Source organism: Callithrix jacchus, chromosome 6, assembly GCF_049354715.1.
Source record: "Callithrix jacchus isolate 240 chromosome 6, calJac240_pri, whole genome shotgun sequence".
In the NCBI taxonomy this organism is placed as follows: Eukaryota; Metazoa; Chordata; class Mammalia; order Primates; family Cebidae; genus Callithrix; species Callithrix jacchus.
In genome coordinates, this window is record NC_133507.1 from 51,194,552 (window position 1) to 51,338,730 (window position 144,179).

The 144,179-nt window shown below is 37.6% G+C and overlaps 1 protein-coding gene, 1 long non-coding RNA gene and 2 other non-coding genes across 8 annotated transcripts; 2 read left to right on the forward strand and 2 right to left on the reverse strand.

Annotated features, from left to right (window-relative positions):
• The first annotated feature begins 53,152 nt into the window (after positions 1-53,152).
• Positions 53,153-70,335, forward strand: LOC128932361 (uncharacterized). The gene is made up of 3 exons (XR_013518857.1): positions 53,153-53,402; positions 63,733-63,916; positions 70,010-70,335. It is a non-coding gene; the product is annotated as an uncharacterized LOC128932361 (long non-coding RNA).
• A 14,955-nt stretch (positions 70,336-85,290) lies between these two features.
• Positions 85,291-85,409, reverse strand: LOC118154848 (U5 spliceosomal RNA). The gene has a single exon (XR_004745101.2). It is a non-coding gene; the product is annotated as a U5 spliceosomal RNA (small nuclear RNA).
• A 13,548-nt stretch (positions 85,410-98,957) lies between these two features.
• On the reverse strand, positions 98,958-117,892 carry RBM45 (RNA binding motif protein 45). 5 transcript variants are annotated; one of them, XR_013518859.1, is made up of 12 exons: positions 117,486-117,892; positions 112,840-112,962; positions 111,053-111,179; positions 108,864-108,986; positions 107,561-107,737; positions 105,451-105,580; positions 105,189-105,273; positions 104,811-104,974; positions 102,422-102,622; positions 99,675-99,736; positions 99,369-99,396; positions 98,958-99,215 (listed from the first exon to the last, which is right to left on the reverse strand). XR_013518859.1 is itself a non-coding variant. In XM_035304446.3 (11 exons), exons 1-9 carry the CDS (start codon positions 117,783-117,785, stop codon positions 102,430-102,432), a joined length of 1,422 nt encoding a protein of 473 aa, XP_035160337.1. In that variant the 5' UTR covers positions 117,786-117,892; the 3' UTR covers positions 98,958-99,215; positions 99,369-99,396; positions 102,422-102,429. The 5 variants fall into 5 exon arrangements, 4 of the variants coding, with proteins under 4 accessions (XP_035160337.1, XP_002749320.2, XP_078183467.1 ...); XM_035304446.3 differs by lacking the exon at positions 99,675-99,736; XM_002749274.7 differs by lacking the exons at positions 99,369-99,396; positions 99,675-99,736.
• A 6,993-nt stretch (positions 117,893-124,885) lies between these two features.
• On the forward strand, positions 124,886-125,025 carry LOC118154838 (U4 spliceosomal RNA). Its single transcript, XR_004745096.2, has one exon. It is a non-coding gene; the product is annotated as a U4 spliceosomal RNA (small nuclear RNA).
• Positions 125,026-144,179: the final 19,154 nt, after the last annotated feature.

The window sequence follows — 144,179 nt, forward strand, 5'->3', positions numbered from 1 at the left end:
TGATTTTCACTGGAGTTCACGAGCTTTTTGAGAATGAACTTAGATCTTGGCCATGAAAAAGAACCAGATACCTGCGGATATGTCTGATGAGAGAGGCTGTGCGAACAGAAGCCAACGTAAGTGGAGGGAAGGAAACCCCTGAAGGAAAAATTGTGCCATCTAGGTTTAAGGAGTTTGGATGAGAGGGTCACAAGTTATGAGGTTCAGAGATTTAGGAAGAAGCCACAGTTCAGGATCCATTAGAAAGCTCCTCTTGAACCCTCCCCTACTCCAAGGCCTCTTTGGGCTTCACCGAAACCTCAAAGAGAGAGAATTATGTTCTCAGTGGCCCTCTGGAAGAACTGGATGTTAGAGAAGAAGTGACTTAGAGAGACTAGACGATGTGCTGCAAATGGGGCTCTATCAGCCCCTGTGGAGAAGAAGAGCTAGAGGAGGGGACACGCAGGACAAAGTTTGGGTGAAGGCCATACCAAGGGTAACCATATTCATTTGCTGGGGCTGCCATAAGAACGTATCACAGACTGGGTGGCTTATACAATAGAAATTTATTTTCTTACAGTTTTGAAAGCTAGAAGTCCAGGATCAAGGTGTTGGCAAGGTCGGTTTCTCCTGAGGCCTCACTCCTTGGTTTGTAGGTAGCTGTCCTCTCCCTGCTTCTTTCTTTCCTTCATGCTTGTCTGTATTGTAATCACCTTTTGTCATAAGGAAACCATTCATATTGGATTAGGGCCCAGCCTTAGGACTTCATTTTACCTTAATGAGTCTTCAAAGGCTCTAGCTTCAAATACAGTCATTGCAACATAACAATCTTTTGGTCAACAATGGGCCACTTATGTGATGGTGGTCGCATAAGATTATAAAGGAGCTGAAAAATTTCTATTGCCTAGTGACATTGTGGCCATCATAACTCAACAAATTTATCACATATTTCTGGTTATGCTGGTGTAACCAAATTTACTGTACTGCTGTTGTATAAAACTATAATACATACAAGTAGGTACAGTACATAATACTTGATAATGTTAATAAATGATGATAACTGGTTTATGTATTTACTATATTATGCTTCTTATTATTTTAGCTTATACTCCTATTTATATGAAAAAACACAAGTGTAAAACAATCTCAGGCAGGTCTTTCCATAGTTACTTCAGAAGAAGGTGTTACCATCATGGGAGACGACAGCGCCACTCACGTTATTGTCCCTGAAGACCTTGCAGTGGGATAAGAAGTGGAAGGGGTGGGTCTGCCCAAATGGTGAAAAAAAAAAAGAAGTGGAAGAGGAAGACAGTGATATTGGTGGTCCTGACCCTGTGCAGGCCTAGGCTAATGTGCGTGTTTGTGTGTTGGTTTTTAACAAAAAAGTTTAAAAGGTTAAAAAAAAAAAATTAATAGGAAAATGCTTATGGAATAAGGATATAAGGCAAGAAAATATTTTTGTATGGCCATACAGTATGTTTGTGTTTTAAACCAAGTATTTTTACAGAAATTTGTAAAGTAAAAAATTTACAAAAAGCTAAGGTTAATTTATTCTTGAAGAAAGTAAGTTAAATAAATTAAGTATAGCCTAAGTGTCCAACGTTTATAAAGTCTACCATAGGGTACAGTAATGTCCGAGGCCTCCATATTCATGCACCACTTACTCACTAACTCACCCGGAGCCACTTCTAGTCTTGTAAGCTCTATTCACGGAGCTGTTCAGTGCCCTGTAGAGATGTACCATTTTTAAATATTTTATATCATATTTTTGTTGTACTTTTTCTGTTTAGATACAGAAATGCTTATCATTGTGCTACAATACTTACTGTATTCAGTATAGTAACATGCTGTACATGCTTGTAGCCTGGGAGCAATAGACTACACTATTGAGCCTAGGTGTGTAGTAGGCGTTACCATCTAGGTTTGTATAAGTACACTCCAGGATGTTCACATGGTGATGAAATTATATATTGGTTCCCTTCTCTGAATGTATCCCCATCGTTAAGTGATGCATGCCTGGACAGTCACTTTCTGAGATACTGAAGGACAGAACTTCAACAAATAAATTTGGGGTGGACATTGTTTAGTCCATAATGGTGAACTCGGTGTGACATCCGCAGCCGTATTAAATGGCCAGAGTTTTAGACTGGCAGCAATGTTCAGAGCTTAGCAACAGCAGGAGCAGTTGGACAGTGGGAATTCATAGCCTATAAGGACTTCCCTGCAATTTTCCTGGAAAGATATAAGAAGGAGGGTGATGGCCCTGCCACTTGGCAGATGGGGCAAATGATCCAACTTAGAGGAAAACTGTGAAAGTGATCCTTCTAAAGATCTGTAATGGATGGGTTCTAAAGTTGTTTAGGATACTTACAAATGCCAGTTACAAAATTATGTAGATAACGCATAATATAATGTCTTAGAATAAATGCGACTGAATGTCAATGAAATTTAAAATTCAAATTAATTAAACATTATTTCTGTTTGCATTAGTTCTGAGTTGGAAGTATCCTTAGAAATTTTATAAAATTTTCATAAGTGTTTCATATACGCCATTTCCTTTTAAGATGTCTGCGTGGAAGGCAAAGCAGCGTTCTGAGTATTAAACAGACAAAGACACAGAATCTGAAATTAGTTAGAATGACCTTACTTTGTCCTAAAACCAGGAAACCAGAGTTGAGACTTAAAGCAGAATGTTTTGACACATCACAGCAGAGAAATACATAGGTAGAATGAACAAAATAGGAGGGAAAATGATCACAGATGACTACCGAGTACTATCTAGGCATTAAAGAATTTTAGAATAATCCTGTTTATTACATCCAGAAAATGAAAGGTTAGCAATTTTGGTGAAACTTGTTAATATGCTTTTTATAAAATTTCCATATGAATGTGGTGTTGATAAGCACTAGAAGATGTTTTCTTCCCTCCCTTCCAATTCAGGTTAGCAGGAAATGTATATCATTGAGAGGTAGTTTTGAACTCTTCTGTTTGTGGGCTTTTTTATTTGCATGGATTTTTTCCCAGTACTTTGAGAGATCTGGTAAGTGGTGCCACACAAATAAGGTGAGTGTTGCCTAATGGTTCCATGCAGAGATGACTGGCAGAGATGCTTAGTTGGCCTTCTGTGTCTGTGGGTTCTGTATTCACAGATCCAGTAGGTTATGGATCAAAAATATTCAGAAAAATGTACATATTTTCAAGTGCCTCAGTATTTCTTTCTGTCCCTTTAGTTTTGTTTTGCCCAAGGTGCTTAACTCACTCATAACTGATGGATACCTTGTGTAATGCTTTGTGAGTCACACTCACCAGGTAGTTTAGACGAAACACCTCATTCTGCAGTGGCTTTGTTATGTTCTGGGAAATGCAGGCATTTCTGACCAAGCTTCCTCAAGAGCAGGATAAAGAGTCTACTCCAGGTATAAGCAAAATTATTTAGGAGGCCAGTAATGAGCCTAGTCCTGAACCTTCACATAGTAAGTGAGACCCTGGAACTATTACCAAGCCGTTTGATTTACAGACACTTGAATATACATATAAATTATACATAAATTTCACATATTTATTTGTTCATCAAGTATTCAGTGAGTGCCTAGTAAGCGTTGCCCTAGATTTTTTTTTTTTTCTCTATAGGTTTATTTTAAATCTCTGCCTCTATGGGTAATATCTGGTATCTAGACGTCTGAATAAAAAACTAACATAACCTTATAATTTTATTTAACTGAGCGTTTGAAGATCCTTGGAGTCAGAAAGCATTAGATTAATCCTGGAAGTGGGCAGAGTAATATAGCCATCTTATAAACTTAAACAAAGTGTACAAATCATATGTGTACATCTGCCTTAATCTATTCACATTGCTACAATAAATATCATAGACTGGATGGTTATAAACACCATTCATCCATTTCTCACATTTTTGGAGGCCAAGAAGTCCAAGATCAAGGTATCAATAGATTTTATGTGTGTTGAGAGCCTGCTTTCCAGATCGTCTTTTTTGTTTTTTTGTTTTTGTTTTTGTTCACATGAGGGGAAGGGCAGGGGCTCTCTCTGAGGTCTCTTTTATAAGGACACTATGTCCATTCACGAGAGCTCCATCCTAATGACCTACTCACCTTCCAAAGGCCCCACCTCCAAATAATCTTTCACAGAGTTTTTGAGTGGACCTACTTAATTACTACTCACAGCAAAAAATAAAACTTTGCCAGCACCTAGAAGCACCCGGCCCTGTTCTAATCGTTAATCATTCTGCAAAGATAACCACTATTCTTTGTGTATTCTCATTACCGTATAGCGCACAGTGTTATGTTGTATGAATATACCATAATTTCTCTCTTCAGTGTTGATAGGCATTTGAGTTGTTTTGTTTTTTGGCTACTGTGAATATTGTAACAACAAGCATTCTTTGTATATCTTTTGGTGAATATATGTGTGCATTTCTATTGGGCATATGTACCTAGGAGTCATGTTTATGTTCATCTTTGGTAAAGATTACCATGTTTCAAAGTGATTATATCAACTTTTACTCCTCCCAGCAGTATGATCCGTATCTTCATTAAAATCTCAATATTTTCTGCCATTTAAAATTTTAGACATTTTGGTGGGTTTGTAATGTTATTCCACTGTGGTTTAATTTCATTTTCCTGATAATAAAGTTGAGCATTACCATTTTTTAGCTTTTAGGTTCAGGGGTATATGTGCAGGTTTATTATGTCACAGGGCTTTGCTGTACAGAGTATTTTGTTACCTAGGTAATAAGAATAATACCTGATAGGTAATTTTTTGATCATCACTCTCCTCTTGTCTTCCACCCTCAAGTAAGTAGGTTCTGCTAACTGTTCCATTCTTTGTATCCACATGTGCTCATTTTTTAGCTCCCACTTATAAGTGAGAAACACATTATTTGATTTTCAGTTCCTGTGTTCGTTCACCTAGGGTAATGGCCTCCAGCTGTATCCATGCTGTTACAAAGAAAATGATGTTATTCTTTTTTTTTTTTTTTTTTTTTTTGAGATGGAGTTTCCCTCTTGTTACCCAGGCTGGAGTGCAATGACGCGATCTCGGCTCACTGCAACCTCCACCTCCAGAGTTCAAGCAATTCTCCTACCTCAGCCTCCCAAGTAGCTGGGACTACAGGCATGCACTACCATTCCCAGCTAATTTTTGTATTTTTAGTAGAGACAGGGTTTCACCTTGTTGACCAAGATGGTCTCGATCTCTTGACCTCGTGATCCACCCGCCTCGGCCTCCCAAAGTGCTGGGGATGTCATTCTTTTTTATGGCTGCATAGTATTCCATTATGAATATGTACCACTGTTGATAGGTATTTAGGTTGATTCCATGTATTTGCTATTGTGAATAGTACTGTGATGAACATACATGTGCATGTGTCTTTGTGGTAGAATGATTTCTATTTCTTTGGGTATATACCCAATAATGGGATTGCTAGGTTTAACAGTAATTCTGTTTTAAGTTATTTGAGAAATCACCAAACTGCTTTCCACAATGGCTGAATTAATTTAGATCCCCACCAGCAGTGTGTAAATGTCCCCTTTTCTTCACAACCTTGCCAGTATTTTGAGTTAATAGTAGACATTCTGACTGGTGTGAGATGGTATCTCACTGGGGTTTTGATTTCCATTTCTCTAATGGTTAGTGATGCAGAGCATTTTTTCATATGCTTGTTAACCACATATATGTCTTCTTTGGGGAAGTGTCTTTATATCTTTTGCCTACTTTTTAATAGAGTTGCTTGTTTCTCTTATAAATTTGTTTAAGTTCCTTATAGTTTCTGGATCTTAGACCTTTGTTAGATGCACAGTTTGTAATCATTTTCTCCCATCTTGTAGGTTGTCTATATATGCTATAGTTTATTTTGCTATGCAGAAGTTCTTTAGTTTAATTAGGGTAGCAATTCTAATTTCCGACAAAGCAGTCTTTAAACAAAAAAAAAACATCAAAAAAGACAAAGAAGGCCATTACATAATAGTAAAGGGCTCAATTCAACAAGAGGATCTAACTATCCTAAATAAATAAACACCCAACACAGAAGCACCCAGATTCATAAAGCAAGTTCCTAGAGACCTATGAAAAGACTTAGATAACCACACAATAGTACTGGGAGACATTACCACCCCACTGACAGTATTAGACAGATCACTGAGGCAGAAAATTAACAAAGATATTTGGGACTGGAAAGCAACCCTTGACCAAATGGACCTAAGAGACATCCTCAGAGCCCTTCACCTCAAAACAACAGAATATATATTCTTCTCATCTGCATGTGGCACATACTCTAAAATCGACCACACAATCAGACATAAAACAATCCTCAGCAAATTAAAACAAAACAAAACACAAAATCATATCAGCCACACTCTTCAACCACAGTGTAATAAAAACGGAAATCGATGCTAACAAAATCACTCAAAACCACACAATTACATGGAAATTAAACAACTTGCTCCTGAATGATTTCTGGGTAAATAATGAAATTAGGACATAAATCAAGAATTTTTTTGAAACTGATAAGAAAAAAGATACAACATACCAAAATCTTTAGGACATAGCCAAAGCAGTGTTGAGAGAGAAGTTTATAACATTAAATGCCCACATCAAAATGTTAGAAAGACCTCAAATTAGCAACATAACATCAGGATTATGGAAACTAGAGAAACAGGAGCAAAGCAACCCCAAGACTAGCAGAAGACAAGAAATAACCAAAATCAGAGCTGAACTGAAGGAAACTGAGACATGGAAAACCATACAAAGAAAAGGATCAATGAATCCAGGAGCTGGTTCTTTGAAATAATTGATAAGATAGATAGATTGTTAGTTAGACTAATAAAGCAAAAGAGAGAGAAGATTTAGATCAACACAGTCAGAAGTAAGAAAAAGGGGCTACTACCTCCGATCCCATGGAAATACAAAAAAACCCTCTGAGACTATTATGAACACTTTTATGCTAACAAGCCAGAAAACCTAGAAAAAAGGGTTAAATTTCTGGAGACATATAACCTCCCAAGATTGAATCAGGAGGAGACTGAATTCCTGAAAAGATCAATAATGAGTTCTGAAATGAAATCAGTAATAAAAAGCCTGCCAACCAGAAAAAGCCCCAGACAAATTCATAGCCAAATTCTACGAGATGTTTAAGGAAGAGCTGGTATGATTCCTACTGAAAGCATTTCAAAAAAATTGAGAAGAAAGGATTCATTCTATGAGTTCAGGATCATTCTGATACCAAAACCTGGCAGAGACATAAAAAAAAAAAAGACAACTTCAAGCCAATATTCTTAATAACATAGATCCACAAATAATAAAATACTAGCAAACAGAATCCAGCAGCACATCAAAAAGCTAATTTGCTATGATCAAGTAAGCTTTATCCCTGGGATACAAGGTTGGTTCAACATAGGAAAATTAATAAATGTGATTTTCTACATAAAGATAACTATAAACAAAAACTGTGTGATCATCTCAATAGATGCAGAAATGGTTTTTGGTAAAATTCAACATCACTTCGTGTTAAAAACTCAAAACAAACTAGGTATTGAAGGACCATACCTCAAAATCCTAAGAGCTACTTATGACAAGCCCACAGCCAACATCATACTGAATGGGCAAAACCTGGAAGCATTCCTCTTGAGAACTGAAACTAGATAAAGATGCCCACTCTTACCACTCCTTTAACATAGTACTGGAAGTCTTAGCTAGAGCAATCAGGCAAGAGAAATAAATAAAATACATACAAATAGGAAGAGAGGAAGTTAAACTATACTGTTTGCACATGTCATGATTTTATACCTAGAAAGTCTAATAGTCTCTTCCCCAAAGCTACTTGATCTGATAAACAGCATCAGCAAAATTTCAGGATATAAGAACAAGTAAAGAAATCAGCAGCAGTCCTACACACCAACAACACCCAAGCTGAGAGCCAAATCAGGAACACAGTCCCATTCACAATTGCCACACAAAAAAATAAAATAGCTGTGAATACAGATAACCAAGGAAGTGAAAGATCCCTATATTGAGAATTACAAAACACTGCTCAAAGAAATCAGAGATGACACAAACAGATGGAAAACATTCCATGCTCCTGAATAGGAAGAACCAATATTGTTAATATGGCCATACTGCCCAAAGCAATTTACAGATTCACTGCTATTCCTATGAAACTATCAATTACATTCTTCATAGAACTGGGAAATCTTTTTAAAAATTTATGTAGAAACCAAAAAAACAGAGCCCGAATAGCCAAGGCAATCCTGAGCAACAACAATGAAACAAAACAAAAACAACCCACAAAGCAGGAGGCCTCATGTTGGCCCATTTCAAACTATTCTACCTACCACCCTCTGATCCTTGACAAATATGACACATAGGAACAAAGGGTAACAGATTCCTTATTCAATAAATGGTGCTGGGACAACTGTCTAGCCATATGTGGAAGATTGAAGGTGGTCTCCTTCCTTACACCATATACAATAATCAACTCAAAATTGATTAAAAAGTTAAATGTGAAACATAAGTTTATAAGGACCCTGGAAGATAATCTTGGAAATATTATTCTGGACATAGGACCTGGCAAAGATTTTGTGACGAAGACACCAAAAGCAAGTGGAACAAAACCAAAAATTGACTTTTAAAAAATGTTTATTGGCAATTTAAATACCTCTTTAATAAAGTTTTTTGGTCTATTTTATTTTACATGAGTTATCTTTGTATCATTAATTTGAATTAATTGATACAGATACAGATATAGATACTGGTATAGATTCATACTTTGGATACAAGTTCTTTGTTAGAAATATACATGGCAATTATCTTTAACACTTTGTGGTTTGCTTTTTTGTTCTCTTTTTTGTGCATTAAATTGAATGGAAGTCATACATTTTAATGTATACAACTCTATTCTTCATTTTATACTTATGGGTAGCATTTTTGAGTCCTGTTTAGGAAACTGGCTATCCCAAGTTCATGATGAATTTCTCTCATGCTTTATTCCAGGAGTTCTATAGTTTCTTTTTCACATTTAAATCTAGAATCCAGTTGTAATAAATTTTTGGATGTGGTGTGAGCTAGTCATCAAGATTCATTTTTAAAAAAAATACAGATGTCAAATTGTCCCAGCATCATTAATTGGAAAGACCATTCTTTCCTCACAATCATGTAGTCACAAATTGAGTGAAGGTTTATATTCTCCTGGTTCTGGACACTCTATTCTGTATGTAAGTCTATTTCTCTATGTTTGCACCAACTTTGCATTAACTTAATTAATATTTAGATAAACTCTATCTCTATTAAATATTTTTTAAGAATATCTTTATTCCTTAATTTTAAGAATTTGGAAATGTTCTCTAACTTTAAATATGTCTTGATATCTGAGAATGTAAGGTCTCTGGCTGTTTCATTCTTTCTCAAGTTTAATATCTCAGTCATAGTTGATCTTTTAATGTCCATATAAACTTGAGAGTCTACTTGTCAATTTCTCTAAAAATAGTTCTATGATTTTAATTGTTATTGCCTTGAATTTGTGGAGTAATTTGGAGACAGTTGATTTATTTTTAACATTGAGCATTCTAGTAGAGAAACAATATATTTCTTCATTGACTTAGGCCTTTGAAATTTTTCCCAATAATGTATAAATTTCAGAAAAGAGATCTTGCACGAAATGTCCCCAACTTATTCCTAGATATTTAATATTTTGCTGCTACATATAATAGTTTCATTTAAAATTTTTATTTATTTTTTTGTTTTCTGTTGGGACATAGAAAAATACAATTGTTTTAAATATTGACCTTATATCCTTGGCTTTGAAATTTTTATTTATTTATTAATTCTCATTGTTGGTAGACATTCTTGTATTTCCAAAGTTCACAATCAGTGTATTCAAACACAGTTCTTCATTTCCAATTGCCTATTTTTCTTTTCTATTGCATTTTATAGAATTTCCAGGATAAAAGTGCAATAGAAGTGGTGATTAAAACATATTTTTCTCACTCTTGATCTTAGAGAAAAATCTGTCAATAATTAACTAATAGGTACAATGTTTGCTGTAATGTTGTTGGAGAGACATATTAATAAAAATGTTTTTATACATTTATTGAGCTGCTTATATGATTCTTTTCCTTTATTTTATATTATGGAGAATTACAGATTTTTATTTTTTAAAAAAACTTTATTTTAGGCTTGGAAGTACATGTGCAGTTTGTTATATAGGCAAACTCATGCTATGAGGGTTTGTTCTACAGGTTATTAAGTCTCTCAGGTAGTAAGGCTAGTACCCAATAGTTACCTTTTCTGCTCTTCTCCCTAATTTCACCCCTTACCTCAAGTAGGCCCCAGTTTCTGTTGTTCCCTTCTTTGTGTTCATGAGTTCTCATCCTTTAGCTCCCACTTTTAAGTGAGAAGACATGATATATTGTTTCCTCTTCCTGCATTACTTTGCTAAGGATAATAGCCTCCCTCCAGCTCCATCCATGTTCCTGCAAAAGATATGATTTCATTTTTTTTATGGTTGTATAACATTCCATGGTATATATGTACCACATTTTCTTTATCCAGTCTGTCATTGATTAGCATTTAGGTTGATTTCATGTCTTTGCTACTGTAAATAGTGCTGCAATGAACATTCATGTGCATGTGTCTTTATGGCAGAATAATATATATTTCTGTTGGTATATACCCAATAATGGGATTGCTGGATTGAATAGTAGTTCTGTTTTTAGCTTTTTGGGAATTGGCCATACTGCTTTACACAATGGTTGAACTAATTTACACTCCCAGCAATGGTGTATTGTTGCAAGCTCTTCTTTGTAACCTCACCAGCATCTGTTATATTTTGACTTTCAGATAATAGCCATTGTTACTGGTGTGAAGTGGTATCTCATTGTGGTTTTATTTGCATTTCTCTAGTGATCAGTGAATGTTAAACTTTTTTCACATGCTTGTTGGCTACATGTATGCATTTTTTAAAAAGTGTCATTCATATTCTTTGCACACTTTTCTATGGGATTATCTTTTTCTTGTAAATTTGCTTAAGTACCTTAAAGATGCTGGATAGTAGAACTTTGTTGGGTGCATAGCTGCAAAAATATTTTCTCCCATTCTGTAGGTTGCCTGTTCAATCTGTTGATAGTTTCTTCAGCTGTGCAGAAGCCCCTAAATTTGATTAGATTCTATTTGTCAATCTTTGCTTTTTAGGGGTTTGCTTTTGTCATATTTTTTATGAAATCTTTGCCCATGCCTATGTCCAGGATGGTATTGCCTAGGTTGTCGTCTTCTAGGGTTTGTGTAGTTTTGGGTTTTACATTTAAGTCTTTAATCCATCTTGAGTTGATTTTTGCATATGGTGACAGGTAGGGGTGGTCCAGTTCAAATTTGTATGTGGCTAACCAGTTATCCAGCATCATTTATTGAGTGGGGAGTCCTTTCCTTCTTGCTTGTTTTTGTCAGTTTGTAAAAGATCAGATGGTAGATACCCATTTGATCTTTGAGTGTTAAACTAACCTTGCTTTTCTGGAATAATTCCGGATACCGTGATATGATTTCTTTTTACATATTGCTGTGTTAGTTTTGCTAATATTTTATTTAAGAATTTTGCATTCAAGATCCAAGTTCATGAGAGAAGTTAGCTTATGATTTTTCTGGTTTGTAATACTCATCACGTTTTGCTTTACACTGACCTCATAAAATGTATTGAGAAGTGTTTCATCTTTTTCTAAGTTCTGGACGAGTTTGTATTTTTATAACTTTGATGTTGTTTCTTCCTTTGAATGTTTGTCTTTGATAACCTCATCTAAACATATAGATTTATTTGTGTGAAAACTTAAAGTTACAGACCTAATATCTTTAAAAATAGGAGAATATTTATATTTTGCATTTTTTTGCTACATTAAGATTTTCTAGGAATTATCTACTTCATTTAAAATTTCAAATTTATTGGCATAGTTTTCCATAAAATTCTCTTATCTTTTTCTATACCTGTAGGATATATGGTAGTGTCCTCCTTTTCATTTATGCTATTCATATGTTAAGTCTTCTCAGTATGTTTTTCATTGGTTTTGCTATGTGTGTATAGATTTATTATTCATTTTAAAGAATTAACTTTTAGCTTTTTAATTTTCTCTATTTTGGTTAATTCTCCATCTAAATAATTTTCTGCTCTACACTTTTTTAACCTTTCTTATCATTTCTACATTTCTGGGTTTAATTTGCTGTTATTTTTTAGCTTTTTGAGAAGATATTTAGATCATTAAGTTTTGGTAGTTCTTTTCTAAAATATTCATGTAAGACTATATGTCTCTTTCTAGGATAGTTTTAGCTGTATTCTATTAAGTTTTATATTTCCTCTTTTCCTAATTATTTAATTGAAAATATTTTCTGATTTTCACTGTTTGTTCTTTGATTCATGTACTATAGAAGTCTGTTCCTTAATTTGTAAGAATTTGGAGATTTTTTTCAAAATTTTTCTAAAAAATGTGTGGCTCACCAGAGACATTTTATTCCGATTGGTTTTGAAATAATTAAAAGAGTAATAAATACTACAAAAAATAAAACAGGGAAATTTTATATAGAGAGACTGGGAGGCAGTGGAATTGAGCTACCGTAGACTGAGTACGCTCCATGGTCAAAGACATCTCTGTAGAGGTCATAGTTCAGTTGAGAACTAAATGAAAAATAACTGGACTTATATAGACTTAGTGACAGAACATTCCTGAGACAAGGAATTGCAAGTGACTCCTAAGATGGAAATGGTTTAGGCATGTTCATACAGAAATCTCGAGTGGCTTAAACATAGAGGATGAAGGGACAAATGATGTGAGATGCGATCAGACATATACACAAGACTCTGATTAGGGGGTTAAGTTTGTTCAAATGCAATGGAAATCCACTAGAGGGTTTAAAATAAAGAGATGTTATGAATTATGTTTTAAAAGATCATTATGGCTGTGGTGTTGAGAATGGTTTTCAGGGCCTGGAGAGGAAGTAGGAAGGCCAGGTAAGGGTAGATCAAGTAGTTACTGTTAAACATGGTAGACTGGACACATATTTACCTTGGTTCTCTCCCATCATTCCACTAAAATGACAGAGAGGGGATGAGCTCAGAAAGAAAAAAGGAACTAGGAATGGGAGATAATAATAACTGCCTTATACACATTGAGAAGGAAAATGGAGGTTTATTATCTAGAGAGCTTTGGGACATCTGACTCAGTTCAGGTAGATGGGTGTCATATTGAAGAAGAGTGAGATTAAATCAAAGTATTCCTATTGAATATAAAAGCTTCTAGCTCCCTCCCTTCCGCCACTTAGCTGAGATTGCTCCTCAGGGTTATGTTCTCCAGGCAGGAGATTGGAGCATTCATTTCTGAGGCTTCTCAACAGTTTAAGATTTTGTGTCTATTAGACTTTAGTGAGAAGCACCACTTAACATCTCCTTATGCTATTTTATCAATTCAAAGAATTTACTGGGTGACCTGAGAACATTGAAACCATGCAGAGGTTTTGGTAATGGTCATGTCAGCTATCCCCTTACTTTGATCCTCGCTTAAGACTGAGTTTTAATGAGATTCCCTTGTTTTAAAACTTTCTTAATTTTATCTTTTAATTTTATATTTGAAAATTAGTTCTCTCTTGTAACCTAACATGTTTTCCAATTTCTGAACTAATTTTCTTTTATCCTTTTCATTCCTACTTGCAGGCTGAATAATTTTTTTTTCTGATCTCATCTATTTCTTGCAATGCACCATCAAGCATTACCCACAGAAATCTATTACAGAATTTAGTTCTATTTTTCTACCTCTACATATGGAAATATGAGACCATTAAATAACATAATCCTTCTCCAAGTTCATAGTTTGTACCAAATATTTTGCCACTAAAAAGCATGAATCACCATCTTCCCTGCCTCCAATATTAGTTTCTTCACTCCGTGCTGTCTCAACACTGAGCCAGTGTTACATGTTTGATGTTTATTGTTATGGCAGTGCCCCACTGTGGTGCCAGTGATTGAAATGGTCAGGATAGCATAAGTTATGCTATCATAACAAACAACCCCCAAATCTGGGTGCCTAAATAAAACTAACTTTTTTTTGCTTGCTCAAGCAATATCTATGCAAGTCCAGGTGTCTCTCCAGCTATTCTCTATGTATTGGTTCAATATTCCAAGCTGCCTTGATTTTCATGTCAATACATACTTCCACCATCACTATAATAAGGAATAAAAAACCTGGAGATTTGAGCACTGCATTTAAATACTTCCATCTAGAAATGACAAGGTTAATTTTTTAAATTATTTTCCTGAAATAAGACTTATGGCCATGTTAACTTCAAGGTGTAGGGAAGTGCAGTCTGTCCTTGTGTGTGCAAGAGGCGAACCAGATACTAACATAGTAACACGTACTACAGAACATACTGCATCTCCTAAACAAGAAAAGGATACATCCCCAACCTCTGCCTTTTTAGAGACGGTGTCTCCATATGTTGCTCAGGCTGGTCTCCATCTCTTACAACTCCTGAGCTTAAGTGATCCTTTTGCTTCAGCCTTCCAAGTAGCTAGGACCACAGGCACACACCACTGCATCTGGCTAGGGATGCTTTCCTTCAAATAAGACGTAAGATAAACTTTAGGAATAAAAAAACTCTTGAAAACAATTGCTAACCGAAATGTTAAAAAATCTTTAGAAGTGTCAGAAAAATTGAGAAAGGTCCAGAAAATAGAGCAAAAGTAAATACAGACAGGAGTTTGGGAATTTGTATGTTCGGACAAACTGTCAATGGGGTGTGAAGATTTTTTTTAAAAAAGATATTTCTGAAGGCAAAGTCTCAAATGTTGGCCTACGAGGCATACTTCCTTAGAAATTAACTAGGGAATTTTCATCACCATAAAGGAGTAAACCAGAAAGTTGACATGGGATCCAGGAAACAAGGATTCAGACATTGATAAGACACCAAGGGAATTCCCAGGATGAAAGGGATAGGAACCCAAAGGATCACAGACACAGGTGTTTGCTGGCCCAGAGGACAACCAGTCTGGAGAGAAATGAATAAAATGCTCCAGGTAATATCTGCCCAAGAAAGACAACAAAGACACACAGAGATTACCTGATATGTTTCTGTCTGTAAGGGAATTTTACATTTTGGGCTGTGGGTTTAAATTTGAATTAATGAAAAGATATTTTACCTTTTCTGAAGAATGTTTTAAAAAGGAAGCATTTAATTTACCATTGTATGAAGACTAAAATCTCTGATCAATCTCTTGCCTAAGTTTTAAAGTCAAGACAAATCAGCAAAATATCTATTTTGAAAAAGTAATTCTTAAGATTGTATCTGTGATTAAAATATCAAGGTTCTAGATGAGAGAGAAGGGGGCATGTGGAAGACCATATTTTGATTCTACATTGGTCTTAATGGTACCCTAGAATTTTTTTAAATGCCAGAATATGTTGTCTTATGAAATGAAAATAAAACTTCTTTGATAATCATTTGTATGTTGTTTAATGAGAATCAGTGCAAGAAATGAAACCTATGTTCTTGTCTATGTTCTAATATCAACCAACTCTATTTCCTAACACATCTGAGCCTTGTTTTTTTTGTATTTTTTTTTCAGACAGGGGCTGTTTAGTAATACAAATGCTGTCATTGCTACCTCATATGCAGACCATGTACTTCCTAATCCGTATTATGTTGAAGGGTCTGCAGCACTGTTATACTAAGAACCAGCTTGATCGGGAGAGCCCCACCTAGGTGGGCTGAAGGTATTGAGAGGCAGACATCCAGACAGCACAACAGAGTAGATCTGTCCTGGGGACCAGCACCCCAAGAGCCTGAGGGGCTGACAGCTCTCCAGACTGAAGGCCCTGAGCAGATATTCATCCACGTATTTGCTCTTTGATAGGCGATTCTTATTAACATGTTTTAAATATACACAAAGTGCAGGAATATACCAGGTAGGCAGCTGTTACCTGCCTACCACTGATTACAAACTAAAAGGTATCCTCCACAAAGGAGCCATGGGGGAAGGGTAAACTTCATGTTTCTCAACACTATTATATTGGAAAACAGTCAAGCTCAGTTTCTTCTGTTTACTTATTTTGGAATTGGTGGTCTGTGTTAGGAATGGTGTGACTACGATGTTTTCGTTCAGAACCTCGGAGTAAAATATTAAATCCTTTCAAAGAAAAAAATACCCTCTTATTCTTCACCTGCTCGTCAGAGCTAGTATAGCTGACTTCCATTCCTCTTTTGTATGAAGGTTGCAATAGTGAGTAAGAAAGATCTAAGGCCACTCGATTTCTAAACATGGCTGTGCTGTGGTTATGTTTCCTTTAAGTAGAAAATCAATATATTCTGGTTGAATGCATCTCACAACAAAGATACTGAGAGTGATGATACATATAAGATGTACTACAGTTCTCAAACAATTTATAATCTCTGTATGAGTAGAGATAAGTATGCATAAAAAATAACCAACAATAAGAAACGTGTTGGAGACAATAACAGTTTAATAGATTCACATGCAGGAGCAATTGTGGGGAGGTAGTATGGTTAGGAAAAGCTTCCTGGAATGGAGCTGAATATATTTTGATAGATTTACATAAGTGATAGGCAATATCAGAGATGGAGGGTAGGGAAGAGATGGCATGAAGAAAGACCAGTGGTGGTAATGGGAACAATAATAGTGGTAATAAAACCTCAATCATAATGATAATAAAGAATTTAATAACTGTTAGCTGATCAGAACGCTTTCCCTACTCCTAGCTCCGTGACTATGAGCCCTCGAGTGCAGGATCAGCTAGCAGAAGATTAGGACAGTTTTGTAGTGATAAGCATCTTTCAAGTCACAAGAATCAATCATCGCCCTAAGACAGACCTCTTTGAGAGAGAAAAGCTTTCACAAAGATTTTACGGCATCCCAAATTTCAACTATCCCAATATTTACAGATCCTTTTTCTTCTCAACACATCAGCAATGTCACCCATATCCTTATGACAAAGAGCACGTAGAGTAGGAATGGAGGGAATATTATCAGGAGGACTTATACCCTTCAACCCTGGTCTGGGAGGTTTCTGATCTTACCTTGCCAGTCTTCCACTTTTGATCTTCAACAGTGAAGAATCCTGGCAGCATGGCACAGAGCTTTAAAACTTTGACTGTGGTGTCAGACTGAGATCAAACCCTGACTCACCACTCATCAGCCATGTGACCTTGAGCAAGTTACTCAATTGCTCTAAGCTTCGTTTTCTTTACATTTGCAAAGGGATAATGATGTTTACCTCATTGTTTCTGGATGATTGAATGAGATAATCCATATATAGCACTTAACACCATGTTAAGAATATGGAAATATGGTATATATGTTTTTATTATTGTTGATTATTATTTACTTGGTAACTTTTTGCTGCTTTATTTATAGCACTACTAGGAGTGCTATCAATCAGTCTGGGGGGTGGACATATCTAGAAAAATATGTATTCTATTACATAAAAAAAGAAACACTAAGTAGTTGATCAAAGTCATCTTATTTTAAGTGTTGGAAAATATTAGGATGACATGTCCTTCATTTCTTATACTTCTTTATAATGAAACCACTAAAAACAATAATAATAGATAACATTTACTGATCACTCGCCATGTGCCAGGCATTGGGCTGGAACTTTATAGGCAAAATTTCACTTAGGAGGTAGGGCTGGTACTATCCTCATTATTGTTTCATCACCTCCCTTTTCTTTTTAACAGATAAGGAAACTCTTAAAAAGGGTGAGCAACTCAGCTTTAGCCACACTGACAGAAAGTACACAGACTGGAGATACATCCAGGAAGTGTGAGATCAAAGGCCTGTTTGCTGTACCTCACAGCTATGCTATGGAGATGGTTCCTGAAGGAGCAGGTTCACATGGGAAAGTAGTGCAAGATAGGCCAGGTCATTTGAGGCCAAATTATAAAGAGTTTTAAGTGCAAAGGAACTCTATAAAGTTGACCTGGATCACTCTTCAAAAAATATTAATCTGCTTGTGTGCTTGGGATATTGTCACATGGAACACATGTCTCACTGCCTGCTGATATGCTTAAGTCAGCCAGACGGTCAGCAAAGCACTTGGCATAGTGCCAATGTCCACAGCAAACACTATACAGATAGTAGTTGTTTTCCTTCATATACGGCCTTATTATACTGTGTATTTATCTGACCTCCATTTGACAGACTTGCCAGATTAACCAATGCTATTTGCCTTGCAATACATTTTGACTGATACTCATGAAATGCCATGACTGCCAATGCAGGTCAGCTCTCACCAGGTGCTAGTGTGGTTAGGAAAAGCTGCCTGTTTTGATAGATTTATTTAACTGATAGGAAATATCAGGGACTGAAGGTAGGGAAGAGAAGGCATTAAGAAAGACCAAGGTTGGTATTGGGAACATTAATAGTAATAAAACTTCAATAATCATTATAATAAAAACCTTAATAATCTTTAGCGAATCAGAACCATCTTCCTACTCCTAGCTCCATGACTATGATCCCTCAAGTGCAGGATCAGCTAGCAGAAGATTAAGAAATGTTTATAGTTATAAGCATTTTTCAAGCCATGAGAATCAAGCATTTTCCTAAGACAGACCTCTCTCAGAGAGACAAGCTTTCACAAAAATTTTACAGCATCCCAAATTTCAGCTACTTTCCAAGATTCACAGATCTTTTCTCTTCCAATACATTAGTGCAGTCACCCATATCCTTATGACAAAAAGGACGTAGAGTAGGAATGGAGGGAACATTATCAGTAGCAATCGCAACCTTCAACCTTGGTCTGGGAGGTTTCTGATTTTAACTTGCAAGTCTTCCACTTTTGATCTTCAATAGTGAAGAATCCTGGCAGCACAGCCCAGAGCTTTAAAACTTTGGCTCTGGTATCAGACTAAGATCAAACCCTCACCCTTCACTCATCAGCCATATGATCTTTTTTTTTTTGAGACGGAGTTTCGCTCTTGTTACCCAGGCTGGAGTGCAATGGCGCGATCTCGGCTCACAGCAACCTCCGCCTCCTGGGTTCAGGCAATTCTCCTGCCTCAGCCTCCTAAGTAGCTGGGATTACAGACAGGCTCCACTATGCCCAGCTAATTTTTTGTATTTTTAGTAGAGACAGGGTTTCACCATGTTGACCAGGATGGTCTCGATCTGTTGACCTGGTGATCCACCTGCCTCGGCCTCCCAAAGTGCTGGGATTACAGGCTTGAGCCACCGCGCCCGGCCAGCCATATGATCTTGGGCAAGTTATTCAACTGCTCTAAGCTTCATTTTCTTTGCAGTTGAAAAAGGATAATCATGATGCTTACCTCATTGTTTCTGGGTAGTTGAATGAGATAGTCCATATATAGCACTTAATACAGTGTTAAGAACATGGAAGTATGATATCAATGCTTATTATTGTTGACTATTGTTTATTTGGTAAAATTTTGCTGCTTCATTTTAGCCTCCAAAATCCAGGTGCTCGGATGTGTTACGTGGTTACTGTCAACTAGTCTTGCTTGTTTCCAAACCCATCAGTCAGTTGTACTTGTTATTTTCATCATGTCATCTAAGTAAATTGCTATAGAAACCAATGACACATGAATGTGGAAAGAAAGAGATACTTTGAATGCTGTAGATATGCTTCATAAAGAGAAGTCATTTACAAAATTATGTCAAGTTAGTTGTGGGCAAGAAATATAAAAGATAAAAAATTCTTATAAAACTCTAGAAAGACTGTATTCAGATTTCTTCCTGGGGGTTTAGAATTCTAGCTTCACCTAAAATACTTATTGCATCTTAAGAGTATTTTGTGATATGATATGGAACTTGGGTAAATGTGGAATTAATCCTCCTATAAAAAAGAAAGACAGGGTAACTTAGCATATAATTTACTTAATAAATGTAAAAGCATATAAGTAACTTTTTTGTTATTTTTGTTTACTTAAAAATGCTGTAACATATCTCTTAAATACCCGAGTTTGGTTTACATTTGCAAAAATAGGAAATAAGCGATGAAATATTTTGCTTTTATTTATGATGGTCACCTTTTTATAAAGTATCTTAGTCAGCTCCTGAAGGAAATGAGGGCCCTGTGGTTGTTACAGAGACTTCTATTTAATGCGTGGTTTCAAATTTAGAACTTTTCTTCAGAAACTATCAATTATTTATGCAGTATCAAGCTTTTAAAACCCTGTTTATGACAGGTTGGGATTTTGCCCAATCTCAGTTGAAAAGCCTAAATTATTTATCTTGTATTCCTTCAATGTATCATACATTCTGAGGCCCAGGAAATGTTAAATACATTTTATTTTCTTCTCTGCTGTGCTGAGGTGGGGGAGGTTAAGCTCTTAGACATTCTTAGAACAGTCCTTGGTCTCTGTCTTCCTCTATGTGGTAGGTTTTTTTTTTTTTTACTTTCATATTATGCCTTTTCTTTCATATGACATTTTCACTTTATTGAACTTCTCTTTTTCAGAACCCTTTAGCTCCCATTAATTATCTTTACTAAATTTCCATACATTGTAACTTCAGTTATAAATAAAAGAATGTCTTTGCAAATAAAGAATTTGGTTGTTTTTAGATCTCAATATCTTCCAGGAACATAAATAATAAATCACTCTCATTTGATTTTACTGAAATGTGTGAATCATTAATGATAAAAACCAAGAGTTCAAGGTTTAATTAAATAGCTAAATTTTGGGCATTTATTTGAATTTAGTTTAATATATGAACTATGAGACAATGCAAATATAGGATAGGCAGCTTTACCCCATGAATCCCAATCACCTAAAGCTACCAGATTCTAGTAAGTGTGGCATTTCTATTAATTTTGAAAACAGGTGTGTGGAAAAGAGAGAACATGTAAACAGTATTTAATTATTATAGCCAGCTTGTGAATTTTCATAGTCTCATTTCCTTAAGAAACTACAGAGTGGCAAGAATGAATAGTAAACATGCAAATATGAAATTCTTTTTTTTGTTTTTCTATTTTTTATTTTTGTACAAATATGAAATTCTTACATTCAATAGACTGTGTGTATCGTGTTACTAGTAACATTTATTGTTTTCTATTATTTATTCAGCCAGTTTAGGTAATATTCCCATTGTGAACTTGGAATCTACTCATCAATAGCTCTCAGCAAATGTGACTGGGTGCAGGGCTGGGGGAATATGTGAATTAGGCATAGCCAATCAGATCCCCACTTTTCCCTGTCCTCAGTGATTAGTTCAGGGACACCTAGGTGATGCCGTCAGAGCCAAAAAAATGTCATGAGACTTTTTGGAGGCTTCTGGGATAGAGGAAAATTGTAGAGAGAAATTTTGGGAAGCTGAGATTATATAGGTTTCTGGCGTTGCACAAGTTCTCTCTTGCTTCTCGAAGGAAGGAGTCTGTCTACAAATAGAGCAGGCAATAGATTTTCTTTTGCTTGCAAGGAAAAATTTCTAATTAATAAAAATTACACACATAAAACAATAAGCCATATATATTGCAGTATGCCCACAGGACTCACTAATATAACAAGAACTTTTATTTATGGATTATTGATTAATAAACATGACAGTCATGTCCGCTGCTAAACCCAAAGCAATTTCAATTACAAACATCTGTTCATTAAATGCAGACAGTAGTTTACGCCATGTTTGTATCACATTAAATTTAATACTAACATCTAAAATATTTTTTATTTAGAAATATTGTGTGACTGGAGTTTAATTTTTCATTTATAATTGTATTTATTAGCTCTCAATTTCATATTTATGAATGATTGGTATTAGTTCAGATACTGATGAAAAACTGTACATGCAGCACAGAGAAAATGATCATAAACACAAAATACTGTGTTAGGAATCCTGTGGATTTCCTGAAGTCAATATGTGGATAAGGGCCCTTATTCTACCAGAAAATTAGTCCTTGAAATTTTTGATTTCTGAGATTTTGTTGACTTTTTTTTATTAGCTATTATATGATAGATTTTTAGACATGTTCTAGACATGCTTGAGAATAATGTATATTCACTCTATATAGAATATTAAATTCTAAATAAGTCAATCTTATTAATAGAATTTAAGTTTAATAATTTGTAAATATCTGCTTTTTCATTTTTCTCTTGAACTCATGTTTACATATTTGATCATACTCAGTAATGATTTATAACTGTTATGTATTTCTTATTGCTTTAACCCATGTAAAAATAGACCATTAATACTTTTGAAGCTTTGAGTCTTTAATTTTATAATAATAATGTAGTCACTGCCTTCCTTTTTTTTCTTTGCTTCCACTTGACTAATACTTATCTGCCCACACTTTTAATGACATTTCTCTATCATATCATTTTAGAAATGTTGTTAACCACATATAGCTGAAATTTATTTTGAACTGAATAAGAGTATTTTCTTTTTACCTGAGGAAGAGGATTTGACCTATTTATTATTTTCTGAAATAAGTGATCCTCTTGATCTGTTTTTATGTCTCTGTTAACTTTTTAAAATCTCTTTGTAAGGACTATAATTTTCTTTTATAAAAAATCTACTGTAGTAGGTATACTCTTTTTCAAAACTTCATGTGTTGTTAGCTGTATTGGTATAACAAAGTACTTTAAAATAGAGTAGGTAAAACAAAGACAGTTATTTAACTAAGATTCAATGGGTTAGTAATTTAGGGTGAGCTTCAATGGCTCAGTTGGAATCCTTCATGCACAGAGTAGGGTAGCTCTGCTTCTGGGGTTGGCTGGTTGTAAGCTGTGGGGGCAAAGAGACAGCTGAGCCACAATTCATTGAGCAGGCTCATACTCAAGGTGACTTGGCAGAATTAAAAAGGAAGGGCAGCTAGCAAGTGGAACCATGGGTCTTGTAGAACAATTTATTGAGAAGCCACTTTCAGGGATTCAAGCTGGGCCTTAATCAAGGAACATTACTGCCTTTGAGTAGAAACATTTGCTTGGCTGGATTTCATAATGTCTATGGACCATGACTGTTATATGCGTTTAATCCTCCCACTTTTTTGAATGGGAGTGTTTGTTGTGGTTATTCTGTCCTGCCTCACTATTGTAGGTCGGGTATATGGGTGACAGACAACTTATTTCCATGTCAAGAGGAGCTACAACCAGACCAAATATAGATCACAAGATTCTGAACTTTGAGCCTAATACGGTGATTAGATTAGACTTTGGGATAACTCAGGAGGAGGTGAGTATATGTTGTCTGTGAGAGGGATGTGAATAATTAAGGCCAGATGTTAGACTGTGGCAGATTGTTTGCAATATTGGCTGCAATTATTCGCCTCGGTCTCCATGCCCCTTGGCAACATAATTTTGCAGAATTTCCCACCAGGAGTTAGAGCTGTTTCCACACTGAAGTCTGGGCTGGCTTTGTGATTTGCTTTGACCAACGAAATGCAATGGAAGTGAAATCATGTTTCAGGCTTCAAACTTTGGAGGCCTTGCATGTTTCCAATTGCTCTCTTGGGAAACTCCCCCATCGGCATATAAAAAAGTGTAGACTATCATACTGGAACATGGGAGACCACATGGAGCAAAGATGAGCTGTCCCAGCACAAGCCATCCTAAACTATTTAGTTCCCCAGTTCACCTGGCAGTTGGACTCAGATGCATTGGTGAGGCCAGATGTGAACAAAAGAACTGGCCTGCAAGCAAGTAAAAAAAAAAAAAAAAAAAAAGAACTGGCCTGCTGAACACAGTCCAAATCGCTTACCCACAGAATCATGAGCTAAATAAACGGTGGTTGTTTTGGCTCAGTAAGCTGTGGGGTGGTTTGTTACATAGTAAAAGTTAACTGACGAAATCTTTTACTGGTTCTCTTTCACTTTTTCAAAAACATTCTAGGATGTAACATCTTCAAAAAATTCAATAAAAATGAAATCACTTTGAACTTCTTGCTATGAATGCTGACCTATTTACATACATTTACTTTTAGAGTCAGACTAAAGTTATCATATTTTTATTCTGATTTCATCCCACATACATAATGGATATCAGTGTTTCCTGCACAGATCTATGTATCCCATTTTCTTACTAAATAAATACTTTATTACTCCTTGAGTGGAATACAGTTTATGGTTATATATAAAGAGAAGAGTTAATAGTTGTTTACTTTCATAGCCCTTTTATGTCTAAGCATGCCTTTCAGTGGCTTTTGTGTACAACTTTAGAACACAACCACTATTCTTCACTTCAAATAGAAGTTGCTTCACTTTTTTATGGCCACTATATTGGAGGAGAATAAATTTTATTTATTTTAAAAAGTATTGGCCGAGCGCAGTGGCTCATGACTGTAATCCTAGCACTTTGGGAGGTCAAGGTGGGCGAATCACGAGGTCAAGAGATCGAGACCTTCCTGGCCAACATGGTGAAACCCTGTCTCTACTAAATATACAAAAATTAGCCAGGTATGATGGCACGCACCTCTGGTCCCAGCTACTTGGGAGGCTGTAGTGGAAGAATCGCTTGAACCCAGGAGGCAGAGGTTGCAGTGAGCCAAGATTGCACCACTGCACTCCAGCCTGGTGACAGAGCAAGACTCTGTCTCAAAAAAAAAAAAAAAAAAAAAAGCAATTCCATGTATTCTTCCTGAACATTTACAGGCTTTCCACCTTTATTCCTAAAATACTTTTTTCAGATGATTTCTAAGCATGGGTCTCCATTCATCAATGTCGCATACAACATCTTGACCCCTTTTGACTCAGATCATTTTTATAACAGGCTCAGATCATTTTTATACCTTACAAGCTTTCCTCGCTTCATTTATTGCTTTGGCTCTATTTGTTCTCATTTTCCCTTGCAAATACTTCTTTTCTTAAATTGCATAGCTTTTGTCTATCATCTTTGGAGTAATAATTTTTCAACTTTTGGGCACATTCTTTGACAGCTTGTTTGGTGATTATTCTAAATTGGTGATGCAATTTTTAGTATATTATCTCACAGTCTGTGAGTCAGGAATCTAAGCATGGTTTAGCTAAATCCTCCAACTGAAGTTTTCTCATAAGGTTGTAATGAAGCTGTTGGCTGGATTCTCTTATCTGAACTCTCAATTGAAGGAGTATCTGCTTCCAAGCTCACTCCCCTAGTTGTGAGGGTTCAATTCTTTGAGGGCTATTGGCCTGTCATGTGGGCAGCTCACTGAATGGCAGCTGTCTTCCCTTTGAACAAGTCAGAGAGCAATAGAGTGGATGCTTCAGATGAAGCCAAAGTTTCTTTGTAAACTAATCTAGGAAGTGACATCTCAACACTTTTGTTGTATCCTATTTGTTAGAAGTCAGTAAGCCTGGTCTATGATCAAATGGATGGGATTATACAAAGTGTTACAATAGCTGGGGCCAGGGATCACTGGAGTCCATGTCAGGGGCTGCCAACAGTGGGGATTGTGTTCAGTCTCAAAATATTACCCAACCCCCTTCTTTTCGACTTCCCATATTTTGTCAGATACAGTCTTATCTCTAGGTTTTCTGTTGGGTACTATTAGGACTTTAAATAATATTCTCAAAACTATATTCTGTGGTCTTTCACCTTAAAACAGCTGATCTTTCCTCTATGCCATTTAATAGCAGGGTTCCCACACTTCATTCAGGTCTCTTTCTCTGCTTCCTCCTCCCAAACTATTGTCATAAATTTTCATGTGGACATTGCAAGGGCTCATAGGGTTTATGTTCTCTTTCAGAATTAAAATTGTACCTTCCATGACTTGTTGATGGATTGATTCTGTGAAATAAAAATTAATATACAGATTGCTATACAATAAATATGTAAGTATTATTCATTGCAGAATCAGCTCTGGAAATTTTACTATTTCTTTGATAATTTTCATTTCTCTATTTTTTACCATTATTTGGATACTGGGTCTTTTGGAACTTTTAAAATATCTCTTATCTCTTATATTTTACCTTTTGGATTTTTGTGTTTTTGCTTTTTTGCTCTTTATTGTGGGAAATTTTCTTAAGTCTATCTTTTAGCCTTTCTCATATATTTCAGCAATGTCTTTTAATTTGTGAGATATCTTTTATATTCTACAAACCTACACAAGTAGGTCAAATCTATTAAAGAGATGAGACAATACAGGCCTATGAAATTCTATGACTTAGTTTAATTAAATAATGGAAAAGACACAGAAAAAAACATGTACATTTTATGTCATGCCCTCTTTTATATGCCTGAATAATTCCATTAAAAATTAAAATATCAATTTTGTGTCCCTCAGGCACCATTTAGAGCTTTTTCCTATTTGCTTTCCTTTGTACATTGGCTTTAAATGATCACCTTCATGATAATGACTACTTGATCAGTCTAAAGCGTTTGCCTTTATCTTCTAGTCTGACTCTAGTTTTGATTCCAACAACCTTAAAGTATATTTTCTACCTCCTGTCTTGTTACTTCCAACTTGACATGTGCCAAGCCAGACTAATCATCTGGCACCATCATTTGCCATGTCATACTACCTTGTGAATGCTACACTATTTTCAAACAGTACAAATTCAGATGCATAAAATGTAATATTATTTATTTTTGTATAATGAAATATAATTATATTTTAACTCATACATTATTTCTTCTAATATTAGCAAAAATATAATTATATTTTTACCTCATGCATTATTTCTTCTAATAGTAGCAAAATAACCCCAATCATATCTAGGAAAACTCAACTGCTTTAATGATTTCATAATTATTATACTCAATCAAATTTAGTGATCTCTCAGTCACTTAGGTTTAACATTTATGTTACATATAAGTTATAGGTAATAACTATAAAATGTAGCTATATATACATATGTATATATTTATGTATCACTATATCATAATTGTATTTAATATTTCTAGTTCAGAAAAACAGTGTTGGTGAGGGGTCCTCATCATGGTCTTGATCTGTCTCATGCTGTTGTCAGCTGAGATATATAATTGTCCTGCCATCATCCTTGTCAGCACAAATTCATACTTTGTTCAGATGTCTTTGCTCCCACCGCAGTGTGGAAACTGAGGGTTCAATATCACTTTTTGCTGCAATAATTCATCACCAAGTCTGACAGCTCTTTGGGCTACCAACTCTCTAAAATATCTCAAATAACTTCTGTTGCTCAAGGGACTCTCTCCAGGACTGTCGAGATATAGAACCACCATTAAGATCTGTGTGTCTGAGATAGCACAAACCTCAATGCCATGTGGTGGGCAGAAAGGAGTCCATTCATCACTCTATCCTTGAATCTCTAGGGATAAGGGAGGGTGGTACATTCTTCTGGCTCTTTTTGATTCGTAAGCTTTAGGGATGTGGAGGAGACAGAGACTGTGTTCAAAGTACTTACTATAAGCATCTAAGCCATCTCGTTCCTGCCTTTCTTCTTTTCCAGGGAGATTTGCATTGTTAGGGGGAGGGGACGGTGGTGGAGGAGCAAGCAAGCTCGAACAGAAAAAGCACAAAGCTTTAACAATTTTTGTTTTTGGAAAATCTTCTGTGTTATATGCACAGTGCAGCTTTATTGTTATTATTCATTTATTTAAAGCAAAGGATTTGAGATCTTTTTACACCTATCCCTTTTTGACATCCCAAATGGATTAATGCCTACATCATGTCTCCCAGCCCAACTGAAGGTAGGTCCAGGGGTTGATGTGCATGAAAAGAAACACATCAGTTAATACTTTACATCACCTACTAAGTTTTGACTTTACTTCCTTCCTCTCTTGGATGCTATATCCAAGATCCAAGACCTCTCTTTCCTTTAAAATATATTTTCCTATTTGTCTCTTCCTTTCAATTCTGAAAGCTACTGCTCTAGTCCCATAGCAAAAGAGTTACCGAAAAGGTCTCTTTTCAGACCTCCTTGACTCCAGTCTCTTGCAATTTGAATCCATCTTCTATATTGTTAATGGAGTTCTTTTCCTTAAACATTGCTTTTATCATTTTAGTCCTCCACTAAAAAAACCTATAATGGTTGCCCACTGGGTCAAGTTCAAAAAAATTTGTTTGACTGGGTAATTCACTGTAATATGGATGTACTTTATCTTTAAAGCCTTATTTCTACTAGTCTCAGCAAGACATTTTCTAGTTGATTTTCTTTACTAGTTGTGCTAATTTTTGCCTTAGAACTTATGTAGTATCATCTCTTGACAGTAATGTTGGCCCCTTTTATTTCTTATTACGCCAATTCTTACCGTCTTTCAAAACCCAGTTCAAGTCTCATCCGCAACCTGATGTCTCTTACCAGGGATGCAATTCAGTAATTTCTCTTGCCTTAAATTGGTTCTACCCAAACTTCCCTGCCGATTAGAATCACCTGGAGGTGGGGAATGTCCTTACAAAATTTGAATGCCCAGGTTTCACTGAAGGCCAAATAAGTCAGAGTGCTGAGTGGTAGACTCTAGGCATCAGTATCCTTTAAAGATCCTTAGATGATTTCAGTGGGTAGAAAAGTTTGGTCACTACTGCTTTTTTTCCTGATAATGTGCTTCAGCTGTGCTGAGTGGTAGAATCTAGGCATCAGTATACTTTAAAGATCCTTAGATGATTTCAGTGGGTAGAAAAGTTTGGTCACTACTGCTTTTTTTCCTGATAATGTGCTTCAGCTGTGCTGAGTGGTAGACTCTAGGCATCAGTATACTTTAAAGATCCTTAGATGATTTCAATGGGCAGCAATTGGTCACCACTGCTTTTTTTTTCTGTGATAATGTGCTTCAGCTGTGCCATGACTTTGCAGTTGGTTATACTTGGTCTAGTATTGGTATCCAGTTCTTTTCAGTAGTCATCTAAAGGCAATATACCAGTATAAAGAAGACAAGTTTTATGCTGATTGATGTAGAGACTGTTGGTGCTCCACCCAGATTCCCTTATTACTCTACTATGATCTGGTTTTTACTAACAACTTCTGACACCAAATGTGTGGGACTCCTTCCCCCCGCATCAACAAAGTTTCTGACTCTTTCCACACTGACTTGTTGTTCTACAGGTTAACTTAATTTTGCCATTACCCGGAATTAGTGCAGACTCCACAGATGAGGAGCTGACTCCCACAACCCCACTTCAGATGCCAGTTGCAAGTCCAGGGCTTACCCTACTTCTCACTGACCAGCTATAATTCTGGTGTTCTCATGACCCCTTTTCAGTTTGAATAGTTTGCTGAAATGGCCCACAGAACTCAGAGAAGCTCCTTTCTTACTCTTACTGGTGTATTAGAAAGTATATTGTAAAGGATACAGAGGAACCATCAAATGGAAAAGATGCACTGGGCAAAGTATGGAAAGAGAGGGTGGAGCGCTTCCAGGTCCTCTCTGGGCATGCCATGCTTCAGCACCTTGATGTATTATTCACCAACCTGGAAGCTCTCTGAACTCCATGTTCACTGTTTTTCGGGAGGTTCCATTGTTGTATTACAATGGCATCACGGAGTCTCCAGCCCCTAATTCCTTTCCAGAGGTCAGGGGGTGGGGCCAATATCACTTGAGAGGTTCCTCACTATCGGCTTTGACGCAGAAACTATCCAGGGACCTATCAAGAGTTGCCTCACTAGCATAAACTCAGGTGTGATTGAAAGAGGTTTATTATGAATAATAAAGAACCCTCCTCTCACACCTACCACTCAGAAATTCCGAGAATTTTAGGAAGTCTATGCCAGGAACTGGGGACAAAGACTAAATATATATTTTTCTTATTATATAACAATATCACAGTCTTTTACTCATTTGCTTGCCCCTCCTGCAGACTTGGCATGGTTTTTCTTCCAATGGCAAGCACCTGTGAACATTCTTTGCTGGCCCAACCTCAGCTCCTTAGCTAATGAATAACGTGTTTTGGAGCACGAAAGCCCAGTTCCTTTGCTTCCAGTTGGGACAAATTTCCTACAGGACACTTGGAGTTCCCTTCAGGACCAGGCTGAGGCTGTCCTCTATGAGACTTAGTCAGAAACACACTATTGCTTGGCTTGCCTTCCTTTTCCCCTTTCCCTACTTCCTTACTCATTTCTCCTGAGAGCACCTTCTTAATCAATTACTTGCTCACGAATCTTCATCTCAGAGTCTGCCTCTGGGGAACCCAACCTAAGATACCTGCCTCTCTCTCAAAGCATAGTGCTGAGAACATCTAAAATTCAATGAAGATTTATTAATACAGGGATTCTTGAGATAAGTAGAAACACAATTTAATAAAATCCTAGTTGAAGGTACTGAAATAGAATATATTCAGAGGTTCCCCATAGCATTACATATACTTTCCTAAATGTAATTTTAAAATCCTGGACATTTTGACATCTCACTTGGGGCAGAAAATAATGGATGGGGTAAAATTATATTAATAATTATGAAAAATATTTGAGATACAGTTTGGGACCAAGGTATGTAGTATCAAGGCAATTGCTTGTTATTTTTATGCCATGATTGAACAACACATTGGGAGATCCTGCATTTAACGTCACATGATAAGATCTTAAGAGAAGCTTTTTTCTTTCTCTTGACCTGAAAATGGTGACAAGAACACAAAGATGAAAGCAAACAAGTGTTATGCGATTTTAGGAACCTTTCATTTCACTCCAAAGCTTAGATACATCTTCAAGGAAACTGGTGATTTGGGTACAAGAGAGAAAAACTTTGAGTATGAATCAACCAAGCTAGTTTTTCTGCTCCCAAAGACTGGAGTGCCATCTAGGCCTGCTAAGTCTCAGTCCCTTCCTCAAACTTCTGCCCTGCCATGTATCACTGGGGAGCCGAACTCTTCAGGTGTATTTTAGGTTGTATTTGGGTGAATAAAATAATGATTTTAGGTGTATTTCAGTATTTTAGGTTGTGCACATCAGCTGGCTTTCTGTCACTCTGGGCCAAGTGGAGACATTATTAGGACACCAGAACACACAAGAGAGGGGATTTCTACCCCTCTCGCTATGCCTCAGATGATAGTAACTCCATCCTCTCCGCTCCCCAGTTCCCATTCCCACCAGCGAGGCCTACCTGTGGCCTAGTGTCCACTAAGTAGCCCGGGACCCTGGACCTGTAAGTCCCTCCAGGTGAAGGTGGAAGTGGCTTTCTGCTACCATCGATTGAGGTTTCTTTTTTCCCTCTTGGATTATGATTAATAAAATTAGGCAGATTTGGGCTAGCAAAAGGGAAGCTACGGAGGGACAATTGCGAGGAGAAAGGAGCCCAGAGTTCTCCACATGAAGTACTTATGGGGTGAGAAGCCTCCTACTCCTTTCTTATGAGATTGTGAGTGCCACGAAAAGGAGGGAGTCAGTATCCTATTTCCCGGCTGGCTATCTCCTTGATCAGCCGCTGCCTGAGTCAAAAGAAGAAGCTTGTGGAGAAAAAGAAAGAAAGAAGGTGGCTGCTGTGGAGCAGAGATGATTCTGCACCTGGAATGACAAGAATGTACAAATCTCCCAAAGGCTGAGTGGGCGTGGTGAAAGGCAGCTGCGGAACTTGAGTCCTCTTAGCAGTACTTCCACCTGAGTCCTGTTTACAGGCTGTAGGAACTCTAGTGGAAAGACGCTAATGGGGGGAAGCTGCAGAGGGGCAGGAGAGACTGTGCTGGAGTTGAGTCTGTCGTATCAGGGAGACTCTTCAAGGCCCTCTGAACTTACACAGTATCCCCTAAGGTAAGCAGTATTTCGCCACTGAGAGGACACCAACTGGTATTTGGTGTTTTCCAGACGAGCAGCAATACCCAGCAGAAAATTCTGCAACAAAAAGAATCAGATGAAGAGACTTTTGTTTCTTCTTCTCTGATATCACCTGAAGTCATTAAAGAAGCTAGATCTTGGCCGGGCGCGGTGACTCAAGCCTGTAATCCCAGCACTTTGGGAGGCCGAGGCGGGTGGATCACAAGGCCAACAGATCGAGACCATCCTGGTCAACATGATGAAACCCCGTCTCTACTAAAAATTACAAAAAATTAGCTGGGCACGGTGGTGCGTGCCTGTAATCCCAGCTACTTAGGAGGCTGAGTCAGGAGAATTGCCTGAACCCAGGGGGTGGAGGTTGTGGTGAGCCGAGATCGCGCCATTGCACTCCAGCCTGGGTAACAAGAGCGAAACTCCGTCTCAAAAAAAAAAAAAAAAAAAAAAAAAAAAAGAAGCTAGATCTTGATACGGAGAAAGAGGAGGTTTTGTGCAACCAGGTTGGCTTCATCGTTTTAGAGTCATGGGAAGAGAGGCAGGCCAGAACCCTCTGGGTCATCTGTTTTACAAGCTCAGCTAGGTAAAGTGACGTGATTTATATAAACTACGAAAATAATCAGTTGTCAATGGAATCTACCTGAGATCATTCAGGGGCAAAAAAGCAGAATTTGACCAATCATATGATTAGAAAAAGAAAACTCCTTATTAATATCCATTGAGTTCAAACTATTTAGTGACACAGGTACCCTTAAACTATCAGCTCACCCAGAACAGAGTTTTGCAGAAAGTGTTTTGTGGACCAGTAAAGCAGATTTTTAACATCTTGCTTTTTGTTTTCTCTTTCTGATCCCTTCTCAGAATCACCAGCAGCAACTTGCCAACTCAGTTTTCCTACTTACTCTGTATCTTCCTGGACTCTACAGTAGAAAACAGAGAATTCAATTTGTTCAACTCTTTGAAATGTATGTGGTTATTTGAATCCTGTTCTAACAGAACATGAGCTTTGTTCCTGTATTTTCATATAATTGTTAATAAGTTGCCATGAGGAGGTTTGAGGCTGTGGCATATAAACACAGCATGCAAACATAATATATTTCTATATAATATGATCCTCCCACTTTTACTACGTATTTTTACAAAACTATTGTGGAAAAGCTGTTTGTACATATTTCCTTGTGCGTACATATTTCCTTGTGCATACAAGTTTTTCAACAATGCCTTTGCTCTGTTTTTATAGAACATATTGTATCTGGTTAAAAAAGTATCTTTCACATAGCCACATTTTTCCTGTTTTTGTTTGTTTGTCTGCATTGCACCTCAATTAGCAAATGGTGCAGCCTTCTCTCTGTCATAATAGTATAAACTACCTCCATTTTAGGCGATTTGATGTAAAACAAAAATCCCCAAATTCCACTAGATGGCGCTATGAGAATGCAAACTGTTTAATTTGTCTTGTCAGGGTATGTCTATGACATCCTCAGTGGTTGCAGCTGGTTATTTTGGTTTGTGAAACAGGTCTGCACCCCACCAAATTAGATGCACTGGGATGATTTAATATTTAGGTAAGAGACAATGCAGTGTTTCCCAGAAGTCCCTGAGAACCCCAGGCAAAACAATGATGAGGCGTTTTTCGCCCAATCCTCATCCATACAACTTCTTACCTGGCGTTTTTGTTATGTGATTCCACAGATATCTAGGAACAACCCCAGAGTGGCAACATCTCTTGATCCTGATCACTGCCACTGTCTATGGCTTCTTTACCCAGTGTTGCCTCCTTGACTGAGAGGGCTAATGGGTTTATAAGATTACTGTTAGCAATTAATTAATTTTTGATAATTTCACCAGTGGTTTTCAAAGTGTCATTCCCAGAGCAGCAGTGCCACCTGAGAGCTTGTTACAATTGCAGATTCTCAGACTTCAACCTGGAGCCACTGAATTGGATGTTCTGGGAGTGGAGCCCAGCAATCTGCATTTTCACAAGCCTCCCCGAGGTGATCCTAAGGTGTAGGAAACTTGAGAACCAGTGTGTTAAATCCTTCCTGGTAAGAAAACTGCCTAATCCCATTTGGACTAACCTCAATTCAGAAAGCCCTGAAAGAACAACTTTGAAGGTGAACAGGTGGGTGAAGACATTTTTAAAGGTGTTGCCAGGTGCAGTGGCTCACTCCTGTAATCCCAGCACTTCAGGAGGCCGAGTCAGATGGATCAGTCGAGTCCGGGAGTTCAAGACCAGCCTGGGCAACATGCTGAACCCCTGTCTGTAAAAACAAACAAACAAAAAATTAGCTGGATGTGGTGGCACATGCCTATAGTCCCAACTATAACGTACTCAGGAGGCTGAGGTAGGAGAACCCCTTGAGCCCAGGAGGTGGAGGCTTCAGTGAGCCGAGATGGTGCCCCTGCATTCTTCCCTGGGCAACAGAATGAGACCCTGTCTCAAAAAGAAAATAAAAACTTTTTTTTTTTTTAAGGCAAGCATTTGTTCTACTTGGACTACACAGAGGGCTGCTCTGCTCTCCCTTTGGACTCTGCCTGTCACTACAGGGCCTTCACTGCAGAGGAATAGTGAAGCCTGTGTCTAATGTAGGAGCGTATGATTAATCACTTGCCTTTTTTTGGAAGGAAAAGTGAGATGCCTAGGAAGGCAGCCAGATGGCAGCATCGTTCCTACACCATCTCTGCATTACTGAAAGGCAGTTTCTGGCCTTTCACTGTCAAAGAAAGGCGATCGCGTAGCAGCGGTCGTTTATTGGCTAGGCTGTTTGTCTTTTTTCTCTCCTGCAGCATGCATGAGTCAGAACCCACAGAGAGAACGAGAGAGGAACAACCTGTTGATTAATAGGTCAGAGAGCTACTATGTAAGACTGTGACCTCCTATTGTCCCTGTTTCATGGATCAAATGTGGGGGATGCTACAAAGATTCAACACTAGGTAGACATCTAATGAAGCTGGGGCGCCATCAATCAGTTCAAACAGGTGTCTGGAATAGCTCTGTCTTCTATCTTTTGATAAATGCTGAGTACCTGCACATACAATTTCCATGGGAGCTTTTAAATCTCCGGTGCCTAGGCTGCACCTTAGACCAACCACGTCAGAATCAGGAGAGTGGCTTTAGGGTATCAGTACAGCTTTAAATCTTCCCAGGAGATGCTAATGAGCATGAAGGGCTGGGAACCATGATATTAAAGACATCGAGATTAAATTTGTGGCAAAGTTATTTCAATTGCCATACCTTGGTTGTTTCCTTATACCCTAGTTCAATTTCAACAGAGGAGTTTGTTGTTTTGGCCAGTGTTGGTATTGGCCAGTTTCAATAATAGCACTAGAGAGATTTTGTTGTATGACAGAAGGGCATCGTCTCCCCTCCAGCCCCCACCATTTCCTTCTATCTTCCCCCTCCTCCTTCTTACTTTGTTTTGTGTTGTGTTGGAGGGGTGACGACTGAAAATTTAAAACTGTGGCTACAAAATGGGCATATTACTGCTACTTAAAAGAAAATATCTGACCAAAAATATACAGTCCATGTTCTGAGTTTAAAATGTTCTAAACTGCAAAAACCCTCTTTCTTTTTGCCTTTGGCCACATGTTCTTAGGTACCCTCAGGCTACAGTCCTTATTTTAAAGGATGTGATAGTAGGAATGTTACATCAGCCTTGCTGAAAAGCTGCGAATTTAATCTCATTAGCTCACGATGATTAGACAGAATGAAAACATTTTATCATAATTGCTTAGAAAACTCTGTAGAACTACTCACTAGAGTTGGATATTGCTCTATATACAAAACTCCTTTTGCAGGGAACGAGATGAGTTTCATGAAATTCTTTGTGTAAAGAGTTTCTTTATCCTGGAAAATCCTACATGTTTCCAAGTAAAATTCTTAATAACAGATAGAATAAAAGCTGGAGGGAAATATAGTTGTGACATGTGAAATATGAAAAATGCTTTAACTTAGTGTAGAAGTATGGGCTTAATTCTTTGCACCAAGGGGCGTCTAGAAACCATCTCCAGAAACTCCACTTTTGGTGATACATTGTTAATCCTTCTCTAGGTACCATCTGTAAATGTTACTAAAATAAATAATTTGTGAGGTCCTCACCCCACAAAAGTTTAAGTTATCATCTGTGAATAAAGACTGGGTGAGAAAATTGGGAGCCTTGGGAGAAAGGAGCCAAAGAAATGAGCAAAACAGGCTGGAAAAAAAGGAGAGTTAATCAAAGAATAGGGAATCAGGGAGTTTTATTTTCCATTTTGACTTAATGATATGTCAGGGCCAAAACTATCCAAATTTTAAATTGGCTCAGTTAGAGGATCAATGCTCTTTTTCCAAGTGATTTTTCTTTAAGTGATACCTTGTTGACTTATGGGTGGCTTGGAGAATAAAAAAATAGGTATAGACTACTAAGGTGTCTTGGGTTTCAGACAAAGGTTTCCTAGATTCTGAGGATTCATTTCATTACTATAGATATCTCTAAGGCAGTATGACCTATAAATAATGTAGCTAATTTCCTACATATGGAGCGAAAATAATTAGGAAGGAGTGAACTTTTGAAATTACAGTTTAGATTTAGTTTAGATTTAAAATACCCCAGGCAGTCTCCCTAACAGATGTTAAGCACTTCTATTTGTGAGAGATTAGCAAAGAGTTTGAGAAACCTGTTTTGTATTGGACCTAGTTTGTCCTTTAATTAGTAAATCTCAATTCCAGTGGCACTACAGGTTGAGTACTCCTTATTGGAAATGCTTGGAAGAGAAGTGTTTTGGGTTGTGAATTCTGAATACAGGCATATCTTGGAGATATTGCAGGTTCAGTTCCAGACCACTGCAATAAATCAAATACTGCAATAAAACAAGGCACACTGATTTTTGGTTTCCAAGCATATGTAAAAAGTTATGTTTACACTATAATATCGTCTAACTTTTTAGGCTACATTATGTAGTCATAATGTACAACAGCATTGCTTTTTTTTTAAAGTACATATCTTAATTTTAAAATATTGTTAAGAAATGGTAACAGTCACCTGACACTAGTGAGTTGTAATTCTTTTACTGGTAAAGAGTCTTCCCTGGATATTAATGGCTGCTGACTGATCAGTGTGGTGGCTGTTGAAGGTTGGGGTGGTTGTGGCAGTTAAAGAAAATAAGACAACAATAAGGTTTGCCACGTGTCTGGATTCTTCCTTTCACCAGAGATTTCTTTGTGGCATTTGACATTCCTTGATAGCCTTTTATCCACAGAAAAACTTCTATCAAAATTATAGCCATTCTTCCTAAACTCTGCCATGGCATCATCAAGCAAATTTATGCAATATTCTAAATCCTTTGTTTTCATTTCACCAATGTTCACAGCATCTGCACCAAGAGTAAATACCATCTCAGGAAACCGCTTTCTTTGTTCATCTACAAGAAACAATTCCCCATCTTTAAAAATTTTTTTCATGAGATAATAGTAATTCAGTCATATGTTTAGCCTCCACTTATAATTTTAGTTCTCTCGCTATTTCTACCACATCTGCACTTCCTCCACTGAATTCTTGAACCCCTCAAAGTCATCCATGAGGATTGGAATCCACTTATTCTAAACTGTTAATGTTGATATTTTCACCTCTCCCATGAATCACAAATGTTCTTAATGACACTAGAATGGTGAATCATTTCCAGAAGGTTTTCGGTTTACTTTGCCCAGATCCTTCAGAGGAATTCAGTGTCTATGTCAGCTTTAGACTTACAAAACGTATTGCTTAATAATAGGACTTGAAAGTTGAAATTACTCCTTGATCCACAGGCTACAGAATGAACATTGTGTTACCAGGCATGAAAACAACATTAATATATTTGTACATCTCCATCAGAGCGTTTGGGTGACCAGGTGCATTGTCAATGCAGTAGTACTTTGAAAGGAATCTTTTTTCCCTCTAAGCAGTAGTTCTCAACAATAGCACTTAAATATTCAGCAAATCATGCCATAAACAGATGTGCTGTCACCCAGGCTTTATTGTTTCATTTACAGAGCACAGGGAAAGTAGATTTAGCATATTTTTTAAGAGCCATAGTATTTTGGAACGGTAAAGGACCATTGACTCCAATTAAAGTCACTAGCTGCATTACTACCTAACAAGAGAGTCAGCCTGTTCTTTGTAGCTTTGAAGCCAGGCATTGATTTCTCTTCTCTTGTAATGAAAGTCCTAGATAGCATCTTCTTCCAATAGATGGCTGTTCCATCTGCATTGAAAATCTGTTGTTTAGTGTAGTCACTTTCATCAATAATCTTAGCTAGATCTTCTGGATAACTTGCTGTAGCTTCTACATCAGCAGTTGCTGCTTCACCGTGCACTTTTATGTAATGAAGATTGTTTCTTTCGTTAAACCTATGAACCAACCTCTGTTAGCTTCAAACTTTTTTCTGTAGTTTTGTCACCTCTCTCAAGTTTTGTAGAATTCGAGAGAAATAGGGCCTTTCTGTAGATTAGTCTTCGGCTTCAGGGAATGTTGTGAATATTTTGATCTTCTATCCAGACCACAACTTTCTCCATATCAGCAATAAGGCTGCTTTGCTTTCTTATCGTTTGAATGTTCACTGGAATGACACTTTTAATTTCCTTCCAGAACTTTTCCTTTGCATTCACAACTTGGTTAACTGTTTGACACAAGAGGTCTAGCTTTTGGCCCATCTCAGTTTTAGACACACCTTCCTTATTAAGCTTAATCATTTCTAGCTTTCTATTTAAAGTGAGAGACATATGCCTCTTCCTTTTACTTGAAAATTTAGATGCCATTTTAGGGTTATTCATTGGTCTAGTTTTGATATTGTTGTGTTTCAGGGAAAGGGAAGCTGAGGAGAGGGGGAGAGATAGGGGAATGGTGGTCAGACCGGTGGATTAGTCAGAACACAGTATTTATTGATTAAGTTTGCCACCTTATACAGGCATAGTTCATGAAGCCCCAAGGCAATTATAATAGTAACATCAGAGATCTCTGGTCACAGATCACCAAAACAGATAAAACATTAATGAAAAAGTTTGAAATATTATGAGAATTACCAAAATGTGACACAGAAATGCATGAAGTGAGCACATGCTGTTGGAAAAATGGCACTCAAAGACTTGCTAGGCACAGAGTTGCCACAAACTTTCAATTTTAAAAAAAATGCATTATCTGCAAAGCACAATAAAACAAACTACAATAGTATGAGGTTTGCTGTGTTTGCATATACTTATTTGTCGAGTATCTCTAATCCAAATGTATGAAATCCGAAATGTTCCTATAAGTATTTCCTTTGAGTATGACCTTTAAGTATCATGTCAGTGCTTAAAGTTTCAGATTTTAGAGCATTTTAGAGTTTTGATTTCTAGATTAGGGATGCTCAACCTGTATAAAAGTTTTAGGCATCCACCATTCTGTCTAATGATCTCAACATATTTAATTAGTGGGAAGTCAGATAATTTGTTTCAATAGCTGCTTTTATTTTCTGTTGTTGATATGTTAAAATAGTTAAACACTTGCATTCATTTCATCCTATTAAAGGAACTCCATCAGGGAACAGTGAGGTAACATGTTTGGTGACAGCAGGCTTAGTCACCCTGCTGTGAGAAAGAGATGAATGTTTTTTAATCTTACATCTATTGACTCTCTCCTTTTAAAATGTATACATCATTTCTGAAAGAAGCTATTGCAGACTATATTTTGTTAACAGTTTATCTTTTTCATATCTTCATTATTAAATCAAATGGTACATTTACTTACATGGTTGTGTGTAAAATAAAATTGCATGACATTCTTATTGTTCATAATTCCCATTTTGAAAGATCTAGTTATGCATTCTTAACATTTTATAAGTGCTTTCAATCTTTATACTAGTAGTTTTTATTTTTTTTTCTTGGCTATCTGACTGCCAAATCCATCCTCATTTTAAACATTATCTTGCTTATGTTTTGTGATTTATCTGCTATTTGTCCAAACAATTTTTAGAATGACATTTTCTAGTTTCCCATTAAAGCACAGCATGAAAAAGAATTAGATATAAAAGATCATACTAGTGAATATTTTTATTAGACAAAGTCATTGTGTGAAAATTCAGGATTTCAATAAAATCTGTTTAAGAAAATCAATTATTTCATGAATTTAAGAAGGAGCAATATTTTTCTAAGACAATACTTTTTTGCAGCTTAGCATTTCCTTCAAAAACTTTGACTAAAATGTAATTTCTTTTAGATTAAGGCTAATTTCTTCTAGATTTTGAACTTGTGGATCATGATTAATTACTTTTCTCATGCTAGCCAGAACTATTCCACTATAGGCTATTTAATAATTTTTCTTGAATCTAGTAGTTGATCATCTTCAGTGTCACAAGAACAACCTCCCTCGATAGTAGTTTATTCAAATAATTAATTTGCTCTTATTGTTTCATTGGTAGAAAAGGAGGATATTTGCCCACCCTGGTTATGAATACCCTAAATATTGGAAAATGACTCATTGATTCAGATAGAGATTTTCCCCCTTTAAAAATCTCTGAAATTGGAATGTGTATTAGCATCAAAGACATCTTACACTTAATTTTCAGTGTTTTATTCTTTCTTAGTGATACACAGAGTAATGATGCATCATATAATCAATAGTGTCATTGATTTAAATGAAATATAACTAAATTAAATTTGAATTTAATAGTGATTCAACAGTGTATGCTTACAAGATTAGAAAACGGTTTTTCTTTTATGGTAACTTGTACAGTCAAGATTATTGAGTCATTTTTACATACCCAAAGCCCAACATATCTTAAATGTAAGAAAATATATAACAATATTTAGTAGAAATTTATCCCAGTTTAGAAACAATGTAGGCATGCTGCTCAGAATATTGTTCACTTCTGCCTCTCATCTAATTTATTTTGATCAAGGTTCTCAAGTTAATTACTATTAGTTGAACTGTATTTTATATAAGTATAAGGTTATTTTGAGTTCTATTCCTAGAGGTCATTTAAAAAAATCATAAAACATTAAAACTGATTATGGAAATAAATAAGAAAATATTTTACATATAGGGTTTTACAGGTATGTGTTGGGTATATAAAAGCAATTTTGTTGGTGACTTTGGGCTAGTCATTTAATATGGAGTTAGGATAGTGACTGAAACATGATATTCACATAGCACATTTATATATGTGTGTAATTGAAGAGAAAATTTCTCTGTAAGGGTAGGTTACCTGATGCTTTTAAAAATATACATGGTGAAGACTGAACTGAAGTCTTTATTTGCTGGTAAATATTCTTGTAGTATGCATAGGCATTTGCCATTGTTCCAAAAACTCTAAAATTGCTTTCAAAATGAGAATAATTTATTTGGATTTTTCTTCTTGTTAATACAATGTTTTTATGGATTCTTATAAAAGTCTTTTATAATGAATGTTGAGAAGAGTAAATTTCTAGTGTGACTTCTTCGTGATTCTTTCTCTGCAATCCCAATAAGAAATTACACTCTTATTTTCTGATAATCTCTATCAGTTTCTTATGTGTAGCTCCCATATGCGAAGATCATGGTGGTTATAATTGTTTGGTTAATTGACTCATTCAAGAATGCATTCTATGTGTCAGACATTCCTTAAGGCACTGAGGATACATCAGAGAACAAAAGAGATAAAAATTTCTGTCCTCCCAGAATTTACTTTCTGGAAGAGGGAAGTCAACCCTAAACACATGAAGAATGTTAGAGCACTCTAGGTGCTATGCAGAAAATAAAACACAAGTAGGATAGAAAATGCTAGGGGAAAAAGGTTCTGTTGGGATGAAAAACATATTGTCCCTTACCATCTTTTAGGTTCAGTACCTGAGGTCTGCGAATTAAACTGATAAAAGATAGATCACCGGGAGAAAAATAAAAAACAGATTATGTATGTGTGCAGTGCACGTACATGTGGGGAAGTGAGGAGTAACTTAATGGGGAGGTTAAAACTTGGGACTTATAAAACATCTCAATATAGGATGATAAATTGTGGAGAAGTGACTAGACAAAGGAAAGGGGAGGTGTGTGCTCCGAGGGGCAGTAAATTGTGAGAAGGTAAATAAGTAAGTTTTGTTAAGTAGACTCAAGTTAGTGTCATCTCTAGTAATGAATCTTCTCTTTTTCATGAAAAAGGAGAAGGACATTTCACAAAGGAAAGTATATTTCCTGCTTTTAGCCAAAATGTAAAAAATGGTAGGGCAGGAAGCACTTCCTTTATCTACTGTTTCTCAGTTGTCTTCAGTTCAAAATAATTCTTATGCCAAAGTGGCATATTTTGGGGTGGCATATACTAATGCCTTTCAGTTCCAATTGTAAACAGAGTACGTGGGCTAAACTTCATTGAGAAAGTAACCTTTAGGCAAAGACTTGAACATAGAAAGGATGTGAGAAGGTTCTGGGACAAGGGAACAGGAAGCACAGTGCAAAAGCTGAGATGGAAGAGGCCCCTAGTGCTCAGGGTGCAGAAGGGAAGTTAGATTTTATGTGAGCATTGGCTTTCTACCCTAAGAGAAATGGAAACATTATTAGAGGTTTTTAGCCAAGGAATGACATAATTGACCTTTTAAAATCATCGTTGGCAAATAACATCAGGTTTTACTTTACTTTAGCAGTTTTCTAGGACAATAAAAGTTGCATAAGCAGAGAGGCCATAGGTTAGACCTGCATTTTAGATTAAAACTTGCATAAAGAATTTCAGGTTGCAATGTTCTAGTCCTTGGGACACAAAATAGTCATGTCCATTAACAACCACCCTTCTTCAAAAACCATATTAAGCTTTTTGAGGAAAGTGACTAAGTTCTGTTTTTACTGTGGCCTCATACATTGTGTCTGTATGTGTGCATTGACTGGCCTTGTCTGTCTCTCTGCAGATTGACTCATGCGGGATGGAGGTCCTGTTCACCTGATGGAATGTGTGCCAAGGCTGAATCTCCATAGTCTGAATTTGGTTGTTAAATGACCCAACAAAATCATTTACCCCTATATTGGAGCCTGTGCCATGTTCTGGGAGTACAGGAATAATTGACAAATGGCTCCTTCCCCAATAAGCTCATGACCTGCTGAGGAGATAAGAGGACCATATGTTGGGATTTTTGCTGTTTTTACTAGACAGAAAACAGAAATATATCTCTGTTCTATTAATTATTTTTCTTTTTTCAAGTACTTTATTTAAGATAATGTACTAGTAGGGTTTTTCTGAAGAAGCTGAGGAAATATCCTCTGCTAAATGTCTTCTCAGAAAGGTACTTAGGCTATTTAAACTGCTAAATGTCTAAGTGACAAAATTAAATTACTTAACATGTATGTAGCCCTTTCTTTCCAAAGGCTACACATTTGCCGTGCACTCTAAAGTTGATACCCCTCACCATATTTCAGTGACTTCAAATCTGTATTTTATCTCTGAATAATCTCTTTGATTTCTGGTTGAGTTCACTAAGAAATCAGTTTGTTTTCCAAATGTAAAAATAGAAAAAGCTCGAATTTCTGCTTAAGGTTATTTGGAAAAATATGCTTCAGTAATTAACCCTTCTATGAAGTGATTTCACAGCTATATGACTCTCTTCTATTCTACCTAGGGTAACACAACATTTTTGCCACCTGGTAACCGTTTAGTGGCTTGCTGTCTGTCAGACTGGAATCATTAATCTAAGATCCACAAAACACACTGAGCTCATCAAAAACTATCAACCACATTTATCACATGGCGAGCAGTAATTAATACACTCACTGCACATCTCAGCGATGCCAAGTGGTAACCGTGCCCAGAGACAGAGTCATTTGGTGGGTGGTCTGAGGGTGGTATTCTTTTAGGATAAATTGAGACATATTGGTAAGAAACTTGCTGCCTATCTAAATAGGAAAACTGAAGACTCTGTGTGTCTAGCAGTATTGCTCTGAGCATGTCCCATGGTTGTGTGGATTTCCTTGATGTCCTCAGATAAGGCTAATTACCTTTGCTACAAGTACCTTTGATGTATTTCCCTTAAGCATTTTTTACAGAGATTTCTCACTAGGTACTTTCCCTTTCTCCTGCTAGTCTGTGAGTACCCAGAAGACTGAATATACGTGTATTCATACTTCTAACTTTGAACTGGCACAGTTCCTGTAATCTGTTACTATCTCATTGCTGCCTATTAAATGAATGACTGACTATGCTGCACATGAACAGGCAATACATACAAATGGACTGGAATAAAGGTGTGGGCTTTTCAGGTGTAGGCTGATTGGTGTTATATTATATTATAGTATCCTGATTGCCTTGCCCTGTGTTGGCATAAAAAAGTGCTCAATAAATAAATGCTTATTGAATGTACTTCTTGACAAGGCTTCAGTAGGCTGCTCACTGCAGCCTCAACCTCTCAGGTTCAATCCATCCTCTCACCTTAGCCTCACCTTAGCCTCCTTAGTTCCCTCCTTAGCTGGGACTACAAGCATGTGCTGCTGCACCCTATTAATTTTTGTTTTGTTTTGTAGAGACAGGGTTTTGCCGTGTTGGTCAGGCTGGTCTCAAACTCCTGAGCTTGAAGCAATCCTCCAGCCTCAGCTTCCTAAAGTGCTGGGGTTACAGGCTGTGCCTGGCTCACCAAGTAGATTTTTAAAGGATATATTAATGTTAAAGTAAAAAGTATTCTGTAAGAGACTGGAAACTATTTTTAAAAAAAAGCACACAGAGATTCTTACTGTAGTGAAAATTTTTGTGTAGTCCCCCAAAGAAAAGCATCAGCAAAAGTCCCAGATGTGTTTTCAGGGTTCTTTGCGGACTTCTGATCCAAAGGAATTAGAAAGGTTAGAAAATATGTCTCTTCTCTAAAAAAAAAAAAAAAAGTAAAAAACACAAAACATTACACACAGTTAACTCTAAAAATGTGACTAAATGTTACAATCTCATTTGATAATAATGTCAAAGCAAAAATAAAACATATCCCTCTGTTTCCAACAAAATAATGTTTCTTTTTTATATTAAAGGACTTATGCTATATAAAGGGTTTTTGCTAATGGAATTAAATGAATCATTAAGTACTTGCTAATGAATGAATTAATTTATTAAATAACCTAATAGATTTTTCCATTATTATTCCCAAAATGTGCTCTACAAAAGGAAACTTTAAAATTCCATTGCAATTTTACTGAGTTTGATTTTTAATAGAAAAAAAATGTTGATTATATCAGCATTCCTGGAGCAGTGAGGGGCAGTGAGGATCGATGAAGATATGTTTAATTTATTCTGTCAATGTAAAGCATTCTAAAAATTCTAAACAAAAATGATAACAACTGCGAAAATCAAATGAGGCAGATGTAGGCATTCAGGACTGGTCTTTCTAAACTAGCAGCTTGTGCCTTTCTGACCTACTGCTTTCCTCACTTGATATATTTACCAATTATTCATTTGTTTGGTTTCAGCCTGCCGCTCCATCCGATCACCCCATCATGTAGTCAGTGGGTTGGTGTCTCCACTCCTTTTGCACATTTGTGAGGGGAGTACTGCTAAAATGTACCCAATTTAGAAAGGCAAACCCTTCTCTTCCCCATCCTTCCCACTTAGATTTGGTTTCAATTTTAGAATAAAAAGGCATCTGCAATAATTAAATTTAATAATTTAATCTCGGAATTAAAATACATATGTTCAAACCAGGTTATTAGTTAAGGTAGACCCTTTCATCAGTTTGAAACAGTCTTTCCTGGCTATCAGTATGACCACTTTTAACATAGTATACTAAGCATTGAGTTCTGTTTCTCTGGACTTAAGATTTCCCCCTTGGTCTTATAACATAAAGCACCCATAATATGGGCCTATATTATTTATTCACCATGTTTAAGGAGTTATTTTTTTAAAGGGTGAAAATAACTGCACTTTAACTCATATAATCAAACATGGAAAGTAGTTATTTATACCTGTAGCTATGTCATATTAAGCATTTTTATGTCAGAAAGCATATCATCTGTATTTGCCTAAAGAAAACATGATAGAGATATTTAGCATCTTTAATTAAAGGGAAGTAATTAAATAATTCCCATTCTGAGAAGATGCTTTATCATAACATCCATGTCTAAGAAATTTACCTAGATTCATTGTAAATAAAATTAAGAATGATTAAATGCACAGTTTATTTTTCAAGAATTTTGATGAATGGTCTTGGGAAACACAGTTTCTCTAGTCATATTTCAACTTCCTGCCATTTATTTTCTTGGATTGAAGCCTATCAATTTGAAATGTGTTGGCACTATTGCATGAAATGAAGTTTGGAGGATATTTCAGGAAGGAAACCTAAAATTCTGTAGGAAAAATTGAGAGGATTATATTGAGTAAAGTCTTGTAAATAGTAGTATTTAAACTGAACCAAAGACAATAGAATAAGAAAGTTAGAAGTTTGTGAAATTACTGTATAAAAGGCAGTAAGACGAGCTGAGCCATCAGAATTTGTCTCTAATAATATGTGAGTTAAATTAGGAAAGAATGGATACAGCTGGGCGTGGTGGCTCACACCTGTAATCCCAGCACTTTGGGAGGCCGAGGCTGGATGATCACCTGAGGTCAGGAGTTTGAGACGGGCCTGACCAACATGGTGAAATCCTGTCTCTACTAAAAATACAAAATTAACCAGGCCTGGTGGTGCATGCCAGCTACTTGGGAGGCTGAGGCAGGAGAATCGCTTGAACCCAGGAGGTGGAGGTTGCAGTGAGCTGAGATTGTGCCACTGCACTCCAGCCTGGGCAACAAGAGCAAAACTTCATCTCAAAAAAATAAAAAAGAATACGTAAATGTATGGTTTTCTTTGAATTTCCTATATGAGGGGCATAAGATATTTTCATAACTGAGTTAGTACAATGTAGGTACATGATTAAAGTAAACTCTACCAGCATTAATGTGAAAATAAAAAACAATTCACTAGATATATAGGTAAGATAGAACCTATCTAGCCACAGGAGAATTTGGATATAAGCCATAGCTGAAATAAATTATCTGTTTTAAATGAAAATAACATCACTTATTCAGATCCCTCCCTTTAGTCAATATTGCCAGGGCTTTGGTTTCAAACTTCCTGTTGTGTTTCAAACAAGACACAGATGCATGGAAATAAGTTAAAATGCATAGTGCAATGTTATGGCATGTTGTATATAGACAAATATTTATGCCATAACAATAAAAACATACTACATGGATATAGATTTTAAAAGTATATACACTTTTTGTCCTTAGAATAAAACTTCTGAAGGATAGGACCACATTTTATAGGTCTTATCTAATAAGTAGAGTAAACCACTTAAAGTGGATTGTGAAAGAGTTAAAGAATAATAAATACTGAAAATGACTTTTCTGCAAGTACAGCAGCAATTTGAATGCCAGCTGCAGCTTTTGCAAAATAAACATGATCATTTGCCCCTTGTTGCAGAGTAGTTGTAGAAGGGGAAATTTCGAAAAGAGAATAAAAAAGGTCATGGAGAGAGGGTTTGTGTGTGTGAGATATGTGTGAATGTGTGTGTGTTTGTGTGTGTGTGTGTGTGTCTTAGGGGATGGTGGAGACTGGGAAGGGACCTTGACGAGAAGTAATATTTCCAGAGGTGCTTCCTCTGTCTGCTGCACTTTGTGTCTGAATTCTAAGGGTAGGCTACGTAATAACGTCTAACTTGCTAAAAAGAGAGGACATCAGTGGACACTGAAAGTCAAGAAAAACCCCAAAGGGGAAAACAGATTTAAAAGCATGAGGGATCAGTAGTATAGCTATTGGTGGTCAGAAAGATAAGGAAAATGGGGCCTGTCGTGTCATAAAAGCAAGAGCCATCTTGAGATTTGACTGCCCTTTTTGGCCTGTTTAAACTACTACAGCCTTTAGAAGCAACAGAAGAGTTCAGGTGACGTAGTCTTGGAGCGAGTAAAGAATGGGTGAAATGGCCCTCTCAGACCAGATGGATATTCTGCACAAAATGCAAATTGTCATGTATAAATCAAGAGTTTGATTTTTCTGACTGGTCAGGGAATTTCTCTCACACAACATTGTGGAAATACACATGAACACGGAAATGCAAAGAGACAGCAATAGATAAATGATAAAAGAGCAGCTGTGGTAGCAACACTGATACCCAATACTCAGCCGTTTTATGACTGTGTAGTATTCCCTGGTTTATATGTGGCAGATTTTCTTAATCCACTTGTTGGTTGATGGACATTTAGGTTGGTTCCATATCTCTGCAGTTGCTAACTATGCTGCTACAAACACACACGTGTGTGTGTGTCTTTTTCATATAATGACTTCTTTTCCTTTGGGTAGATACTCAACAGTGGGATGGCTAGATCAAATGGTGTTTCTGCTTTTAGTTCTTTAGTTCTCAACTCAGCAGTTAAGTCAGGAGGTCTTATACCTTAGAAACTGAATTTATGAGAGTACAGATAAGATCTGAGAAACTTCACAGCTTGTTCTATTTAGAGCTTCTGCTCTATTAGTAGAAGACCACCTTGATGAAAGTAGACAAAATAAGTACAGAACCAGGCACTAGGACTTTGTGTGGATGACTGCTCATTAGAAGAGAATCCTACATGAGAAGTATTAAATCCTACATAATTAATCCTACATTAATTATGTATGTGTTTACATCAATCATTTTAGAAAATCACTGTACATAATCCTTTATAGCATTTTTTTCTTATGAAGTTTATTCTTTTAATCTATTTCTCTCAAATTAACTGTTATCCTTTTCATTTCTAAAAATATATATATTTTTATTTTAATAAGTTTTGAGGTAAAAGTGGTTTTGGTTACATGGATATACACTCTTTAGTGGTGATTTCTGACATTTTAGTGCACCCATCACTCAAGCAGTGTACACTATACCCAAATTTGTAGTCTTTTATTACTCATTTACCAACCAGCCTTCTCCCTGTCCAAGTCCCCAAAGTCCATGATGTCATTCTTATAATTTTATGTACTCATAGCTTAGCTCCCACTTGAAGTGAGAACATATGATATTTGGTTTTCCATTCCTGAGTTACTTCATTTCGAATAACATCCTTCAGCTCCACCCATGTTGCTGAGAAAAGACATTATTTCATTCTTATGGCTGAGTAGTATTCCATGTTGTGTATATACCACATTTTCTTTATCCACTCATTGGTCTATGGGCATTTAGGCTGGTTCCATATTTAGAATGATGGCCTCCAGCTCCATCCAAGTCACTGCAAAAGACATTATTTCATTCCTTTTTATGGCTGGTAGATACCAAGTAGTGAGATTGCTGGATCAAATGGTGTTTCTACTTTTAGTTCTTTAAGAAATCTCCATACTGTTTCCCCAGCAGTATAAAAGTGTTCCTTTATTTATTTATTTTTAATTTATTATTTGTTTTTTTTACTATAACTACACCAACATCTATTGTTTTTTGTTTTTTTAAGTTAAGGCCATTCTTGCAGGAGTAAGTTGGTATCTCATTGTGGTTTTAATTTTCATTTCCCTAATAATTAGTGGTATTGAGCATTTAAAAATGTTTGTTGGCTGTTTGTATATCCTCTTCTGAGAAATGCCTATTCATGTCTTTTGCCTACTTTTTGATGGAATTAGTAGTTTTTTTCTTTGTTGATTTGTTTGAGTCCTTTGTCAGTTGCATAGTTTGTGAATACTGTCTCCCACTTTGTGGGTTGTCTGTTTATACTCAGCCTATTATTTCTTTTGCTGTACAGAAGATTTTTCATTTTAGTAGATCCCATTTATTTATTTTTATTTTTGTTTCATTTGCCTAAGCAATGAATGAATTCTTTGCCGAAACCAATGGCCTAAGCCAATCCAGCTTCATTCTCCTACGTGGGGCTTACCCATTTTTCTGGCACCATTTATTGAATAAGGTGTCCTTTCCCCAATTTATGTTTTTTTAATGCCCAAAGTTTGTTCTTTTTTTCTATTATATTTAAATATTGTCCTCTAAATTTCGTTGGGAAACTACATTAAGTCATAAGGTAAACATATCTGAATCTTAGTGAATACAAACTGATCACATGACCTATTATCTATTCATTTATTCACTCAACCACTCATTCATCTATCCAGTCAGCATATTTTTATTTCAAACATACAGTGTACCTAACACCAGAATATAAGTAATAATAAGATATCCTGCCTGCCCTGAGTCCATAAGTAAGAAATCCAATATTTATTGAACACAAAGAGACCAGTGTCTGAAGAGAAACCTGCGCAGAGTATTACCGGAACATGTTGGAGGGTTCTTGAGTTTGAATATTGAGACCTAAAGTTAATGTAGCTTAAAAGAAATCGTTTTTCTCATACCTCAGTTCTCGGCATGAAATTGCAGGGCTGGTATGTTGGCCCTTCCGCAGTATCGAGGCTCTAGTTTCCTTTAATCTGTTTTCTCTGCCATCACCAGTGTGTTGCTTAATTCACATAATCCACAATAGTTCTCACCATCATCCTCATTCTAGCCAGCAGGAAGGGGAAACTGGGCAAGTTGAAGGCACCCAGAATTCTCTTAATAGAATAGCTCAGCAGATTAACACCTTCTTTAAGCCCATATGCCATTGGCAAGGAGTTAGTTTTATGGCCATACCTAAGGGAAAAATAAGTGAGAAATAGAAACATACTATTTCTTTTGGAGGCTATCTTTTTAGCTAAAAATAGAAAGTTGTACTGTCATGAGAAACAAGCAAATAATGGACTGGAAGGAAGGTAACTAACAATCTGTGCCAGAGAAGCTGTTTCAGTGTGTGAGTTAATAGTTGGTTCTTCAAGCATGGTTTGGAGTTTGCTAGGCCAACAAACATGGGAAAATAGTGTTCCAGGCAGAAGAACGAAGATGTTCATTGAGCCACTATGTACCTAGACCTGAAATTGTCTTCTGGTACACCACTTACGGCATACTTGTTACTCTTCAGAGGGCTAAATAGGGATCAGCCCTGACTTTGGATAAAATGGTCCTCAAACAGGAACTCTTCCTTTTTTTTGATAATGTGATATTTCTTCAATGCTATAGGAGCAAAAATATTAAAGATACATGTTCGTGGTTTTTGACCCTCTCCCTACTCCCTAAAAGAGAGTTCTTTGCTATCACTGCCAGGTTTCTGGGCTGCTAATATGCTGACCTGAACACTAAGTAGAATTACAGTGTAAAGACTTCTGCTTACATAAGAAAATGGAGGTCAAAAATGCAAAAAAAAGGCTAGATGTGCTTTTGGAAACACAAAGATGAAAAATTAAGGGAATAGATTGCCCTAATTCAAGGGACATAAGAGAAAAGTCTATCCAAAAAAGATTATAGAAAAAACTTCTCTGTATTATGTGTGGTAGTATTCCCGATTCCTCTTTCCATTGCCTCTTCAAGATACCTCTGTAATTTATGTCTTTTGGATGCAATACTGTGCTGAGATAAGATTTGAAGTTGTGGTAAGAGGACATCATTTTGCTTGAAGGAATTAGGATATTACTCTTGCTCAGGTACTTTTTTTTTTAACTTTTAAAAATCAATAAGCTGAATAGATGGCTATCCACATAATGAAATCTTGGGTTCTAGAGAGAAAATCACATACCAAACTCTCTCCCCTGCCAAATTTCCTAGAATCTTTTTTTTAATAAATTGTTCTACCTTTTGGATTAAGTGGTGACTGACTGATAATTTTTCAAAAATGTCCCTAGTTTTAAAGTGACCTAATCTGCAACATTTTAGTGTAAATTAATATAAATTTAAATTATCTGATGAATGAAGAAGCTATTGCCTTAACACAGAGATGAGAAGACTCCTGACCAAAGATATTTGAAGTGTGGGGGAGTAAAATTATGGCAGTGATGAGATTAGGGTATCAAAGACAAGTTTCATCTATTCATTTTTTTTTTTTGCCTAAGACTAACTCAACCACAATAATTAAAAGTGCAAATTTAAAAAGCTGTTTCTTAAGGAATGCTTGCTTTAAAAATAACAGGCAATGTTTCTGACCAGAAAGACTATGTGTTTTTCTATGTAATAATACTTCTTACAGCAAAGTTTTTGTTTCTGGGATAAATAAAAGACATTTGCTATACTGTCTCTGGGTATAGTTTGGTATCAATTTTAAGTCTTTCGACAAACAAAAAAAAGGTTAGAAAGGAATTAATTGTCTTTCTCCAAAAACCCATTTTTACAGGACAGATTTAAAAATTTATCCTGTTTGTCTAAATATGACAATTATTTATCAAACTTGGTAGACTTCAGAACTGTTTGATGGTCCTGTTTCATTTATTTTCTGTAAGCAATCCCTCATCTTCTTTTGACAGATAAATACAAACACCATTTACAGACTGACATAATTTTCCCAGAGCAATCAACATTGAATTTAATAATTTCCATTAATTATTTTTTCCTTTTATTATTATTATTATTATTTTGGCCCTAATTCCAGAATATAATGGAACATAAAAGCAGGTTTTTGTGGCAAGCCCTAGTGGAGAAATATGTATAGTTCAAAGCCCTGGAGAGATGTCTAGTTTATAGAGCTCTTCCTTCCATTAACACTACCTGACCTTCAGCATGGCCTCACTGAGTCCTCATGTGCCACAGATAACAGGCTTCAGGGTGACTAACACTTCATAAGCCGCGAATCTTCGATAGCAGAAAGCCCAAATTATCTTGTCACCATTTCCCACAAATGAAATAGAAGCCTAAGATAAGGACAATGACTGTTTTCCACAAGATGGCAGTGGTCTTTGTACAAAGAATAGAAGCATAGCATTCACTGGGTCTGTTACCAACTGTGACAAAATTTTGCCCTTGTGAATGAAGTGCTTGTGGAGGCTGTTACATGATTGTTTTCTCTGCCATAGGCTGATTTCTCAGGAACAATTAGCCCTATTTTCATAGGAGAAAAAAATGCTGCATATATAATATAATGCCTTATATAATGTCTTTCTCTAAAGAGCCAAAAGTATTTTGCAGCTGTTATTTAATTAACCTCACGCTATGCCTCTGAGGCAAGAAAACAGAATTACTGTATATTCTATTTATCACAGTGAATTTAAATAATTTATTATCATTTTTAATGGGAAATGATGGCACAGCGAATAAAAAGCATTTGTTGAGCTCCAGTCCATAGCCCTAATCATTAAGTCAGGCTAATTTTTTTGTAGGGTGTTGTTTATAAACTTAGAGAAAAGACCCTGTTCAGCTTATTATTTTTTAGTTTCATTTAAAAGTCAGCTAACAACATTTTAAATATATTTTAAAACCAAACTTTCAGAAGCATAACCATAATGAATAAAAATATATTACATGCTTCATCTCTCTCTTGAAGTTCAATGGTCCTTTTGTAGAGGCTTTGGGTAACTGAATTCTAGACTATCTAGAATATTTTATTTCTAGAAATAGAAAAGACTGGAAAAGAAATTCAGGTGTCGAGTATAGTATAAAAGTTAACCTACTTCTGGTAGTGTGAGTCTGTTTTTCTTCTTTTGAGATAAAAATTAGTGCAAATCTTTTCCCTTGGTTTTATCTTTTTGTTCATTGGGCCCACATAAGCACTTGCAATAGTTCAATAAAATGGAAAATTCAGCTGAAGCACTGAGTCAACAGATGCCACATTCCAAATTCCATGATGTAGAAAACTCCAGAGACTTTCCAGGGACAGCATGGGAGACTGGAGGATGGCTGCATGATTCATAACCCTTCCACTGGCATGGAGGGTACAAAAGGATCATGGGCTCAATTTTGAAGGGCTGGTTTTGGGAGAGGGCTATTGGTGTACTGAGACTCTGACATTCTCCCATGGGGGATGAGGCACTTCTGCCATTCCTCAAGTCAAGAGAGAGGCGATTTAAGGAGAAGGCAAAAACTTAATATGGAGTTCTGATGGTTTGGTGAGCATCACAGGTGTGTGATTCCTACCTAGAAAATATTATGGACAAGAAAAGGGCTGGCAAGGTCCTTGACAGCCAGATTGTTTTCAAAGTAGCTGCATCCTTAAGACACTGTATCCCTGACAGTCCTTGATAGCTTCTTAGTGTTTACCAGCTTATTAAATGTAAAGTGATATCTTATTTTTTGTTTTTCATTTCATGACCAATGAATGGAAGCACTAAGTGCTTATTAGCATTTTGATACTTTTTCTTTGAATCGCTTACTCATGTTCTTTGCCCATGTTTCACTGGGGTCACTATTTTTTTTCTATTCTTTGGCATAAGTTCTGGGTAGATTTTAGTGTGTGTGTGTGTGTGTGTGTGTGTGTGTGCAGATAGCAGAATATTTTGTAATTACCTGATGCTTTCAGAAACTGCATGTATATTATCCTGTCTGCCAGCTATTAATTTTGTCTGTGGTATCCTTTATTGAGTAGAAATTTTTAATTTGGATACCATAAAATTTATCTTTATGTTTAGTTTTGTTTTTTGTTTTTTGCAGTTTGATCTAAGAAGTTCTCTCCTACCTAGGATACAAGGATGTATATCCATCGTTTTTCTCCTTGAATTCAAATTAATTGCTTCTGATATAAGTTTATATTTATGCCAAGATATACAAGTTATTTTTGTCCCGCTTAATTCTAGAAAATAATTAGATTATCTAAGATAAAATAATTATATAATAAAGCTACTGCTATAAAAATAGATAGCTTTGAAATGTCAAAAACGGGAAATAATTTAAAACTAAGCTAGTATTTCACAACAGAAGGTCAATGGGTCACTTGCAGCATATTTATTTTGGATAGTCATTAAGAAGGCAGATTAAAGGCTATTGTTGCAGACCTGCTTAATCAGAATCTCTTGCTGTAGACCCAGAAATCTTCATTCTTAATCTTTATTCATCTTAATTCTGAATGTATACTAAAAACTGTTTAATACCAATAATCTAAGAGTACTAAGTTTGAGTTTTAAATTTAGGTGTAAGCTTTTAGACTGCAAAGACTGAGAAAAACATAGAATATAAATTCTAATTATGTGACATAAATAAATGTGTACATTGTTTAGGAGAAAAGAACTTTTTCATGGTTTAAATTCTCAAAAGATATATTTCTATCCATGCTAAACCTGTGTGAATCCCTTTGCAGCAGACCCTGAACAATATCAAGACAATCTCTTTAAAAAGGTTTTTAAAGAATATCCAGTGATGTTTTTCATGTGACCTTTGGTTGTTTTAATCTTCAACAGAATCTGAGAGCAAAACATTCAAGTAACTGAATAAATACATCTTCACAAACGAGTTTGCATTTGCTTTTGCACTGTATGGAGGTTAAGAATGACTGGAGCAAACAGTCTTCTTTTGTGAGGAGTATTCTTGGTAAAGACACTTAGTCACCAATGGCTCCTACTCAGGGAGAGTTTGGTTTAAGTTTTTTATATTGAGATGTAATGTTAATACTAACATTTAAAAAGTATTAATGTTCAGTTAAAGGTCACCTGGATTTTGCATAATAATGGGAATATGGAAAAAGCAAATTTTAGTTGCCTGCTGGAAGACTGTATTTTTCTAGGAATCCTGAGATGCTCTTTCTATTCCAAAGCTGTCCACCGATGAAAACCTAAGAAACCCACCGTGTTGACCTTGTTGATAGGTATCCTACATAAGGCTGTCTTCTGATAACTTGTCAGAGTTAATATAATTTGCTTAGTAAATACTTTGCACCAGTGCAGTATACTTGGAATCATGGAATTTTAGCATTAGAAAAACCTCAAAATTTATCTAGATCAATCCTTCGTTTTGTATGAGAAAACTGACAACAAAAGAAGTAAAATAATATGTCTTAGATCATTTGTTTATTGGTAAAATTGTGACTGGAAGTCAGGCTTCTTAAAGCAAAATGAAAGAGAAACCTTAGAGACAAATGCAAGAGAAAATCGAGGACAGAGCTTTATTCTGAATAAAACCGCGTTTTGGACAATTCTTAGGTAGATTTTCTCCATGTTTGCCTACTTACAGAAAAGGGCAGCGAGGAATTAAATAAGCACCTCAGATGCATATTTTTTAAAATTTATTTTGAGGTAATTTTCGGTTCACATATAGTAATGGTGCAGAGAAGCAATGCAGAGAGATCCTGTGTGCCCTTCATCTAGTTTCCTGCAATAGTAACGTAAACCCATAGTACAATATGACACCCAGGATATTGATATTGATGCAGCCAAACTGCAGGGTACTCCATCACCGTAAGAATCTCTTGTTCTTCACATAGATGACATGCTAATAAATGTTTTTCACCTAATTTTTTGGTCAGATTATGTCCAAGATTAGTTCAGATTACTATTTCTTAAGGTTTCCTTAGTAATTCCAGAAACACCCCTTTACTCCCCAGTCAGGTGAACTAAGGAAAAGAACCTTCCTTTCTGAGAGAGAATAAGCTTAGTCCTGTCTTTCATTTGTAGAGTGAACCTAGTTGGCAGTGAGTTCTAATTGGAGAAAGGAGTTAATGATTCCCAAGGTGGTTGTAACATTCTCTTAATTTTTCTTAAAAGGTTACTAAAACAAGACTAGAAAGAAAAATATATATATGAATAAAAAACAATAAATATGACTATTAACCAACTGAAATCATTAAGAGTATTACAAAAATAAAGCCATCCTGAAGTGATATTGGTATTAAATTCTGAAACTTTGGTTAAAATGTAGATATTAAATAAATATTTAAGATGAATAATTTTAAGCATGTGATAAGAATATGGGGATTTGGATTTAATGAACACGATTTGAGTTAAAATTTCTGCAAATGTTTGACATCAGCAATTGCTGTATAGGTCTGAAGCAAGCCATCTATGAAAGGAAGGCACGTGAAATCCTGAAAAACAGGGTGGAGCACCAAAGCAATTCTCGCTGATAAAATTAAAACAATCTTCACTAGAATAATCTGGAAATATCATTTCTAGATGAATAAACATAAATGGAATTTCTATTAGTAGGAAATTTTTAATGCAGATATTTCAATTAAAAATTTCTGAGTGTCCATAACAAATACCTATCAGATATAAAAGTTACATCTAGAATCCCTTTTGAGTAAAAATAATGGAAATATCAGCAAAGTTTCTAATAGTAGTAATATCTCAGGGTAGCTTTTTCTGCTCATTAATTAAGGACATAGCAACAGACCAAAATTAGCAATTTCTAAATTAGACTTAGAGAAAAAGAGACCAGTTCTTATTTTTATGCAACAAGCAAATGAATAAACAAAATGTGATTCTAATAGATTCTGCTGGAAAGTACTCGGATTTACTTTGTCCAAGATAAGGCTGTCTTCTCACATTTCATCATTTATTGCTTGCTCCACTGCTTGACATCAAGGTTACTGGCAGCTTAATCCTAATTTCTAAAGCACCGTCAACATCCATTTCTTTTCCTTCAAAATAAAATTGAAGTTCTATGAAATGATTTGAAGTAATAAAAAATAGTTATCCATCATAAGACCAAATAAGAACAAAGAAATAATGTCTTCTCATCTCATCCTGGCAGTCTTAGGATGACATAATTTTAATATTTGTCAAATTGCTATAAGCAGTAAAGAAATATCCAGGGAAGTCATTAGAATTGAAATCCAGCATAATGGAATAAATTTTCAACTAACAAAAGAGTTTGGCAAAAAAAAAGTATATTTCATAGGATGTAGTCTTTTCTAACTTTCTCACAAGCATAGCATTTTTTATTTTCTTGTTGACATAGTAGATATTTAAAATTCTACCCTCCAAGTACACATACCCACAAAGACTTTAATATTTTTTGTATTCACTACCCTTCCTTGTTATTGGTTAGGAAAGGGGGCTGAATAGTCAAAACTCATTAATAGCTTACAAAATAGTTATAGACAGTAAATTATAACCAAAAAAAAAAAAAAAACCTGACAAATAGCTTGTGCAAGTTATAACAACTTCCTGTAGGGGCAAAATAGGGGCACTATTTATGTTGGTTAAGCAAATCCTGCATGTGTTAGATACTGGCCCATTCACCAGGACATTCATTGGCTGGGACAATAGAGAACAGCAGGTAAGGTAGAGTTAGGAAGGCAGGTGAAACAGATGTATAACTATTATCCCCTGACACATGCTTGACAATCCGGTCCTTGAGAAGGTGAGCTTGCCCAGAAGATATCAGGATTTTCATTCTGATACACTTGACCTTTACATAAGCAGAAAATCAGCAAGAAGCCATGAGCAGTTTGCTTTTTCCCATTTAAAGAGGCTTGAAAGGAGTATGCTCAAGGTTACCCCATGCTTTACAACTTCTTTACTGATAAATTAGAACCTATATTTAAAAATCAAAACTTAGATTTCTCACCCATCCTTTATTCCTCAGGGTAAAGAGCTCCTGCAGGAAGACAATACAATCTGTTTTGCTGATGTGAATCACCTTGTTCTGTCTTAACATCGTGAGAGCTTGGGTGCTGCTCCTTGCAGGTGGACTGCCTGTTCAGTGGAAGTTACTAATGCTGGATCATTCTTTCTATTTATTAATAGAAAAACTAGGAGAATAATAGTAATAATTGGATAATTTTGTTTTGCCTTGAGAGAAAAGATAACATCACATTTAGGGTTACTTTCCCTTCATTAATTTTTTACAAATTTACTTTCTGAATTTGTACTCACATAAAATATACTCCTGTGTAATCCTACATTCCCTTAAAGACTATAAATAGAAACCTTTAAAATTCTGCATCCATAGTTTAGGGACATGCATTATTTAAAGTTTTTTACCATCTCTTATGACTATGACTATTTTAACTTATTTCCATGGTAGCCATATATACTGAATATTAACCTGCAAACAATATAAATTGAGAAGATATATTTTACCTCCCTTTTTACCATATTGTTGTCTGGTTGATCAAGGTAGGAAGAATAAAGCCAGGATTACAGATTCTCTGTAATCATTTGTATTTCATATCAAACACATAGATTTGAGAAATTAGGTACATTTTACAGCTTTTTCTAACTCGTGTTTTTTGGTGGCTAAGAAATTGGTACTTTGAGGGTCGGAGGAAATTTTGAGGTAAAAGGTCACTTTTCTCAACAGTTTTCCCAAAGAGCAGTGTAATTTTACATGGGAGTTGCATGAGGATTATCAATTGCACAATGTAAATGGTTCTTATTGCACTTTCTGGTTATTCCAATTGGAGTATTAAAGATAGCCTTAAATTGGATCTTATATGACATGAATAACCAAGAGAGAGATCAGAGTTCTGGCAATAGATCTATTTCATTTATTAAAAGAGTGACAGCTGTAATCCTGCTTTCTTTGCAACTTTTATCATATACAAAATTTGTTTGGCATTATGGAGGACTGAGTTAGAATATGATGGTTCAAACATAGGCACATCTTACCGTCACTTCATCATGCAGGGAAATGACAGCTTTATTCTTACTGAAGACCAGTGGTTCTTCCCATTTTTTTCCAGAGCTCTTCCTACGCTCATCAAGTAAGCCTGGGATCCACCTACTTTATCTGTTTCCATGTTTGGTAGGAAAAACATTGCTCTTTCACTGCATAAGTATACTTTTGTTGTAATATTGGTTTGCCTTTGCATTAGAGCCAAGAGTCTGAATAATTCTGTATTTGAGCTGCAAGGCTTATAGGTCTTGAAACATATTTATCAGAAAGATATAATCCCAAAGCAATGTTGATACAAATATGCCTTGCCTCACACTGTAGGGTCAGCTGACAGTCCTGGGCAAATTTAACTGAAGAAAATAAACGAATTTATAATTGAAAGGCAAGAACAGGAGTGACTGCAAATCTTAAGTGGCTTAAAACAAAGTAAATGCTGCCTGAAAAAATTAAATAAGTTATCTGAAAATAGTGGACAATCCAGCTATATAATTGTATGCAAACATACCAGAAAGTTGAAAGCCTGGCAGTTGTGTAGCAGCCAGAATTCATAGCAGGACACTGAATTTCAATTCCCAGTAAACTCTACTAGTGACTAACTTAACTTTATTATTGGATTTAATAATTTTAAAACTCCCTTAGTATAAGTAGCCTTTCATCAGATGACTAAAACATTTTTTAAAATATCATAATAGAATGACTCAAGCTTCTATTTTCACTTAGTGTGGGGAGTCTAAAATATCCCCTAAACAGATATTCATGGATTTCTAGGAGGTTCCAGATATGGGAGATGTCAGGAGGGAGTGTGTTTCTTTCTCCCAGGCACCTCTCTTTGGGATTTCTATAATACCTAATGTCTGATTGTTGTATTCATTCTTGAAACTACTGTTTGACTTCTACAAACTTTCCCAATGAAGAGACATGTGCCTCCCATATTCCTCAGTACAACACTTATGTAAATCACACTTTCATTGGACATTTAAAATCGTGTTGGCAGCCTACAGCATAGCAAACAACAGAAGGAAACCTAAACCTCCTGTTCCTATATTCCAGGCCATCTCTGTTTTGGGGATTCTTTCTGACTATCTTTCCTTGACCCTTGCCTGATACCATGCTATTCGGGTAGCCTTTACTCTTCAGAATGTTCCTCCTAGGCATACTCAAAATTTTGCATAGGTCTTGAAATAAGTTTCAAAATTATAATATTCCATTAACATATCCTAGTTCAAATTCTAAGGCAGTCCTCATTCTCCCACTAAGCAGAGAGAAATCCAAACAGTCCCCCTTTTCTTCTCTCTCTGTTGTACATACGTTATATACACATGAAAGTTATGAAATTACTTGTCATCCAACCATGACACCGTGAGGAAGGATTTACATTTTTGGTATATTCCTCGTGGCTTATCAAATTTTACATGCACCCTTGACTATTCCTTGTTAATAATTTTTTCTGTATCTGTTATGTATACCTTACACAAGAGTAGTGATACTACCTTTGCAAATTCAAACTATTTTTGTCTGCATATGAATATCACTTTGTTGCCATTGATTGACATGTCAGATTATTTTAAATTTTATTTTAATGCAGAATTCCACGGTTAATAAGTACAGTTATCCTAAGAAATTTTAGATTTTTAGATTCTAAAAATTCTAGATTTTTAATTCTCAATGGAGCAGTGAAAATAGAATACTTTTTGTGCTGGTGGTAGTAAAAAGACTTTTTTTTAACTTTTATTTTAGGTCAGGAGTGCATGTGAAGTTTTATTATACAGGTAAACTCGTGCCACAGGGGTTTTGTGTACAGGTGATTTTGTCACCTAGGTACTAAGTAGATATTTTTTTTCTCCTCCTCTCCCTCCTCCTACCCTCCATCTCAAGCCCTCAAGTAGGCTCCAGTGTCTGTCATTCCCCGCTTTGTGTCCATGAATTCTCATCATTTACCTCCCACTTACAAATGAGAATATGAGGTATTTTGTTTTCTGTTCCTGTATTATCCTGTATAAGGATAATAGCCTCCAGCTCTATCTGTGTTTCTGCAAAAGACATGATCTCATTCTTGTTCATGGCTGCATGGTATTCCATGGTATGTATGTACCACATTGTCTTTATTCAGTCTGTCATTGATGGGTGTTCAGTTTGATTCCACATCTTTGCTATTGTGAGTATTGTTGTAATGAACATTTATATGCATGTGTCTTTATGTTAGAATGATTTATATTCTTGGTATAAACCCAGTAATGGGATTTCTGGGTAGAATGGTAGCTCTGTTTTAAGCTCTTTGAAGAATCGCCACATGCTTTTTCCACAATGGTTGAAGTAATTTACACTCCCACCAACAGCGTATAAGTGTTCGCTTAAGACTTGTTTTATTTATTATTTCTTTTTGCAAATTTTTTTTTGCTATAATCTGACATCTTTTAGGGAAAACAACCTTTATATCATTGCTTAATTTTTTTTCATATGTGTTTTTTGAAATTTTGGTGGGGCTTAATGAAATAAGGAAGAGGAGTTGTTTAAATTTATGAGTAGTAAAACACCAACTAAAAGCATTAATTAAAGCCTCCTTCATTTTATTCAAAAGTAACCAATATTTTGTTTTAAATAATTTATTGGTTTCATGGAGCTAGGAGAGACCTCAGTTTTCATCTAGTCTGTCAATTCACAATGTAGGAAACTAATTATCCATTTGTCTCTCTTTGTACATCAATCCTTTTTAAATAGTTTTCCCATATATCCCCAATCCTTTCTCGTGTATTTAAACTTTTCTCTCCTTATAACATTGCTTTTCCTTTGAATATAAAGTCTCTGTCTCTCATGCATCGTTCCTTTCTGACCCTGACTCTGATATTTACTCCTGTCCTTTCTCTTGGCTTTCTTCTTTGAGGCAGTGTATGCATCTAAGTTAATGTTCAAAGAGGCTCAATTCATCCTGATACTTAACCCCATATTAAGATACTGTAATGTCACTCCTATTCCCAACTTTTAGTTTTTTTCCTGAATAGGAAACCTTGAGATTGTAGTTTGTCTTTTTTTTTTTTTGTATAGATTTTCTTTGGTTAATAAACTTCATTATATCAGAAACATTTAAGGATAGTAGGCTGTACTCTTCCAAACCTCAGCTGTTATCTTTAATGGGGTTTGTGCACTTCCCCCCGCCGGCCGCCGACTACATTCTGTTGTATATTTGACTTTTTTATCAGACAACTTTAAGTAAAGCTTTATAATTGATCTAAAGTCTATGACTCAATTTAAGATAACCCTGAGTAGTAACTATAAATCTCTTGCTTGTTTAATGTTGTACCATATATCAATAACGATAATAACAGCTAATGCTGGTGATCTTGAACATGTCTTTAAATTAAATATTTAATGATTTGTCCCAGCTCTATCCTTCTCTGTTTGGATTAAACAAACAAACAAAAAATAGACTCAAGTCATACACAGAATCATAATACGGATTTTTTTTTTCTGGTAAATCTAGACTATAGAACTGCCACTACAGTCAAATTTCTTGACACCTGTCTTTACAGAAAGTATTTGAGGTGACCATCTAAGAAGAGAATTGAACTTGACATTTGGCCAGATGTATGGGGAATCAACATGCTTTATACCCAAAGGAAGAAGTGGGTTTGACCTCTAGAAGGCAAGTCATGGACTATAACCTCAATGGGAGCAGGGGCAAGAAATAGTTTTCCCATATCTAATTCACGTTCTATTTGGCTTTTCCAGAAAAGGTCTATATATATCAAATATAATTAAACATTTATTTTTTATTGCAAACCCTTTGAAGAAAGGGTTTTATTTCATGTTTAGGGGATATTGTATTTTCTTAGAAACCCAAACCCTGTGAATATTTTTCATATGTTTCTGTGGAATATTTAGCAACTGAAATCTCCTTCATTTAAAGTGTCACGAACAACAGATGGTGCCCCTAAAAAGACTAGTTTCATATGCAAGTTATTTTGCAATAAAGCACTATCCTTGAATTGTATTCAAAGTAAACTTAATGCTTATAAGTATGAATCAGAAAGCCAAATAAACCAGAAGACATAAATGGAAGATAATTAATGGTAATACTTACATATAATTTCATTGTCATAAATATCAATCCTTGTCAGAACTACAGAGATGGAATTTTGGCATTTTAAAGTAATCCCTTATCCGTACAGTTTAAGACTTTGAATGAAAGTTTCCTATGGGACTTCTCAAGGTGGATGCATTTTTTGGGATCCTTGTGTGAATTTCCCTTAACTCTCGAATGCAGTTTCTCCACCTGCCTTTAAGCTTTTTAGCTTTCTGTGACCTTCATGGCATTTATCACACAGCTGGCATTTTGCTTGTGGGCCACTGAGTGCTACTACTGACCTGAGAATAGCTCAATTTATATCATCTTGCTATTTGATAATCTTATTTCTAGGAAACCTGGCCATCCCATTGGCTCTATGAATATGAAATAATTGTGATTTTAAATAGTTAAGTCTGGTACTGAGGGATGTGAGAATTTACATATTTTAAATATCCTTACTGTAGATGACTTATTGGGATATGAAAATACCTGTATTTTCAGAATATTTATTCTCTTCAAGTTTATGGTGTTTTGTATTCTCTAGTTCCCACATCTGGTTGGTTCTGTTTCTTCCTGGACATCTCCTAGGATGCTCAACACTGCTCCCTTCTAGGCTTCAACTCTACCTACTACAGGGAAGAAAAAAGGAGTGAAACTAAGTTTTGTCTGCTGTCTAAATCTCCCACCTTTAGCAAAGATCAGTGGCAGTGTATTACCAGGAAGATATTTGTTTGAGGAATTGTGTAATAGTTAATTGTATGTGTCAGGTTGGAGGGTGTTTTTAGATAAGATTAATAGTTTAATCTGTGAACTTCGAGTAAAACAAATCTCACTTCATAGTGCAGGTGGGCCTTACACAATCAGCTGAATGTGCAAATAGAGCAAAAAGACCAAATTTCCTGAGCAAGAGAGAATTCTTCAGCAGATGCCCTTGGATTTTATTACATCACCAGCTCTCTTGGGTCTCCAGCCTGTGGATACACACTACAGATTTGGGACTTGCCGGCCTCCACAATCACATGAGGTAATTTCTTACAATAAGTATCTTTCTTTATATATACATACACATTCTATCATTTCTGTTTGCTAATCCTGAGTAATATAAATTGATTCTCAGTTCAACACAGAATATGAGGGATCAAGAAATGTAGGTGAAGTGGAGAGTAGAAAAATAATATGGTGAGAAGATGTGGCTTCACTCTAGACTTGCAACTAACCATTCTGAGTATCAGTGGTATTGAAGCTTATCCTATATCAAAATGAGGACATTCAATTAGATAAACTTAAATATTCTTGCCAGCCTTTACACAGGTGGCTACATGAATCCCTGGATGGTCTTGGCCTGAGAGAGGCCTGTAGCTTCTCTGGTACTTCCTCCATCACTGTATGGGAAAAATGTACACAATGGGGGCATTTGTCAAGTATGAAGGAATGAATGTTTATCATTAATGAATTAATTATTCATAAATAGACAGGAGACTCATTCATCTCCTACCATACTCAGTAAAAATCAAAGTATTCAAGCAATTCATTTACAAAACAATCAAATTCTTATGATAAGTAATTTTGTGTCTATGTTAGATATTTTTTAAATGTCATTAATGATGAGTTTAATAATTGAAAAAAATGACAGGAAAATAAACCAACCTTCAAAAATAATGTACCCCAGGGATCTGAGTTATGACTCCCTGAGGCATCAAATAGAAAGTTAATGGGAGATACAGATGTAAATGCTGCTGTATCAGTGCCTTAAGCATTTCCTGTTTCCTGTTACTGGTTTTGCTGAATGGTCTTTTTAAATGATTTCTTTCTTTGCTTCCCCTCCCACCTTCCTTTTGAATTTTCCTTTTAAAAATCCCTGTAATTAGTTTCTCTCTGTTATCATGCTCATATCATTATAGATTCTTGTGTATTTGCTATGTGTGCTACTTTTCTAGAAACCAAGCAGTTTATGAAAAAGATGTAATTTATGAGAGTTTAAAGAACATGGAGAGCAAATATGAGGGTTATATAAGATTTATAAAGGTGTTCATGTTGATAAAATAGTACATGGTTTATCATGGTTATGTAAATGTTCATTACAATCAAATTCTAAATACTAAAAAATGCAGATATAGAAGCCATTGTTACATTTTAAGAACAATCATTAAATTATCGTCATTCTGTCAGCTATAAACTGTGTGATTTGGTCTGAAGGAATGCAGCCTGGTGGTGCAAACTGGCGTAGGATGTTCTGTCTCAGTTCCTTTGTGTTGTTTTGAGCATTTGTGCCTACCGCAAGTGTGCAAAGCCCTGTCCCATGTAAGTGTCTTTTCCTGTTGAGAGCGTGGATAGCCTCTGTGTTACCAGTAGTGGTCTGATGTAGTCTACTTGCCAGCTATGTCCCTGGCCTCCCCACAGGGGACTGGTGTAGTCATCCATTATTAAATGGTGAGCTATACATCTTGCATCAATCCACGCTCCTCCATTTTGCAACATTCAAAACTAAGGAGACTTCTGATTTAGTCACTCGATCCATTCAGTAAAGGTTTTCCAGGAAGCCGATGATATTGATCTACAAAATGAGACAACTCCTTCACATTTCGCTCCCTGGTTTCCGTAGCTTTTTTGCTTCCTCCCACCACCTTGACTATCTTGTTGGTGACCAGAGTCGCAGTATTTTCCACTATAATTTTTCCCTTTCGTAGTGGCTTTAACACTACAGGCTGTAGCTCAGATTGTCCCAAACCAAAGTTTGATGCAGTAACAGTATCTACCCCAACATTTTGCTTTATTTTGAACTTACTTATTACAAATAAAAGAAAAACTAAAGGACTGTATATTTAGCTTGTTTATCATTATCTTGCATTTCCTTACGTATCCAGTGAGCAAACTACTTAGGAGTTGGGTCTATCATTTCTAAATTCTACTGGTAACTTTTACTTCTAGTAACTGATCATAGCATGGCTGCTGTCTCATACCCAAGGGGACTTGGTAGCTACCTAGGCATCAAAAGTTCATCTTTCTTTGCTTCCTCCTACTTCTCCCCAGCAATGCTTTCACCATGCTTTCATGATTCAATCGTTCTAGAGAATCCCGCTTCTGATGCTTACTGTATTATCACAATTGATGAAAAAAAGACATGTGATGAAATTCAGCCTTCATTTATAATAAAATAAACTCCCAGCAAGCCAAAAAGGGAATTTCTCCAATTTGAGGACATCTGAAAAAAAAAAAAAAAAAAAAAAAAAAAAGCCACTCCCGCTAGTCCACAATTAGCCTTATACTCAGCAGTTAAAGACTAAATGCATCTCCCTCAACATCAGGAAGAAGGTGAGAATGTTCTGATACTCCCCTGGAACATTTCTGATACTCTCTCTTTTCGATTTTTAGAATTGTCATTGGAAACTTTTTTAAAAAAACATGTAACTTCCAACTCTTTGCTGAGATTCTCTATCTCTTCATGCATGTTGTCTACATTTCTCTCTGGATCTGTTAGCATTTTGATCACAGATAAATTGAAGATGATATCTAATAATTCCAACCTCTAAGCAATTCCTGGGTCTTCTTCTGTTGCTACTTTTCTACCTTGACCATGGGCCACAGTGTTATGCTTATTTATGTGTCGCATAATGTTTGATTACATAGAGAACATTTTGCACAAAAGGATACTAGACACTGAAGTTCATATTTACCTCCTAAGAAAAGCGTGCTACTTCTTTTGCCAGCTGCTGGAGGAGCACCTAAGTTAATGTGGTTATCTGTCGTTCTAGAGTTGTTCATTCAGTCATTCATTTATTCACCTTTCATTTGGTTCAGTTCACTATTGGCTTCAACATTTTGAAAGTGGGATCAGGACTTTCCCTTCAAAAAAGTGTTCGGGATTATACATTGGCAAGGTTCCAAAAATTGTTTAGTGCTTTACAGGTGAACCACCAGATTTCCTAACTATCGGTGATCTCTCTCTTCTCTATATTTTGACTGCCAGCTTTTTGGGATGCTGGGGCTTTCTTTTTGTACCAGGTAAAGAACTATAGGAAAGTGTTGGCATGTGGGTGTAGATACACTTTGACTGGGGCTTCTTTGAATTCTAGTGTGTAATGCCATATGGTGGTTTGTTAAAAGTTTGTTAAAATTTCTGTTCATTCCTCCTTCAACCCATCTGTGGTACATTTGTCCTCATTCCTGTCATTATGCCAGAAACATAAGCAGCTGTGGTCTTTTTTTCTCCTATGAAAGGCTTGGCTCATTCATTTACTGAATTAATTTATTCAGATTTCTTTGTATCTTCAGATTCCTAATTGAGGTTTGGGAACCTCCACCTAGATTTCAGATGTATGGAAATGCCTGGATTCCGAAGGCAGAAGTTTGCTGTAGGGGTGGGGTCCTCATGGAGAACCTCTGCTAGGGCACTGCAGAAGGAAAATGTGGAGCGGGAGCCTCCACACGGAGTCCCTACTGGGGAACCACCTAGTAAAGCTGTGAGAATAGATCCACCGTCCTCCAGACCCCAGAATGGTAAATCTACTGACAGCTTGCACTGTGGGCCTGGAAAAGCTGCAGACACTCAATGCCAGCTGGTGAAGCCAGCTGGGAGGGAGGCTGTACCTACAAAGCCATAGGGGTGGAGCTGCCCAATACTATGGGAACCTACCTCTTGCATCAGCATGACCTGGATGTGAGACATGGAGTTGAAGGAGATCATTTTGGAGCTTTAAGATTTGACTGCCTCACTGGATTTTGAACTTGCATGGGGCCTGTAGCCCCTTTGTTTTGGCCAATTTCTCCCATTTGGAATGGCTGTGTTTGCCTGATGCCTGTATGTCTATTGTATCTAGGAATTAACTAACTTGCTTTTGATTTTACAGGCTCATAGGTGAAAGGGACTTACTTGCTTCGTCTCAGATGAGACTTTGGACTGTGGACTTTTGAGTAAATGCTGAAATGAATTGAGACTTTGGGGAACTGTTTGGAGGCATGATTGGTTTTCAAATGTGAAGATATGAGATTTGGGAGGGGCCAATGACAGAATGATATGATTTGGCTCTGTGTTCCCACCCAAATGTCGTCTTGTAGCTCCCATAATTCCTATGTGTTCTCAGAAGGACCCAGTAGGAGATGATTGAATCAAGTAGGTGGGTCTTTCCCATGCTATTCTCATGATAGTGAACAGGTCTCACGAGATCTGATGATTTTAAAAACAGGAGTTTCTCTGCACAACCTCTGTCTTTGCTTGTCACCATCCATGTAAGACTTATCTTGCTCCTCCTTGCTTTCTGCCATGCTTGTGAGGTCTCCCCACCCATGTTGAACTGTAAGTTTATTAAACCTCTTTTTCTTTCCAGTCTCTGGTATGTCTTTACCAGCAGTGTGAAAATGGACTAATACAGTTGTTCAGGCTGGTTTTGAGCTCCTGGGCTCAAGCTATCCTCCTGGCTTGACCTCCCAAAGTGTTGGGCTTACATGGGTGAGCCACCACACCTGGCCCATGTCTCTGAGCTCTATTTAAGGTCCCCTCTTCATTAGGGCACTTCATCCATCATAAGGAGTGTGGTTTGTCAAAACTATATAATGGAGTGTTTCTTGCTTAAGTTTGAAAATTACAGTACTCTGCTTAAAATTCTAAGTTCCAAAGGTATAGATGTCATAGGTTTATTCCAATATCTTCGCTGCATAGATGTGTATCTTTAGTATATCTAGGAAGTAGTGTAAAGTGACTAGTTTGCATAACATAGTTCAATTTATATAGCGAAGGCCTGTAAAAGGTGATAAACTCCATTTAAAACTGCTCTGTGGTAAGTGTGGTGATTGCCAGTTCAGCAGCAGAAGTGGGATGGACTTTGAACAGAATAGATGACTTGGGTTTGTGACTCAGCAGAGTCCTTCAGTGAGAAAAGAATCTCCACCTCACTAGGTTGTATAAATATTAAATGAATTGGCTCCCATGGAGCTGCCGTGTAAACTGTAAAGGGCTATTTTAATATAAAATATTATTTTAAAATGCTAACAGTCACATAACTGTTACAACTTCAAAAAAGTGAACTTGGTTTTCTCAAGAAAAGAAAAACCAATGTAGCAAAAAAATAAAACAGAACAGAACAAAACAAAGACAACCAACCAAACAACAACAAAAAAACCGGTAACACTGTTAGCCTTTAAAACAGTGAGATTGTATTTACAGGCTTCTTTTTTCACAGAACCTTAATAGAATTCAAATTGTAATTGTGCTGAAATCTGTCTAATGATTGCCATTATTGCTTAACCTTCTTATATGCTTTGTTAAATTCATGATATTTTATTATTTGAGGTCATTTACAGATAAATTGCTTGTTCAACTGTTAAAATTTCTGATAGTAAACCACTAATAAAGAATAGTTTGTGGCTCTTTCAACGGTTTGTAGACTATGAGTGGACCTGAATAATGAGTTAGCAAGAAACTGAACTATTAAATAGTTCTTACTTGTTCTTATTTTGTTGGAGTTTTATAGAAAAGAAGAGAAAACTAATGAATTGCTGTTAATTTTGTAGGTAAGAGTGATATTGTCTTTTTAAAAAGTCATTAGTTTCTAGAGACATACTAAAACATTAAAAAATGTAATATGAAAGAGATTTTTCCTGAGATGAGTGGATGAAAGTTATAGTTCAGGGGTCAGCAAACTTTTTTGTAAAGGGCTAAATAATAACTCCTTTAGGCTTTGCAGACCATACAACTTCTGTTGCAACTACTAAACTCCACTACTATAGCACAAAATCAGGCATGATGTAACACAAGAGCATGGCTGCATTCCAACAAAATTTTATTTACAAAAGCAGGCAACAGGCAAGATTTAGTCTGTGGGTCATAGTTTCCAACCTCCAGGGAGAAATGAAACAAGATTTGTTGTGATTAATAATTATGAAAGCTCAGTGATGAGTACATAAAAGTTGCTACACCATTCTGTGTACATTTTATATATTTAAAATTTTCCATAATAAATTTTCTATAATAAAAAGTCAAAAACAAAGAAAATTTTGATAAGAGATAGAGAATGAGATAACCAGGCTGAGATAAAATACCTTCATATTTGATATATATACATTTTACTGGTTTACTGATCAGATTTACTGACTATTTTCCATTCATTTATTTATTTGACAGGGTCTTGCTCTGTCACCCAGACTGGAGCACAGTGGCTTGATCATGGCTCACTGCGGCTTTGACCTCCTAGGCTCAAGTGATCCCCCTGCCTCAATCTCCCATGTAGATGGGACTACAGGTACGTGCCACCTCACCGGCCAATTTTTGCATTTTTTGCAGAGAGGAGGTCTCATTTTGTTGCCCAGGCTTGTCTCTAACTCCTGGGCTCAAGCAATCCTCCAGCTTCAGCCTCCCAAAGTGTTTGGATTATAGGCATGAGTCACTGTACCCAGCCTATTATCCTTTTATATAATCTGCCTGATCTTTTTTTAAAAAAAGATATTGAATTGGAATATTTATGAAACTATTGTTTGGTAATATACTAAATTTGGTATGCTTAAGTGCCAAGGGATTTTAAAACATTTTATTTTTAAAAACCATCACATGAAATAAAGGATATATATTTCATATAGGATTCTAGGACTTTGGATTGCAATGCTATTGAAAGTTAATGATTTACATTATTCCTTTACTCGAAACTCGTGGCCATGTTTCATAATACATCTCTGTGAGCCAGGAACAGAAAATGCAATGAAGAAATTAGGTGGGAGCCACGAGTCTGCTAAACTCTAAGTCAAGAAGTAGATAGAGGCAATTGTGAGTTCATATTCTCTTGGGAGATTAGAGACAGGTTTACTGCCTAAAACCAGGAGCTGGGCTGGTGATCCTCACTTCCTCTCATCCCTTTCACAAGGAAGCTTGAAAAGCTGCTGCTGACTACTGCCTGGTACTATAGCTTTAGGGGAAGCTGCGAGCTTCAGGAGGAAGGACAAAAACACAAGCTGGCAACCAATATTCTACATGTTCCCATGAAGGATGTCATCAATGAGTGGTCCAAATGATTATTGTTAAATTTTATTTTAAGTTTCTGGATACATATGCAGGACATGCAGGTTTGTTACATAGGTAAACACATGCCATGGTGGGTTGCTGCACCTATTGACCCATCACCTAGGTATTAAGCCCCATGTGAATTAGCTATTTTTCCTGGTGTTCTCCCTCCCCCCACCCCGACCTATCCATTGACAGGCCCCAGCGTGTGATATTCCTCTTCCTGTGTCCATGTGTTCTCATTGTTCAGCTCACATTTATGAGAACATGTGGTGTTTGGTTTTCTGTTCTTGTGTTAGTTTGCTGAGGATGATGGCTTCTATTTCCATCCATGTCCCTGCAAAGGACATGATCTCATTCCTTTTTGTGGCTCCATAGTATTCCATGATGTATATGTACCACTGTGTGTGTAAGGGCATTTGGGCATTTGGGTTGATTCCATTTCTTTGCTATTGTGAATAGTGCTGCAATAAACATGTATCTTTATAATAAAATACATGTATCTTTATAACAAAATGATTTATAGGTCCAAATTCTTTATCCCTTTTTGTGCCTATATCCATTGCCATTGTAATGTCGAAATTCTTCCCATAAAAGGCAGTATACTTTTCTGGGCTCAGCCATAGCACATGCTTTGGCCAATGGGGTGTTAGCAGATATGATGAAAGCAAGAGCTTGAAATGTGCTTATCTAATGGGGCTTGGCCCTTATACTTCTGTCATCACAATCAGGAGAGTTTTCCCCAGGGTAGCTTCTGCCCTAGGCCTGAGAATAAGCATGTGGAGCAGAAGTGCCCTTCCTGTTTGCAGACCTGGCAACTCCACACACATCACACCCTCTCTGTGGTTGACAGTGCCCTGAGTAATATGATCTAGCAGCATTTTGGCCTCATCCCCTCCACTCTCCCTCTCTCACTGTTCCAGGCCCACAGCGTCATCCCTCTCCCTTGAACACCTACCCCAGGGCTTTTGCACTGGCACATCCTCCCCCATTCTGCCCAGCTGGGCCCTTCTCATCACCCATAAGTCAGTACAATTGTCATCTCCTCAGAGAGGTCCAGGCTGTCAGACCTCATAGTCATCACCAATGCACAATACATTGCTTTTTCTATGCTTAGATAATGTTTAGATACACAAATACTTACCAATGTATTACAATTGTCTACAGCATCCAGTATAATACATGCTGTATAGGTTTGTAGCCTAGGAGCAATGGGCTACACCGTATAGCCTAGGTGTGTAATGGGCTATACCATTTAGGTTTGTATAGTACACTATGTTTGAACAAGGACAAAATTGCCTAATAACACACTTCTCAGACTGTATCCCCATCATTTAGTGATACATGACTGTACATGTATGAATTTTTTCAGCTGCAGATAATAGAAATGTAAGAATAGAAATGATAAAAAGTTTTCAGCTGGATTATAATCTTATTGGACCACCATGATATATGCAGTCTGTCACTGGCCGTAACATTGTTATAATTTTTTTTTTTTTCAGTTCATAGGTTTACAGATCAGGGGAACCACATCCAAAATAGACGTACACCATAAGACAGTGGAATGCAATCCTTATAAATGACTGTATGAGGCTTCTGGGGGTCCTGGGATAAAGATGAGTCTGTTTTGCTGTGGGATGGATGTAAGTAATCATGACTAAGAAGGTGGACTATAGTTGATTGAACTGATTTTTGGTCTCAATGCTTCACACTTCCATGTATCTACCTGCTTTGCCTCGTGACTTTGAAGTTCCTCCCACAAAAGGCAAAGTATGCTCACCTGCTCCTTGATCTTGTGTTTGACTGTGGGACTTGGGTTGGCCAATGAAATGTCTGAAGATGTTACGTAAGCAGGGGCTTCAACTGCTAGCACAGCGAGGCTTGTCCTATTGTGCTTTTGCCATCGTCATAAGATGAGATTCTCCTAGGTAGCTGCTTCTCCCACAGTCTGAGCTCAACAATGAACACACTAGAGCTGCTCCAGCTAACCATACGCCCACAGTCTGAATCAGAGGCTGCCCCACCAACTTGTGAGCAAAATAAATGCTTACTGCTGTATATCACTGAGATTTTGAGCTATGTCAGGAATAACTAATACAGAGGAGAAATCTCAAATTGTCAGTATAAGGCCTGATTTAAAACTTGGTATTCTGGGAACTTGTTTGTTAAGTGCAAAATCCTTCAATAGGCAGCTGTGGATAACAGAATAATCTTTTCCACCCAAAATGAACATTAAAAGTTCATAAAATGTTCCAAAGCACACAAAGAAATCTACATTAAAAAATGCTCTCAAAACTTTAATAGTCAGAATTATTTGCTCCAGATTAAACTGAAATAGGACAATCTACAGAATGAAAATACATGGGCTCAGTGCAGTGGCTCAAGCCTGTAATCCCAGAACTCTGGGAGGCTGCAGCAGAGGGATCACGAGGTCAAGAGTTTGAGACGACCCTGGTCAATGTGGTGAAACCCTGTCTCTACTAAGAATACAAAAATTAGCTGGGTTGGATGGCATGTGCCTGTAATGCCAGCTACTCAGGAGGCTGAGGCAGGAGAATTGCTTGAACCTGGGAGGCAGAGGTTGCAGTGAGCCGAGATCTTGCCACCGCACTCCAGCCTGGGTAACAGGGCAAGACTCCATCTCAGGAAAAAAGAAAAAAAGAATGATAATATATGTTTAGAATCCTCAAAAAGTCAGTTGAAGCAATAATATAATTTTTTTTTGAGATGGAGTCTTGTTCTGTCACCCACACTGGAGGGCAGTGGCACAATCTCAGCTCACTGTAACCTCCGCCTCCCGGGTTCAAGTGATTCTCCTGTCTCAGCCTCGCAAGTAGCTGGGATTACAGGCGCATGCCACCATGCCTGGCTGATTTTTGTATTTTTAGTAGAGAAGGGGTTTCACTATGTTGGCCAGTCTGGTCTCGAAGTCCTGACCTCAGGTGATCAGCCCACCTCAGCCTTCCAAAGTGCTGGGATTACAGGTGGGAGCCATTGTGCTGGGCCACATAAATTTTTAAAAAGAATAAATTATGGAACAAAATCAGGCTTAAATGATCCAAGAATAGGTAGAAATAGTTTATTTAAAATTTGCTGGACATAGTGGTGTGTGCCTGTAGTCCCAGCTGTTTGGGAGGCAGAGGCAGGAGGATGGTGGGAGGCCAGAAGTTTAAGGATGTAGCACTATGATTGGTCCCATCAATAGCCACAGCACTCCAGCCTGGGCAACACAGTGAGACCCTGTCTCTAAAAACACAAACATTTTTAAAAATAAATAAAATAAAAGAGTTCAAAAAGTTAGAACATACAATTTAAAGACGCATTGGACATTCTAGACCTCACACAGTCTCAGAGAGAATTACTATATTTTAAGGCATTACTGAGAAAATAATGTAAAATGCAACAAAGAGACTTTTGAAAATAAGTGAGAAAATAAGCAACACAGACAACAGACAGAGAAGCTCCAACTGTCTAATAAACTTTCAAAAGAAGAAAATAGAGAAAATTACAAAGAAGCAATATTTGAAGAGATAGGAGCAGAGAACTTTCCAAAACTGAAGAATAACCCCTTGGAGTAAAAGTACATTTTGTACCAAGCAGGATATAATACAAACTCATATGTAGACACATAAGAGTAAAACTGCAGGATAAGAAAAATTAAAGTTATCAAAGAGGGAAAAATAATTAACCATAAAGGTATAAAAATTAGACTAATAAGATTTCCAATGAGAAAAATAAGTGACAGGATGCAATGGAATAATCGTTTCAAATTGCTAAGAGAAAGTAACTCCGGATGCAGAATTCTATACTCAGCCAAAAGCTATTATCTAAGAGTGAAAGCAAAGTAGGGGGAGGACTCAAAATGGCACTGTGAGAACAACCCAGGATTGGAGCTCTCGTTGAATCTGCAAACGGTGAGTCTGAGCTGCATTTCCAGACTGATCTTTGTTGCCCACAGAACGGGGAAACTCCCAAGTATAAAAAAGACACGGGACGCCAGGCAGTAGGTCTGCCTGGTGAAGCCGGCAGCCGGGGCGGCGGCGGCCGGCCCTACCCAGCAATCCCCACAGGGCGCGCTTGTCCCGGTGCCCTGTTGAACCGGCAACCTGAGACTTGAGAGGGCTGGACTTGAGACTGAACGAGACTTGGTCAGCCCAGGGGATTGCAGGGACAGATCGTTTGGGATACCCAGTGGGACGAACAAAACCGCGATTTCAAACTATCCGGAGCAGACGGTCCGAGAAGCTCTGTGGGGGAGGGGCGTCCACCACTACCGAGGCAACCCGCCCCAACTGAGATACACGCCCACTGCTGACGCAGCCAGCCATTGCCGAGGCAACCCGTCCCTACTGAGATACACGCCCACTGCTGACGCAGCCAGCCGTTGCCAAGGCAACCCGTCCCTACTGAGATACACGCCCACTGCTGACGCAGCCTGCCTTTGCTGAGGCAACACACTACAATGAAGAGACTCCGCCACAGGGCGTGGCGGAGACCACAGCAGAGCCTGCAGGAACAGGGCAAATCACGGAGCCTCGACAGCCAAACAGTGGCTAGTCTGCCTTCTAGCTGGGCAGGACACCTAATCAGACATTGAAAAATAAAGCCCGAACCCCCCAACACAGAGCATTTGAGAAAAAAAGGTTTTTTTTTAATGAGCTCTGTTGCAGCAGAATCAAACATAGCAGCCTAACAGCCCTGAATGAACAACAGAGCTCACAGCTCAGCAATTGAGCTCCAAAAAAGTACACAGACTGTCTCCTCAGGCAGCTCCCTGACCCCTCTATATCCAAAAGACTAACATTTGGCAGGCATCATCCTGGGACAAAGATAGCAGAAAAAGAAACGGGTAGCATCCCTCACTGTGCCACAGCTGCTAGAGGTGCACCCCAGATAAGCAGGGCCTGGAGTGGACCTCAGCAGTCGTACAGCGAAGGGGCTAGGCTGGTAGAAGGAAAACCAAGTAACAGAAATACTTCATCATCAACAATCTGGGTGTCCACTCAGAGACCCAATCGAAAAGTCAGCAACTACGCAGACAACAAGCGGATAAACCCACAAAGATGGGAAGAAACCAGCGGAAAAAGGAGGAAAACACCCGAAACCAGAACACCTCGCCTCCTAGAAAGGACCAAAACTCCTCACCAGCAAGGGAGCAAAGCTGGATGGAGAATGACTGTGACGAAATGACGGAAATAGACTTCAGAAGGTGGATAATGAGAAACTTTTGTGAGCTAAAAGAACATGTATTAAATCAATGCAAAGAAACTAAGGAACTTAAAAAAAGATATGAGGAAATGATAACAAGAATGGATAACTTAGAGAGGAATATCAATGAATTAAAGGAGCTGAAAAACACAATACGAGAACTTCACGAAGCATGCACAAGTTTCAATAGCCGAATTGACCAAGCAGAAGAAAGAATATCTGAAGTCGAAGACCAACTCAATGAAATAAAACGAGAAACCAAGATTAGAGAAAAAAGCACAAAAAGGAATGAACCAAGTCTCCACGAAATGTGGGACTATATGAAAAGACCTAACCTACGTTTGATAGGTGTACCAGAAGGGGAGGAAGAGAATGAATCCAAGCTGGAAAATACTCTTCAGGACATCATCCAGGAAAACTTCCCCCACCTAGCAAGACAAGCCAACACTCAAATGCAGGAAATACAGAGAACACCACAAAGATATTCCGCAAGAAGAGCAACCCCAAGGCACATAATCGTCAGATTCAACAAGGTTGAAATAAAGGAGAAAATACTAAGGGCAGCCAGAGAGAAAGGTCGAGTTACCCACAAAGGGAAGCCCATCAGACTCACAGCAGATCTCTCGGCAGAAACACTACAAGCCAGAAGAGAGTGGGGGCCAATATTCAACATTCTTAAAGAAAAGAACTTTCAACCCAGAATTTCATATCCAGCCAAACTGAGCTTCAGAAGTGAAGGAAAAATAAAATCCTTTGCGAACAAGCAAGTACTCAGAGATTTTGTCACCACCAGGACTGCTTTACAAGAGCTCCTAAAAGAGGCACTACACATAGAAAGGAACAACCAGTACAAGCCATTCCAAAATCACACTAAAAGTTAAAAAGCATCAACATAATGAAGAATCTACAACAACTAATGGGCAAAACAGCCACTTAGCATCAAAATGGCAGTATCAGATTCACACATAACAATATTAACCCTAAATGTAAATGGACTAAATGCACCAATCAAAAGACACAGACTGGCAAACTGGATAAAAATCCAAAACCCATCAGTGTGCTGTATCCAGGAAACCCATCTCACATGCAAGGATACACAAAGGCTCAAAATAAAGGGATGGAGGAAGATTTACCAAGCAAATGGAGAGCAAAAAAAAAAAGCAGGAGTTGCAATACTCGTCTCTGATAAAATAGACTTTAAAGCAACAAAGATCAAAAGAGACAAAGAAGGCCATTACATACTGGTAAAAGGATCGATAAAACAAGAAGAGCTAATGATCCTAAACATATATGGACCCAATGCAGGAGCACCCAGATACATAAGGCAAGTTCTTAATGACTTACAAAGAGTCTTAGACTCCCACACAATAATAGTGGGAGACGTTAACACTCCACTGTCAATACTAGACAGATCAACCAGACAGAAAATCAACAAGGATATCCAGGGCTTGAACTCAGACCTGGAGCAAGCAAACCTGATAGACATTTACAGAACTCTCCACCCAAAATCCACAGAATACACATTCTTCTCAGCACCACATCATACCTACTCTAAAATTGACCACATAATTGGAAGTAAAGCACTGCTCAACAAATGCAAAACAACTGAAATCATAACAAACAGCCTCTCAGACCATAGTGCAATCAAGTTAGAACTCAGAATACAGAAACCAACCCAAAACTGCACAGCTTCATGGAAACTGAACAACTGGCTCTTGAACGTTGACTGGGTAAACAATGAAATGAAGTCAGAAATAAAGAAGTTCTTCGAAACCAATGAGAACGAAGACACAACATGCCAGAACCTCTGGGACACATTTAAAGCAGTCTCTAGAGGAAAGTATATAGCAATAAGTGCCCATATGAGGAGAATGGAGAGATCCAAAATTGACACCCTATCGTCAAAATTGAAAGAGCTAGAGGAGCAAGATCAAAAAAACTCAAAACCCAGCAGAAGACAAGAAATAACTAAGATTAGAGCTGAACTGAAGGAGATTGAGATACGAAAAACTCTTCAAAAAATCAATAAATCCAAGAGCTGGTTTTTTTAAAAGATCAACAAAATAGACAGACCACTAGCCAGATTGATTAAAAAGAAAAGATAGAACAACCAAATAGATGCAATAAAAAATGATAAAGGGGAAATCACCACAGACTCCACAGAAATTCAAACCATCATCAGAGAATATTACAAACAACTCTATGCACATAAACTAGTAAACCTGGAAGAAATGGATAAATTCCTGGACTCCTGTGTCCTCCCAAGCCTAAACCAGGAGGAAGCTGAAACTATGAATAGACCAATAACAAGGGCAGAAGTCGAGGCAGCAATTAAGAGCCTACCACACAAAAAAAGCCCAGGTCCAGACGGGTTCACAGCCGAATTCTACCAGACACACAAAGAGGAGCTGGTACCATTCCTTCTAAAACTATTTCAAACAATCCAAAAAGAGGGAATCCTTCCCAAATCATTTTACGAGACCAACATCATCCTGATACCAAAACCCGGCAGAGACCCAACAAGAAAAGAAAACTTCAGGCCAATATCCATGATGAACATAGATGCAAAAATCTTCAATAAAATATTGGCAAGCCGAATGCAACAGCAAATCAAAAAACTTATTCACCATGATCAAGTAGGATTCATCCCGGGGATGCAAGGCTGGTTCAACATACGCAAGTCTATCAACGTAATTCACCACATAAACAGAACCAAAAACAAAAACCACATGATTATCTCAATTGATGCAGAGAAGGCATTTGACAAAATTCAACAGCCCTTTATGCTAAAAACCCTCAATAAACTCGGTATCGATGGAACGTATCTCAAAGTAATAAAAGCTATTTATGACAGACCAACAGCCAATATCATACTGAATGGGCAAAAACTGGAAGCATTCCCTTTGAAATCTGGCACTAGACAAGGATGCCCTCTTTCACCACTCCTATTCAATATAGTTCTGGAAGTTCTAGCCAGAGCAATCAGGCAAGAAAAAGAAATAAAGGGTATTCACATAGGAAAGGTGGAAGCCAAATTGTCTCTATTTGCAGACGACATGATAGTATACCTAGAAGACCCCATTACCTCAGCCCAAAAACTCCTGAAACTAATAAGCAACTTCAGCAAAGTCTCAGGATATAAAATCAATGTGCAAAAATCACAAGCATTCGTCTACACCAATAACAGACTTAAAGAAAGCCAAATCAAGAACGAACTGCCATTCACAATTGCTACAAAAAGAATAAAATACCTTGGAATACAACTCACAAGGAACATAAGGGACCTCTTCAAGGAGAACTACAAACCACTGCTCAATGAAATCAGAGAGGACACAAACAGATGGAGAAACATTCCATGTTCATGGTTAGGAAGAATTAATATCGTGAAAATGGCTATACTGCCCAAAGTAATTAACAGAATCAACGCTATCCCCATCAAGCTACCATTGACTTTCTTCACAGAACTGGAAAAAACCACCATGAACTTCATATAGAACCAAAAGAGAGCCCGCATAGCCAAGTCAATTCTAAGCAAAAAGAACACAGCGGGGGGCATCACACTACCGGATTTCAAACTATACTACAAGGCTACAGTAATCAAAACAGCATGGTACTGGTACCAAAACAGAAATATAGACCAATGGAACAAAACAGAGGCACCGGAGGCAACACAACATATCTACAACTATACAATCTTTGATAAACCTGACAAAAACAAGCAAGGGGGAAAGGATTCCATGTTTAACAAATGGTGTTGGGAAAACTGGCTAGCCATGTGCAGAAAGCAGAAACTGGACCCCTTCCTGACACCTTACACTAAAATTAACTCCAGATGGATTAAAGACTTAAACATAAGACCTGGCACCATAAAAACCCTAGAAGGAAATCTATGCAAAACTATCCAGGACATAGGAGTAGGCAAGGACTTTATGAACAAAACACCAAAAGCATTGGCAACAAAAGCCAAAATAGACAAATGGGACCTAATGAAACTCCACAGCTTCTGCACGGCAAAAGAAACAGTCACTAGAGTGGATCGGCAACCAACAGAATGGGAAAAAATTTTTGCAGTTTACCCATCTGACAAAGGGCTGATATCGAGAATTTACAAAGAACTCAAACGGATTTACAGGAAAAAACAAACAAGCCCATTCAAAAGTGGGCAAAGGATATGAACAGACACTTTATGAAAGAAGACATATATGAGGCCAACAGTCATATGAAAAAATGCTCATCGTCACTGGTCATCAGAGAGATGCAAATCAAAACCACATTGAGATAGCATCTCACGCCAGTTAGAATGGCGATCATTAAAAAATCTGGAGACAACAGATGCTGGAGAGGATGTGGAGAAAAAGGAACACTTTTACACTGTTGGTGGGAGTGTAAATTAGTTCAACCATTGTGGAAGACAGTGTGGCGATTCCTCAAGGCCTTAGAAATAGAAATTCCATTTGACCCAGCAATCCCATTACTGGGTATATATCCAAAAGACTATACATCGTTCTACTATAAGGACACATGTACACGAATGTTCATTGCAGCACTGTTTACAATAGCAAAGACCTGGAATCAACCCAAATGCCCATTGATAATAGACTGGATTGGAAAAATGTGGCACATATACACCATGGAATATTATGCAGCAATCAGAAATGATGAGTTTGTGTCGTTTGTAGGGACATGGATGAATCTGGAGAACGTCATCCTCAGCAAACTGACACAAGAACAGAAAATGAAACACCGCATATTCTCACTCATAGGTGGGTGATGAAAAATGAGAACTCATGGACACAGAAAGGGGAGTACTAAACACTGGGGTCTATTGGGGGGAAAAGGGGAGGGCCAGTGGGAGGGGGAGGTGGGGAGGGATAGCCTGGGGAGAAATGCCAAATGTGGGTGAAGGGGAGAAGGAAAGAAAAGCACACTGCCATGTGTGTTCCTACGCAACTGTCTTACATGCTCTGCTCATGTACCACAAAACCTAAAATCCAATAAAAAATTAAAAAAAAAAAAAAGAAAGCAAAGTAAAGGCATTTGCAAACAAAATGAACAAAACTCCAGTGACATCTCACTGAAATAACCACTACAGATTTCAAGAGGAAAAGTGAATGTAAGGGCAAGAAGTTAGATGCAAAATACAATGGTGATTTTTACGTATGTGAACTGAATACCAATAAAATTGTTTTGTGTAAGAAGAAACAATGGGGCCGGGCGTGGTGGCTCAAGCCTGTAATCCCAGCACTTTGGGAGGCCGAGGCGGGTGGATCACAAGGTCAACAGATCGAGACCATCTTGGTCAACATGGTGAAACCCCGTCTCTACTAAAATTACAAAAAATTAGCTGGGCACGGTGGTGCATGCCTGTAATCCCAGCTGCTCGGGAGGCTGAGGAAGGAGAATTGCCTAAACCCAGGAGGTGGAGATTGCGGTGAGCCGAGATCGCGCCATTGCACTCCAGCCTGGGTAACAAGAGCGAAACTCCGTCTCAAAAAAAAAAAAAAAAAAAAAAAAGAAGAAACAATGATGGGCATAAAATTGTCATGTTTGAATACTGATTTTTTAAAAAATGTATTTTATGATAAAAATGTTGATACTGAATTTCCAGACAACGATAAAAGGAAATGTAGGAATCAGTTAATGAGTAAACAAAATAACATCCTTTTCTTGTTTGGAAGAAAGTTGTTTCAAGTAAGGAGAACATTAAAGTGGGGGGATAATAGAAAACCTTATCAACCTGGCAGAAGACCAAAACTGAAGAAGCAAATATAAATAATGATAAACACATAAAATAAAATGGTAAAAAATAAATGCTAGAGCTAGGCATGATAGGCCAGGCACGGTGGCTCACGCCTGTAATCCCAACACGTTGGGAGGCCGAGGTGGGCAGATCACTTGAGGTCAGGAGTTCAAGACCAGCCTGACCACCATAGTGAAACTCCGTCTCTACTAAAAATACAGGAATGGTGGTACACACCTGTATGCCCAGCTACTTGGGAGGCTGAGGCAGGAAAATTGCTTGAAACCAGGAGGCGGAGGTTGCAGTGAGCCGAGATTGTGCCATTTCACTCTTGTTCCCACGTGTGCAACAAGAGTGAAATTCTGTCTTAAAAATCAAACAACAACAAAAAATAGCTAGGCTCGATGGCACACACTGGAAGTCCCAGCTATTCTGGAGGATGAGGCAGGAGGATCACTTTTGAGTCCAGGAGTCCAAGACCAGCCTGGGCAACACAGCAAGACCACACTTCTAAATGAATGAATAAGTAAATAAGTAAATCTAAATGTCATTAATCACAATGAATGTAAATGGGTTAAACTGATCTAATGAATGACAGACTATCAGATTTCACAAAAAGCAAAATCTAGTCACATGTTGCTTGTAAGAGATACATCCAAAGTAAAATGTCACAGAAATTTTGAAATAAAGGAATAAAAATGCACTACACAGGGTTCTGATTCTGAAAATGAGAGAGGAGCTTTTATCAGACTATATGTTCTATAATAATTATAAACTCTGGGGAACATATATATATTCAATTAGTTCATATATATGTGAACTAATTGGTAATTGACATATATATGAACTAATTGAAGGTACTTGTAGAATCAAAAGCAGGCAGAAACCAAGGGGAGTAAACATTGAAAGAAGAGAATCACACTGTGTGAGATTCATGTTTATGAAACTTGACCTCAGCATAGTGATGCTAGAACTCAAGCAGAAAAGTGCAGTCTTACTGGCTTGAGTCAGTGGGCATGAACTGGGGATGCCTAAGCAATATGAGAGCAAGGGAGCATCCCCTAAAAGGGATAGAGCCAAAAACAAGGAGTCCCAACATCTATGATAAACCTCACTCAATTTTTTTGGCTGACTCTTTGGCTGTGCATGTGCAAAGGAGACTACCAGAGGTGGTGGTGATGGAAAATAATAACTGGAAAGCTGAAAACTCCAACAGAAATCCAGTGGCTGCCAACTGCAGAAGAGGAAATGGGGGTCCAAACAAGCTAAGCACCTGCTAGAATAGAAATAAAGACTCTTCATAAAAAGGTAATAGAATCTAGTCAAAACAATGTTTGATTCCCAATGTTTTATAAATGATAAAGCTAAACATGTGAATGACTAATGCTACAACTGCTATTTTTACAATAGACTACTCTTCAGCCATGAAAAGGAATGAACCACTGATATGCACGACAGCATGTATGAATTTCAAAGACCTCATACTGAGTGAAAGCAGATAAACACAAATGAGTACACAGTCAGCTTTCCGTATCCTTGGGTTCTACATCTGTGGATTCAACCAGCCTAGTTTGAAAATATGTGAAAAAAAAAATGGATGGTTGTGCCTGCATTGAACACATACAGACTTTTTTCCTGTCATTATTTCCTTAGCAATACAGTATAACAACTGCTTACAAAGCATTTACATTTTACTAGGTATTGTAAGTAATCTACAGATAAAGCAAACAAGAAAATGTGCATAAATTATATGCAAATGCTATACCATTTTATTTTTATTTCCTTTCGAGACAGGGTCTTGCTCTGTTACCCAGGCTGGAGTGCAGTGGCACAATCTCTGCCCCCCTAGGCTCAAGTGATCTTCTCACCTCAGTCCCCCAAGTAGCTGGGACTACAGGTATGAGCCACCATGCCAGGCTAATTTTCTTTTTCTTTTTTTTGGTAGAGATGGGGTTTAACCATATTGCTTAGGCTGGTCTCAAACTCCTGAGGTCAAGCAATCCACCCACCTCGGACTCCTAAAACGCTGGAGTTACAGGCATGAGTCACTGTACCTGGCCTACAATCATTTTATATGACTTATCCATTTGAGCATCAGTGGATTTTGGTATCTGCAGGGAGGTCCTGAGAACATTCCTTTGCAATTACCAAGGGACAACTGTATATGGTATGATTCCATGTAGATGATGCTCTAGAAAATGTAACACTATCTAGTGTGAATGAAATCAGAAAAAGGAGATTCTTGTGAGATTGATGGGAAAGGGGCATGAGGGAACTTGCTGCCCCAATAAAAATTATCTATATCTTGAAGGGATGCGATTGTCAAGAACTGTGAAGGGTCTGAAATGTTATCCCACTTGCAAGATAAGAAGCCTGCCACCGTCTCCTGCATCAGAGACAAAGGATTTCATTATCCACAACACAGTAAGCGGCTTGAGCTGCATGTCTGCCTTGGCTCCTGTCACCCCCCAGGTCTTACAGGGGTAATGCAGAGAGGCCCGAGTGGATGCCATGCATGCAGCACTGTGTGCTAGAATGGAAGAACACCGAGCTTAAGGAGCCTCAGTCTTTCACCAAGAGCTGTAAGTCTGCTGGCCCTTTGCCCTGGAAGGAAACATCATCTTAATTTTACTGGATAGAACTTGTCTTTTGCTTCAGAGGGAGAAACTATCTGTCTTCTGAGACTGTTTACTTTATAAAATCATTAAAAAAGATAGTGCCTCTGCTTACAAGACAAACAGAAACACAACAGACCCATGGGAATATTCTCCAAAAGTCAGTATGAGAGTGTTTGCATTAATCAAGAATTCTCAAATCTTACGCTTAAGCAGTGTAGATGACACTGTAATCTTTATCTCCAATAACACAACAATAAAACCCTTTAAAACAAACCCAAAATCAGAATTAGGTGTGGACAAATTAAGGATGACAGAAAAGGGGATTCCTCTGTTCTTGTGAATCCTCTAAAATTGATATGTTTGGGAGAAGTCAGCCTGCTTTACTCAAGTGGCAGCTGACCTCACTGTAAACTATTTCTTCAAACTACATTATAAAGTTATAATAGCATATAATAATTTTATAAGCTATTATATAAGGCAAATAAGTCATCTTTTTTTCTTTCTCTTCACTATTATGTCCTTGGCAGCTAGTACATACATGTTCAAATATATTATTGTTGAATTAACTTGTACAACCAAGGTGAAAAAGGAACCAACACTTTGACCCCAAAGTCACTAAGTCACCTCTTAATCCTGCCATCTGTAATCCTTTCTCCTGCTTTCACATCCTCTCATCACAGTTATACTTTTCTTATCTTTTCCTGCCACCTCATTCTTTCAAGGAGTCATAAAATGGAATAAAAATGTTTTCACAATTACATGGTCTATTTATAACATAAAGATTTTATATTTCTTTCTTAAAAAACAAACAAACCCAGAACAATGGTTGAATTAAATAGCATGTAAACTTAAAATTAAACAAGAGACCTCAAAAACTTGGGTAAAAACTCATAACTGTTCCTCTCCACAGAAATCTTCAGTAAAAGGCAAAAGATTTATATGATCTGAAGATAAACCAGAGTATCACAACGTGGGAACTTAAGTGAGGCCATGGAGTCATATTTGTTGAGCATTAATCCCAGCTCCACTGGCTATGTGTCCTGTCAGAAGCCATTTAACCTTCCTGTGCCTCACAGTATTAATTTCACAGAACTGTTAGATTGCTAAATGGGAAAATATCTCACAATACTTGGAACAGTAGTGATATAGTAAGAGTTTAACAAGTGTCATTTATTATTCAAAAAATCATCTGGATTTGTATTTGGACTGTGGACTAGGCACTAGTAGAATTGTAGAAAACAAAAACACAACATTAAAATAAAAATTAGCATAATCTTTAAAAATAAGCCTAAGTAAAACTTCAATTTGAAAATGTAGTACCTAAATAATTATTGCAATATCTATAGAGAATACACATTTGTTTACAGAATCTCTGCAGAAGACACACATAGGAATCCTTTATGTTGTAATCCAAATGGATAAAAATTGATTTTGTGCCTATTATATGTAAGGTGCATAGCTGTGTTTGAGGTTACAAAAATAAAACACAGGCTTTGCTCATAAAAACCACAATTTAGTAGGGCATACAGGACAATTTTTAGATTTTTTTTAAAGTGCAAATGTTCACCAAGGAAAAATGAAAAATAGTGAAAAGCAAATATGCCCATAAGGCTCTTTCTTTTTCTTTTCTTTCTTTCTTTCTTTCTTTTTTTTTTTTTTTTGAGAGGGAGTTTTGCTCTTGCTGCCCAGGCTGTAGTGCACTGGCATGATCTTGGCTCACTTCCCAAGTTCAAGCAATTCTCCTGCCTCAGCTTCCTGAGCAGCTGGGATTACCACCTGCACCACCATGTCTGGCTAATTTTGTATTTTTTGTAGAGATGGGATTTCTCCAGGTTGGTCAGGCTGGTCTCAAACTCCCGACATCAGGTGATCCGCCAAGACTCCCAAGTGCTGGGATTACAGGCATGAGCCAGTGCCTCAGCCTCCCAAAGTGCTGGGATTACAGGCATGAGCCACCGTGCCCAGGCTGCTCTTTCAAATCCATTCTAGCTTTAAAAAAAAAAATCATTAACCACATTATATGCAATTTTGTATTCTGTTTGCTTTCTCTAAATAGTAAGCATTATTTCCATTCTATCCCATAGTTTTGGAAGAATTTGGTGTTACATAATATTCGATTAGTGTGTGCATGTGGTAGCATCTGTAATCTTCATTATGACCATTGATATTTAGTGTAGTGGTTAAGAGACTGGGCATCAATTTTAAGTCTGCCTGTATCTGAAGCCCAGCTTCCCCATTTGCTGGCTGTTTCTTGGGCAAGTCACTTTATTTTCTGAATGTACTTCAGCTTCCTGTTGATAAAACAGGAAAAATAGTACTAACATCATAGAGTTCTGAGATATATGTAAAGTCACTTGCCCAGTGCCTGGCAATAAATGTAGCAAATAAGCAGTTTTAGACATTGTGTTTGCCTTACCAACATGCTTTCCATACCTTCTCCATTATACTGCAGTCATGAGGTTGGGAACAAGGCTAGATACTGATTCATTTCAACAACTCAGGCTAGTCCCATCCTTCCAGCTAGTGATAGTTTCAAACTAATCATGCATAATCCAAGGAATCCATGATAGTCATATGATAACAAATGAACAACCAATTTGGGCAAACAGACCTCATTGTGACTATACTGAGATGTGTATTATAATTTGAGAGCAGCCTGAGCAATAAAGTGAGACCTTGTCCCCCCCCCCAAAAAAGTGTATTGACAGTTTTTCCTCCCTCAGTGGGAACTGCTCTTTCATCAAAAGATAAGCCCTACTTGGTAATGGTAAGTTGTTCTTTGAACACATGATTTATAGTTCTAATATTTTATTTAGGTTTGTTTGCATCCATATTCATAGGTAAAATAACAATCTATAACTTTGATTTTTGTCTTTTCAAAGTTTTGGTGTCAGGGTAACAATAACTGTACAAAATTTAATGTGGTATACACTCATCTTTTTCTGTCTGCAAGAGAAAACTGATATACCTTGGAAGTAATGTGTTTCTTAAAAGTTTGGGAGAATGAATAAGTGATCAGGACTCATTGGAGGAGATATAATTCACTAGTTACTACATTTTTTCTTTGGTTACTGAGCTGTTTGAATTTTGTAGGTTTTCTAAACTTGTCTACTGAATATATATATACCTTGAGATGGAGTCTCACTCTGTCACCAGGCTGGAGTGGAGTGGAGTGATCTCCCCTTACTGCAACATCCACCTCCGGGGTTCAAGCAATTCTCCTGCTTCAGCCTCTCGAGTAGCTGGAACTACAGGTGTGCGCCACCACACCCAGCTAATTATTGTATTTTTAGTAAAGTTGGGGTTTCACCATGTTGGCCAGGATGGTCTCAATCTCTTGACCTCATGATCTGCCTGCCTTGGCCTCCCAAAGTGTTGGGATTACAGGTGTGAGCCACTGTGCTGGTGGCATACTGAATATTTCATAGCAAGTATTTGAACTAAAATAGAGAATTAAGGATGGCATTTAGTTTTTTAATAATCTCTTCTGGTTTTAATTATCATTTCTGATTTTGATTTTTTTAAAAAATGCATTTTCCAGGAGGTTGTCTATTTATTTGCCTTCTTTTGATTTATTTCTAATTAGTCTCATCCGCATTGTTACTTCTTTCCCTTGTGTTACATGTCTAATTCATTCATTTTCACGTTCTATATAATAGTGGCTATCAGTTTGCCTTTCAGCATAGCTTTAAACACATCTTCTTATTTTTATTTGCCATTTTGTTTTCACTCAATTTTACTGGACCTTTTTGACAAAACACTGTTTAGAAGGCTTCTAAATTATTTTTCAAGGGACTTTAATTTAATTAGTATTTTTTAGTTTTATTACCATGTGTAACTTTTGCCCTTTAAAATGCACTGCAAGGAAACTGTCAGGCTCTAACGATTGCTTTCAGCTATTACAGGCCATTCAGATGCTGAAGTAATGTACAGCAGGTGGGCACTGAATATCAGACCCATTTAATTCCTAAGGAATCCAAGGAGGCCCATAGGATCTAGGCTTAGGGTAGAAGATGGCAAGAGATGTCCTTGCAATCAGACCAAAGTACTTCAAACAAAGAGGCTGGAAAGAACATGTTGGAAGTGTTTCTTTTATCCTGCTACAAATACTCTAAATCAGCTAATATTCAAAAATCTAAGAGATCTCTCTGGGTCCTCTATGCTGCTTTTGTCATGCGACATTGCTATCTGATGGATTTGTAAACTCATTTGAGAAAAGGTAATTATATTTTTTCTGTACATACTAATTTTGCTTTATTACTTCTCATTTCTTGAGGATAATTTCTCCCCCTGTTTGTGTTGTGATGGTTCACAGAACATGTTTAGGTTTCCATCACAATACTTACAGTATTGTAAAGGCCTTTGTACTTTCACATTTTAATCCTATAGAAGCCTGCGTTTAAGTGTCAGGGCTCGTTGTCTTCACTAGTAATTGTAATTTTATCAGACACTATGCTCCTGTTATTTAGCCTTATAACTTCTCCTTAAATTGTACTCTGAGGTACTTTTTGGGTTAAGTGCGTGTGACAGAATTGGATTTAAAGGTAAGTCTCTTGGATGAAAGAAATACTTTCATTTTGTGTTTAGAATTTAAACAGTTCGAACAGTTTATGTGCTTTTTTTTGACATTTGTCATCCATACAATCTCACTTTTGTATTGTTCAAGAATTTGAAGAGGAGACATTGTTATTAATTTTATTTTCAACCACCTTAACAGATTTCAAAAGATTCTTAATCTTACATTTAATTTTCTAAGTAAAAAAATTAATTTTAATATTTCTTTACAAAAGAGAAGGATTTTTACACCATACCTACCTCTGCCCCCTGAAAAAAAGAAACTGCCATTCCTTCCTGGCCTTCATTAACTTAACCAAGGGTTATAAACCCCACTGAAAAATTTTGTAATAGATAAATCATATAATAAACCTTTTTTTAAAAAATGAAATTTACAATTATTTTTATTATTCTAGTAGTTTCAGTGATGATTTCAATATTCACCAACTAGCCTTTCTTTCCTTATTCTTTTATTCTTAATTTTGATTCCTTTATTCTTAATTTTGAACTCCTTTTGGGAGTGTAGTGATTAATTATTTTTCCAGAAATGGCAAATGAGCAGTACATTGTCTATCCCAGAATGACTGTTACCTTTACAATATGGATGAGTAGAAAAATCCTGGGCTACAAAACAGCAGACATTGCTCCATTCCACATGGCATTTAAAATATGTAGAAGAGGATCTTCAGTCTTGTGCTTTTTAAAATTTTTTAGGTCAACATTGTTTCTTCTATTAAAGCAGGTAATTGTTTATTGGGAACCTCTATTAGTCAAATGATAAGTCTCTGTAATCAGCCTTTTTGACCTGCACCTTTTCTCTTGCTATATTCGTTGGAGGATGCTTTTTACCTTCTGCTCTGGTGCTTTCTGCTCATCCTAACTTATTTACACTGCAGAATCCTTTAAAGGAAAGCTTTTAAAGCACAATATATAACATCGATGAAGGTTATTTCTGATCTGGATAATGAACAAGAAGTGGGGGAACCCCCTTCCATCTTCCCTTTGTGGGCTCATGAGAACCCATAGGATTCTGAAAAGTAGTTCAGTATTCACTGTTCATCGTGGATTCAGTTTTCTTTAGTGCCATGACTATTTATTATTTCTGACACAAATATTAATTTAGCATCTCCTTTTCTTTTCTCACTCTTACTCTCCTGCCGTCTTGCTATCATAATACCCTACTGCATCATAGGGGGAGCAAAAGCAGATCTTTTCTAATATTTCTTGTTCTATAAGCACTGGAAGAACAAAGTCCTTCTTTCTAAATGCTTCAGGGCATTGCTCTTCTCTCATTCTGCAGAACTGTCCGTTTCACCAGCCTCATGCTGATTTTTGCTTTATTCACTAAGAAAGTAAAACTTTAATCGAAGGAAAAGATAAATAAAAAACGCATACTCCATAGAATACAGCTCAAAAGACGATCAGTTATCCCCATCCTGGTCAAGAAAGACAAGATCACCAGCACACCATAACTCCCTTTGTAACCTTCCCCATTTCATCTGCTCAAAGGTATGTTTTGCTTGTTTCTGAACTCTGTAAGTGGGAATACAACAGCACATCTTTTGTTGGCTGGTTGCTTTTGTTAAACATTATGTTAGTGAGATTCTTTCAAATCGTTAAGTGTAGCAAGAGTTAGCTCATTTCCTTGCTATAGAGCGTTATATGTATTCTGTTCATGGACATTGGGATTGTTTCCACTTTGAGGCTACTGTGAATATTAGTAAGAACATTTTTCTATGTATCTTTTGGTACATATACGTACACATCTTTATTGGATATATGGTTGAAGTGGAATTGCTGAGTTGAGGGGGTACATCTGTTCAACTTTAGTAGATACTGTCAAACATTTTCCCAAGTGGTTGAGCCAACTTACACTTGCACCAGCAGTTCTTATTGCTTCACACTGTCACCATTACTTAGTATTGTCAACATTTTAATTCTTGCTGTTCATACCACTGTTAGGCTATCTTACTGTAGTTTTAATGTGCAGCTCATTAATGACTAATATGGTTGAACATTCTGAGTTTTAAAAGATTCTTAAATTTAACTGTCAAATTAAAAAGAATATTTTAATATTTCTTTACAAAAGGAATCCACCCAATCCTCCTGTCCTCTGCCAAAAACACAAAACAAAACCCCAAAACAAAACAAAAGAACCCTCCCTCACCAAACAAAAACCCTGCCATCTCTTTTGGTCTTTTGTGAAGTGCTTGTTCAATTTTTTTTGCCCATTTAGTTACTTATTTATCAATGAGGTTATCGAGGCCAATTGCAGAGAACTATCAGACTCGGAATATTGCTTTCAGCTCTTTCTCAGTCTACCCAGTAAGTGCTGATATAATACCCAGCAGGTGGTCAGAGGTGCTAGACTCATTTCATTCCCCCAGGAAATCCCAGGTCTGCCAGATCTAGGATAGAAGAGAGTAAGGGACTTCCTTGCAATAAGATAAAAGTTCTCAAGTCAAAGAAGCTGAAAAAGAACATTCCGTACCCCCTGCTCCCCATCTGTAAGTATCAGCTGATTTAGACCAGCTGATGTGCAGAAGCTAATAGGTCTTCTTGTGCTGGTTATGTAAAAGATCAGAGGCAGGATCTTTTATGACTCCCCTGTGGAGGTGAATGCCAGGTGTGGTTCTCTTAGTCAACGAAACCTCCAACATAGTGCAGCTTCAGGGCCACTAGTGAAGGAATGCAGAAAGGAGCCTATTATGACAAGACTCTCAATAGCTGTCTCAAATTAATAGTATAGCTTTTGCATATGTTAAGTTAAGAAGGAGTCTTAGAAGATGGGAGGCTAAGGTGTCATCTTGTTTTATTAACAAGATGTTCTGATGTTGGAGTCAGCCATTTTTAAAAATCCTACCCCTTACTGGTATTCTACTAAATTTTGATTTAGTAGAAATTCTAGTTTCCACTATTTTTACCTAAGTTTTTATGATTAACATAAATTTTCTTCCTATTTAATGTTTTCAAGGATATTTTTATAGAACACCGGGGGAGGAGGTTTGCAGTGGCTTGTATTTACATGACTCATTATTATTTCTTATTTTCTAGATGAGAAAACAGACCCAAGAAGGCAATGTGGGTACCATATATGAAACTCACTTTCTGGGAACTGAAGGCTAATAATATCAACAAAATCTAGAAGACATGATAAATTCCTGTTACAAATAGCTAAAACCTAATTGGTAGAAGTTGGGTATTCCAGGCATGTTGCTAATCTTTAAGGATGATGTAAGGGAGATCTACTTCCATTTTCCTTGTGTGTGAAATACCTCCTTTAAGTTAACATAGTAAATAAGACGTAGGGATGACATTACAGTACCTGGTATAGATTCCTAATTGCCTATGATTCCTAGATTTAGGCTAAAATTATTAGGAGATAAATCCTGTTAGAAATTGCCGGTGAAAGAAATAAGCCAAGATGGTACCTAATGGTAGATAAATACTGGCAGAAGTTGGTGATGATAAACCAAAAGTAGGTGCTATCTTTGCGAGTACACTCTTTTTTTGCCACTGTTGGTTCAGTCTTGACATTGCCAAAGCAGCTCACCCTGTCCAGTGCTCTCAGCAGCTACTGTAGATTGTTTCTAAAGTCAGTCCTCCAAGCAACAGATTATAATCTTCTTCTCTACCTTCTTCAAATGATCATGCTCGCACTTACATTAAGTTATGAATGTACTAATATAGAAGAGGGAGGAAGTCTTTTGTGCCAGTGGAGAAATTATGTAAGAATGTAAAAATTATCTCCTAGGGCTAAAACCCAACACAATGAATAGCCTTTGTTTTATTTCATTTTATTTTTGAGATGGAGTCTTGCTCTTTCACCAAGGCTGGAGTGCAGTAGCGAAATCTTGGCTCACTGCAACCTCTGCCTCAGCTTCCTAAGCTGGGATTACTCCAAGTGATTCTCCTGCCTTAGCCCTCCTTAGTAGCTGGGATTACAGGTGACTGCCACCACACTGGCTATTTTTTTTTTCAGTAGAGACAGGGATTTACCATGTTGGCTAGGCTGGTCTTGAACTCTTGACCTCAAGTAATCCGCCCACCTCAGCCTCCCAAAGTGCTGGGATTACAGGTGTGAGCCACTACACCTGACCCAGATAGGCTTTGTGGACAAAGAGAGGAAAAAAATGATATTATATACTTTCATATATCACATCTTCTAGCAAATTAGAACATAAAGTAGATGACTTTAATTTTTTTCTAGCATTAAAAAAACAACAAATAAACAATAAACAAGCAAACAACACCCTTAAAAACTGTGAGCTAATGAATGCTGCTACCTATGTCTTGCTAATGCTAGAAAATATTAATGTATGAGCAAAAAACGCAGGAAGTTGTAATATCATATACTTATAAAATCAGAAAAGCATTTGAAGAATTCAGAAAACATAGTTTCACAGAAGTTATTGTTGAGAAGCACTTTGGTTATTCTTCTGTGCTCAGTATCTCCCCCAATTTCTGCAGAAAACAGTACTTGTACTTGCCTTTTACACAGTTCTTGAGTTTTGTACCTCATATACAAACAACTGTTTAAAAATGGTCTCCTGATGCCTTCCTTCTGCCACTACTGCAGCATTGTGGTCAGACAGGCAGTTTCTAAGAGTACCACAGTGGTACAGCCTAGGTTAGCTAGCTCACGTGGACCTTGACATCTAGATACTGCCTTCAATTCATATATGACAGTCACAGAACTCCCTTTTACTCCGATAACCACTCAAATAAATTTTCACAGGGCCTGGTAACTTTCTCAAAGTATAGTAGGAGCTGCATTTTCTACTGAAGACAAAACTTTTCCATCTTAAATAAAGTCAAAGCATGGCCATTAATGAATGAACTACACCTTGATATTTTAACTGAATACTGCTGTCTGATCTCCTACCAATACCATACCTTCAGTTCCCAGGATCCATGTGCTCTTGAGCTACTGTTTCTAGAAAAGGAAACAATGCAATCCATTTATTAGAATTCAGGTATTAAAATGGAACTTCTTATCTAATAAGGATGACCTTTTTGGTATTCTCTTTACTGAAATCATATGTAAAAGTAATTGCCCTGATTTTTAATAGCACTTACCATCCACATATGGAACAAAGCCTGTGTGTGGCTATACCTCTAGGTGAAAAGGCAATAGATTTCACTTGTTTTTGCTCTCACTGATTTTTAGTTTTAGTATTTATTAAAGTCACTGAAAGTTAAAAAGTACCTATAAATCAAAAAAGCGATCATTTTACAAGAAGGTTCACCTTAGGACTGTAAGAACACACATAAATATAGAGGTATTTCTGTACCCTTTTGATTATTCTATTTCAGTTTTTTAGAAAATGATAATTACATCTCCTTCATACTCCTTTGACATTTAAAACAAATAACATGTACCTATGTACTTCTTCAGAGCCCCAATCTTTGGTAATTTTTTTAAACAACTCGCTTAAAAATAAATGTAAATAAAAAATGTTAGGTAAAAGCTTTGAATGGCATAAACAATTACCATCCCTTATGAACATCAATAAAAATGCTGGCCTATTACTTGTTATTTATGAGGCTGTGTTTTTCAATTTCTTAATGCAATTCATATTTACTGATATTAAACTCAGGAAAAACCAGATGCATAATTCTAAAAAATGCCCAAGGTAAAAAGACTAAGAAACAACTTCTCGATGCCTTACTTTTACAACAGTCCAACCTAAGGTCCAACATATGAAACCTCTTTAGGCCAGTATATTCCAAAGTGAATGCCACTGACTATCCCATCATAACCACAGCTTGTTCAAAAACTCACCCCAAAACTACAGAACCAGTATACCTATATTTTAAACAAACACTCAGGGTGATTCCTGTGGACGCCAAAGTTTAAGAACCACAGCTGGCCGGGTGAAGTGGCTCAAGCCTGTAATCCCAGCACTTTGGGAGGATGAGGCGGGTGGATCACGAGGTCAAGAGATCGAGACCATCCTGGTCAACATGGTGAAACCCCAGTCTCTACTAAAAATATAAAAAAATTAGCTGGGCAGGATGGCGTGTGCCTGTAATCCCAGCTACTCGGGAGGCTGAGGCAGGAGAATTGCCAGAACCCAGGGGGTGGAGGTTGTGGTGAGCCGAGATCGCGCCATTGCACTCCAGCCTCGGTAACAAGAGCGAAACTCTGTCGCAAAAAAAAAAAAAAAAAAAAAAAGAACCACAGTTTTGGCTGGGCGCAGTGGCTCATGCCTGTGATCCCAGAAATTTGGGAGGCCGAGGCGGGCAGATCACCAGAGGTCAGGAGATCCAGACCAGCCTGACCAACATGGAGAAACCCCGTCTCTACTAAAAAGATAAAATTATCTGGTGTGGTGACGCATGCCTGTAATCCTAGCTACTCAGGAGGCTGAGGCAGGAGAATTGCTCGAATCTGGGAGGAGGGGTTTGCAGTGAGCAGAGACCGCACCATTGCACTCCAGCTTGTGCAGTAAGAGTAATATTCCTCAAGAAAAGCACAGTTTTAGGCATTTCAAACACTATCATTTCATTTCCATCTCAGGGCCTTAAATGTTTACCACCACCTAGTGGTAAAGTCCCTTATTTCTGTTCTCTATGGCTTCATTCATACTGAATAGGATCCCAATTGAGAGAGAATAAAATTGAGAGAAAGCTAAAATTTTAGACCAATAATTTCCTGGGTATTTTCCCTACCTTTTTGTCTATAGTAGATTAAATATGTGGAACCAAAAATACCAAACATTTTCTAAATGTATTTAACCATGAAAAATTCTTTCTAGTATTCCAAGGAACATAGTTTGGAACATGTTGATTTAGAAGCAGCAAATTTGACAGTTGTTTTCAGTACCTGTAACCTGCCATACAAGACCTCAGTTGATGAATTTACGAGAAGGCTTTGATCAGGCTTATTTTAAATGTTATTTCTTATTTTAACTACATACTTGAGAGGTTTATTGAGCTGTACTGCTTATTATTTAAATTTTTTAAAAATAAATATATACTAATAAAACACTGTTAGCAGTTTTAATAACTTAACATTCGCTGAGCATCTAAATATTTATATATTATGTTCTCACATTCAAAGTGTCCTGAGAAGTGAACATTAAGGTGAAGACATAAACAACTAGATTACTAAATGCTATTTTTAGGTTCTAGAATTTCCTCATTCTAAGAAAAATCTGAAATTCTAGCTTCTAAAATACAGCTTTAGGGATCAATTGCAAAAGACAGGAAGACAGGACCAAAGCTAAATAACTGAGAGGATTAAGACGAAATGCACACGGAAGATGAACTAAGCATTGTTTACTGAGACATGCACCTGGGAAGGAAAACAAAACAGGTTGTACTGAAAACGCAAAGTGTTTTGCAGGTAGAGAGGTATCATACGATCTTTTTAGAATTTAGATTAGGATTCAAAGAAATACACCTAGATAAGGTCCCTTACTCTTACCACAGTTGCTGGGACTGGCTGCCTGACTTGTAGAAGGGAGAAACCAGGATCGTTTAATCTGAACAGAGAACGTGGAGGGCTGGCCAGGAATATGATAGCTAACATGTGACAGATTCAATTTCTCCTAGAAAACCCAGTGAAATACTTTAATAGGGGAAAATTGTAGGAAATAAGATTTTGTCTCAATTGTGAAGATTAACCAGAGATGCAGTAGACTCAGGTAGGAGGTAGAGAGCTCCTTCCTATAACTGTTACTTTTACACTGTTTAGATTAACCACCTGGCAGAAACATTTTTGAGGTAATTCAAGCATTACTTACATGACACAGCCCAATGACTTGTAAGGAACAATTTAATCCCAATATGTGAAAACTGAACCATATGTACAGTAAATGAGTTTGGGTATAATTATACCTATTTTTTGGCAATTAATCTACAACTCCCCTCACTTAGGTTTTTCATTGCTTTTAAAAAAAATCAAAAACAAAGAAATGGAAGACTGTGTACTATAGTACTATTGTACTATTCACAGGTACAATAACAGCACATTGCAGCCTTGAACTCCTGGGCTCAGGCACTCCTATTGCCTCAGTCTCCTGAGTAGCTAGGACTACAGGCACTTGCCACTGTACCCAGCTTTGCTTTGTTTTTAAAATACATCCTCTGGCTTACAGAAAGATAGCTGGTCCAATTCTTGTCAGCAGTTTTGCCTGTGAAGATGACAGTTTCTTATCTAAATTTGCTAAAATCACTGACTTTTTTTTTGAGACAAGACTGTCACCCAGGCTGAATTGCAATGGCGCGATAGCTCACTGCAACCTCCGCTTCCTGACTTCAATTCTCCTGCCTCCCAAGTAGCTGGGATTACAGGGACATGCCACCATGCCCTGCTAATTTTTGTAATTTTAGTAGAGAAGGGTTTCACTGTGTTGGCCAGGTTGGTCTTGAACTCCTGACCTCATGATCCGCCAGCCTCGGCTTCCCAAAGTGCTGGGATTATACATGTGAGCCACTGCACCCAGCCAATCACTGACTTTTAAAAGAAAGGATTTTAGTTTTCCAATGGAGATGTCCAAGTATAAGATACTCTATTAAAGACTGCTGAATTTATTTTTATTTTATTTATTTATTTTTTTGAGATAAGAATCTCACTGTCGCCCAGGTTGGAGTGCGGTGGTGCAATCCGGGCTTACTGCAGCCTCCACCTCCCGGGTTCAAGTGATTTCCTGTCTCAGCCTCCTAAGTAGCTGGGATTATAGGCACAAACCCCCACACCCAGCTAATTTCTGTATTTTTAGTAGAGATGGGGTTTCACCATGGTGGCCAGGATGGTCTCAATCTCCTGACTTCACGATCCACCTGCCTCAGCCTCCCAAAGTGCTGGGATTACAGGTGTGTGCCACTGTGTCAGGTCAAGATTGTTGAATTTAATCTTTTATCGTTATTAGTTTGAGTCAGGAGGTGAGAGGTATAATGAGAAGATAATTGTGTTTGAACAAATGTTTAACATTTATAATACCTTTTTATAAAAAGTGCCAAGTGCTTGATTTAGATACATCTTTTTGATACATATAATCCAACCACAGAGCTAATAACATTTTTTGGTTAAAGTTTTAAAATACAAGCAGAATAGATTCCTAATTATTAATCTTTAGTTTTTATTTTTAGGACAGGGTCTCACTTTGTCGTCCAGGCTGGAGCAGTACTATTGTGGCTCACTGAAGCCTGTCTTCGAGGCTCAAGCAATCCTGCCACCTCAGCCTTCTCAGTAGCTGAGATTACAGTCACATGCCACCACGCCTGGCTAATTTTGTATTTTTTTAGAGAGCGGGTCCCCTGTGCTGCCTAGGCTGATCTCTTCTTGAACTCTAGGGTTCAAGCAATCCTCCTGCCTCAGCCTCCTAAAGTGACAGGATTATAGGTGTGGTGAGCCACCACCCCTGGCCCTAATTTTTAATCTTTAATTTCAAAATGACTATACCTCCTATTGTAGTCTGTTTTGAAAATTCCTTACATGTCATATTTTTGGAGTGGCCATTATTTCTATAAAGATAAAAATGTCCATTTCCCAAAGCCACTGAGATTTATTTAAATTTATTATCAACAAGTTTTAATTTTTTTAATACTGTTGCTTAGTAATCTTAAAACAGCTTTACAAAATTACCAACACATTTTGTTATAACTAAAAAAAAAAAAACCAGTATAAAATATTTCTAATGATTTGTCTTTTGTTCTTAGATTAAGTGTAAACAGTTAACCTGGATGTATAGATTGAGTAGCAGTTACCATATTTTGTTGACTCTAAGAAGCGACTGAAAAAAGCACATTTTCTTGTTTTACTAAGGAAGAAAAAAAGGTTATCAATTACACTATGCCATACAATTTATATCGAGATGCTTCCACTTCCAGAGGTGTTAAAATGTGAAAGATGTGCATCTCAAAATAAATGAAATATGTCATTTAGTCAAGTTCTAAAGACTGCCTATTAAATTTTTCTATTCTTGTCTTTCACATAAATAAGTCATGATTTAGTTAAGCAAAGAAAACTTTATTTCTGCTACACGTAACAACATATTGCTCTAAGGAACAACTACTATGTTCATTTTAGCATTAATGTATGGATTCAAAAATACATGTCAGCAATCCCTGCTTCCCAGACAAAACAATGCTGTACACAGACTATCAGGTATATGAAAAAAAAAAGCTGTCAACTGTCCACAGGGAATGCGTCCAGTCACATTTTCAGTCAGTCAGCTGAGGATTATGTCATTATTTAGTCTTTGTTCTGTAGAAAGAACACAACACAAGTATGAAAATCATCACCTGAAAGGAAACAGCTGTTGTAGTATTCCTAAAATTTTAGGAATTGTTCCTTTATTTCAATATACCCAATGTTATCTGCTTAATCAGAGCCACCCCCAAATAAAACCAAACTTACTCAGAAGCATGATGCAGGTACTGAATTTCTAGAGGGAAAATGTTGTGAATTAATAAAAAATCCAATGCTCTGAAATACTAAAATTTCTATTTTCCTCAAATAGACAATTACATTGTGGTTATCAGACCCATCTCGAAATAGAACTCAACTACTTTCAAAGTTATATCCGAAGATTAGTTCTTCTATTTCCTAGGCATGAATCATTCAATACCAGGCCCATACCTCAGAGACGAAATAAACTAGCCTTCATGAGCTGTGTCTGTAGCCTCTTAAAAATTAATGAAACAAATAAAAAGGTGCACCTACCCAAAAAAACTTGTCACAACCATATAAAATTTGGGAAAGTCTTCCACAGTATTTTATCGAACCTTAAAATAAGATAATATATTTATTTAATACACCAACAAAGAAGAAGCTCATAATGGAGTCCATTGTAAATAGATGATCCGCAGCAAAAATTTTTAAAAAGCCATGCTGCAATTAGAAGAAATTCAAAACCGTGTAGCTAATCGTATCCTATCCAAATAACCATTTCAGTTAACCTGACCCTACTTTATCTCTGCCCTGAATATGTGTAACAGTTCAAAAAAGGGAAACATGATAGATTAACATTTTTATGAACAGCCATGCTGAATATGCAGTTCCTCTAATGTAGGAAATTGGATGAGTTTTAGGGGAAAATGTGGTATTATAAAGCTTAGTTCTCACAGTACCAGCTGGCCATGAGGTAGTTTTATATCATTATACTTTTAGTTTCTGATCATTTGGATGTCATTATTTTAGATAAAAGGACATCTCAAAGGTTTCACTGAAGCTACAAATGTAAGAGTTTTAGCTTAGACCTGAAAAGCCTTTTTTCGTTTTACAAGTTTTGTTGACTCGTCTCTCAACAGCCCTATCAGAAAACTGGGACTCAAAAAGGCAAAGAGGGTCAGGTGCAGTGGTTCACGCATGTAATCCCAGCACTTTGGGAGGCTGAGAAAGGCAGATGGCTTGAGCTCAGGAGTTCAAAACCAGCCTGGGAAACATGGCAAAACCCTGACTCTACCAAAAGCACAAAATAGTAATAATTAGCCGGGCATGGTGGCACATGCCTGTAGTCGCAGCTACTTGGGATGCTGAGGTGGGAGGACTGCTTGAGCCCAGGAGGTAGAAGTAGCAGTAAGCCCAGATTAGGCCACTGCACTCCAGCCTGGGTGACAGAGAGAGATTATGCGTTTTTAATAAAAAAGCCACAGACACCAGCCCAGTCACAGTTAGATGGCTTTTTATTTTAAGCCCAATATTCTCTTTAACATGTAAATACTCATTAGAAAAGGTTCAACCATAAGAGTAATTTATATACTATTCTATACTGAGAAGTCTATATTATTTTCCTTTTTAAGGATAAAGATTTATTGAGTTAAAACAAGAACTGTTTCTTTCCTTTTGTTGAAATATTCACAGATGGAATAAACACCTTTTTTTTTGCATGCTAGAGAATAGCTTGTCCAAATAGAATTCATTCTTAACATTTTATTCATAAACATGAAAAAATGCTTGCTAATTCTTTTTCACTGGCAATTTAATATTTCCAGGATTAAACTGCTAACAATGTATGGTACAATGAGACTGGTTTTGTCACTTAATAAAACATTTAAAAACATTTAAAAATTAGAATTATGGCTGGGTGTGGTGGCTCACACCTATAATCCCAGCACTTTGGGAGGCCAAGGCAGGTGGATCACGAGGTCAAGAGATTGAGACCATCCTGGTCAACAAGATGAAACCCCGTCTCTACTAAAAATACAAAAATTAGCTGGGCATGGTGGTGCACGCCTGTAGTCCCAGCTACTCAGGAGGCTGAGGCAGGAAAATTGCTTTAACCCAGGAGGCGGAGGTTGTGGTGAGCCAAGATCGTGCCATTGCACTCCAGTCTGGGTAACAACAGCGAAACTCCGTCTCAAAAAAAAAAAAATTAGAATTATATGTAATGTGTCCAGTGGGCACTTTCTCTTGTCAAATGCCTTCTATGAAGGAGGGACTAATCACATGACCTGTCCTAGTAAAGGAAAGGTCATCAGAAGTGAGGCCTGGTAGGATTCATTTTCATATGTGCTAGCTCACATAATTGGTCAGAAAGAAAATCTTAAGTGAAAAAAATAAAAGTTTCAAGCCAATAACTTCAACTAAATTCAAAGTGCTTGCCATCTACTACATTTGACCTATTATACACCTAGAAAGCTGGTTTGTGGGAACAGGAAAACAGCTTCCCCTGAAATTCAGAATTATTTTACAGAATAAAAAAAGCCAAACTTTAAAGAATGTTTCCCCAAACTACACAGATATAAACTAATTGTCACAGGAAAAGAAATTATAGTTTGATATTTGAAAACTAATAAATAAAATAGGAAATGAAATTCATATGGCTGTACATATTGTAAATTACAGTAGATAAAGAGTTTTTGGTAAATTGTCAGGTTTTCTTAAAAAACACATATATGCACACAAGAATAATTTCTGAATGTATTGTTTTAATGTACAAACTCACAAATATAAGTCCAGAAAACACCAACGGTTAGGTTCAGAAGGTCCAAAAATGATATATTATATATTGCCTTTTAGACATTTCATTAGAAAAAAGTCAAAACATTATCTTTATAAAAGACTGTCATAAATCACCTCAATTCATAACTCAAGACAAATTCTTCAAGTGAAAGATCTTTAGAAGTATTTTAATTTTTTTTGAAGCAATCTATATTCTAGCATTGGACAATTAAAAAGTTTATGTAAGCACATAGTAAAAAAGTCAAATTCCTAAAATCTAAGATTTCACAAACAAAAAACATTGATTTATCTTTCTAAATTGAAATCTAATTTTATTTGATAGAAGGGCAAAAACATTCTTCTAGTAAATGTCAACAATTTTTAAAGTTTAAATAGTTGCAAAGCTCTTTTAACCGACAACTTCTAAATCACTAAAAAGAAAAGTCCATAATTAAAGTACTTATGCATATTCTTCTTGCTATACTATTTATCAATATGTTTTAAAATTCAGATTAAAAAAGGCTTACCTCAAGAATCAGTAAGTTCTTTGCCGTTTGTTAGATTCTTCTCTTGGCGAATCTGCCAGCATAACTTTAAGTCTCACCCCGTTCAGAATCTTACCATGTAGAGTGGCAATGGCATCATTTGCACTTACTCTATCAGCATACTTGGCATACCCCACATTTTTTCCTGACACAAGGTAAACTTCGATCAGGTTACCAAAGCGGCTGAAACAAAGTGAAAAAATAAGCTACTGAAATTGATAAATACAGCTGCTCAGGTCTAAAATTTGGAGTCCATGCTTGACTCCTTTTTCACCCTTCTCCCCAGATCCGACATCCAACTGTTGTCAATCTTAAACATCTCAGTCAATTCTATTCATTCTTTCAGGTCTCTCTTCTCATTCAGACCATCATCTTTTCCTTAATCTAATTCTTTTTTCACTAGTTTCCTTACCCACTGGGCTTGGCCCTCTTCAATCCATTTTCTACTCTGTCTTCTGAGTGATCTTTCTAAAACCTAAATATGATCATTTACTCCCTAAAAATCCCCTCAGCAGCTCCCCACTGCCTCCAGGGTGACAACAAATTCCTTAATATAGCTCAAGAGCCTTTCTGACATAGTCCTTGGATTCTTTAGTTTCATCTTTCCTAACACTCTCAAATTCCCTATCTAAAAGCTCTTCTTTTACATTCTCTATGGCAGAAATAACCATGCATACCACCAGCTTTCACCTGTAGAAAAATTATTTTTATCCTTCAGGTCTCCACATACACCTTCATTCTTTCAAGGCTTCTCAGAGTTTCTAAGGTAACTGCTCCTCCAATGAATTTCACACATTCCTTATCACACACCAATCACACTGGGTTATAATTTTCTAGTTAGTTATCTGTTTCCTACGTGAGATCAGCTGTAAGAGGACAAGAACTATAAAGTCTTGTCCATTTAATATTTTGCTTATATAATGTCTCTTGTACTTAGCATACACAGTTCCTGCCTTGCACAAAGAGGAAGTTCAAGAAAAAAACTAAATACATCAGTTAAATAACGGTCAAAAAGACTTGAATCATGTCCCTGATTTTTTTTTCCTTTTGAGCCTTAATATACGACCACATTATGTTCCTGATATTTTGTGCAGCTCTTTAACAAGCTTCCTATCTAACTTTCTTGTAAGGCAAATGGGAAAAAGACCTAAAAGAAAAAGTGAAGAAAGAAGTTATGTTAAAAACACAAAAATAAGAAGTTTCCCCCCCTTCTTTTTTGAGACAGAGTTTCGCTCTTGTTGCCCAGGCTGGAGCACAATGGTGTGATCTCAGCTCACTGAAACCTCTGCCACCCAGGTTCAAGCCATTCTCCTGCCTCAGCCTCCCGAGTAAGCTGGGATTACAGGCATGTACCACTACATCTGGCTAATTTTGTATTTTCAGTAGAGATGGGATTTCACTATGTTGGTCAGGCTGGTCTCAAACTCCCAACCTCAGGTGTCTGCCCGCCTCAGCCTCACAAAGTGTTGGGATTACAGATGTGAGCCAGCCAGATCTTCCTTTTATTTTAAATAAAAAGCATTTATATATTTTTCCCTACATTCAAGTATCCTTTACACAATGCGACTTTATAACCCTTAAGGATACAACAATGCACCAACAAAACAGAAGATGCTTAGTTAAAAACACACACACACACACACACACACACACACACACACACAAATAAAAAGGGTCTCCCAGGCTGGAGGCTCACTGCAACCTCGACCTCCCGTGTAAAAGCAATCCTGCCACCACATCCTGAGAAGTAGTTAGGACCACAGGCATGTACCACCATGCTTGTTTAATTCTTGTATTTTTTGTAGAGATGGGGTTTTGCCATTTTGCCCAGGCTGGTCTTGAACTCCTCAGCTCAAGTGATTCCCCCTACCTCAGCCTCCCAAAATATTGGGATCACAGGCATGAGTCACTGGGCCTGGCCCATTTTATGTCTTCAAAACAAAATAGCAGGAAATTCTATATGGAGCCTTAGGATATGTGATTGATAAGTAAGAGAAGAAAATGATCAGAAATTGAAAAAGAAGATATAAATAAGTAGTTTATACTAGGGGAGGGACAGCAAGGGGTGGGGAGTTGGGGAAGGATAACATGGGGAGACATGCCAGATATAGGTGATGGGGAGGAAGGCAGCAAACCATATTGCCATGTAGATAACACTCTTGCATGTTCTTCACATGTACCCCAAAACCTAAAATGCAATAAAAAAAAAAAATATATATATATATATATTTTTAAAAGTAGTTTTTAAAACCACAGAACAAATCCTCTCTACCTGATAGAAGAAAGTAGGGGACGAAGAAAGGTTCTAGATTATGAGAACACTTAAATTACTAGCATAAATAAGTTATAATAAAAATTGTAACTTTCTTACCAGAATATATCTTCTAATACGTCTAAAGGTAAAGGATGAGGATTAAACACAATAAAAAGTCTTTCTTTCACAGGAGTTTCAGGAGGGGCCTTTTTTTTACATGATGGAAGTACAACATCTGTCTGGATTTGAGGCAACTGTGATCCAGAGCTTCCTCCAAATTGCTGTTAACAGGTAGAAAACAAGAAAAGGAAAAAAATGCCCTTTAGGGATTTTTGGCCAAGAGCTAAAGACAGATACTTATCATGGCATCTATGTGGTCTTCCTTTACAGCTCTGAAAATTTTCTTATACAGGTAATCGAAAAAGTACGATTTTTCTTCATATTTATTTTATAGACTATTGATATATTACAAAGATTAAATTCTTACCTACTTACCATAAATTGTTGCTGACTTGGGTTATTCCACACCACTGATGCAAGCTGTGCAGCTACCATCTGTGTTGCCATTTTTCTAAGGAGACTGGAGACAATAACTGATAATTTACAGAAAACTAGAAATATTCAGTCTTTTAACAGTAACTTGTTTTGTGTGATTTTCTCACCTAAGAGGTCAACTGTTTTCTATTTTTATTCTTCAAGTCCTATCGATCATGTACACTCAAAGCTCAGCTTTAGACACTCCTGGAATGGTACTTACTCTGTTGCATTACTTCCATCATCAGTGAAGGAAACACCTATTCGATTCCCAGGAGGGTACTGAAATCCATGTAATTTGTATTTTGCATAAATAGCTGATGCTACATTAAAATACTGAACCACTCCATGACCTAAAATAGAAAATATATAGAAATGAAAAAGGAAAGCAGATTGAGTGCCTAAGGCCTATGTTACAATATAGCTCAAAAATGAAACCATTTAGAACTCTAACATCACACAACTAGTAAATATAGAATCAAATGTATCAGAAAACACAATTCTGATATAAATGTGTGCAACAGGTATATTCCTAGAAAAGGAAGAAATGACTTAGAGAAAAAATGAACATGAAATTTTAAGGAAAATGGAATATTAACATACATTCTGTCTAATAAATTCAATTTTAGGGTACTGGCTTTCTTATATGATACCAATATACTTATGAGTCTAAACTTTTATTCTTTGAAATCTACTCTGAAATATCAAGATTTTCCAACCATACTGTGTAGTGAACAAAATGAGAAGTGATAGTTGAAAAGAATATATACTCATCCTGGCTATCTGCAGCAGTAGGGAAAGTAAAAGTGATTTGAATGAAAAACAAAAAGAGAGCAGATGATCTCAGATCACAAGTCACATATTTTACATTCCTTTGCAGAGATTTCCATCAAAGGGACAAATTCCAATTTAGGAGGGTGATGTTAAAGGGAGGGACAATGTTACAATGCATTCCTTAGAGAGCCCAGGAGCTTGTGACACAACCAAAAGGTTTTCACATTTATAATACAAACCACTGGGGAAACACTTATAATTTATATTCATCTGAAACTCAAGCATCCAATATTTTAATAAAATATTTAATGAAATAAAACACAGAAATCAAATGACCATATAAAGTTAATTCAAATGGGATGCAAACTATATGATGACACCTCTATTAATAAAAAGATGTTCCAATGACACATATATTTCAGACACATCCAACCAGAGAAACAAAACAGAAGGTATAAGAACAAATACATTTCGACATACAAGATAAAAGCGAGGGATCAAAATGAAACAAACACAACTTCATATGCATATAACAAACGTGCCAGGTGTGTCTGTATGAAGGGGGAGTTACCTTAGTCCTGTTGGTCCACAAGACCAAACTCACTTTCCTACTTCTACATAACAGCCATGTCACTCTAAAAGGACTAAATTAAGTATCCTTACAAAACAGGAAGAGATGCCAACCAAGTATGATTTCTCTCTACCGCCCTTCGCTAACAAAGAAAAAAAAAATCTTTAGATTTACTGAGTGCCCTATTACATGCCAGAACTTGAATGAGGTTATTTTACATATATTACCTCTAATTCTTACCTAACCCTGGCAAAGAAGGTATCAATGATCCCATTTTACATATGAGGAAAGAGAGGCTCAGAGAGGATAAGCAAATTGCCAAGGTCTAAAAGCTACATGCCACTGCTGCGATTTGTACCTGATTCTGATGCAAAATGGAATGCCAAACTTTTCCATTAGGCCACAATGCCTCCATTAACAAAGAGCCTTAATAAAATCAAAAGCTTAAAACACAAAGATGGGTTGGCTAATGTTAGATAATGGGTTTAATCAATTAACTAATAAGTTCAAATGGCTGATATGTGAGTCTTGCTTCCACTGAAATTGGAAGAAGCAGAGAGAGAAGGAGGGCATTCAGATACTTGGAATGAAGAGAATGAGGGGTACAAATTTAAGAGAAAGACATCTAGGGATGAATGAGGAGAAAACACTGTGAGTTTCATAACTTTGCCTAGCATTAACCAAAAGAGTACATCGAGACAGAGGCTCTATCCTGAGGATTTTTTTTTTGGTGTGCAACTGGAAATACAGAATGTTATATTTTGTGGGAGTTAAAATATATTTTACAGTGAACTATTTTGTAAAAAGGAGATAAGTTCCAGGGCTTTGTTTATTAAGGTATCACCATAATTTGAAGTCTAAAGTAGGGAAAAAGGAAAGATAAAATTCCTGTCACACGAGCAGTATCTGACATAAAAGTCCTACTAGAGAAAAGCCATTTTAACAAAACTCTGTGTATGTATATATTTTAATATGAACATTATCTTACCATAATTTGAATAAGGATCTCGTTGAACTTCACAATATTCCAATCCTGGTACTATATCAAAAATGCTGAAAAGCTGTTCTTCAGTGAAAGGAACTCTTGATACAACTGACAAGCGTTTGGAGATTGCTTCCTGGCCTCGGCTGTCATTCTTGTCAAAACTTGAAAATTCAGATTGTTCTCCAACAATATAAAAAAAAGTAAATCTTTAGATTTCTACATAGCCAACAATTCACTTAACATCTTAAATACTAGAAAACAAAGAGTCCTTTGTACTGAATAAAGGCCCTGTATTTTGTAGTATGCTTCTGGTCATCAGCACTACCGATGGGACCAATGACAAGAAAACAAACAACTCTTCCCCCTTGCCCTACCTTTAATGAAGAAATATAAGCAGAAATGCATAGTCTAATTTCACAGAAATAAGTTTAGTATGCAAAACTGAAAAATACAGCAAGAATTTTACTTGAAAGTTTATGTCAACTAACATTCATAGGCCTCACTTTCATCACCCATTTTCCCTTTTTCTATTATAGCTTCTTCTACTTTTGCCATTCCTCTCCTTTCTGTAGCCCTAATTTTAAAGCAGCAGTAGTTCTGGGACAAATTTTTAGGACTCATACTGAGAGGATATCTATATATGTCTTTTTTTTTTTTGAGACGGAGTTTCACTCTTGTTACCCAGGCTGGAGTGCAATGGCGCGATCTCGGCTCACTGCAACCTCCGCCTCCTGGGTTCAGGCAATTCTCCTGCCTCAGCCTCCTGAATAGCCGGGATTACAGGCACGTGCCACCATGCCCAGCTAATTTTTTGTATTTTTTAGTAGAGACGGGGTTTCACCATGTTGACCAGGATGGTCTCGATCTCTTGATCGCGTGATCCACCTGCCTCAGCCTCCCAAAGTGCTGGGATTACAGGCTTGAGCCACCGCGCCCAGCCCCCTATATATGTCTTTTTAAGTTTTTGGTCAGCTGCATAGAGGCAGAAGCTCACCCTAAAAAGTGACAGTGATATGTGGCAGTGGCAATAGTTTATAATATGAGAATGAGTAACTAATCAGAGAAAACTATAATTAGAAATCAGTTAAACAAAATAAGTGTTAAATATTAAGAACCTTAGGAGTTATAAGCCACTTTTTAGAAATAAAGAGCTACATTTAAGATATTTATTCACTAGGTGAAATTTAGTGAATAAGATATTCATTCACTAGGTGTTATTAGATGACTAATAACAGAGTATTTTTTAAAACCCAAATTAGATGGCATATACTACATTATACTATTAAAGTAAAGGTAGCCTACTTACCAAATGGAAACATATTTACTCTAGGTTCATGTCCCAAAGCCTCTTGCCTCATATTACTATAATAATCTTGTTCAGAGGATTCAGAGGCTTTATTTTTAGGTTCAGCCAAGATTGCTCTAAAACCTGAAAGAAATCCATGAATTTCAAGTTTCATAGCAAACTTAACATACCTGCAAATATATTTGATTGCTAGTGCCTGACTCAGGTTTATAAATATAATTGTACAAAGTAAAACGTATACAATGGCCATCTCCACCAGACCTACTTCTTTGCTTTCTGGAAGACAGTAAAGAGTAAATGAGAAATAGCAAGTATCCCAAATTATGGATCAATGTAGACATGAAAGATCAACAATCCTATGCTATCCCTTCCAATCTCCCCCATTACAGATAACAGCATCATTCATTTGCCTAAATTCCTCAACATCAAAATCCTGCAGGGCTTCTTCATATTTAACCTGTCACCAAGATTCTTCCTTTAAAATGCACACACTCGGAATATGCTATCTTCCACTCTAACTTCCCTGCCTCTGTTTTTAATCTAGATTCTCTTCAATTAATTAAAACAGTCCTTTAACTGTTTTTTTCCTTCTGGATCAAGGGTTCTTAACTAGGTGTCCCAAGGATGAGCTTCAAAAGGTGGGAAGGTTCCAGGAACCTCTGAAACTTTAAACAAAATGCTTATTGTGCATTTATGTGTACATGGAGGGTTCAGTTTTCTTCACATTATTCGGTGGCTTAAAAAAGGATAAAGTCAGCCAGTTTGAATTCTTCTCTGGAAATCTGTGTGGTTAAACTGTTCTTTCTTTAATCATTCTAAACAATCTACAAAAGAATCCTAAACTGGACTAACCTTGAACTTTCCTTAACCTCCCATATATGGTTCCAATGTACCTAGTTAACTGTGTCTCAAAATGTCTCAACAGAAATACTGTGCTTTACTCAGACAGCTGCCTTCATGGCACTAAGCAAGACATGTTTACTCCTGGCTTTGTGCCTCTGCTAGCACTGCTGTCATCTTCTGTCCTGCCTACTCAACACCAGACATAAGTCCTACCCTCTCCGCATGTGTTCCCATGCTCATCCAGCACATTTGTTTTTCACCATTGATAGACTCTACCATATACTTACAAACATTTTTTCATTTGGCAAATTCTTATTGAGTCTACTACAAATGGCAGTTACTTTTATAGAGAGCTTAATAAATCTTTATTGAGGGCCTAATATTGTACTAGATACTTGGAGTGACAGACAAAAAAGACATACTTCTTGCTTTCAAAGAGCCTTCAAAAAAAAGTTCTTCCATTATTCCTTATTTGTTTTTTTGCCTATTAGATCTTGGCTACTCAATATAGCTATAAATTCCTTAAATGCTAAGGCTGCCATATACTTCATCTGTATCCCTCCACTTAGCATACTGATGAGTATACCACAGGTACTCAATTAGTACTAGCTAAATGAGAATTTAGAAGGATCTAAGAGAAAATTTTGGTATGTACCTTAGGGATATCTAAGAATTCTACTGATTAACAGTAATTCTTTCCAGTACACATAGATTTTTATAATGTCCTAACATCCTGTAATTTAATTATTCCACATCTAATTTCTAAAGGTCAATATACTTAACTAGAAGTATACCAAGAAAGAATGTTCTCCATGACTTCTTTAAAATTCTTATGCTTTATATATACAGCAACATCAGAAGATCAAATTCATGTCACACTAGCTTGAAATTAACCCTAGCTATATTAATTACTTATGTTAGCACGTCTTATAAATCTTATTTTTAACCTATATGTTTATTAGTTATACTGTATACTCTTTGGGGTGTAGATCAAATATAAACAAATATAAAGATATTTTAAAAACCCTGAAAAGGTAAGTCAATTTTTAATACTTAAAATTCTAAAATACATGAAAAAAACCCCAAATCCTCTGCAAATAATAACCAAAGTATACATTTCACTAACTTAAAGTAGTTGCTCTTATTTCAAGGTAGTGCCTCAATGAATGTTTAATCATAGCCCCAAGGTATTTTTCATCCTTGGACTGCATGTATTCAAATACCTACTACTAAAATTACATTACCAGATCTGGTTATTAGCAAAAACCAGTATTAAATTCAGTTATTTAGAATAATCAGAATTTTTTACAGAAGTTTTTAAGAATGTTAAACAAACACATCCTTACTTCGATCACAGTTTTCTATTGCTTGGGCAGCTTGTGATGGTTTTAAGTATCGTACGTAGCCCAAACCTTTACTTTCTCCAGTGACTTTATTCTTAATAATGCTGCAATACTCGATATCTCCATACACCTAAGAGAGTTAAAAGACATTATCTTAGGGGACTTGAAATTAATTGAACAGAGTACTACTGAACCAAAAATTTGTATGTGACCCTTGCATGCAAAGAAGTAAGCAGTATAAAATATCTGCATATTTTATACTGCTTATTTCAGAGATGAGGAAGCTGGGGTTTAGAGAAATCAGAGGGACAAAGCCACAGAAAAAAAAGTAAGAATCTGTACATGGTCCAGATACCTCCAAAATCTTGCTCAAAAGTGGTTAAGAGCCAGAGCTCTGGAATTAAACTTTCTAGATTGAAATTCTGGATCACCCTCTTATTAATTAGGCAGTTTATTTATTCTCTCTGTACCTACCTCTTTATCTATTAAAAGAAACAAACAGTAGTATCCACCTCACAGGGTTGTTTAAGGGTTAACTGAAGTAAAATATGTGAAGTGCTTACATGGGGCTTAAAACATACTAAACACTCAAAGAACATTAGCTATAACTACTTGTCTGTCTTCTAACAGGAGCATAAATGATTGTGTATTCTTTAGAAGGACAGCTTTTCAAAGGATATCTTTAAAATACACTGGTTCACTCAGAAAGTTACTATTCTGAGAAACATGCAGTAGTGTTTACTTTTAATGTAAATGAATATGAAATATAAACCATTAATATTTATTTTACAAATTCTTAAGTAATTAATTAGCAACTTAATTACTATACATTAAAGTGTCATACTTGTTCATTCAGGAAACGATAAACATTTATAAATATTTAAGGTAAAAAACATTTTTCTTATTACTGGAGAAAGCATGAATACACATTTTTGGTATTTGTTATTTTTGAAGTATTTTTCTGAATTCTCAATTGGGATAGCAGAGGAAGTTCAAAAATTACTTTTTACTGCTTATTTTCTTTCTTGCTTTTTGCCACCCAATTCATGGAAGGACTAGTAGAAAAAAGATGAAAAACTACAACTCAAAACAATTTAAAAATTGCTTTTTAATAATTCTTGTGAAAGCTTATCATTGCATAAGTTAATGGCTAAAAAGACTTAAAATGATCTTTGAATTTCATTTATATAGGTCAGAGCTGTACTTAGTTTTCTTCTTTATATGTAACTCCTTCTAAGGACCAATTTTAGGATGAAAATTCTTCAAAGAACAAGACTTTCTGTGAATGAGTAGTACCATATCAACACACCATAGGCCTGTTACAAATACTAGACAACACAGTTCACACACTCAGGCCTGCCTGATTCACCTCCACATGCCAGGCAATAGAGGGGAGTGATAAGAGAGTGCTTTGAAATTTTAAAGACCAAGAACAGGCTCCAGACTCCGAGAGTCTGGGTTTAAAATCACAGCTCTACCACCTACTAGCTGTGACTTTACTTAAAAGTCTTTGAGCTTTGTACTTCATTTCTGTGACTCTCTACTGTCACAATAAAGCAGGGGAAGACTACAATTACTACTTTTCAGATTTTATATAATCTGTAATTTTAAAAACTAATTTATGCTAGGTTTAATATTTAAAGAGTAGATTGAAAATTATGAAAAGTTACGTAATTCCCCATGACTACTCTACTGACCTTATTCAAACAACACTTCAGATTTAGTACCAACACAACCTATGTAGGACTGTGAGTTATCACATATGCTAACTGGTTAGAAAACATAAGTACCTTAAATTTTTCCCGCAGATCTTCTTCTGTGTAGGACTTTGGTATCATAACAAAGATTCTTGTAAGTTCTTCGTCTTCAACATCTCGGTGACTTCCAGATGATCGGGACTGAGCAATGAAAACCTAAGAAACAAACAAAACCCCAAAAATAATGTTATTTTCCCACTTCTTAAATTTTTTCAAAAGCAATTTTTATTGCAATGAGTTTTGTGTTTTTTTGTTTTGAGATGGGGTCTTGCTCTGCCACCTAGGCTGGAGTGTAGTGGTGTGATCATGGCTCACTGCAGTCTCAATGATCTAGGCTCAAGTAATCCTCCCACCTCAGACTCCCAAGTAGCTAGGGCCACAGGCACACCCCACCATGCCCAGCTAATTTTTTATTATTTGTAGAGATGAGGTCTTGCTATGTTGCCCAGGATGGTCATGAACTGCTGGGCTCAAGTGATCCTCCCACTCTGACCTTCCAAAGTGCTGGGATTATAGGTGTGAGCCACTGCGCTGGGACTGCAATGACTTTTTTATATGAGATAATACCAATCTCTGCATTGTGTTTTTCCCAAACATATTTCTACTTTTGCATTTTTTTTAGCTAGAGCAATTTGAAAAAATGAAATACAATTAATTAAAACACCATAAAGAAGGGCCCTTCCGTTGTTTGTTTCTTTTTCCTTTAAAGGGGGCTCTATATCTTGCTGTCTGATCTACTGCTGGTAAAGGGGGTTCTGTATCATTCAAGCATGAGAAAACTGGAACCTACGAAATTCCAGAGTAGGTGGCAGCAACTAAGAAAACCATAACTTTAGAGACATATCCCTACATAGTCTACTTCTAGTTATTCCTTCAATAAATCTAAACTATGTCAAGCACTGTATGAGTACAGTATTCAGTAACCAAGAAATGGCCTACTAGAAAGTCTTGCAGCTGATACCAGTAATAAATGGTAAATAGGGAAATACAAATAGGGAAACTTTAAGTATATGCAAAGACACTAGAGAAAAAAAAAGAACCTCAGGTAAGATGAGACTGGAAGTGCCATCAGAGCACAAATTTTTAAATTTCAGAGGACTGAGATGTTTCAAATCTCTGATACAGGAGTCAGTCTATATGTAGAACATATGTAAAATAATTAACCTCCTCATGGTAGATTTCTCCCGTTAATTTTTACTTTCATAGACTATGGGTGTTCATACGCTCTAGATAAGAATCATTCTTGAAAAACTAAAGCCAAGAACTTTTTCTTCTATTTTCTAGGTTTCCCCCTTTCTACCAGATAACATAGCTAGTCACAGAATAACTTTTACTTGGACAATATTTTCTGACTGAGGACTTATAGGGTCCTGTGAGTCCCTCTCTACAGATGTGGGGACGAGAAACAGTGAAAATAAAGACACAAGACACAGAGATAGAGAAAAGAGAGTTTGGGCCCAGCCATCCACTGCCAACCAAAGTACAGAGTCTGGCAGTGGCCCCGAGTGCCTGGACACTCTGACTTTTATTGAGTACAAAGCAGGGGGCAGGATAGGTAGGGTGAGGTAATGGTGGTCAGTGATAGGGTCAGGTAAATCACATGTCCTGGAAACGGGCTCAGGATTTTCAAGAAGCCGAGGCAAGGAGAAAACCTAACTTTTTTCATATTTGTCAAGAATATCAGGGATGTTAACATTTATGTTACTATTACTAATTCTTATCTTAAAGAGAGGAACCAAGTGCAGAAGCGGAACATGAAAGTAGACATGGAACGTGACCACTGAAGCACAGCATCACATAGAGACAATTAAGCCCCTGGATGACCGGGGGCCTCCCTGATAGCTGCCAGGGCTACCACAAGGGCTTGGAAGAGCGGAGTTTTCTCCTAACTCCCCCGAGGAAGGAGATGTCTCAGCCATTTTGGACATCTCCTTCCCTAGCTGGTTAAACAGTGGGCACTTTCACAGCGCTGGCGCTGCTGCATAGCCGAGGCGCCCTCCAGCAGCCCTTATGCGGGCGTGAAGGAGGGCTTAGAGCATCTTGCCTCAGGGTCACTTCTTTCCCAATGCCACTTCAGTTCCATACTTCATGACCTGAGACTTACTAATAAAATTAAAGATTATATGATTGTATAAATGTATATATTTATGATTACATGTGAATAGTTATGTGATTATTATAGGAATAACTATGTAACTATCGCTAATTCTTTTTTAATTCAATATTTATATGAGAACAGACTGAGGTCTCAGACTCTCGCCTTGGCTCTTGTGGGGTTTCTCCCCAACAAGGCCTGGTATGATAATATTCTTGTCTTATAGATCCTTTGTAACTTTGCAAAGCAAAGTACATGAGAATATTGAAGCTGAATTAATTTAACTGGAACTGCTGAAAACAACACAACCGTGTTCCAGTGGAAGATGGTTCAAGCTGCAGCAACTGAATGAAACTAGGCTGTCAGGGTGTGGTGGGTCACAACTGAAACGGGAGGCTGAAAATGGGAGGATCACTTGAGTCCAGGAGCTTGAGACCTGCCTAGGCAACAAAGTGAGACCCTGTCTCTACAAAAAATTAAAAAATTGCCCAGGCACTGTGGCTCACGCCTGTAATCCCAGCACTTTGGGAGGCCAAGGCAGGTGGATCACCTCAGGTCAGGAGTTCGAGACCAGCCTGATGACCAACACAGTGAAACCCTGTCTCTATGAAAAATACAAAAATTAGCTAGTCATGGTGGTGGGCACCTGTAATCCCAGCTACTCCTGAGGCTGGAGAATTGCTTGAACCTGGGAGGTGGAAGCTGCAATGAGCTGAGATCACGCCACTGCACTCCAGCCTGGGCAACAAGAGCGAAACTCCATCTAAAACAAACAAACAAAAATTAGCTGGGCATGGTGGTGCATGTCTGCAGTCCCAGCTACTCAGGAGGGTGGCTGAGGTAAGAGGACTGCCTGAGCCTGGAAGGTGGAGGCTGTAGTGAACTGTGATCAAGCCACTGCACTCTAGCGAAACAAACTCTGGCTAAAACGGAATAGTCAAAAGCGTGAAAAACAAAATTGTAAAGTTTAATTCTTTTTGGGGACAAGAACTTTAATTTCTCTGTGGTGAAAAGAAAGGGTACATTTCAGTGTTGGGCCTTTAATTTCTCTTGTAGATATTCATCAGGGGAAGGTGGTCCATCTGTTTCAAATATGGCACTTTTTTGGTCAGTGGCCATGTTATACTAAAAATATAAAAACCCTCTCCACTAAAGTCATAATTGGACAGCAATGAAATTCATCAGTCTAGTACAGGGGTCATCAAACTACAACTCCATTTTTGGTATAGCCCACAATGAAAGAACTGTTTTTACAGTTTTTAAGAACTATAAAAACAGAGAAGAATATGTGACAGAGACTGTATGTGGCCCACAAAGCCTAAAATGTTTACTAGCCAGCCCTTTACAGAAAAAGTTTGCCAACTCCTGATCCTGTATGCTAGAGCCCTACAATTAATTTTGTTGCTGTACTATTCTGACACACTTCGTAGAAGTGTGGAGAAGTGGGAGGGATTGTTTACTGTGTTGTTGGTATATTCCCAGGCTCCTCTTTTGTGGATGGAGCAAGACCTCCAGAGACTGAAATATCTCTGAGTCCTTTTTTTTATATATAAGTCCATATTAATACCATTCTCAATTTGGAAAACATTTTTTTTTAATTGAGAAAATATTTTTTTGTGCAAAGTACCAGCAGAATAACATACACAGCAACTACTTACATGGGGCAGATGAAGGGTACAATTTAAGCAATTGGCAGATTCTCAGGATTGAGTCCTGATTTGAGGTCACAGAGAGTAAGCAGTGACATCTTGGCTACTACCGATCAATAACAAGGGCTTACTGTGTGCGAGGCAGTGTGCTAAAAGCATAGATTAACTCAACCCTCAAAATGACCCTTCCTGCCATGTGTCATTATGTCAACGATTTGGCACTTCTTAAGGCAGTTTCCTTTGGTCTGCTTTCAAAGAAAAGTTGGAGTAACAGAAAGAGTCAAGAACCAAATACATACTATTGACACTTTGAGAAACAGAGCTCATTTAAAATAATTTTCAAAATCACAAAATGTGATGAATATGTAAAGTGGCCATTTTATACACCTGCACTTAAGTATTATATACATGCATTCTTTCATCTGGTACTGGGAAAACGTCCAACACCAGAGGCCTCTAGTTTAAAGTACTTTCGTCAAGTTGTCACGCCTCATCTCTACTTGAGGAAAAGTAGAGTTTTTCTGTTTTTCATATATGGAAATTCTGGGCATCTGAGAAAGGAAGGTGAGAAAAGTCCTCGAAGTAGGCTAGGACGAGTTTCGCAGTGAACTCAAGAGCTGGTGGATGAGTAAGGGCAAGGGAGCGGGGAGGCCCAGCCACTGCTGCTCTGCCACCGGTGGCCGCGGCTGCCGGGTCCGTTCTCGGGGGCAAACGTTCTCTCCGCATCCCGTCTCCTCCCTTCCCTGCAACCCGGCGCAGCCTCGTGGGAGGGGAGCCTCTCCTCAAAGCCGCCCCCTCCCCACGCCAGGTGCTGCCTAGTCAGCTGCTGGGAATGGACGTCCCACCTCTCCCTCACCCCCGCAGAGCAGCAGGTGAAGGGAGGTCAGAAAGGCCCACCCCCTCCCCCGAGGGCACACCGACCCCGGCACCCGCACCTTGATGGGCTTGGTGTCGTTGGGGCCGAGGCACTGGCCATGCATCTCCTCCATGGCCCTGCAGGCCTGTGAGCTGCGGGCGAACTTGACGAAGGCAATGCCCTTGGACTCTTTGGTGTGCTTGTCCCGCACCACCCAGATGTCCTGGATGTCGCCAAAAGGCGAGAAGCGCTCCCTCAGCACCGACTCGGGCGTGTACTTGCTGATCACAAGGAAGATGCGGCTGTTGGGCGGTTCGTCCAGGCTGTCCACGCCCGGTCGGAAGCCCCCGCCTGTGGCAGAGCTGCCAGCTTCGTCCATGGTGCACCACCCGAACGCAGGGGCCTCGGTACTCTTTGCTTCGCCGGTATCCGCCACCGCGGCTGTCTCACAGCGAGCCTTTACGGATTCATAGCTCCACTTCCGGGAGAGAGAGGAGTCCGGCTCCTGGCGCTGTCCAGCCGCGCAGGATGAGGGCTTCCGGGGAGCGGCCTGCAGTGCCCCCTGGCGACGCGGGGGACTCTGACCCAGTCTAAGTCTCCAATTCCACTGAATCCAGGCCCAAGTATCAGTTGTGCAGTCGTTCCCCGCAGGCAAATCTGTGCTGCCTAGTGCGCAGGTTTTCCCAACGCTGGCTTTACCCCACCCCTAAGGCCAAGGATTCTTCCCAGTGTTAAAGAAAATATTACTCATGACACTAGTTAGAGATGGTACAGTAAGGCCAACTTTATTCAAAGGGAGCCATGGTGATAGGGCCAGGGACAGCTGCAATGGGGTCTTGCAGTGGGAGAGAGAGAGATTGGACTGAATTTTGACTCTAATAAGGACAAGTTTATAACAAAGAAGCTGGGTGGGAGGTCAGTGGATGGAAAATTACTAAGAGGAAATATCAGGGTTAAGGAGGATTCTGGCTAAACCAACTGGACAGGATACTTCCTGAAGGCAGGCCAAGGTGATTAATATGGATAGTGGTCAGATACCAAGAATGAGGATTTTCACTACACTGATTCAGCAGGTTCTTGCTCAACCTGGATGCTACAAGGACTGAAAGCCCAAGATCATGCCTAGTCACACAGAGGACTCAGAGGAGCCTAACTAAGTTTTGGTCAAAGTGGAGAGTCCGTTCTCACCATCTTGGTCATAAGCTCAATAGATGGTCACTATAGGACAGAGTTCAAACTATAGAGCCTTAAAGTTGAAAGGAAGATTTGAGATCATTCAATTGCAGCCTCATTTGTTAGAAATGAGGAAGCTGAGTCCTATAGCATAGCCAAAGTAATAGAGATACAAGTACAGCCAAAACCAGCACTAACTCCATCTGTTGATTTACTCAACTTCTACAAGCACCCCTGAGATGGAGGGCAGCGAGGGTGGACTGCTCAGCTGTGGAAATACGAGAAATCATAGAGCGCAAGCAAAATGGGGAATGCCTTCTTGTTAACAGGTGAGGTCAGAGGAGAGGTCAGAAATCCAGCAGAAATCCAGAAACAAGGCCTGGATTTAGCAGTGGCATTGGAATGCAGGGAAAGGAATAAATCCCTAAGTGGACCAAGAGCAGAGTTCTTCAAATGAACAGGTCCTGGGTGCTAAGACCTAAGTTGCTATGAAGTCAACCAGATAAATACTTATTGTACTCCAACTATGTGCCAGGCTCTGTGTCAGGAGCTAGATATATAATGAGGAAGAGGAAAGACATGCCCTGAGGGCTTGTTTTTCCCCACTGTGGAAATCTTACATGTAAATATATAATGCAAGCTAGTGTCAGATTGTGTTACATGGTTTTGTTACTGAATTGTGCGAGCTTGGACAAGTTACTTAATACTTGCAGCTTTGGTTTCCTTAACTGTAAAATGGAAATAATATTACCTACCAAATGGGTAATAAATAATATTATTTTATGGTTGAATTAATTAAGCTTGATAGTCACCCAATAGCTACCCGGGAGTGTGGCTATCGAGTTTAATTAATTCACCCATTCATTTAATCAGTAAATATTTTTGACTCTCTACTATGTGTTAGGCACTGTGGTATACTGAAGGGATGCAGTACTGAACAAAATAATCATTATCCTTCCCCTGCAGAGTTAATCATTTAGCCTTACATAGTTATGCTTATATGAGATAATATATATGGAGCTCAAAACAGTTTAGAGATCAAATGAGATAATATTTGTATAATGGCACAATTGAGATTAATTTTCTTGTTCCCTTTGACTATGGTATCCACTCCCCAACCCTTGATATTGTACAGTTGTGTGATGGTTACTGAGAGTCGGGGATTGTGGGTTGTCACTTTGGATGTAGCACTAACAAGATTTTTATAATTTCTCCTTGTATTACATTTCATATCTGTAAAATGAAGGATCTGTTTACCATGAGGCTGAGCAACTCTAAGAAGCATCTTTTCTTAACTTTCCATTTCCCTTTATCTTATGCACAATAATCAAGGTAAAAGAAAATAATTTGATAGTGTAATAATTTTATTGATGAGAGGAAGTACAAAGATTCTGAGCAATACTATTTGCACACCAGTGCCATCTAGTGGAAAATGTGTAATTTTCTTAAATTGCCCTGACTGAGCAATCTCCGTTCTTCGTGAAATAAGATTGGTGTCCTGAAAATTTTAGTCCGTTATTGAGAGTAGTTATTTATTTATTTTTTTTCAAAGAGAAGACACACGATTGCATAAAACAAAACCAGGAATGCAAATATTGGGCAATGCCAGGAAAGCAAAATTTCTTTCCTATTCAAGTTTGTGAAACACAACATATTCAAGGAAAATCAGAAGTTTACTTATAAATTTCAAAATATAGTAAATATATTTTTTCATGACTTCTGTATTTATTTTAAACAGATTTATTGAGATACAATTCTTCTTTTTTTTTTTTTGGTTAAGGGATGGGGTCTCACTCTGTTGCCCAGGGCAGTCTTGAACTGACCTTAAGTTACTCTCTGCCTCCCAAGTAACTAGGATTACAGGTGAGACCCACCACACCCAGCAAGATCTAATTTTTATATCATACAGTTCACTCATTTGATGTATTCAATTAAATCATTTTTAGTACATTCACAGTATTTTGCAAGGATCGTCACAATCAGTTTTAGAACATTTCATCACTCAATGACCAAATTGTTAATTTCAAATCATACAACTTTTGAACCTGAATTACGTGTCACTAAAACACCTAAAAATCTCTGAGGTTTGAAAGAGTAATTTTTAGTTAGTCTGCTTAGTAGGAAAAAATGTGCTGGGCATTTGCAGATTAAATTTTTTTCAAGGCTTTAGAACATTTAGCTTTATAAGTCACTGTTATTAGAATGTGCACATGTTTGTTTCACATGAAATTTAGATGTTTTTTGAAACTTTTCTCCCTCAAATCTTTCCTTTTTAAAAATGAGAGGTGATATTGTGACTAATTTTTGAAATACCAGGATCAAATAATAAATTTTTGTCACTATTTTCCAAACTCAAGTACAACGGGGCTTACTTAGTTGGTGAAATTAGTCTTTATATGTTACATTTAATTAACTAAAAATGTTTTGCCCTATTTGCAAATTTTTAGAGGTTTTACAACTAAGAATTATTGGTGATCAATTAGTAACTTTAAGATTGTTGTATATGAATATGGTCCAGAGTTTTCATTTGTCCCACCTGTAAGGCTACTTGGCGACTGATAAGGTATGCAATCACTTAGCCTGGCCTGTGACAGATACTCAAGAAATGCTGGTCACCTTGAGTTTGCATACTTTTGTTTGAGTTTGAGAATAATAATATCTAACGCCTGATTTTTTTTCACAGTATATATGCTCCTTTTGATTCCATTTGAAATATATATATATATATATATATATATATATTTTTTTTTTTTTTTTTTTGAGAAGGAGTTTCGTTCTGTTGCCCAGGCTGGAGTGCAGTGGCATGATCTCGGGTCCGCCTCCTGGGTTCAAGTGATTCTCCTGCCTTAGCCTTCCAAGTAGCTGGGACTACAGGCACGTGCCACCATGCCAGGCTAATTATTTTTGTATTTTTGGAGAGACGGGATTTCACTGTTAGCCAGGACGGTCTCGATCTCCTGACCTCGTTATCTGCCGGCCTCAGCCTACCAAAGTGCTGGTATTACAGGCATGAGTCACCACGTCCGGCAAATGACATACATCTTTTAAATGTGTAGATTACAGGACAAAACTCATAGACACCACTTAGAATAGTTTCATTCAAGCATCTGGTGACTGTGGCGATTTAAATTAAAATAAAATTACCTAAAATTAAAATGAATTATAATGAAAATAATTAAAAATTCATTTCCTCAGTTTAATTAGCCAGTTTTTGACAGCTCAAGACAGCTACTGGATAGCAGGCACGCAGAGCCAGGGACTGCACAGCAGATACAAGCCTTTACGCCTAGGGGAGCTGTGGGATCCCGCGGAATCTGGGGGCCAGTCAGCACCGCCACCGGGGCTGGCTAGCCATTGGCTGGCGCCCACCGGAAGCACATGTCTGGCTACGCCTGCCAGGGTGTGGGGCGCTGTGTCTGGATCGCCAGCCTGAAAGTTGAGGTGTGGACTCAGGCCAGGCGGTGGTCCCAGGTGACTACTGGGAGCGGGGGCGAAGGGTGGAATCACTGGCCCTTTTTAATATCCATATTAAAAACTATTTCACTAGCATTTCTCTTTTTATGAAGAGTCATAGCAATGGTATGTACCCACCTAGTCCTCTTTAAGCACTTTAAGTTGGGTTAAAAAAAAAAGTTGTAAACGACTGCAGTGTTTCAGATATTGTGTTCAACACAGGGTAGCCAAGTCACCCTTAAAAAGGAATTGTTAAACCTATAAGGTTATAGATTTAATACTCATTACCTTTCACCATCTCTTCTCCACTGCTCACTAACCTGTGACCTTAAATAAGTCACTTGATCTCCGTTCACCTAATTTTCCTCGTCTGTAAAAATAGAGATGTTAATGGTATCCATCTTACAGGGCTGTTGTCAGGACTAAATGAGTTAATAATATATAAAGTGCTTAGAACATGCCTGTCACATACTAAGGACATACAAATGTTTGACACAGTTACTCTGTTTAGTTTTGAAATTACTTCATTCTTGGAAGAATGATCATTTGCATACTAGATGCCATGTCTTTGCCTATTTCAGTGAGAGATTTCTTTTGAAATATGAAATGCTGATAGAGTGTAAAATGGTTATAGGACAAAATGCATTCTCTTCATATTCTTCCTGTACTTCTCAGGATATCCTATCCCTTGCTCTCCTGCTCTTCCCTTCCTGCTATAACTGAATCTGTTGGTTTTAATGCACTTGGAAGAGGGTCATAGGTATTTGCACTGGCAGTATTCGCCAGTGATTAAAGAGGGGAGCAGTTAACGTTTCAATTGTGATTAATGGTGGTAGTTGTAACAGTTATAATGGAATTATGTTACATGCGACTTTCATGTGAAACCTGAGGTTTATGTGCAAAGACAGTTTTTTGATTGTTTTTAAATGTCTAGTTTCCTGAATTACTGGTAATATTTATTTAGTATAAAAATCAATTTGATTTTCCTTCTTTTTTTTTTTTTTCCTTTGAGGGAGTCCCAGTCTGTTGCCCAGGTTCAAGCAATTCTCCGCCTGCAATCTCTGCCTCCCAGGTTCAAGCAATTCTCTGCCTGCAATCTCTGCCTCCCAGGTTCAAGCAATACTTCCACGTCAGCCTCCTGCATAGCTGGGACACGGGCATGCCCTACCACCCCTGGCTACCTTTTCTATTTTTAGCAGAGACAAAGTTTTACCATGTTGGCTTGGCTGATCTCGAACTCCTGACCTCAGGTGATCCACCCACCTCGGCCTCCCAGAGTGCTGGGATTACAGGCATGAGCCACCGTGCCCATCCTCAAACTGATTTTTCAGCTTTGTATAAAAGTTGGAAATAACATTCCCTAGTTAGTACTTAGATGACTTTTTTATGATGTAAACTTTATGGTTATGGTGAAATATTTTGCAAAAAGGCCAAAACTGCTTTTGTGACTGAAGTTTTATCCTTTTGGTCCATGCTCAAAGGCTCACTGAATTCTGAACCTATTTAGATAATTAATAGAACTGATAATTGAATGCAGTACTTTGAGTGGTGTTTGGAATTTTAAAGTAAGCTTCTCTTGGATAAAGTTAAGTTTTCTTACCTGGCTTTCTATGAGACCTGAATCATTGGTTCATAGCTTGTTTTTGGATACCGCCTAAACAAAACTGTCTTCCCTTTAGGTGGATTATTGACACTTTTATGGGTTTCCATATAGATTTTAAAAAGGAAGATATTAATTTTGCAGGTTATTGTGTATAAAGCATTGGCCTTTCTTGGAGTAGTAGCTAACAATGTGTTATTCTGCCAAGAATACATATTGTTTAATTATAATGTTAAACAATTGTATGAATTTAGTTAAATAATATGTATTTTTTAATATTGGCAGAATAACACCAACATTTTCTGTTTCTCAGCTGGGTTATATATTGATAGCTGAATGTGTGCTTAGAACTCTACTCTCGGAGAATTAGGTATTTTCATGATGTCTGAAGTCGTAATTCTTTGTGATTAAATCCATCCCAAACCCCATCTCCTTTGTACTTATTCTTCACAGAACACAAAAACGGAAAAATAAAACCTAGTGTATTCAGTAATATATTAAAACACATTTTTTGATAGTTTGAAATTATTTTAATTTTCATATCATTTTAGATCGAGGAGGCATTTAGTTATAGAATTTTTAACAGTCTTAACCAAAATATCTTTGTAAAAAATTTATTCTGTATATCTACCACCACACAGTAAGGTCTTTCCTACTTAAAATTGTGTATTTTCTACTACATTAGTATTAAATACATACTAATACTAACTGAACTCAATAATGTTATTTCTGGTTGCTTTTAGATAATACTTGATCTAGTCTGGTACTTATAGCTAAGAATATAAAGTAAATGAGAAATTATATATAGATTGCTATGGCTGCATTCTTTTCTGTATAATTTTTATTTTTACAGTTCTATTATTGTAGACATATAAATACAATAATATCATGTTTAAACACCTTTTCTATTTGTTCTATTCTTAAGTAAGGGGATGCAAAATTAGACCTATATGTTTTACATCATCTTTTGCACATGCGCTTTTTAGAAATGAAAAGAAAAGGAATATGATTGACATGAATAAATTAATGTAATTCTTTGAAGGCTGATGTAAAACCTCTTTGATACCAATAGTTTCTGAGGTAGCTATGGCAGAATCTCAAAATAAGCCTAATTAATGAAATGATTGTCTTTATGAAATTGGATGCTATAGCTTTGCGCCTCTTTGATACCAATAGTTTCTGAGGTAGCTATGGCAGAATCTCAAAATAAGCCTAATTAATGAAATGATTGTCTTTATGAAATTGGATGCTATAGCTTTGCGCAGTGGCAGTATTGTAGCCCATGAGGTTTATCCAAGGCGTGATTATTACTAATTGAAAACTTTTCCCAGTACCCCACCATGACTACTTGCAACATAGTCAGCACTGGCAATTTTGACAGTCTCTATGGAGACTGATTTAAAAAAAAAAAAAAGAAAGAAATTGGTTGCTATAATATATCTGTGTTTTGGAGCACTCAGACGTTAAAGCTTGCATACTTTAATTGACATGTTTTTGTTTAACATCACACTAGCATTCACTTCAACCAAAGTGATGGAATTCTTTTTTCCCCCGGCTTTGAAAATCGGATATTTTCTTTGGTTTGTGGTTTTAATGTTCCATTGCAGAGCAAAATGGGACATGCTGAAGCAGGCAAGAAGATCTTTATTCAAAAATGTGCTCAGTGCCACACAGTGGAAAAAGGTGAAAAATATGAGGCTGGTCCAAATCTCTGAGACCTCTTAGGCTGAAAAACAGGACAAGCACCAGGATTTTCTTATACAGAGGCAAACAAAAACAAAGGCAAAAACTAGCAGTTGTGGAAGAGAACCAAATATTTTGTAGAAAAGAATAAAGCACCTGATTTGGCATTATAATAATTTCCTAATTTGTAGCATCAGAAATGGACCACTCTTTATATGTTACTGAAATGTGGATTTATATCCTAAGACCTGCATTTGGATAACTGATTATCCTTTTAATCAGAAGAATTAGCAATCTTGTATGGCATAGGTTTTTGTCTATTCGGGGTGCTTGATTTTATGTAATATGTTTATCTTGAAAAAATATAAGCTAGATTTTAAAAAATCATATTTTAGTGGCACAATGGCAGTAGTGATTCTATTTGTAGTACTGATTTTAGCAGAGTGGGAGGAATATTATATAGTTTGAAAAGTATATTCAGCATTTTTTTTGTTGGTGGAAAGAGGGTAGATAAAGTCAGATAGCATCTTAGGGTTAAGATCAAAATGATTGGAAAAGACTAATATCTTTGCAAAGCAGTTTATCATTCCTGGATATTCTAATAATATGGAGATGTATATGGTGTACATGTGTGTGTATATATCTCCAGGAATGAAGATTATAATATGATAATCCTGTTAAATATATATGTATTCATATATGAATTATATATATAAATATATATATTTAACAGGATTACCATATATCCTGTTATTATATTATTATATTAATTATATCTATTATATAATATATAATTATATATAAAATATAAATTATATATACAATATATAAAATATAAAATATATATTCTATATATAAAAATATATAGTATATACTATATAAAATATATACTATACATCTTATATATAGTATGTATTGTATATATATAGTATGTATTGTACACTATATATAATATGTATTGTATATATACTATATATAGTGTGTGGGGTGTGTGAGTTGGGCATGGTGTATAACGTAGTTTATGGTGTGTTATATGTGTGCTGTGTATGGTGTGTATTGGGTATGGGTGTGGTGTGTGTGAGGTGGGCATGGTTTGTGTGTGGTGTGTGTGTGCTGTATATGGGTTAAGTGTGTGGGGTGCATGAGGTGGGCATGATATATACGTAGTGTGTGGTGTGTAAGGTGGGTAGATATGTGTGTATGGTGTGTGGAATGTGGTGTGTGGTAAGGTGATGTAATATGTATGTGGAGTGTGGTGTGCTGTGTATGTGGTACTTATTAAATGTTTGTGTGCTGTGTATGAAATGTGTGTGGTGTGTGCGAAATGTGTACGGTGTATGCCTGGTATTATGTGGTGAGTCTGGTATGTGTGTTGTGTGTATATAAGGTGTGTGTGGTGTATGTGTGTGGTATATGTGAAGAGTGCATGATGTGTAGTAAGTGTGTGTATTATGTTTGTGAAGTGGACATGATATGTGTGTGGTGTATAGGAGGTGTGTGTGGTATCTGTGATGTGAGTTTAACGTGTGTGGTGTCTGGTGTATATAGGTTAAGTGCGTGGTGTGTGTGAGGTGGGCATGGTATATACGTGGTGTGTGAGGGTTATATGCATGTGGTGTGTATGGGGTATGTGTGTGGTGAGGGCGGTGTATATGGGTTCAATGTGTCTGGTGTGTGAGGTGGGCATGGTGTATATGTGGTATGAAGTGTGTGGTGTGTGTGAAGTGGGCATAATATGTGTGTGGTGACTGGTGTATATGAGTTAAGTGCATGGTGTATATAAGGTGGGGAAGGTATATATGGGGTGTGTGCACAGTGGTTATAATATGCATGTAGTGTGTATAGGGTGTGTGAGGTGAGTATGATACATGTGTGGTATATATGGGTTAAGTGTGTGTTGTATATGGGTAACGTGTGTGTTGTATATGGGTTAAGTGTGTGGTGTGTGAGGTGGGCAGGGCACATATATGGTGTGTGGTTTGCGAGATGGATATATGTGTGTGGTGTCTGTGTGGTGTATATAGGGTGTGTGGGGTGTGTGAGATATGGTAGGTGTGTGGTGTGTAGTGTATATGGGTTAAGTCCGGTGTGTGAGAGGTGGGTACGACGTGTGTACTATGTATGAGGTGAGTATGACATGGGTGTGGTATGTATAGTGTATGTGGGTGTGTGGTGTGTGTGAGATGGGTATTTGTGTTGTGTGTGGCATGTATGGGATATGTGTATGAGGTGGGAATGATGTGTGTGTGGTATATATGCATTAAATGTGTGGGGTGTGTGAGGTGGGCATGGTGTATATGTGGTGTGTGGAGTGAGGTGGTTATGTTATGTGTATGGTGTATAGGAGGTAGGTATGATATGCATGTGCTGTGTATGGGATGTGAGTGTGAGGTGGGTGTAACGTGTGGTGTGGATATGACATGTGTGGTATGTGCTGTAATATGGTTAAGTGTGTGGTGTGTGTGAGGTGGGCATGGTATAGATGTGGTGTGAGGGGGGTATAATATGTGTGTGGTGCATATGAGTTAAGTGTATGCAGTGTGTGAGGTAGGTATGATATGTGTATGGTGTGTGTGAGGTGGACATTTTATGCATGCTGTGTGTGTTGTCTATGGGTTAAGCGTGTGGTATGTGTGAGGTAGGCATGGTATATATGTGGTGTGTGAGGTGGGTATGTTTGTGGTGTGTGGCATGTATGGGGTATGTGTATGAAATGGGTATGATACATGTATGGTGTATGAGGTGGGTATGATATGTGTTCTGTGTGTGGTGTCTATGAGTTAAGTGTGTGGTGTGTGTGAGGTGAGCATGGTATATATGTGGTATGTAAGGTGGGTATGTGTGTTGTGTGTGGCATGTATGGGGTATGTGAGGTGGGTATGATATGAGTATGGGGTTTGTGTGTGAGGTGAGAATGATGTGTGTGGTGTATATGGGTTAAGTGTGTGGGGGCATGGTTTATAAGTGTTATATGGTGTGTGAGGTGTCTGTATATGTGTTGTGTGTGGTGTGTATGGGGTGTGTGTGTGGTATTAGGTGGATGTGATATGCTCCTGGTGTGTCAGCTGGGTATGATATATGTATGCTGTGTGTGAGGTGGTTATAGTATGTGTGTGGTATATGTGGAGTATCCGTACAAATTCAATGTGTGGGGTGTGTGAGATGAGCATGGTGTATAATGTAATATATGGTGTGTGAGGTGGGTGTATGTGTGTTGTGTGTGGTGTGTATGTGTGTGGTGTGTGTGAGGTGGGCATTGTATGTGTGAGGTACATGTACATATGTGCACATATGCATACCTGTGCACTGCCGAAGATAGGCAGGCTGGCAGCCGGGGACACGTAGCAGTGACCAGCTCAGCCAAGGCAGGGCTCAGGGTGGGAGTGGCCAGGCCCCTGGCAGTTCAGGATCTTGGATTCACTGAGAGCGTAGGAGGAGACAACAAGCTGTGTCACCATCTCCACCCAAGTTAATCACTAACATGAACGTATAAACTGCACTGAAACTGTTCCACATCTGATTAGAATAAGAAACATGGATGGATCCAAGATGGCTGATTAGGAGCAGCTCAGGATTGCAGCTCCCAGCAAAAGTGCAAAGTGTGAGTGGATGCCACATTTCCAGATGGATTTTTATTGCCCACAGACCAGGAGATTCCCAGGTGGAGGAGCCCCATGGGTTGCCAACATGGCTGTTTTGGCTGATGCAGCTGTTTTGGCCGACACAGCTGTTTTGGCTGGCGCCCCAGTGCAGTGGTTCTCTGTACAAAATACACGGGTCCAGGCACCATTTAAGCTGGTGATTGGAGCTCCAGGGAGACAGAGTCACCCATTCATCTGATTAAAAAGAGGACTGAAACAGGGACCCAGGCCAGGAGATTCCCAGACAAAAAAGTGCCATGAATCTCAGTGCAGCTCTTTCAGCCAGTGCAGTGGGTCACCGCACAAGAAATCACACAGATCCCAGCACCTTTTCAACAGTCTACTGGAACACCTGGGAGACAGTTGAATGTTCAACTAAAAAGAAAAAAAAAAGGCTCTGAGGTAGGGAGCCAGGTGATCAGGCTAGGCTGGTCCCTGCCCCCCCCCCCAAAAAAACAGCAATCTGAAAGGTTCTGGATTGAGAGTTTCACAGCAAGCACAGCTGAACCCGGGATGGTCCAGCTCTGTGGAGAGTCATCTGCCATTACCAAGGCACTCCACCACTATGGAGGTAGTCTGCCATTGCTGAGGAAGCTCACTGCTAGAGAGAGAGCCCACAATTACAGAGGTGGGCCGCGATTGCTGAGGCAGTTCTGACTATACCCATATAAACAAGACTGCAGGGAATTTCACACAGCAGCTGGGCGGAGCCCACAACAGCTCATCAAAGCCTCTGCAGGCAGACAGTGACTAGGCTGCCTCCTCACTGGGCTGGGCAACCCTGAAAAAATGCAGCAGCACAACAGAAACTCATAAATAAAGCCCTAACTCCCCAGACAGAGCACCTGGGAAAAAAAGGGGGGGGAGGTTATGAGTTCTGCAGCAACAGACTTAAATGTAACTGCCCAGTAGCTTTGAATGAACAACGAAGCTCACAGCTCACACTTGAGCTTCTGTAAAGGACAGACTGTCTCCTCAAGCAGCTCCCATACCCCCTTATATCCAGAGAGTAACCTCATAAAGGAGAGCTCAGATTGACATCAGGCAGGTATCCTTCAGGGACAAAGATAGCAGAAGAAACTCACAGCAACCCTTACTGTTCTGCAGCTGCTGCAGGTGATCCCCAGGCAAGCAGGAGTAGACCTCAGCAGTCCTACAGCAGAGGGGCCTGACTGGTAGAAGGAAAATGAAGAAACAAAGAAATAACTTCATCACCAACAAACTGAACGTCCACTAAGAGACCCAATCTGAAAGTCAATAACTACAAAGATGACAGGTGGATAAATCCACAAAGATGAGAAGAAACCAGTGCAAAAAGGATGAAAACACCTGAAAGCAGAACACCTCTCCTCCTACAAGGGATCAAAAATCCCTCAAGGGAACAAGGCAGGATGGAGAATGAGTGTGATGAATTGACAGAATCAGGCTTCAGAAGATGGATAATAAAAAACTTCTGTCAGCTAAAAGAACATGTTGTGACCCAATGCAAAGAAACTAAGAACTTTGAAAACAGATTTGACGAAATGCTAATGAGAATAAATAACTTAGAGAGGAATATAAGTGAATTGATAGAGCTAGAAAACACAACATGAGAACTTCGTGAATCATACACAAGTTTCAAAAGCCAAATTGACCAAGCAGAAGAAAGGATATCAGAGGTCGAAGATCAACTCAATGAAATAAAATGAGAAGGCTAGATTAGAGAAAAAAGGGTAAAAAGGAATGAACAAAGTCTCCAAGAAATATGGGATTATGTGAAAAGACCTAATCTACATTTGTAGGTGTACCTGAATGTGACAGAGAGAATGAATCCAAGCTGGAAAATACTCTTCAGGATATAATCCAGGAAAACTTCCCCAACCTAGAAAGGCAGGCCAATATTCAAGTCCAGGAAATACAGAGAACACCACAAAGATATTCCTCAAGAAGAGCAACCTCAAGGCACATAATCATCAGATTCACCAGGGTTGAAATGAAGAAGAAAATGCTAAGGGCAGCCAGAGAGAAAGGTCGGGTTACCCACATAGGGAAGCCCATCAGACTCACAGCAGATATCTCAGCAGAAACCCTACAGGCCAGGAGAGAGTGGGGGCCAATATTCAACATCCTTAAAGAAAAGAACTTTAAACCCAGAATTTCATATCCAGCCAAACTAAGCTTCATAAGAGAAGGAAAAATAAATCCTTTGCAAAGAAGCAAGTACTCAGAGATTTCATCACCACCAGTTACAAGAACTCCTGAAAGAGGCACTAAACATAGAAAGGAACAATCAGTATCAGCCACTCCAAAAACATACCAAATGGTAAAGAGCATCAACACAATGAAGAAACTGCATCAACTAATGGACAAAACAGCCAGCTAGCATCAAAATGGCAGGATCAAATTCACACATAACAATATTAACCCTAAATGTAAATGGGCTAAATGCCACAATCTAAAGACACAGACTGACAAATTGGATGAAAAGCCAAAACCCATCGGTGTGCTGTATCCAGGAAACCTATCTCACATGCAAGGATACAAAAAAGCTCAAAATAAAGGGATGGAGGAAGATTTACCAAGCAAATGGAGAGAGAAAAAAAAAAAGCAGGAGTTGCAATTCTCGTCTCTGATAAAATAGACTTTAAAGCAACAAAGATCAAAAGAGACAAAGAAGAACATTACATAATGGTAAAGGGATCAATGCAACAAGAAGAGCTAAGGATCCTAAATATATATGCACGCAATACAGGAGCACCCAGATACATAAGGCAAGTTCTTAATGACTTACAAAGAGACTTAGACTCCCACACAATAATAGTAGGAGACTTTAACACCCCATTGTCAATATTAGACAGATCAACAAGACAGAAAATTAACAAGGATATCCAGGACTTGAACTCAGACCTGGGACAAGCAAACCTAATAGACATTTACAGAACTCTCCACCTCAGATCCATAGAATATACATTCTTCTCAGCACCACATCACACCTACTCTAAAATTGACCACATAATTGGAAGTAAATCACTCCTCAGCAAATGCAGAAGAACAGAAATCATAACAAACAGTTTCTCACACCACAGTGCAATCAAGTTAGAATTCAAAATTCAGAAACTAACTCAGTACCGCACAGCTTCATGGAAACTGAACTGGCTCTTGAATGCTGACTGGATAAATAATGAAATGAAGGCAGAAATAAAGATGTTCTTTGAAACCAACGAGAACGAAGACACAACATACCAAGATCACTGGGACACATTTAAAGCAGTCTCTAGAGGAAAATTTATAGCAATAAATGCCCACATGAGAAGCGAGGAGAGATCTAAAATTTACACCCTATCATCAAAATTGAAAGAGCTAGAGGAGATAAGAAATAACTAAGATCAGAGCAGAACTGAAGGAGATAGAGACATAAAAACCCTTCAAAAAATCAATGAATCCAGGAGCTGTTTTTTTTTTTTTAAATTTTTTATTGGATTTTAGGTTTTGGGGTACATGAGCAGAGCATGTAAGACAGTTGCGTAGGAACACACATGGCAGTGTGCTTTTCTTTCCTTCTCCCCTTCACCTACATTTGGCATTTCTCCCCAGGCTATCCCTCCCCACCTCCCCCTCCCACTGGCCCTCCCCTTTTCCCCCCAATAGACCCCAGTGTTTAGTACCCCCTTTCTGTGTCCATGTGTTCTCATTTTTCATCACCCGCCTATGAGTGAGAATATGCGGTGTTTCATTTTCTGTTCTTGTGTCAGTTTGCTGAGGATGACGTTCTCCAGATTCATCCATGTCCCTACAAACAACACAAACTCAATCAGAAAGGAGCTGGTTTTTCAAAACGATCAACAAAATAGACCACTAGCCAGATTGATAAAAAAGAAAAAAGAGAACAATCAAATCGATTCAATAAAAATGATAAAGGGGATATCACCAGATTCCACAGAAATTCAAGCCATCATCAGATTATTACAAACAACTCTATGCACATAAACTAGTAAACCTGGAAGGAATGAATAAATTCTTGGACACTTGCATCCTCCCAGGCCTAAACCAGGAAGAAGTCAAAACCCTGAATAGACCAACAACAAGGTCTGAAGTTGAGGCAGCAATTAAGAGCCTACCACCCAAAAAAAGCACAGGTCCGGATGGATTCACAGCCGAATTCTACCAGACATACAAAGAGGAGCTGGTACCATTCTTTCTGAAACTATTCCAAATAATCCTAAAAGAGGGAATCCTTCCCAGATCATTTTATGAGACCAACGTCATCCTGATACCAAAACTCTGCAGAGACTCAGCAACAAAAGAAAACTTCAGGCCAATATTCATGATTAACATAGATGCAAAAATCTTCACTAAAATACTGGCAAGCTGATTGCAAGAGCACATCAAAAAGCTTATCCCCCATGATCAAGTAGGATTCATCCGGGGGATGCAAGGCTGGTTCAACATACCCAAGTCTATAAATATAATTCACCACATAAACAGAACCAAAGACAAAAACCACATGATTATCTCAATTGATGCAGAGAAGGCCTTTGACAAAATTCAACAGCCCTTTATGCTAAAAACCCTCAATAAACTAGGTATTGTTGGAACATATCTCAAAATAATAAAAACTATTTATGACAAACCAACAGCCAGTACCATACTGAATGGGCAAAAACTGGAAGCATTCCCTTTGAAATCTGGCACTAGACAAGGATGCCCTCTCTCACCACTTCTATTCAATATAGTATTGGAAGTTCTACCCAGAGCAATCAGGCAAGAAAAAGAAATAAAGGGTATTCAAATAGGAAAGGAGGAAGTCAAATTGTCTCTATTTGCAGACGAAATGATTGTATATCTAGAAGACCCCATCGTCTCAGCCCAAAATCTCCTGAAACTGATAAGCAACTTCAGCAAAGTCTCAGGATACGAAATCAATGTGCAAAAAATCACAAGCATTCCTATACACCAATAACAGACTTAAAGAGAGCCAAATCAAGAATGAACTGCCATTCACGATTGCTACAAAGAAAATAAAATACCTAGGAATTCAACTAACAAGGAACATAAAGGACCTCTTCAAGGAGAACTACAAGCCACTGCTCAACAAAATAAGAGAGGACACAAACAGATGGAGAAACATTCCATGTTCATGGTTAGGAAGAATCAATATCATGAAAATGGCCATACTGCCCAAAGTAATTTACAGATTCAATGCTATCCCCATCAAGCTACCTTCTTCACAGAACAGGAAAAAAAACACCTTAAACTTCATATGGAACCAAAAGAAAGCTCGCATAGCCAAGTCAATTCTAAGTGAAATGAACAAAGCAGGAGGCATCACACTACCAGACTTCAAACTATACTACAAGGCTACAGTAATCAAAACAGCATGGTACTGGTAACAAAACAGAGATATAGACCAATGGAAAAGAACAGAGGCCTTGGAGGCAACACAACATGTCTGCAACCATCTGATCTTTGACAAACCTGACAAAAAGGAGCAATGGGGAAAGGAGTCCCTGTTTAGTAAATGTTGATGGGAAAACTGGCTAGCCATGTGCAGAAAGCAGAAACTGGACCGCTTCCTGACACCTTACACTAAAATTAACTCCAGATGGATTAAAGACTTAAACATAAGACCTAACACCATAAAAACCCTAGAAGAAAACCTAGGCAAAACCATTCAGGACATAGGTGTAGGCAAGGACTTCATGACCAAAACACCAAAAGCATTGGCAACAAAAGCCAAAATAGACAAATGGGACCTAATCAAACTCCACAGCTTCTGCATGGCAAAAGAAATAGTCATTAGAGTGAATCAGCAACCAACAGAATGGGAAAAAATTTTTGCAATCTACCCATCTGACAGAGGGCTGATATCCAGAAACTACAAGGAATTAAAACAGATTTACAAGAAAAATATGAACAAGCCCATTCAAAAGTGGGCAAAGGATGTGAACAGACACTTTACAAAAGAAGACATACATGAGGCCAACAAACGTATAAAAAATGCTCATCATCTCTGGTCATTAGAGAAATGCAAATGGAAACTACATTGAGATACTGTCTCATGCCAATTAGAATGGTGATCATTAAGAAATCTGGAGACAACAGATGCTGGAGAGGATGTGGAGAAAAAGGAACACTTTTACACTGCTGGTGGGAGTGTCAATTAGTTCAACCATTGTGAAAGACAATGTGGTGATTCCTCAAGGACATTCTTTTTAGTGGCTGAGTAGTACTCCATAGTGTATATATACTACATTTTCTTTATTGACTCTTTGATTGATGGGCACTTAGGTTGGTTCTATATCTTTGTAATTGAGAATTAGCACTAGTGTTTTCTATTATGTATTTGAACTATAGCTATAAAATAGTGAACTTGTCCTTATTGTGTGACTTTTTCGAAGCTTCAATGAAAAGTCTGAGTCCATCTAACTAAGTCTGTGTAACACCCTGAGGCTTTTCCTTTTAACAGTACGGTCAGCCACACATAGAAGAATTACTTTTCATGCAGCAAGCCTCCTCAGCATCAGGCTCACAGCTGAGCTTCTGGCATTCTCTTCTTATACATGCACTTTTGTCGTTGAACAATCATCTTCTCTAAAAATCACCTGTTTGCCAATCTCTATTCTTTCTCTGCTTTATCTTTTTCTTCCTATTAGTTGTCTCTACCTTACTCATTTCATGTACAACATTACATTATGTTATGTTACCATGATCTCCTCTCTAGAAAAAGAAGGAACAGCAGCACAAGAACTTAGTTGTTTTCCCCATTGCTGTATTTCCAGCACCTGGAACCATCCTTGGCACTCAGTAAGAATTCAGTATCTGTTGAGTGAACAAATGGATTATTACAAAAACTTTTCAGCATTATTATTTTTATCCTCATTGAATAGACAGCAAAACTAAAGACTGGAAAAACAGACCAAGTCATAGTACATGTGGTAGATCTGGATGAAAATTCAGTGTTCCAACTCTGAAAATTGCTGTTTCCAGAAAAGCAGAAAGTGAAATGAAGGGTCTGGTGCTCGGGCTGGAGGACAGGGACTAAGGGGATGACACTGTGGGCAGATGATTTTGCTGGGTGTCTCTTTAGCATGTATCTGAGTCACTTTTATTAGAGGTTGGCCTGGCTGATTTTTGTTTCTAATTATGTCGTATGCTAGCAGCATATGTACGGTGACCCTTGACTGCAAAATAGAACTAGATTCACCCCTTAGTCTGGGGTCATCCACCCTACCAACTCCCCTTTCTGAATTTGTTTGCTGAGCTTCTAGATTGTGAGAGTGAAACAGTTAAGGAAAGTTTCCAGTCAGCTAGAAAGTAAAAATATCAGCATATACATGCTTGTTTTTATTACATAGAATTAATCAAATAACAATGATTTACTTATGTACTTACTTCTATGTGATGTCACTGAAAAGAACAACACAACAAAAATGCAATTCATTGCACATATTAACCAAAGAAGTGGGGACAGAATAAAAGAAATGTCCTTTTGAAACTATTTGAAACAAAAAGTTTAGGAAATACTCTATGAAGACACTTTTCTAAAATCTGTTTATAGATTTTTTTTTAAAAGTATACATATTTTTGTAAATATGTTATGGCCACAGAATGTAAACTGTGGATTTGTACAGTTTGTATTCTGCAGTTCATGGGGACATATGTCATACAATTTTATTTCAATTCGTTCCTATGTATAGCCCCAAAGTACTGAGGAAAGTAAGTCTGTTAAGATGAAACAGGTCTGTTCTAGATTGCGTACTTAACTTGCTGATACCTTGCCTCAAACAGAAAAGCAATATGTAGGAGAATCATACCAGGGAATAGATTTTTTTTTTCTCTGCCCATGTTAATAAATAAGCACATTTGTGACTTGAGGGACCTCAAAGCCCTTGGATTCCCCCATGCTCATTGTTTTGGAAATTGCATTCCCAATTTCTCACTGCTTTTGCCAATATAGCAACTCAAAAGTTGCATTAGATTACATTTTAAACTGTGTGTGAGGTGTATGTGTGTGTGTTTGTGGGTGTTTCTTTAGGAGTCAGTGTTTGAAATCTACGGTCTTAGCTGAAAGCCAGACATGGTTCCCATTTAGTCATATTGCAGAGTCCTTTCCCTTAAATCACAGAAGTAAATAGAAAAAAGAAAAATGCAAAAATGAAACAGTTGGCATGATGTACTCACTTTTCTCTCAGGTGACAGAGCAGGGGGCCACACTCCCATGCCTCATCGGGGCAGGGGGTATGCACCGAGCAGGGGGTCCCCCTCCCACATTTCATCTGGGCAGGGGCTATGCACAGAGCAGGCCCCCCCCATGTTTCATCTGGGCTGGGGGTATGCACAGAGCAGGGGGCCCCCCTCCCATGCTTCATCTGGGCAGGGGCTATGTGCAGAGCAGGGGGACCCCTCCCATGTTTCATCTGGGCTGGGGCTATGCATGTGTCAGAAGGGCCAGATGGGACTGTGAAGGGTGATCCCCCAACACCAGCTGTGGTGTATGGCTGAGTGTTGTCATTCTAAAATTTGGGCTCAGTATTTACATTCATAGGTTTATAAAAGTTAGAAATCTCTATTTCCATTGGAATCTCATGATTTTTTATCAACAACTAATCATAATTTTAAAACATACAAACTGATGACAAAACACAATATCCCAGCCATGAAGTAACATCGAACAGGAGTTCAATGTTTGACATTTTGGCCCAGGTGCTGAACAGTCATCCCAAGAAGGAGCCATGAGAAGCAGCCGACTTCCTCACCCTTGAAGGGTCAGCTTCTAATCTGTTTGTGATAGGAAGATGCTCTCATACCTGCTTTGAGGTGTTTCCGGCTCTTTATTTTCTAACTATCCTTACTTGTCAAGGAAACACTGTCCAGAGCTGCTGGCTATCAGCCAGCTCGAGAGGATGCTGCAGCCTCTGTGAGGCCACCACCCCTCATTTTCCCTTCCTTGACTCTCCTCATTTTTACCTCCCAGGTACAAGGCACCCAATTGTACTGGAGAGAGGAGATGGACTAAAGGGATTAGAATTTTAAAAGATTTTGTTATTTTTATGAACTATATATTTACATAACATGTTTTTATAAAGTAAATATTTGTATGAATGCCTTCATAGTTCAAAGAGCAAATACGAGATGGTGAAATATGCCATGGAATGGCCCTACTGTTTCGTCTGCTGTATCCTCAGTGGGTCCCCTCATCCAGAACTCGATGATGTGACTCCCACTCTCTGAAGCCTCTCCTTTCTCCCATAGACCCCGTTTCCCCTGCTCCTACCCCTCCCTCAGCAAGCAAAGGGAGGTGAGAATCCAGCTGTGGATTTCTCCATGTCTGGGTCATTCTGACAAGATAGCATATCAGGGGCCCCTGTGGGGAGAGGAAGAAATGAGAAACTAGATTAGAGTGGTGCTTGGTGGGGAGTGGGAAGGGAAGGCCTATCAGCAGAATGCTTCCAAGTGGGCTTCAGCAACACAGTTCTGTCAGCAAACCTCCTGGGAGGCTTTAACGATCCAGTTCAGGTTCCTTTGAAGATGCATCTCTTTATTCTTCAGGTCACCCAGGAGGTACACATCAATTAAACAACATGCCCACATCTAAAGACAAGTAGTGCTTCTCAGCGGGAAGTATGGACTAATCCACTGAAAGAAGCAAAACCTTTTCCTAATTGGGATGAAATCTGACCTGGCCGGCCTCCTCCACAGTGAGGGATGACTCCCTTACTCAGAGCAGGGCTCATTCACCTTGGTTCTTCTGCCAGCCTTCCATTCCCTACAGGTCTATTGGAGAATAAAAAAAGGGATTTATTAAAAGTATCCTACCTATTCACTCTTTAATGTCTATCACTTTGTGGGAAAAATCCCAGAAGACCTTTGCAACGTTTCATTTTCTAGCCAGGCGAAATTCTTGGTAAAGGGTTTTCTGTAATGTTTGTACACAAAGAGGTCATTTCTAAGTAAGCCCTCGGGTTGTAGATGTTCTGGGTAGGTGGTTTATGAGTTATTCACTCGAAAAAGCTGAATACTAGTTCCCTATGGAACTAGTATCTAGGGGAACAAAATCAAGATTCTGAGAGGGAAATGTTGACATTTTCATATGCTTTCCTGCTTTTTTTTTCTATAAGTTTCAGGGGTTGAATTTTTCGGCATTAGTAAAGCAATAATTTGTGGGATGCTGTTAGTATAATTTTTATTTGGAATTGAGATTCAAATGTACTATATCACATATAGCTGTATTTTGCAGCAGTAATAAATATGTAGAACACCATTTCTTTTCACAAATCAATTATTCTGTCTTTGCAGTCCAGGGGGAATTATTACTGAAAAGGCCTTTCATTTTCCAGTTTTGGATTTTACATACTTAGAAGAGTATTTTCAGTTAAAAAAAGTTTTGCATTTTACAAATCTTAAAGAGCTCATTCTCTGAGATAACTGAGAAAAAGACAGCATTTTCATTGATGGAGCAAGCATCATGACATCGTGACTAAAGTAGCAATGACTCAGCCTCTCAATAACTTGTTACACGTGTGTTATATATACTATGGTTACCACAGTAGAAAAATACATTTACCTAGGGTCGGAAAGCTGAATCTATGTTTCAGTTCTGTCCTTGTTGGCTAGAGGAACTTGAATAATTCACTTGGTATTTTTCCCAGGACACAGATTCTAAGACAGATGTTGGTATTCAGGTGTTTATTAGGGAGCACTTTAGGATGAGCAGCTGTGGAAGGGAGAGGAATGAAGGAGGATTGGGCAGAGGAGCAGTTGAGCTGAGATGTACCTGATAGCCTCAACTACCCCACTGCAGCTCTGGAGCTAGAATGTTCCTGCAGATTTCTCCTTTGTTGGACCTTTATACCTCTTTTACTCAGTCACTGGGTGCAGGATACAAACTGGAAGGGTGTGACCTCAGGAAGGCAACTTTTGCACCTTAGTCTATCTCTCTATCTCTTTCTCTTTCTTTCTTTTTTCTTTTCTTTCCTTCTTTCCTCCTCCTTCCCTTCCTTTCCTTGCCTTCCTTCCCTCCTTTTTTCCCTTTCTTCCTCCCTCCCTCCCTCCCTTCCTGTCTTTCTTCTCTTTTCCTATCTCTCTTTATTTCTTTTTGAGACAGGGTCTCCCTTTGTCACCCAGGCTGGAGTACAGTCATACAATCTCAGCTCAATGCAACCTCCACCTTCTGGGTTCAAGTGATTCTCATGCCTCAGCCTCCTGATTAGCTGGGATTACAGGTGCCCACATCTGGTAATTTTTGTATTTTTAATAGACACGGAGTTTCACCATGTTGGTCAGGCTGGCCCCAAACTCCTGACCTCAAGTGATTCACCCGCATTGGCCTCCCAAAGTGCTGGGATTACAGGTGTGAGCCACCATGCCTGGCCTGCACATGAGGCTAATTTCTGAAGAGACCCACAGCTGAACATTGCTTACTGACACATTCCCTCTGAAGCTGGGGTGAGTCCTTTTTTTCACGGTGGAAACAGGCGGAGAAATATCTATCCATGCCACTTGACTTCTATGAGCTTCAGTTTTCTTATAAATACTGTATGAAGACTAAATGCAATGCCTGTTATACACATAGCCTAGTGCTTAGAACTTCATTAACTCACAAAAAACACTATTATTATTATTACTCAAAAGGTAGCAGTTGGGACAGGTACTTTCACAGTATCTGTTCAGACAGAAATACAGATGCTTTCAGCGTAATATTATTCATAAGTGCTTGTTAGATAACTTACAGCTGTAACAACTTCTTGAATACCTAGTATTCTGTTTGTTTGCTTGAAGAGAAAAGTCCAAGGTATTTTTGTGGCAAATTAGGAAGACAGGATTGTGTAAAGATACAAAGGTACTGTAGTGTCTCACAGAACTCTCAGACAGGAATCCAGATGGATGTTAGAAACAATTGACATAGGAAGACATAAAGGTTTATTCCACATGTTTATCTCTGCTTTCTAAAAGTAGCAGCAGCACTGAAACACATTTATGTTCACCTTTTTTCCTTTCTTGTCCTGCAGATCACCTTCCTTCACTTCTTTGGTCTCCCATGGCAGAAAATACGGTAGTGACAGTGTCCAAGCTTTACATATTAGATCCAGCATCCAAGCAGTTCTGAAATCCCTGGAGGGCTCTAAGTCACTGGTTTAGAGACTGGTTTAAGACTGGTTTGACTTAGGTCAGGTGGCCAGGGTCGCATTTTCCTGTGGCTCTTTCTGCTTCATACATTGTATCATTAGGAGGTGCAAGGGAGCAGTGGAGTTTCAAGACAATGCCGAGAAAGTAAGGAGCAGATAAAACAGTAGGCAGCCACATGCTTAGAAAGCTGGGGAAAATGCTTTTCTTAGATGTTATCTTAGAAGAACAAAGATAATCTGGATTACTAAGAAAAGTAGATTATAAATTAGAGGGTAACAGTATTTATATCTGCTGGCAAAAGTGCCTCATAAACTCTAAAATAGCATTGAATTCTCAAAAGATACAACATTTCTGCCAGCTCAACAATATAAATTCTATTTATATTGGATTTTGGAGTTAAGTGGAGCTTCTAAAAACTATTTTGTAAAACTGCATAGCTGTTCTCAGCTCTCTGTTACATTTTCTGATCTAATGCCAATATAATAGTCCTAATGTCCTTGCAATTGTCAAAAATAAAAGAGATGAATGAAATAATTTTGAAAATGTGTTTCCTCATATCCAATATCCAATTCACTAATGTGGGTGAATTTTCTCTCTCTGATAAGCAGCATGCTATGTTATATATATTACATAATATATATTATATATACATACTATTATATTATATTAATTGTATATAATATGATATATATCATATATAATATGATGATCCTGTTAAATATATATGACTACATACACAGGATTATTTTTATAGTTCTGTCCATTATTGTATATTATATATATATATCTACATATAATATAATATATATATGACCATATGTATATTTAACAGGATTACCATATCAGCTTTTTTCAAAATAGGATATAACTCTATTTGAAACATTTTTGGGGGCCTAGCATATCTTATAGGTTGGAATTTAAAGTCACTACTATTTGGAAAGGGTTTTATTTTTTATTTCTTTTTATTGAAGTGAAATTTATGTAACGTATAATTAGCCATTTTAAAGTGTACACATTCAGTAGCATTTAGTGCATTCACAGTGCTGTAAAATCACCACCTTTCTCTAGTTTCAAAACTTTTTTATCACTCCAGAACACCTGCATCCATTAAGTAATCACTCTGCATTCCCTCTTACTCCTATTCCCTGGCAACCACTAATCTGCATTCTTTGTCTTTGGATTTGCCTGTTGGATCATAGAAAAGGAATCATATAATACGTGACCCTTTGTGTCTGACTTCTTTCACTTAGCATAATGTTTTCAAGGCCCATCTAAATTGAAGCATGTATCCTACTGCATTCCTTCCCCCCAGTTATTGGAAATGTTTATTTAACAACAATAACAACAACAACAGTGCAACAAACAAAAAACCCAGAATACAAAGGATGGTACTGAGAAACTAAGTGTAATAATTTTTTATGTAAGTCAACACTTCTTGTGATGCTTTTCATTCCTTTTTATGGATGAAATTCTAGTTATAGGCTCTAGCTACAGAATTCCAATCTCTGACTTTGTTATTACGTGACCCCTGTGCATCTTTGTCTTTACATGACCATTTTCTCCTAAGGACACCACTCATACTGGATTAAGGGCTCATCTTACACTAATACAACTGAACTAATCACATCCGCAATGACTCTCAACTGAACTAATCACATCTGCAATGACTCTATTTCCAGATGAACTTATATTCTGAGTACCAGGGGTTAGGACCTCAATATATCTTTATTTGAGGGAGATTCACAATAAAGGACTACTTTTACATATAAAATAAATACATAATTGGCCAAGCATGGTGGCACAACATGTAATCCCAACACTTTGGGAGGCTGAGTTGGGAGGATTGCTTGAGGCCAGGAGTTCAACACCAGCCTGGGCAATGTAGTAAGACCACATCTCTACAAATTAAAAAAATTAGCTGATGGCTGGGCATGACGTCTCATGCCTGTAATCCTAGCAATTTGGGAGGCCAAGGCTGTGGATCACCTGAAGTCAGAAGTTCGAGACAGCCTGGCCAATATGGTGAAATCCCATCTCTAAAAAATAAAAATTAGACTGGGCACAGTAGCTCACGCCTGTAATCCCAGCACTTTGGGAGGCCGAGGTAGGTAGATCACGAGGTTAGGAGTTTGAGACCAGCCTGGCCAACATGGTGAAACCCTGTCTCTACTAAAAATACAAATATTAGCCAGGCCTGGTGGCGCACGCCTGTAGTCCCAGGTACTCGGGAGGCTGAGGCAGGAGAATCACTTGAACCTAGGAGACAGAGGTTGTGGTGAGCTGAGATCGTACCACTGCACTCCAGCCTGGGCAACAAAGCAAGACTCCATCTCAAAAAAAAAAAAAAGAAAGAAATTAAGTAAATAAATTTATAAATACATAATTGATAAAGTACTTTTACTAAAAGTACCTTGAGTAAAATTTAATATTGGTCAAGTCAGTAGTATTTTACCATCTTTTAAAATATCAGCATATTTATTATTAACACAATATTATTATTTTGGGATGTACAAAAATGCTGGTAATAGGTACTAGTAATAATTTGGTCTTTCTCCTGGGTTCCTGGCAAGGAACCTCTAAAACCTTGGAATTTCTGGAGTGATAGGAATATGTTTGTTATTGTAGTTGGACACTCGGACCAAGACCTGAGGTCATGTTTACAAGATGAATCATGGTGAACTCCCAGATAGTTTCAGGATGGGTGCTGACCAAGCCGCAAGGACCAACCAGGTGATTAGAAAATTAAGGCTTTGAGCTAGGTGAATAAGCCTGACATCTGGGAACAGAATTGGGGTGGAGGTTGAGTTCAGTCACATGGCCAGTGATTCAAACACTCATGCCTGTGTAGTGAGACCCCAATTAAAAACTCTGGACACTTTCAACTGGAACTCTGGTTGAGCTTCTGGGCTGGTGAACACGTCCATGTGTTGGGAGAGTGTTGAGTCCTGATTATACAGAGAAATGACTCAGAAGCTTTCCATTTGGAACCCTCCCAGCTGTCACCCTATGGGTCTCTTCCTCTGACCAGTCCTGATTTGTATCCTTTATAATACAACTGTAATTGTAAGTATAGTTCTTTCCTGAGTTCTGTGAGTTTTTCTAGTGAATTATTGAAGTT

Bases quoted from the DNA above. Each gene is read 5' to 3' on its own strand.
- RBM45 (XM_002749274.7), bottom strand. From the start codon at position 117,785: ATGGACGAAGCTGGCAGCTCTGCCACAGGCGGGGGCTTCCGACCGGGC. The intron at 108,987-111,052 runs GTAAGGATGTGT...GATTTCTTTCAG, and splicing joins AATAGAAAACTGTGATCGAA to GTTTTAGAGCAATCTTGGCT. The intron at 102,623-104,810 runs GTAAGAAAGTTA...ACTTTGTTTCAG, and splicing joins GTATTAGAAGATATATTCTG to CCGCTTTGGTAACCTGATCG.